Raw genomic sequence first — 144,179 nt, forward strand, 5'->3', positions numbered from 1 at the left:
GGGGAAGGAGGGTAGGAAGTGAGTGTGTCAGGTGTCAGGACCAGGTCAGGTGTGGTCTTACGGGCCTTGGTGCAGAGTTTGGATTTTGTTCTTAGTAAAGAGAAGCCATTGGAGAGTCTTGGAGTGGCGGGGAGCACATCATACAGTTCTTGCTGCAAAAAGATCACCCTGGCTGCTGTGGGCAGAGTGGACCATGAGGCAGCCAGAGGGAAAGCAGAGCACTTGGGAGGCGCCCACTGTTTGAATTAACTCATAGTGTCAGACTGGCAAGAACCCCCGTGCCATCATCTGAGGGTCCAGGGCATGGGACGAGGGAAGAAGGCAGCCACCAAGACAGCTTCAACCAGACTGTCACCCCACTTTCCCAAGCCCAACTTTGTAGCTAAGAAGCAGCTCAGGCACCCAGCCTCAGGCCTCACAGAGTCTGTGGTATGGATCCAGGATGAGTCCCCCAAAGATAGACACCTAGCCCTTAGAACATGCTTGTCTACACTGCTTCACCCTGAGAGTCAGCAGAATAAGGAAATTTGAGAGAGCGGGGAGACATGATAGAAAAAGAAGAGAGGGACTTCCTTGGTGGCGCAGTGGTTAAGAATCCACCTGCCAATGCAGGGGACACGGGTTCGAGTCCTGGTCCAGGAAGATCCCACATGCCGCGGAGCAACTAAGTCCGTGCACCACAACTACTGAGTCTGCGCTCTAGAGCCCATGAGCCACAACTACTGAGCCCATGTGCCACAACTACTGAGCCTGTGCTCTAGAGCCCGAGCTCCGCAACAAGAGAAGCCACCGCAATGAGAAGCCCGCGCACCACAAGGAAGAGTAACCCCTGCTCGCCACATCTAGAGAAAGCCTGCGTGCAGCAATGAAGACCCAACACGGCCAAAAATAAATAAATAAAATAAAAATAAAAGAAAGAAAAAGGAGAGAAACAGGAAAACAGGGAACACTTTTGAGCACCCTTAATCCTGAAGGGTCACTCATTGCCCAATCCCCCTAACTTGTCCCTTGCTGTCCAGCCCGATGCCAGAGCTGAGCAGAAAACCATTGGAGGTTTCTTGCAGAATCTCAGGATGCAATTGCTACCATCCTTGAAATGGATGGGAGCATGAATGTAGGACCAGACAGCCTCCCCTGGCACAGCGGGTGCCCATTGCCCACATGCCAGGCCACTGGGGTGGGCAGGTTCCAGCGAGGAGTGGAGCCTGGGTGCAGCCCCAGGTGCTGGGTGTTGGGGAGAATTTTGGTAGCAAAGACTAGAGCTTTGAGAGAGAGAGAGTGATATTTTAGCAGGTCCCCCAAAGGGTCACGCTGCCTGCTCTTCTGGGAACCCCATTTCACCTTTGGAATGGGCATAGGCAAACGGACAGTGATTCAGGCATGAAACTTGGGGGAAGCAGAGGCAATGAATTGTTCAGCTGATGCTAATAAAAATACTCAGCCACACATAGTCTTCAGCAATACCGCCCACTGCAACACACACATACACAACAACCCTCTGAGGCTAATGAGTGTTTGGATTATACAGCTCTGTATTCTGCTCTGTGTCCGGTTAAGCGTGGTAAGAGCAACCACCAATTCCATGCTTAAAATGAGTTATGTGGATTGTGCAAACTTGGATCACCTGGGCCAAGAAAGCTGTCACCTGGAGCTGTCATTGGAAAGCTGTTCCAGCGCTGGGAACAAAGAGGGACAGTGGGGTAGACAAGCGCGTACAGCCTGTACATCAATAATGGATACGCTGCAGTGACTGCGACGGGTTTTCAAGGGAAACAAGGCTCAGGGCTCTGTGGACAATTGTCTCTGTGGCTAGTGTGTTTGATCTCACAGGGAACCAGAGCAGGAACAGACAGGCATCCCATGATAATGACTCATAGCACCTGAGAACGGCAGCACCTGGGGAGGGCGGGTGAGCAACCATCCAGCAACCCTCAGGAGAACCTAAGTCTAGGCTGGGTGAATCATGAGGCACCGTCAACAGCGTCATCCCCTCCTCCAACCTCAGTGAGATGCAGTCATTTCCTGTGTCATACTTAGGCTCTGAGAGAACAGATACAGATGTTTATAAAGATAAGTCTTCCTTTGTCTACTCTTTGGTTAGCCTGAAGTAATGTTTGTATAGGAAATGAAAGATAAATGACTGAATCTTTCTCTTTTTTTATAGATCACTGTCACTTTCAACATGGTCCTAATTGACAATGCCCCATCCTGATACTTTTACCCCTGTATTTGGTCACCAATATATTTGCATTTCTCCCTCACTCAACTGCGAGCTTCCTGGGGGCAAGAGTGGTATCAATCATCCTCAGAGATACTAGTTCTCTACCTGCCATACAGTTGATAGCCAAGACTGTTTGTTGAATGAGTGAATGACTGTATTCCAGTCCAGGATTTTGTCTGTGTTTTTACCTTTATGCTGCTACCTCAGATACCTTCCAAGTGGGACTTCTCTCGTACTTCTCTGACCTTGAATCAGAGACAGGATGGAGCCTTCTTCTGTTTTTTTTTTTTAGAGATCCATTTTTTTTAAGCATTTTTTAAAATTTTATTTATTTTATTTATTTATTTTTGGCTGCGTTGGGTCTTCATTGCTGCACATGGGCTTTCTCTAGTTGTGGCAAGCAGGGGCTACTCTTCGTTGCGGTGCGCTGGCTTCTCATTGTGGTGGCTTATCTTGTTGCGGAGCACAGGCTCTAGGCGTGCAAGCTTCAGTAGTCATGGCACGCGGCTCAGTAGTTACAGCTTGTGGGCTCTAGAGCACGGGCTCAGTAGTTGTGGCGCACGGGCTTAGTTGCTCCGCGGCATGTGGGATCTTCCCAGACCAGGGCTCGAACCCATGTACCCTGCATTGGCAGGCAGATTCTCAACCACTGTGCCACCAGGGAAGCCCTGGAGCCTTCTTAATAAAACCAAAACCCAGGTTCCAAACTGGATACTAGACCAAGAATCTCCATGTGAAGTGCAGGCAGCTGGGCCCTGAGGTTGCACCCTTGTTCAGACTCCTTGGTCTTTTTCCTCGCTTGCCCAGCTGTGAACAAACTCTTCCTATTAGACCTTCTGAAACAGCTGTGAGCAAACAATCCCTACTTCAAGAAGGAGTAGGCAATGATATCAATACTTAAGTATGAGGGCTCTTTTTTTTAACTTATGTAAAAAAAAAAAAAAAAGCTTGTAGATCTCTACTTGTTAGCAGTTGTTTTTTCCAGTATTTGTGAACCAAATGAAACTCACAATGAAAAATCTGCTATAAATTCTTCAGTGATTTTAAATATCTTTGAGTTTTATTAAAGATGCCATTTCTACATTTATTGGATTGTCATATATGTGTGTGACACATTGTTTATTCTACCTACAGCCAAAGGCTTGGTGATTGCATGGGTTTTCAGAAGTCTGGCAATAATTCCTTGGTCCCTGAGGTTGGGATCAACATGTGAAGAAAGCGGAGGTAGCTTGGATCCAAGTTACAGCTTGATCCCAGACTCAAGAGACTCCCCCATTCACATAGGATCCTGGGAAAATAAGGGAGTTTCCCCTTCTTAATCTCTTAACGCTTCTTTCTTCGATACCAGTTATGAGTCTCCCCACCCTTCTAGAACGATGTTCCTTCAGGATCCCCCAAAGAAACATTTGATACCTCCAGGAGTTCTTAAGGGCTAGATGCCAGTTCAAAGGTCTTTGACTTTGAAAAACAAGAAACAAAAGGTGGGGGACTTTCTCATATAGGGGAAGTCCATGTCCTTACAAGGATCCTGGATACCATCAGGCCTGTCCATGGATGTCCTATGGCTCCACCACTCGTCTCCTTGTAAGCTACATCTGTTTTGACCCTGCTTTGCCTGTGTTCCAGATGTTACCCTTGGCTCATTCAGTGTTACTGGTTTGCTATCTCTTATTATAATTTTGATACCTGGTATCTGGGTCAAGGATTAAGCTCAAAGAACAGAACTGGCTTATGCAAAAAAAGGATTTAAGTTGGAATATTTTAAAGCTTACAGCATTGTTACAAGGCTTGAAGGCACAGGGTCTAGAAGGTTGGACTTTCAGGAACAGCTCCCAAATCCATGCTGAGGAAATGGACCACCAGAGACTCTGCCGCATTGGTAGCCTGCCTCACCCCCCGGCTCTAGAACATTTGCTACCATCCACAGAGCAAGATGGGTGTCTCTTATCTTGTCACCTCTCCCACTTAACTCAGTCCTGAGTTCAAATGTCACCTGAGTACTTAGGATAGGAGGAATGGGAATCAGATTCAGAGCCGTAGATGCAATGGGAAATGTGGTTTTTAGGTTTCTTGTCTCTACCATACAGGAAAGCACCCTAGAAGAGGCTGGAACTGTTGGGGAGGGACACAATTCACAGCACCCCCTGCACCTGGCCACACTTCATCTTGGCTTTTACCCCCATTGGAAGTCTGATATCCCACCCAGATTCTCTGGGACCTTGTTTTATTTATTTATTTATTTGGTTGTGCCGGGTCTTAGTTGCAGCAGGTGGGCTTCTTACTTGCTGTTCGCTGGCTCCTTAGTTGCGGCATACAGGCTCCTTAGCTGTGGCATGTGAACTCTTGGTTGCGGCATGCATGTGGGATCTAGTTCCCTGACCACGGATCGGACTCAGGCCCCCTGCATTGGGAGCACAGAGTCTTATCCACTGAGCCAGCAGGGAAGTCCCTGGGACCTTGTTAATCTAGTGTGAGCTGTGGACCAACATAATCAACACCGCCTGTGAGCTTTTAGAAATGCAGACTCTCAGGTCTCACCCCTACTTAATTAGAATCTACATTCTAACAAGGTCCCTAGGTGGTTTGTATGAATATTAGAGCTTGAGAAGGACTGCTCAGACACTGGTTCTCAAACTTGGCTTCATGCTGGAATTACGGGGGGAGATTTAAAAACTACCAATGCCTGGGGTGGCAGAGGGATGGATTGGGAGTTTGGGATTAGCAGATGCAAACTATTATATACAGGATGGATAAACAACAGGTCCTACTGTCTAGCACAGGGAGCTATATTCAATATCTTGTGATAAATCATAATGGAAAAGTATATGAAAAAGAATGTGTATATTTATATGTATAGAATGTGTATATATATGTATAACTGAATCACTTTGCTGTACAGCAGAAATTAACACAACACTGTAAATCAACTATACTTCAATAAAATAAACTTTAAGAAACTACCAATGCCTGTTTCCCTTCAGATGTTCTGATTTTGTTGGTCTGGGATACAGTCCGAGAAATAGGATTTCAAAAATCTAACAAGCAGCAAAATTAGAGAACTACTCACCTGGACAAAAAGAAACATTTCATCTGTGCTTTGGCCATAGTGCTAAGCATTTGCACTGGTCTCACTGAGACTGGATGCTAGGACCCTCTCTCTTAGCCTGTTAAGGGTCTCAAGCAATCAGTTAGGTTACTATCCCAAGTTCTTGCTATTTAGTTGGAGAGACTATGAAAATGAGAAAGGGGCTGAATATTAAAATTCCCAAATTACCATGAGAAATAAATTCCAAGACAAGGGAGTTGCAAACTCGACTGCACCCTTTTCTTAAAGTCTCCTGCTTAGATGTTCAGCACAATGTACCTAGTACATTACACTTGTCCATTAAACGGCCACAGAATAAAAATGGATATTGATGATGTACTATTTCTTGATGGGTACAAATGCTTTCAGACTGGTCATATTCATAAGAATATGCACTGCACAAGCAATTAAGACTTGGATTAGAACACAGTTTCAGTATGGTGGTACTCTTGGGCTCTGTGTCATGATGTCTGGTGAAGGTGTGGTCCACTGCATTCTAAAGCAGTTAAATGCCTGGCTTAGTTCCAAGATGGACCCATATTATCACAAAAATTTTTTAAACATAACGCATTCCAAAAAAAAGTGATGGTAGGGATGTATGTACAACATTATAAATTTAATGAACACTACTTTTTAACAAGGTCCCTAGGTGGTTTGTATGAATATTAGAGGTTGAGAAGGACTGATCAGACACTGGTTCTCAAATTTGGCTTCATGTTGGAATTACATGGGAGATTTAAAAACTACTAGTGCCTGGGGTGGGGGAGGGATGGATTGGGAGTTTGGGATTAGCAGTTGCAAACTATTATATACAAAATGGATAAACAACAGGTCCTACTGTCTAGCACAGGGAACTATATTCAATATCCTGTGATAAATCATAATGGAAAAGAATAGGAAAAAGAATGTGTGTGTGTGTATATATATATATATATATATATATATATATATATATATATATGTGTGTGTGTATAGAATGTGTGTATATATGTATAGAATGTGTGTATATATGTATAGAATGTGTGTATATATATGTTTAGAATGTGTGTATATATGTATTGAATGTGTGTATATATATGTATCGAATGTGTGTATATATATGTGTGTGTATTGAATGTGTGTGTATATATATGTGTATCGAATGTGTGCATATATGTGTATAGAATGTGTGTATATGTGTGTATAGAATGTGTATATATATGTATAGAATGTATATATATATATGTATATACATATATAACTGCTGTACGTTACATATGAATGTTGCTAAGAGAGTAAACCCTAAATTCTCATCACAAGGTAAAGGATGTGTTTTCTACTTCTTTAACTTTGTCTCTGTGTGAGATGATGGATGGTCACTAAACTCATTAGGATGATCATTTCAAAATGTATGTAAGTCAAATCATGATGCTGTGTGCCTAAACTTTCACAGTGCTGTCTGTTAATGCTCTCTTAATAAAGCTAGAAGAAAAAAAGTGGTGTTCTGAGTTACAGGGTACATACATCAATACAGTGTCTTCTCCAGAAATATTTGTACAACTAGTATTTCATTCGGAGCTGGACAGATGCCACATAAGTGAACAATGTTGTTTATTTCCCAAAGTGTATCTACACCGCCCCTTCCCCACCTCTCTGGCATTAACCTCACCATGGCCTTCTTTAGTCTGTAGTGAGACCATTTTACGTTAGATGATATAAGATTTAAGTGGTCCCACCCTCCTTAATCCCCTCTATCTACATTGTTAGTAACCAGAATTAGAAAAGTTAACATTTCACAATGGACCAATGTTGCCTGAGCTAGTTCACTGTGCAAAGTAAACAAGCAATATCAAAGTCAGTTTGGGTGACTAGTCACCAGGAACTATTTAGTGACAGAGGCCTGGCTTCCAAAAAAGTTCTAACATTGGCATCTCTGAAGAGGAAAGACTGAAAGAAAAAAAAAGAGAGAAAGAAAAGAAAAGGGTAAGATTTTAGAATGGGAAGCAAGAAGTGAAATTTAGAGAATATTTAGTAGATGAAATCATAAAATCTCACCCCCAAAAATAGTTTGAATGAATCAGAGGTTAAGAGTCTACGTAGGTCTAACCAAATCACTATGGCTGAAAATATTCTCTGCCACATTTGGACCCACAGAGCATTACACAAGTTCCCTGGCTGTGTACCACCTATTTTTTCCCATTATACATTGATGTCCCCAAAATCTCCTGTCCTGCACTGAACTCAGTTTTTTTGAACATCAAGGCTGTTGGATGGTGTGGCTGTCTTCCTTTATTGTCTGGTAGCCAGAAACTTACTTTCCTTTTCCATGTTGTCATTCTATTGAGTTTTTAAATAAATAAACTTAAAGCTTTCAGTGTTTGAAGAATGAAGAAACTCTTTGGAAAAGGGGTTTTAATACAAAATTACAACAGATTATGCAAACCAAAGCTGGTTTGATGGGTTTAAGAGAAGGGTTCTGTCTACTTTATACACTACCTCGGCTGTACCTGAGTTAAGAGTTTAGTTGGGGTCTGGCCCCTTGGATGTCAGATGGCAGAGAGGGGCAAGCAGCCCGAAAGTCACTGCAAGTGACCCAGGAGCCTGGCAGAGTGAACCCAACTCTACATCACACCTGGTTGTGATGGTTCATTTTACGTGTCAACTTGGCTACGCCATTGTACCCAGGTGTTTTGTTTGTTTGTTTGTTTGTTTTGTCAAACACCAGTCTAGATATCACAGTGAAGGTATATTTTAGATGAAATTAATATTTAAATCAGTAGACTTTGAATAAAGCAGGTTACCCTCCATAATGCGGGTGGGCCTCATTCAATCAGTTGAAGGCCTTAAGAGAAAAGACTGAGGTCTCCAGAGGAAGAAGGAATTCTGCTTCCAAACTGCCTTTGGACTTGAGACTGCAACATCAAATCTTACCTGGGTCTCCAGCCTGCCGGCCTACCCTGAAAATTTCAAACTTAGTCTCCCAAATCACGTGAACCAATTCGTTAAAATAACTTTCTCTTTCTCTCTCTCTCTACACACACACACATACACACACACACACACACACACACACACACACACACACACCCTATTGGCTCTGTTTCTCTGGAGAACCCTGCCTAATACAGGAGGTGATTCTCCTCCCAGGTCCGATTTTCCCCATTACACATATCCAGGATGTTAGTGTGTTTAATGTTCTGAGAAGGGGAAAAGGTATGAAAATGGGGAAAACTATGACCTGGGCGCCCTGCCGTTCTCTTAGGAGCAATCCCTCTGAAATGAGCTTCCCTGCTGGCCAGAAAGGAGACAAACATGACCAAGAGTCATCTATAAGGTCTCGTGAATGAGGGCGGACAGCCTGCAGATTGGGACCATGTGAGCTGGGCATGGGTCTGAGCATGGTCCCTCTAGCCCTTTTGTTCTCCTAAAAGAGAGGAAAAGGAGCTTCACTAGAATCATAAACTGGCCAAGTCTAGAGAGCTCTGGGACTCTACCTGTAACATCCCAGGAATATTTGCATGGGAGAATCTCCAGAAACCCAAGATTTCTCTTAAGAAGCGCTGAGCATTGAGTTTTTAAAATATTACCATCATGGAACTTTATTTTGAGGTCACTTGCTGTAGGGTTTGAACATGTGAGTTATATTTGCCTGATACTAAATTGATTGGACAATATTCTGGTACAGGTAAAAAAGCTACCTATAGATTCATTGCTGTGAGATGGACTCGAAAAATTGAATCAGTTTCTCATCAATATACTCCCCCTTTTTTTTTCCTCTCCCCCTGGATTAAGCAGAATAAAATCAGTTTCTTGTGACATCTCAGAGACTTTAAAACAAATGTGCTTAATGAATCTCCAGGAGATTCCAGGACTAGAGTGGACTGGCTTTCGGAAACTTATTTGTCTGTGTGACCCTTTTTTTAAGAAGCATTTCTTGAGATTAGTGCTTCATGGGACACATGAAATAACTGTAAAGTAATCTTCTTTAAAAGATGCTTTTCCTATTACTCCCCAGCTTTCTGTTCTTTTTGCTTGCAGAACAAACCTCTCAGTCTGACATGAGAGGTCCTTCACAATCTGTTCCCTGCTCTATAGCTGTATCTCCCACAGTTTCTGTTCAGTGATGCAGCCAAATTCACCACTCCTGGAACCCATCAAGTCCATGCCCATCTTTTGTTCACGAAAGACGGATTTATTTGGTTTGTATGACAAGAAAGGCCTATGTACAAAAAGTCCTATCCTAGTATGTGTGCACAAAGGACCTTTTGCATTTAAAAAAGAAGTAAGTAAGGTTACCAGTTCTGTGAGGCCCTTACAGCTCTGGGAAACTTAATATGAACTAAGAACCAGTCATAAGAGCTGGGGTTTACATTCAAAGGGCTTTTCTGAAAGCTTCTGTCTTCGTGGTTTTGGTTATTTATATGCTTTGGTTTTGCAGAGGACCAATTAGAGTTTCCTCCTTTAACCATCACAGACAAGCAAAAGGAAAAAACAAAGTCTCTGGTGTTACCACAAGCTAAGAAATACACTCAAATGCCTGCAGAATGATACCATACCGTAGTCAAGGCTGGACCAGAGTTGAGTAGGCGCTTGTAGACGCCCTTCCATGGCAGAAGTTTGCTGTGCTTGAAAAGTTTCCCGTCAGAGGGAAGATTCTCTCTCCCACCCTGAAAGAACCTTTAGTTGGGGGTTATCTCTGCTCCTCCCTGCTGAACTGCTTATGGCTGGCTACCTGATACACATTCAAGTTCATGACGTGCTTGGCCTTTTGACTTAGAAAAACAATTCTGAGGAAATGCGGGAGGCCTGAGCTCTGTGTGGAAGCCACCCTTCCTCCTTCTTTTCAGAACTAAGATCAAGGTTTTCTTATGAAAGGGGGACTTCCCTTAACCTTCCCAGTGGTTAAGACTCCGTGCTTCCACTGCAGGGGGCATGGGTGAAGGTTTTGGGGAACTAAGATCCCACATGCCTCACAGCCGAAAAAAAAAAAAGAAAAAAAGGTTTTCTTTTGAAAGGGCAGTTTTCCACCAATTTAGCAAAGAGGGAGATGGTCATCGGAGACGTGGTCAAAGGGATAAGGTGGAGGACAGCCTTCCACCTTACAGCCTCTCTCTGATCTCCACTTTTTAGCTTCTGCCAATTCTCCCAAAATAAACTGGTAAAGGAAGCACAGATCCTCCGCGCCCCACCCACTAGCAGCCTGGCCACAGCCCCATCTGCTTTGGGATTTCAGAGAAACAGATCCATATCTGAGTCACTGTTGGCCTCTCTGAGTGAAACAGGGGCTGGCCTCCAGGGTCAGGTGATTGTCACACTACTGAAAACATAATCACCAAGCCAATAGGAGGAGTTTATTATAAGCACACATTCCCTGCTTCTGGAGTTCAAGAGCTTCAAGGAAGCTGCTTTCAAAGTGAAAGGAGGATTTCAGGATGCTGCAGGCTGCTGGGAAAGGAAGAATAGGGAAACATCTCCTTACCTCAAAGCACACCTGAGAGAGAGGAAGCCTGAGTTTCTACAGATGGACCAGAGGAGCAAACTTAGCGGGGTGACAACCATCCACTTCGCTCAGTCGTGGTTGATCATTTCTCTCAGAATGTGGTTGTGAGGGGAAGGCTGTAAGGTGCGGGGTAGTACTGGCTGTGACTCCTCCTGTTTCTGGGGGGCTCTCTGAACTCAGCACTAAGGGAAGGGTGGAGGCGCCCAAGGTCTCAATTCCAGAACAAGTGCAGGAAAACACCACTCTTTCTAGTCATTCATTTAATCATTGGTCATTTCACATCCTTTCACCAATATTTATCATTTATTTATTTATTTATTATAAATTAATTAATTTATTTATTATTTTTGGCCGCGTTGGGTCTTCGTTGCTGCGCGCGGGCTTTCTCTAGTTGCGTCGAGCAGGGGTTACTCTTTGTTATGGAGCGCGGGCTTCTCATCGCAGCAGCTTCTCTTGTGGAGCACAGGCTCTAGGCTCAGTAGTTGTGTCACGCGGGCTCAGTAGTTGTGGCGCATGGGTTCGTTGCTCCGCGGCATGTGGGATCTTCCTTGACCAGGGCTCGAACCCGTGTCCCCTGCACTGGTAGGCGGATTCTTAACCACTGCACCACCAGGGAAGCCCAGCCAAATAAATTTTTAAAAATTAAAAAAACCTGATGAATAAAGGTAACAGCCACCCATCCTCTAAATCTCAACATCCAAGCTTCAGAATGTGAGAGCCAAGAATTACACAACATGTCAGAGAGGCATCAAAATTATAATTGAAAGACACATTCTAGTTTCTATTTTTACTTTTTGGCTCTTGAGAGAATAAAAAGCCTTAGGACTGGAGGCACCCAGAAAAGACATCTTGAAGTTGATCTTTAGCTGCAAATGTATTGTATATTTACTGATATCTAAGGAAGAAAATTTCATTGCTTCCTGGATGAATCACTCTGGCGTTGAAGAACTTCTTTAGCTTTCACCTACATCTAGTCTCCTGAGTTTATCTAAGACGCTCTGGTTTTGTGATCAGGAGTGTTATTATTCTACGTTTTCACAATTCAACATCACCACCATGCAACAACCCTCAACAAGCCATATAAGCCTCTCAAACAGGGGGATTTATGTGGTCGGTGGGCTCAGGTGAACTGGGGAGACTGAAAACACAACCTTTGTCCACTGGGCCAATGGGTGGAACCTTCTTTGTCGTGAGCAGGTAGCAGAGCCCTTGCCTTGAGCTACCGTGAGTCACTGCATGTCCTCCTGCCCAGGAATCTTTCGTGTTGTTTCTTCTCTGTTTTTACTTTGAAATCTGCTTTTTAATGTCCAGGTAGTTATTTAGTTATTTATTTATTTATTTATTTATTTATTTATTTAAATTGAAGTACAATTGATTTACAATGTTGTGTTAGTTTTGAAATGGAGTAGGACCCTATGGTCCTTCCCCACCATGTCCTCAGCCTTTCGTCTATGGAAGAACTTTAGCCAAAGAATAAGTTTAGTCAGAGAAGTGAGAAAATGCAGAAGCAAAGAAAAGCAGTCAAACAGGACAAAATAATAATAGGTTAGTCAGTAAGCAAAGTCAAGGCCCTTTAGTTCCTTCTTAAGGGCTATAGATAATATTCTGAGCCATATCCTGTGAGCTGTCTTATAGATACTGTAACCCCTATCAGGTGGAAGAAGTTAACTACATGATGACCAGACTGTAGCCATGACACAAGCTGCCGCAATTCCGAGAACAGGCCTCAAGGAAATGGGAATAAACCGACCCTGGAACTGAAGATTAACCGTACTTAAAACAATCAAGAGGATGCTATCAGACCACCACGTGGCCAATTTCAAGATGACTGTCAGAGCCGACTGTGCTGTTTCTGCCCATAGCCCCCTCCCTCCATCTATAAAAGCTCTTGCCCCCTGATTGTTGGGTGGGGGCAGGAGTTGGCCTTTGGACAGGAGTCCGCCCTCCCCAACCCCTTCCCATGTTGCCAGCATCTAAAATAAAGCAAACCTTCCCTTCCACCAACCTTGCCTCTCTATTGGCTTTTGAGCAGTGAGCAGCCAGACCCAACTTTCAGTTACAGTTTCTGCTGTACAGCAAAGTAATTCAGTTATACATATATATATATATTCTTTTTCAGATTCTTTTCCATTATGGTGTATTATAGGATACTGAACATAGTTCCCTTTGTTATACAGTAGTACTCTGTTGTTTATTTTATATATAGTAGTAGTTTGTATCTGCTAATCCCAAGCTCCTAATTACCCCTCCCCCCCTTTCCTCTTTGGTAACCATAAGTTTGTTTTTCATGTCTGTGAGTCTGTATCTGCTTTGTAAGTAAGCTCATTTGTATCATATTTTAGATTCCACATATAAGAGATATCATATGCTATTTGTCTTTCTCTTTCTGATTTACTTAGTATGGTAACCTTTAGGTCCATCCATGTTGCTGCAAATGACAGTATTTAATTCTTTTTTATGACTGAGTAGTATTCCATTTTGTGTGTGTGTGTGTGTGTGTGTGTGTGTATACACATCTTTTTTTTTTTTTTTTTTAAACTTTGGGTTTATTTAATTTATTTATTTATTTATTTATGGCTGTGTTGGGTCTTCATTTCTGTGCAAGGGCTTTCTCTAGTTGCGGCAAGCGGGGGCCACTCTTCATTGCGGTGCGCGGGCCTCTCACTGTCGCGGCCTCTTTTGTTGCGGAGCACAAGCTCCAGACGCGCAGGCTCAGTAGTTGTGGCTCACAGGCCCAGCTGCTCCGCGGCATGCGGGATCCTCCCAGACCAGGGCTTGAACCCATATCCCCTGCACCGGCAGGCAGACTCCCAACCACTGCGCCACCAGGGAAGCCCCACATCTTTTTTTCTAAATAAATTTATTTATTTATTTTTTGGCAGCATTCGGTCTTCGTTGCTGCACACAGGCTTTCTCTAGTTGCAGCAAGCGGGGGCTACTCTTCGTTGCGGTGCGCGGGCTGCTCATTGCAGTGGCTTTTCTTTGCTGTAGAGCACGGGCTCTAGGCACGCGGGCTGAGTAGTTGTGGCTCACCGGCTCTAGAGCACAGGCTCAGTAGTTGTGGCGCACCAGCTTAGTTGCTCCAAGGCATGTGGGATCTTCCCAGACTAGGGCTCGAATCCGTGTCCCCTGCATTGGCAGGCGGAGTCTTAATCACTACACCACCAGGGAAGTCCCTATACTGCATCTTCTTTATCCATTCAGATGTACATGGAATGTCCAGGTAGTTTTAAAACCTCCATTGAACAGGAAAAGGCAGGACAGTCATGGGGCCTCTATTTCTCTAGTGCAGCTCTTGTTTCTCAGGTTTCATCAATGAAGAGAAAATCCAGGGCCCAAGTCATAGCCCCAGAGATTGATCCTCTAAGGCCCACTAGGTCTTCCTGGAACTCTAGCTCCACAGTTAGCCATGCTAAGTCCCCGCCCTAGAGTTCTCCCTCTCCTCAGTACTAGACGTTTGTTGTTTTTGTCTGCCCAGCCTCCATCCCCTCCTTGGCTGATAGAGGAACACTGATTTCCTGTAGGATCATTCCCTTCCCCCAAATTACCATGTGATCCAGCAATCCCATTTCTGGGTCCCTACACAAAAGAACTGAAAGCACCCATCTTCATAGCAGCATTATTTACAATTGTTAAAATGTGGAAGCCACCCAAGTGTCCATAAATGGATGAATGGATAAGCAAAATATGTTATATACATACAATGGAATATCACTTGGCTTAAAAAGGAAGGAAATTCTGACGTATGCTACAACATGGTTGAACCTTGAGGATATTATGCTAGGTGAAATAAACCAGACCCAAAAAGACAATGGTGTATGAGTCCACTTATATGAGGTACTTAGAATAGTCAAAATCTTGGAGACAGAAAGTAGAATGGTGGTTGCCAAGGTTATTGCTTAATGAGTATAGGGTTTCAGTTTTACAAAATGAAAAGAGTTCTGGATGTGAATGGTGGTGATGGCTGCACAACATTATGAATGTGTTTAATAACATTGAACTACATCCTTAAAAATGGTTAGAACAGTAAATTTTATGTTATGTGTATTTTACCATAATAAAAAAAAAATTGGAAAAAAATCTCCTGGGAGATTTTAACCAGTCTGATGCCCAGACTGCATCTCTGACTAATTAATTACATTAGATTCTCTGAGGGTGGGATCCAGGCAGCTATATATATATTTTTAAAGCTCCCCTGGCAATCCAAAAGCGGTTAAAGCTGTATCCTAGTACACTAAAGGTAAAGTATATGCCACTTCTCCCTTCTCAAACTTTTCTGGAACAACACTGAGTGGAATGTTCATTAGGACCACCTGTACATTAATAAAATATAAAAACCTATATTATTTAAGTGGTTATTTCTCTTGTATCATCTTTCTCCACCCCCTCCCACTCTTGTTTCTTTCCCTCATCTTCTCTTCCTTTCTGCCAAGTATAATTTGTGTCAGTTCAGTGTTTACATGATGCTCTGTTCCTCCTCTATCAAGTTGTCTTCCAAAACAGAGATTCACGCCTTCACTGCCTTTCCACCTCCAGTTTGTATCTTGTCTCAAGTTCTAGTTCTAGTTCCTAACTTCCTGCCCCGCTTCTCCTTTACCTTTCATTCCGGAGGAATATAGCTCTCGTCCAAATAATATGCCTGAGGGCCTCCCTTGATTTCCAGCATTCCTGAGATGGCCATGCCCACCAAGTCCTTCTGTAATCCTCATTTTCTCATATTTATTGCATAGTGTTGGGTACTCAGGGCTTAGTAAAACACGTCCATATGTAGGAGGCAAGTTCCCTGGTGATATGAGGGGGAAGACCTGGACACCAGGGCCTTGCTCTTTTGAGGAGTTCCCCTCCATCCTCTGATTGTTGGCAACAAAGTTTACTCAACCAGTTGACGGCAGGGAATAAGTCTTCTTTGGGCTCTCTGTAAATGTGTGTGGGGTTAGTTGTTGCCTGGCTTGGGTGGGTGTTAAAGGCAGGACTATTAAGGGAGGTAGAAATGGGAAAGCTCCTTCTGTGCACCAGGCCCCATTAAAGGCCCTAGGGACGCAGTTTTGAAAGGCACAGTACCTGCTCTAAGGAAATCATAGTCTAAGGGGCAGGCAAGTAATTAGACAGGTGATTAAAATACCTTATGGTAAGTGCTGTGCTAGAAGTGAGCATGGGTATTATGGAAACTAATAGTGTTTTAAGGGTACCAAACCTACCATGGGGAGATGAGGGAGTAGTCAAGGAAGGCTTCCTGTAGGAGGCACCATATATTTTAACTTAAAAAATATAGAGGTAACATAGGTTCACTGTAGAAAATTAGAGTGAATTAAGAAAGGACACTGAAGATAAACATAAACACCTTTTTAAAAATGTTCTAACTTGGGCAAAGTTGAAGGGAGTTATGAGACTAAACTTGTGATCACACATCCTGTCCTGGGATGCCATGCTTGGTGACAGGTGCCTGAAAATGCTGACAGAGTGCTGTGCACTCAGTGCTCTGCAAAGAGGCAAGTTCCCTGGGGAGACGAGAGGGGAAAGATCTGTGGTCTTTTGAGGAGTTCCCCTCCATCCTCTGACAACAAAAGTTACCAACCAGTGAAAATCCTGAGGGGTCCTTTGGCCTGAAGTGTGCCTTGGGCCTTATTTTATTTTATTTTTATTTTTTAACCAAGAAATGGAAAATTTTATTCAAGCCAACCTGAGGATTATAATCTGGGAGACAGTCTTTCAGAAAGCTCCCAAGGACTGTTCCTGGGCACCTACTTCAAAAGATACAAAAGGATACACATTTTAAATTCTCCTTCCTGGTTGCACTCTGTCAATATATTCAATCATTGAATGCTACACTTTAAATAGGTGAATTGTATGTTATGTGAATTACATCTCAATAAAGCTGCTAAAAAAAGGAAACAGTCTTCCTCCTATCCTCCCACCCTTGTGCCTTGGCCAACTTGTTTGTTTTTCCTGAAGCAACCTTGGGACCTGTTTTCTTCTTCCAGAGAGATACAGATATAGATAGGTATAGAAATATATATTTATTTATATTGAAATACATTTTTATATATAGAATGAATATATCTATATATATCTAGATAGATAGATAGATAATCACCCTCTTTTTAATACAAAATCCTAGGGCAGAGTCCTAAAAGAATTAGGGGCCATAGCCTAGGGGAGAGATTGGGTCCGACTACCAGGACAGAGAATAACAGCCGCTGTGGTCACAGAAAGGAGGCGCAGGCAGGCAGCAGAGCTGTAAATTGGGTTATCAGAGAGTGAATGGAGCTGGGGCTGTGTTGAAAGGTGGGAAATACAGCGAAACAGAGACTACAAGGAAGCCTAGGGCTTATCTGTGACACACAAGATCCCTGGTCTTTTGCTGCCATAAAAGGGGACCAATATATCCTAGTTTGCCCAGAACTTTCCCTGTTTTAAAACAGAAGATCCCAAGTCCCGGAAAATCCCTCAATCACAGAACTGTTCAATCATCCTGGTGGGTTGATCCTCCCTCGCTCCCTGCCAGGAGATGGTGAGTTTTATTTTATCTTGTCTGAATAGAGGTTTGATTTGCTCTCGAATGTTCCAGGGCAGAGAGAAACTAGGAGAAAGCAGAGGATGTAGAGGTCTATTCGTTGTAATCATCGCCCTCATTTTCATCTTCACTATCAAAGGAGAGAGTAGCATGACTGCTTGCAGAACTGAACCTGAAGGCTGGATTTTCTTCAGGTTTCTTTGGCTCAGGCGCAGATCAGGAGTCTGATCCTTTTTACCATCCTTCCCACTTGACTCCTCTGGTCGTCTTTGTTTCCTCCCTGTACTGGATTAGGGCTGGAGTTGCCACGCTGACCTTCTGGGACATTCACCCATCTGTTTTCTTTTCACCTTTCCTGCTGGTCCTTCCTCAGATGGCTGAGCCAGAACTACTGTGGTTGCTCTATGTCTGAGCTCTGAGATCAGCTTCCTCCAAGCATTCTCCTTCGGTGGAGGGGCTGGCATTACCTTTGGAGGCTGCTCAGGTTTGGGAGGCTTGGAAGTTGGAGAGCGACAATCTTCCTCCTTATTGAATGTTTCCTTTTCTAAAGACTTCTTTCTCTTTTCTTCGTGCATTTCTGCCAGATGCGGCTGAGGTCCGTCTGTGATGACTTACTTCCTCTCCTCAACCCTTCCCTTTCCTGAGTTTCTTCACTTGGGCAGCTTTTGTGTCTCTCCCGAGGTTGAAGTTCTAGTTTTGGGGGACGTGTCTAGCAATTGTGACAGTTAGGCTTTGCCCCTCTACAGATAGAGGCTGCTCACGTGGTCTGCAAGGTGCTAGCAGAGGAATCATCTTCCTTGGGAGTACCCTGAGGCTTTACATTCACGTTGGGTCTGTGGGTGGGAGAACCTCTCTCATCATGCCTATGTTCATCTCGGGAGCTGCACGACCGGTCATCTCGTCTGTCATGTCTGTCTTCATAGTGGTCCCCTCTTTCTCTGTAGGTATCATCCCTATGGTGCCCATGACCAAATGGTCTTCCTGCTACCACCTGTCCTGTAATCACAGCCTCTGTCATAGTCTCTACTGCCTCAGTCATCATAGCAATCCCAGCCCCCATATCAATCCATATCCCGGTGTGCACCATCCGACTACTCATCCCGACACCCATCATGATATCAGTGTGAATCACAATGATCTCAACATTTGTGTCCAAAGCTATCATCACTTCTTCTGGGCGGGTAGTCATCAAAGCTGTCTGCAGCAGGATGGGCCCTACGGTGTATATCTGTTTTGTCAGAATACCGATTTCTGTCTTGACCAGAAGAACGATCATTCCTGTATTCATCCTGTACTTGATCAGCAATGCCCATTCGAAATCCCCTGTTCCCTAGAAACACTTCACAGACGTTCAGCATTCTGAGCAAGGAATCCAAACTCAGGTCCTCAAACTCAGTATAACCAAAACCTTTCAACCTCCTTGCTGGGTTCATGGGGTAAATGCATCGGACTTGGGGTGAGAATGATGAATCAATGTAGGTTCGCTGACTGTAGCAAATGTACCACTCTGGGGGGGGGGGCGGTGTGCGGATTTTGATAGAGGGAGTGGCTGTGGGTATGTGGGGAGAGGAGATATTTGGGAATTCTGTTCTGCTCAATTTTGCTGTAAACCTAGAACTGCTCTTAAAAGGTACTAAAGTCTGGTTTTTAAAAATGTTAAGTCATTTTAAAAATCAGCTTTTCCAGATATAATTATGATTACATCAGCTTTCTTTTTGCTACTGTTTGCATGTACAAGTTTTGCGTGTACACCTTACAGGTAAGGTGTGTCTCTTACCGTTTATCTAGTCTGATATGCTTTGTGTTATAACAGGAGTACTTATCCCATACATGTTTAATGTAAGTACTGATATACTGGCATTTATATCTACCACTTACTGTTTTTTTTCTCTACCTGTCCCACCTGTTTCTTGTCCTCTTTTTCCTATTTTCCTGCCCACTTTGGATAAATCACATATTTTTATTATTCCATTTCCTCCCTCTGTTAGTTATACAACCTTTATTATTCTTTAAGTGATAACCCTAAGATTGTAACATGCATCCTTGACCTAATACAGTATAACATAAATTAGTACTTTACTTTCCGAGACAATGCAAAGATCTTTGACTGCATTAACTGCATTTGCCTACTCCCACATTTTGTGCTATTGTTAAGTATTTTATTTTATTTATTTATTTTTAATTTATTTATTTTATTTATTTTTGGCTGTGTTGTGTCTTCTTTGCTGTGCACGGGGCTTTCTCTAGTAGCAGCAAGCGGGGGCTACTCTTTGTTGTGGTGCACGGGCCTCTCATTGCGGTGGCTTCTCTTGTTGCAGAGCACGGGCACTAGGCGCACAGGCTTCAGTAGTTGTGGCTCGCGGGCTCAGTAGCTGTGGCTCACGGGCTGTAGAGCACAGGCTCAGTAGTTGTGGCGCACGGGCTTAGTTGCTCTGTGGCATGTGGGATCCTCTGGGACCAGAGCTCGAACCCATGTCGCCTGCATTGGCAGGCAGATTCTTAACCACTCTGCCACCAGGGAATCCCATGTATTTTAATATTATGTACATTTAAATCCTATGTAATACTTAAAGCTCCAAAAGACATTAGCATTATTCTACAAAACAATAATTTTCATTTATATTTATCCCCAAATTTACCCTTTTCAATAATCATTAGTTCTTGTGCCCTTCATTTTCAGATTTCCATCTTGGATCATTTTCTCTCTATCTGTAAAGCTCCCTTCAGTATTTATTTTACTCTAAGTCTGCTGACAACCAGGTCCTTTTATTGTTTTTAATGTTTTTGTATCGCTTTCATTTTTTAAAAGACGTTTTCACTGAGTACAGTATTATAAGTTGTCAGTTCATTTCTTACACCACTTTAACATTGTCATGTCTTTGTCTAAGTAATCTGTCAATCTTACTATTGTTCCTTTGAAGGCAATGTGTATTTTTTCCTATGGTTCTTTTTAAGATGGTGTCTTTAACTTTTGGTTTTCAGCAGTTTCACTATGATGGGCTTATGTGTGGTTTTCTTTTGTGTTTAAACTGCTTGGGGTTCATAAAAAATCCTCGAATCTGTAGCTTGATTTTTTTTTTTACCAATTTTTTGAAATTCTCAGTATTTCTTCAAATATTGCTACTATCATTTCTCTCCTGGAAAACTCCAGTTATACCTGTGCAGACTTTTTCATAATGTTCTGTGAATTTCTTAGGTTTTCTTTTTATTTTCCATTCTTTTCTCTGTTTGTTACTCAAGTTGTATATTTTTCCCACTGAGAAAACTTCGAGTTCACTAATTCTCTCTTCTACTGTTACATCCGTGTACTAAATTCTTAATTTCAATTAATTAATTTTTCTTTTTATTAAATAATATTTTTATTGAGATACAATTCATACACCATAAAATTCACACTTTTAAAGTATACAAATCAATGGTTTTTAGTATAGTTGCAGAGTTCTACAATGACTTCCATTATCTAATTTCAGAATATTTTCATCACCCTAAAAAGAAACTGTATACATTATCAGTCATTCTCCATTCTCTTCTGTCTCTAGCCCCTGGCAGCCACTAAACTACTTTCTGTCTTTATGGATTTTCCTATCTGGAATATTTCACATAAATGGAATAATATAATATGTGACCTTTTATGACTGGCTTCTTTCAGTTAACTTAATATTTCCAAGGTTCAACTGTGTTGCAACATGTATCAGTACTTCATTCCTTTTTTATGGCTGAATAATATTACATTTTGTGATCACATAGCACAGTTTTGTTTATCTATTTATCAGTGATGAACATTTGGGTTCTTTCCGCTTTTTGTCTATTATGAATAAAGCTACTATGAACATCTGTATACAAGTTTTTGCATGAACATATGTTTTCAAGTCTCTTGGGTACGGACCTAGGAGTTGAATTGCTTGGTTATAAGGTAACTCTATCATTAACATTTTGAGGAAGTGCCAGACTGTTTTTCAAAGTGGCTATATCATTTTACACCCCCCAGGAATGTATGCAGGCTTAAATTTTTCCATGCGGGTGTTCCACTGGACAACATCTGTTATTGTCTGTTTTGTTTTGTTTGCCATCCTAGGTATGAAGTGGTTTCTCATCGTGGTTTCGACTTGCCTTTGACCAATGACTAATAATGTGGAGCATTTTTTCAGGTATTTATTGACCATTTTTATGTCAATTAATTTATCTTTATGTTCTAAAATTTTCACTTTGTTTTTTTATAGATTCCAGTTCTTTGATGAAATTCTCCATGTTGTCATCTATTTTTAGGACATTAACTATAATTATTTTATAGCCTGTGTCTGATAACTCCAATCTCAATCTCCAATGAATCTGATCTATTTCTTTTTTTTATTCTAACTTTCTGCCACTTGGTTCTGTTTATTGACATGACTTGTAGATTTTTGCTCAAATGCTAGACAATATGTATGAATAATTGTAGAAGTTCTACATAACACTCTCCTTCTGCAGAGATCATTTAATTATCTTCTGGCAGAGTTGGGGCAGATCACGCTAATCCAATTAGGGAATGTGGTACTTTAAGGCTGGGTTTTATGTTTTTTGAGGCTATTTTGTTTCCACTTTGTCCTTACTCCTATCTGCAGTCTATTTGAAAGCTGAAACAGCGGGGGGATTTTTCAGAGCTCTGACTCCTTGCTGGGCCTTGACTTCCCATTTTTGACTCCTCAGCACAAGAAGACTATTTCACTTTTTAGCCTTTTCTCTGCCTCTTTCTGCTTGGGCTTTTGATCTCTAACCTGCATAGCTTAGGAATCAGCAAAGGCCTTGATGGGAAAAGTGAGGTAGACTATCAGCTCACTTCTCAACAATTCCCTTTTCTCTCCAATCTGAGCCCTCCCAGTCCTGGCATTCTTCCTAGGCCTGACTGCCACATTTTGTTTTGGTAGCCCTGTGAGACTCCTAGAAGTTCGCTAAGCTGCAACTTCTGCTTGGACTCTTGTTGTTTATAATTCAGCAAATGTCTCAAGGGGAGAAATGATGGAGAGTATTATCTTGATCTCACTGCGTTTTCTTTCTTTCCCATTCTTAGCCTCTCAAGTCCTGGATGGCTTGGCTACTTTCTGATACCTTCAAAGGATTTTTTTTTTTTTTAATTTAACTTTACAGTCATCCTCGGTAGAATATTTGGTCTAAAACTAACTCTTATGTCAGAGCTGGCAGCAGATGCTCAAATACTGACAGCTAAGACAGTTTTCAGTCAGGCCCACTTATAAAACTACATGTCGTGTGAGGATCTGAGTCTCACATCACTTTTCTGTATTTGAACCACGTGGAGCACTTGCTCTCAAAGGACAATACATCTTTTTGGGTTTTATTTGGCAGGAATAAATCTTACTATATAAATATGTAGCTTATTTTCTCCCTGTTGCCTGTGACAATTAAAATAGTATTACTAGGTGCTAATTTGTATTTTTTTTACAGTAGTTCCTTGTTGGTTATCTATTTTAAAACTATAACTGACAATTAGTTGCCAATACTAGGTGCTAATTTGATAGACACAAATACAAGCTTGACCTTAAATGCTGAAGAGGTTTAGCTAGATGATCCTATGATTACACTTAATTTTAAAAATCATGCAAATAAAAACACAAAGTTAAATATATATACTTAATACATATATTTAATATACATATTTAATACATATATTAAATATATATAAAAAATATATATGTATAATTCCATACTTGCTAACCTTTAAGAATATACTGATGGCCCCCGTGTGAGAAATAGTTTCATCTATGGTTAGTGATACAAAGCGATCCTTTGTGTTTGTGTTTACTTGTTGCTACCTAGTTATTTAGATTTTTTTAAATTGTAAAATTGTGTAAATATTCTCTGTAGAAAAAAGAGGCATAACATTATGTAAAAATGGAACTAAAATGAACAAAGAGAGTCCCTGGTGCATGTGACCACTGAGAGCTCCTGGTACAAGTGACCGCAGAAGACGCTGTGAGGCTTAGAGAGAAGCAGATTGCCCCAGAGCACACAGCGAGTCACTGGGTGTTCCAAAACTAGTGCTAATTAGTGCCTCTATTTCCTCCTAAATTAGAAGCATTGCATATAACTGGAGGAATAAAATCTCTCCTGCCCCTTCGCCCAGACAGAAAAGGAAAGCAATGAAGCCCTTGAGTAAGAATTGTCCTATGCCAGGGTTTCTGTGCATTTAAGGGAGTATGACACTTGGAGGTACAGAGGCCCAGCTCCTGGCTGCTCTCTTATTCCTGGCAGGCCCCCAGACGTTTGATGATGAAGAAGAGGTAAGGTTGAAGAAAAGGCACTGATACTTCTCAGCATAATGTAAAGTCCGCATATCCTTATGAAATGGGATTCTTTGCAATTTATAAAGCAGTCGGGAAAATCTTTCTACTTAAGAATTTAGTAGAAAATCTCTGAGACTAAATTTATTTTTGGAGGAAAGGTGTGCATAACTGGACATGTCCGCATGCATGTACAAATATATATTTGCCTGTGTGGGTATATATACAGGGACTTGTTTCTGCATTTCTGCATACATGCCTGCAAATCCCACTTTTAGGGAGATTTCCAAAAGGACCAGAAGGAATCATCCACATCTGTCCAGAACTGGACCAGACCGTGTAAATTCAAGAGTAATAATTATGGGCTTCCCTGGTGGCACAGTGGTTGAGAGTCTGCCTGCCAATGCAGGGGACACGGGTTCGAGCCCTGGTCTGGGAAGATCCCACGTGCCGCGGAGCAACTACGCCCGTGAGCCACAACTACTGAGCCTGCGCGTCTGGAGCCTGTGTTCTGCAACAAGAGAGGCCGCGATAGTGAGAGGTCCGTGCACCGCGATGAAGAGTGGCCCCGCGCTCGCCGCAACTAGAGAAAGCCCTCGCACAGAAACGAAGACCCAACACAGCCAAAAATAAATAAATAAATAAATTAATTAATTTTAAAAAAAAGAGTAATAATTATCAGTTACTGTCCTGGTGAAGCCTCAAGGCATTGCTCTGGACTCAGTCTCTTTGATAAGGGAACAAATACTCATGATGGGCGTGGGAGACTGAATGAATGGTCACAGGTCTTCTCTCCCATGTGGTAATTATACGCAACCATACTCTAGACATGGCCTCTTCCCCCACTCCTCTTTCACTTTGGACTTGGCTATGCATCATACCTTGGCTACAGGGATATGAGCAGACATATAAAAGCAGAGGTTTGAACTATGCATGTGTGGTGGGACTTGCCCTCTTACATAAGAGGAACATGCCCCAAGTAACCCATTCTTCCAAGGAGGATGAGAAACTAGCAGAGTAGAACTGGATCCATCAGTTTCGAGCTAACCCCCAGCTGCCATGCAGATGCATAAGGAAGAATAACTGACTATTTAGGGTGCTTAGTTATGCAGATTATGGTGACAGTAGCTGACCAACACCATGAGAAAGACAGAATCCAGTACTAAACCAATTCCTGTGGGTAGGAAGGGAAAAAGAAGCAAAAGTAGGCATACCCAAGACATGATGGGTTTAAGGTTTGGGGTTCTTTCCTCTTTATTAAAAAAAATTTTAACATAAATTTCTTAAATATCCAGAAATCCATAGGATAATCCATACCTCAAACAAGTGGTCTGAATTTCTTTATATCACTCATCCAACACCTAGTACACTTGGGAACCTTCTGATTTATATGACTTTAAGTATGTCCAAAACTATGCGAATTCATAGTATTACTGAAAAAAATTACAAATTTTTACTACTAACTCAAGTCTAAAAATAGTTGGTTTAATTTTTTTTTTTTTTTTTTTTTTTTTTTTTTGGCTGTGCTGCGCGGCTTGTGGGAGCTTAGTCCCCTGACCAGGGACTGAACCCAGGCCCTCTGCAGTGAAAACATGGAGTCCTAACCACTGGACCAATAGGGAATTCCTGGTTTAAATTATTTTTAATTTTAATTTTTTATTTTTTATTGAAGTGTAATTGACTTACAACAGTATGTTGGTTCCAGGTGCACAACGGTGATTTGATATTTCTATACATTACAAAATGATCACCACTCTTTTCTTTTTTTTTTTTAATAAATTTATTTATTTATTTATATTTATTTTTGGCTGTGTTGGGTCTTCGTTTCTGTGCGAGGGCTTTCTCTAGTTGCGGCGAGCGGGGGCCACCCTTCATCGCGGTGCGCGGGCCTCTCACTGTCGCGGCCTCTCCTGTTGCGGAGCACAGGCTCCAGACGCGCAGGCTCAGTAGTTGTGTCTCATGGGCCTAGTTGCTCCGCGGCAGGTGGGATCTTCCCAGACCAGGGCTCGAACCCGTGTACCCTGCATTAGCAGGCAGATTCTTAACCACTGCACCACCAGGGAAGCCCCACTCTTTTCTCTTTAATTACCCCAACCTTTTGGTAAAGTTTGATCAGCACGTGCAATCTTATGTGGTGGCTGTAGAGAATAAAGTCTGAGCTGGAGGCCGGAGGTGGAGAGCAGCCTCCTATTCAGGGGCTGTGTCCAGGCAGTGACTACGGTGAAGTGGCCGTAAACCACAGTCAAGCTGCAAGCAGCTGACTGAGATGGACTCGCAATGGCCAGGAAGAATTTTCTAGAACACCACAAAGGAGAAATTATAGGCCCTCGAATTGGGGGTTAGTGGGAGTAGAGGTGGATGGTCAGGTAACACTTCAATGGGAAAGATCTTTGGTATAAACTAGGCACATGTAAATAAATTGTAGGTATTCAGAAAAATGATGAATTTCACAGCATCCACACTATAACAAACATATTAACTCCAAACTACCATATTCCTCAAACTTTAGTGTGTGTAAGAATGTCATAGGGAGTTTGTTTAAAATGGAGGTGCTTGGGTAGGGGGAGGGATAAATTAGGAATTTGGGAATAACATATATATATACTACTATATATAAAACAGGTAAACAGTAAGGACTGGGAACTTCCCTGGTGGCGCAGCAGTTAGGAATCTGCCTGCCAATGCAGGGGACACGGTTTCGAGCCCTGGTTGGGGAAGATCCCACATGCCGCAGAGCAACTAAGCCCATGTTCCACAACTATTGAGCCCGCGAGCCTAGAGCCCGTGCTCCGCAACAAGAGAAGCCACCGCAATGAGAAGCCCGCGCACTGCAACAGAGTAGCCCCCGCTCCCTGCAACTAGAGAAAGCCCGCGCACAGCAATGAAGACCCGACGCAGCCAAAAATTAATTAATTAATTAAAAAAAAAAAACAAGGACCTACTGTATAGCACAGGGAACTATCTATACTAGATATTTTATAATAACCTATATAGGAAGAGATTCTGAAAAAAAAAAAATATATATATATATAAATATATCTGCATCACTTTGCTGTACACCTGAAACTAACACAGCATTGTGAATCAATTATATTTCACTAGAAATTTTTTAAATAAAAAAAATAAAATGGAGATACTTGAGCCCCCTTTCCTGAACTTCTAATTAAGTCCATCCTGGACCACACTTAGAGAAACATTGATACACTGCTTGCTCACTACAGCTGAACAACCCCTAGTCTCTAGGGGTTGGGATCCTCTTTGGGGATCCCAGTCCCTTTTTTACATAGGCCTTAAGTGCAATCATCTTTTTAAAGGTTGAAACAGTCACCAGAAACCCAGGCTTGTTATGTGCTCTGCACTTCCCAACCAGAACCTCATGAATTCCTTTTTCCATCCTTGTCATTTAACCTGCACCAAGCAACTTCTAGGGCTTAAGAAAGGTGCACCCCCAAACTGTTTATTTACACGTCATATGTCAAATCAAACAAAGCCACATTGAGTTTTGGCTTGTCACTTAACTGGCTAAGAATCATTGGAATGTCAGTTGTCAAATCAAATCTCAGTTTTCACATCCTCTTGCCTTTTTCAGGACAAAATGGAAGAGAAAAGGTCTATATCATTTTTTTGTTTGTTGGTCTTTAAGGTCAGATTTATTAAGGTATGATTTCACTTAGTACAAGGCTTTTGAAATGCATCCATGTCATTCATGGAACTTGTTCCTTTGCATTGCTGAGTAGTATTCCATCATATGGACGTACTGCAGTTTGTTTATCCATTCGCTAGTTGATAGACATTTTCTGTGTTTCTGGTTTGGGCAATTATGAGTAAAGCTGCTACACACATTTGCATACAGGTCTTTGTGTGGACGTGTTTCCATTTCCCTTGGATAAAAACTTGGGAGTGGGACTGTTGAGTCATATGGTAAGTACATGTCTAATTATACAAAAAACTGCCAAACTGTTTCCAAAATAGTTTTACCACTTTGCATTCAGACCAGCAATGTATGAGATTTCCAATTGTTCCACATCCTCACCAGCACTTGATATTGTCTTTTTAAAAAAATAGTTGTTCTTGGGACTTCCCTCATGGTCCAATGGCTAAGACTCCACACTCCCAATGCAGGGGGCCCAGGTTCGATCCCCGGTCAGGGAACTAGATCCCACATGCCACAACTAAGTTCCTGCATGCCACAACTGAAGATCTGGTGTGCTGCAACTAAGACCCGGTGGAGCCAAATAAATAAATAAGTATTTTTTAAAATAGCTGTTCTAATAGATATGGAGTGGTGTCTCATTGTGCGTATGGCTTTGAAGCAATTGTTCATGCTTGATTCAGGCACAGATATAATTGATCACTCCCATAGCAGTTGTGATAGATTCTATTTTTGTTCTCCAAAATCATGAGTCCTGTTGTGTAATTTGCAGTTTCTCTGCAGGGCCTGTTTTCCTGCCTCACTGATGTTGGACTCAGTCATATGCTTTGCCTTAGCCTAAGAAATGTGGATGGAAGTAATAGTACTCCTGTTCTTTTTTCTTTTTTTTTTTTACTTTTTATTTTATATTGGACTATAGCCAATTAACAATGTTGTGATAGTTTCAGGTGCACAGCAAAGGGACTCAGCCATACATATACATGTATCCATTCTCTCCTAAACTCCCCTCCCATCCAGGCTGCCACATAACATTGAACAGAGTTCCCTGTGCTCTACAGTAGGTCCTTGTTGATTATCCATTTTAAAGATAGCAGTGTGTACATGTCGATCCCAAACTCCTAACTATCCCTTCCCCACATACTTCCTCCTGGCAACCAGAAGTTTGTTCTCTAAGTCTGTGAGTCTGTTTCTGTTTTGTAAATAAGTTCATTTGTATCATTTATTTTTAGATTCCACATACAAGGAATATCATACAATATTTCTCTTTCTCTGTCTGATTTACTTCACTCAGTATGACAATCTCTAGGTCCATCCATGTTGCTGCAAATGGCATTATTTCATTCTTTTTAATGGCTGAGTAATATTTCATTGTATATATATACCACATCTTCTTTATCCATTCCTCTGTTGATAGACATTTAGGTTGCTTCCATGTCTTGGCTATTGTAAACAGTGCTGCAGTGAACATTGGGGTGCATGTATCCTTTCGGACCATGTTTTTCTCCAGATATAGGCCCAGGAGTAGGATCGCAGGATCATATGATAGCTCTATTTTTAGTATTTTAAGGAAGTTCCATACTGTTCTCCATAGTGGCTGTACCAATTTACATTCCCACCAACAGTGTAGGAGGGTTCCCTTCTCTCCACACCCTCTCCAGCATTTATTGTTTGTGGATTTTTTGATGATACCCATTTTGACTGGTGTGAGGTGATATCTCATTGTAGTTTTGATTAGCATTTCTCTAATAATTAGCAATGCTGAACATATTTTCATGTGCCTCCTGGCCACCTGTATGTCTTCTTTGGAGAAATGTATATTTAGGTCTTCTGCCCATTTTTTGATTGGGTTGCTTGTTTTGATGATATTAAGCCTCATGAGCTGTTTGTAAATTTTGGAGAATAATCCCTTGTCAGTCACATCATTTGCAAATATTTTCTCCCAATCTGTGGGTTGCCTTTTCACTTTGTTTATGGTTTCCTTTGCTGTGCAAAAGCTTTTGAGTTTAATTAGGTCCCATTTGTTTATTTTTGTTTTTATTTCCATTATTCTGGGAGACATTGAAAAGGATATTGCTGAGATTTATGCCAGAGAGTGTTCTGCCTATGTTTTCCTCTAGGAGTTTTTTAGTGTCTGGTCTCACATTTAGGTCTTTAATCCATTTTGAGCTTATTTTTGTGTATGGTGTTAAAGAATGATCTGATTTCGTTTTTTTCCATTTTTTTCTTTGGTCCAGTTTGCCCAACGCCATTTGTTGAAGAGACTGTCTTTCCACCATTGTGTAGTCTTGCCTCCTTTGTCGTAGATTAATTGACCACAAGTGCGTGGGTTTATCTCTGGGCTTTCTATACTGTTCCATTGATCTATATTTCTATTTTTGTGCCAGTACCATACTGTTTTGATGATTATAGCTTTGTAGTATAGTCTGAAGTCAGGGATCCTGATTCCTCCAGCTCTGTTTTTCTTTCTCAAGATTGTTTTGGCTATTCAGGGTCTTTTGTGTCTCCATACAAATTTTAAGACTTTTTGTTCTAGTTCTGTGAAAAATGACATTGGTAATTTGATAAGGATTGCATTGAACCTGTAGATTGCCTTGGGTACTATAGTCATTTTGATGATATTGATTCTTCCAATCCACGAACATGGCATATCTTTCCATCTGTTTGTATCTTCTTCAATTTTTTTCATCAGCATCGTATAGTTTTTGGAGTACATGTCTTTTGTCTCCTTAAGTAGGTTTATTCCTAGGTATTTTATTCTTTTTGATGCGATGGTAAATGGGATTGTTTCTTGAATTTCCCCTTCTGATCTTTTGTTGTTAGTGTATAGAAATGTAACAGATTTCTGTGTATTAATTTTGTAAACTGCAACTTTACCAGATTCACTGATGAGCTCTAGTAGTTTTCTGGTAGCGTCTTTAGGATCTTCTATGTATAGTATCATGTCATCTGCAAACAGTGACAGTTTAACTTCTTCTTTTCCAATTTGGATTCCTTGTATTTCTTTTTCAGTACTCTGGTTCTGACTCTAGCCTGTAAGTTTCCACTCATCTTTTTTTGTGTTTCTGCCATTGCCATAAGAATAAAGTGTTTTGGTTACATCATTCAATCCTCAGGCACAGGGTGTGAAAGCAAAAATTTTTTTAAGCCACTTCATTGTTGGGATGGCTCCTTCTTCTTATTATTATTATGGCAATAGCCCAAGGACACAGCATATTTCACTGTATGGCAAACTCTGCTGGGTGCCTACCTATATAAATTATTTCGTTTATAAATGCTTTGAACAGATATTTCACAAAAGAAGATATATAAATGTCCAATAAGTACATTAAAAGATGTTCAAAATCATTAGTTATCAGGGAAATGCAAACCAAAGCCACAATGAGATGCCATTGCACATCCACTAGAACAGCAGATATTAAAAGACTGACAATATCAAATGTTGGTGAGGATTTGGAACAACTTGAGCTCTCACACATGGCTGGTGGAGTGTAAAATGGTACGACCACTTTGGAAAACTATTTGGCAAATTGTCATATAGTTAAAAATACATTCATCACATGAGCCAGTAAGTTTACTTCTAGGTATTTACTCAAGGGTTATAAAAACCTATGTTTCCACAAAAGAGTTGTACATGAAAGTTCATAGCAGCTTTATTTATTTATTTTTAATAATATTTATTTCTTTATTTATCTGGCTGTGCCGGGTCTTAGTTGCGGCACATGGGATCTTCTAGTGGCGGCATGCAGGTTCTTAGTTGCGCCATGTGGGATCTAGTTCCCTGACCAGGGATTGAACACGGGCCCCCTGCATTGGGAGCACAGAGCCTTAACCACTGGACCACCAGGGAAGTCCCAGTAGCTTTATTTGTAATAGCCAAAAATTGGAAGTATCCCAATGTACGCCAGTAGGTGAATGGATAAACAAATGTGGCATAGATACAATAGAACACTCCTCAGCAGTAGAAATGAACAAAGTGTGGTTACATGCAACAGCATGCATGAATTTAAAAGTATAATGAGTGAAAGAAGCCAGACACACAAGAGTCTATACTGTATGATTACATTTATTAAAAATTCTAGAAAATCTACTGTGACTGAAAACAGATCAGTGATTACCTGGGGGCTGGGGAGTGAAAGGAGAGACTAACTGCAGAGGGATGTGAGGATGCCTTTGGCGGTGATGAAATATTCTGTTATCTTGACTGTGGCGTATGCATTTGTCGAAACTTATCCAAGCATGCGCTTTCAATAGGAAGAGTTTATCGTACATGTACTATACTTCGGTAAAGCAGATTACAAATTCCCTCCTCATCGTCACTAGCAGAACCCCAGTTTTGTTCAGAGTGGCAGTGTGCTATCCTAGCAGACTATGTGACATGGTCTTGACCTTTGAATTGTAAGTGGAAGTCCTCTACTTGGGGCTTCCAGGAAAGTTCTTGGAAAGAGGGCAAATTCAGGTGGTAAATGTCTTCTGTTGTTCCCCTTTTCCTACCCATAGTAAAGAAATGATGCTGGGTGTGCCATCCTGAAATCATGAGATGACAAGCACGAGGGACAAAAGTCATACATGAAGAATGGAAAAACAAAAGGAGCGTAAGACTAAATAAACCAATTGTGGAACTGCCATGTCACTAAGAAAAATAAATCCCTTCCTTGTTTCAGCCATTATGTGGCCGGTTTTTTTTTTTTATTAATTACAACCAGATACAATCTCAACAGATACAGACATTCTCTGTTCATGGACTGAGCTTATGATACTAAATCTCTAACCTGTTTTCCTGACCTTCTGGACCAAGCTGTTTTAGAATCTTAATTGTTCTGGGCAACCCTGGCTCAGGTACCGAAACACCAGCTTCTTTTCCTGGCTCAGACTCGTTGATCAGCGTCATGCCTGGTCCCAACTTTTCAAACACTTCCCTGAGGTGCTCAGACTCAGTTTTCAGAGCTCCCATGAAGTCACTGTGACTCTGCACGCTGTCCTAAAACTGGCAGATTCTCTTTTCCCTCCCAGTTATTTTCTTCCCACTCAGATGACCATGACTCAGGACTTTTCTTCTTTTTCCAAAATGGAAATATTTGCATTTTTTTTTTTCGGAGTATGAAGCTTGACTCTCCTGACATTTTCCACCACTGCTCTTCTGCCTGTGCTTTTTTCATCATAGCACTTGTCTTGGTTTTAATAATATATTATTAAAGTAGTGTCTGTCTCCCTAACTAGATAGATATTAAGCTTCAGAAGGGCAAGGACCATGCCTGTTTTGTTCACATCTTTATTCCCATTACATGCAGGTGTCTACATGGTACTCCCTGAATGGTAAATGAATACATGAATGAACAAAACTTCCACATCATTTACAGGTGGCAAGCAGCTCCCTAATTCATTAGCTCAGATTATTGCTCATGCCATGATCATTTTTTGAAAAAGTTACAAAACTGTGAGGATTAGGTCCACTAAAATATATATCTCAATACTACCTAATTTCAAATGAGCCATTACAAATAGTCAACAATCATTTTTCACCTCAGGTTAATTTTCTGACACCTTCCTCTTATAACCTCTTACTTAGGAGATCTTATCTCCTGTTTTGAGTAGACAGTGATCAACTAGTTTGAGCTCTCTCATCTATTTTCTCTTCATTTCAAAGTAATTTATTTTCTAGGGGTACTCTCTAATCTCCACTTTCAACACGGAAGGCATAGCAGTCTCTGTTTTCTCCAGATACTCTGGGATCTTGCTTCCTTAATCGCCCCCTTCTATCTACAGCAACTACAGTCTCTTCCATTTGTCCCTTTCCCTTCTGTCCTCAGATATTCATTCATTCAACAAATATTTATTAAACACTTACTAAACACTTCGTATTGTTTTTAGGCTCTTTGAATATATCAGTGAGTCAATGTTCATGGAATTTATATAGGAGAGGAGGGAGACAGACAGTAAACAAGTATGTAGAGTTTTTAAGATTTAAGGAGACAAATAAAGCAGGGGAGGAGTTTAGGAAGGGTGGTCCTGAGAGGCTTCACTCGGAAGGTAACAGAGCCTTGAAGGAAGTGAGGGAACAAGTCTCACAAGTATCTGGGTGTTACGGGCTGAATCGTGTCCCCCCCTCAAATTCATATGTTCAAGTCCTTACCCCCAGTACCTCCGAATGTAACCTTATTTGGAGAGAAGCCTTTCAAAGAGGAGATTAAGTTAAAATGGGGGTGGTAATGAGAGTTATGATTTGGCCCAAGTGGAAGCAGGAAAACCAGTGAAAAGTGTTTTATACAGGAAAGACTGATGTGCTGGGTTAACTATGGCTGATAAAATGAAGATGGAGAATTGTCTTTTGAATTTAGCAATGGTGGCCACAGCTAGAGCAGTTTGGTGGAGTTGTGTGCCCAAAAGCCCGACTGTAGTGTGTTTGACAAGGAGAGAAGAGGAATTAAAGACAAAGAGTTCAGAGTTTCGCTGTACTGAGCAACAAGGAAATGTGGGAGGTGGAAGGCGAAGTGGGGGGTTTTGCTTGTTTTGCTTTTGGACACAAGAAATTAAGAGCATGTTAGTATGCCGGTATCTTAAAAAAAAATCTTCAGAATTTTGATGGGGTCATAGCCTTCCAGCTATAGCTGCCCAACCAGTCTTCTAATCTTTGATGCTCTTCTTTTGAAAACACTGCTGAGGAATCCACAGCAGTTGGTTGTTCCTAAACCACAACTCTTATCACTTCACTCAAAAATCTTCACGGTGTCCTTAACTGCATGAAAAGTTCTAAAGCCTTTGCCGAACATTCAAATCTTCTCCAATTTGGCCTTTTGCGGTTTTAACTCTTTCTTTGCTCTAGAGTAAGGTACAAAGCATGGCAGACCAGGATCAGAAGGCTTGGATTAAAGTCACGGTTCTGTAAATAACTAGCTACGTGACTTTAGACAAATGACGTAAGTGCACAGGGCCAGGGCTCCTTCTCCTTTATAATGAGGAAGGGGCGTGTCGGGTAGACTGGATCACTTAGGTCATCAGCATCTCTAACCAGCCGTAATTCTCAACACCGTCGCGGACACACGCAGGATCGTCTCCTCAACTCACGTTACCCCTTCCACTTTCAGGAACTACATGTTTTGTGCGGTCACTTATTTTTCCTGCTCTTCTTTTGCCTATCCAAAAGAACCAGGTTTTACAGCGGTAACCCCTTCAAGGTCGGCCGCCTCCCCGCCACCAGGGACTAGCCTCCCACTCTTCCTTTCACTTGGGACCTTCCTCTCCACATTCAGAATCCGCCACGTAGTAAGTGCCGCTTCCAACCAATCAAGAAGAAGTTATCTCAGACTTTTGAGGGGCATCCTCTTCCACCAATGATCTTCAAGTGTTCTCTAGCGCCTCGCTTTGAGGGGCAAGGCCAACCAGCACAATGGCCAATCTGCTCTGGGGAACGGTATTCTGGGAACTGCGGAGCTCATCAATCAGGTAAGAAGGTTGCCGGGAGGAGCGTTTCTCATTGGTAACCGCGTCCGGAAGAGGGCCGGGCCTCGGGCTAAGGCAGTACAAGTTGATTGGCAGGCGTGCTGTTGACAACCAGGGAAAGCCCACCTTCTCCAACAGGACTAGCCTGGGAGCCCAGAGTGGCAGAGGCCGTAGCCAATCAAAGAGCAGATGCGCGGAAAGTTTGCTCAATGGGCGATGTCCGAGGGAGGCTGTCACTCAGGTGGCGGTGGCTGAGGCCGGGTTGAGACGTGGCCTGAGGAACGCGGCTGGACGTCCTGACCGTCGGGGCGGCGGCTGGGGTCCCTAGCGCGTCCTCGCCCTGGTCCGGGGCTCCGAGCGGCGGGAGAGGCGGGCGCCGGCGGCTGCACCTCCATGCCCGCGCGCGGGGCGGGCCGCTGATGGAGCGCGCCGCCCGCCCGGGGTCGCTGGCACGGGCGCTGCTGCTGCTGCTGCTGCCGCCGCTGCAGCTGGGGCTCGTGACGGGGACGGTGGCCGCGCGGCGCGCTTCCGACCTGCCCGCATCGACAGTGGAGGCGGCGTTCGGCCTGGGGGCCGCGGCCGCTCCAACCTCGGCCGTGCGGGTGCCGGCGGCGGGCGCCGTGACTGCGGCGGAGGTGACGGTGGAGGACGCCGAGGCGCTCCCGGCGGCCGCGGGCGAGCAGGAGCCGCGGGAGCCGGAACCGGACGACGAGGCCGATCTTCGGCCGTGCCGCAGGTGAGGGGCGCGGGCAGAGCACCCGGACCGCTGACCCCGGGAGTCTACTTGTTTATGCGCGTGCGCCGCGGAGGATCTGGTGGCCGCGGTCCCCCCTCGGCCACGGCCTCTCGCTGGCGGAGGACTGCTGCTGACCTGGGGGAGAGCGCGGGGCCGCCTTCCCATCCCCTGGACCGGAGACTGGCCTCGCTCCGCGCCCCGGCGCCCGATTCTAGCTCCCAGGCGCAAGCAGCATCCTCGAAGGTACCTGGAGGATGCTCGGAGAATGGAGGTCGAGGTGGGAAAGAAACGTCACTTTCCCTCTTGCATTGCTTTCGAGCTTTACTAGTATCCCAAGGAACTTACAGCCCCCATTTGTTTTCTTTCGTGAATTACCTTATGTCTGTGCTGGTGTGACAGCTGTTTGGGGAAAGGACTTCACAAAGAGATTTCAACGTTTCCCTTTAAACATACCCCTGTAGTGCCCACGGAGCAGGGTTGAGGTCAGTATTTCTGTAATTGAGTTCTGCGGAACACCTGCATCAGAACCACCTGGGGATGCTGGTTAACTGTACAGTTTTCTAAGTACGACTCCAGATTTACTGAATTAGACTTTCTCAGGGTAAGAACCTGGAATCTGCAAATTTAACACGCACTCCAGACAATTCTTGAACACACTAAAGTTTAGGAGCTATGGGTGTGTTCTTGAATTTTGGTAGTTCTCTGATATTTATAGGGTTTACTATATAAACATTTAATATAGGGCTGTCTTGGTTGAGTTGCTTCATCTCCTTAAAAACGTTACTTCAAGATACATGTTTTAAAGCACTTTTCAAAGTCTGGACACAAATGTAAGGCATTTTAATGGTAAAATATTTTGCAGATGGCTAATCTTAGCACACCCAGGGAGAAAGTGATTTAACAAATGGAATGATAACAGGAGCATTAGGTAAATTAATCCAGAATCTGGATTAGAAAGTATTGTAAATTTGCAGTGTGGTAATTACTAGATTGTGACAAATTAGGTTTAAATTTTCAGTTAAATATCAGAACCTTGATATTTTGCCTGGAGACTACCATAACTAGGATAAGTACTAAAATTCTAGAAGCACCCCTTGAATGTTTATACGTAGATGTTTTTAAAGTGGCAGGCATCTGGCAAAATTTTCATAGGTTTTGCTAATGAGTTAGCTATCCAGAAAGAGTGTTTTTGTGTATCTTAAAGAAACTTCTGAAGCACTTGCTCAAAGTAAGTTACATGAAGTAGAGAAACATGTTTCATTTTTCTTAAAATACACATCCACTGCAGCAGGTATTTATTGGCACTTAAGAGGCCCCCAGGATGCCCTGGGGTTACAGAGGTTAGGCAGATAGCCCCTGCCCTCCAAGAGGTAGTGCAGTTCGGCAGTGAGGATTAAATAAGGGGACCCATAATGACTTTACAGGGCAGAAGCCATGCAAATTAAGTGCCATCAGTGTCCCAGGGTTTTTGTAGTGTTCAGTGGGTGCGGTACCCAGGTGAGGTAGAAGAGAAGATGAGAAAATGTTGTGGCAGAATGAGTTGTTTCCTGAAAAGTGGGTAGAACTGTGATGGGCAGAGGCTGGACTTGAGGAGACAGCAAGAGGCACAAAAGCTGGGAAGTATGTTTAGGGAACATTATTTTGTTTGTATGCATCTGTGTGTGTGTATGTGTATGTGTGTGACCTGTGCATACGAGAGAGATACAGACATACATACATGTGTGCTGGGCAGGGAGGGATAGAAGATAAGGCTAGAAAAATAGGTTGGGGCACATTGTATATATACAGCCATATGCTAGTAACATCGTCATCACTTGGGAACATGTTAGAAATCCAGAATCAGGCACCGCCCAGAGCCACGGAAAGAGTATCTGCGTTTTAACAAGATCAGCATCAATTCACATACACACTACAGTTTGAGAAGTCTTGGTGTAGAGTATCTCGAATGCCAGACCTGATTGAAGTTTGTGCTTAAGGAATATTTCTCCAGCAATGCTGTGTCCTGAAAACTTGAGGAAAGGATACCAAAAGGAGTGTGTTATAGCGGTGCCGATGAGAGGTGTACTGTCCAGTGGATATAGAACAGAAGGGGTAGATTTGAGAGATCGGAAGCAGAACCTTGGTTCCTGGCAAATGAATTGATTCCTCCTCCCTGGGTACTGCCATCTGAAGATGGAGACAGGGTGGCTAGAAGGTGAGAGCACAGGTGGGAAAGTGGAAAGATTTAGGGGAGCAGGGAGGAAAAGGTAAGGGGTTTGGTGTTGGACATGGTGACTTGGAGGTGCTGGCAGGACATCCAGAGGGAGAGATTAGGTAGGAAACAAGCGACTGCAGTTGGAGAGACATCAGGGTAAATGGTTGCAACTGTGTGAAGAGGAGACTCGTGATAAAAATCTCAGGAAATGCCGTATGTTTTAGAGAAGATGAGCCAGCAAAGGAGACAAAGATACAGCTGGCTAGGCTGGAGGCGTAGGGTGAGGACTGAGAAGATGAGAGATTTGGGATGAGCACAATTATAGAAGGAGTTAGTCATCCTTTTGGGGAATTCCCTGGTGGTCCAGTGGTTAGGACTCTGCGCTTCCACTGCCCAGGGAACTAAGATCCTCCAAGCCACGCTCTGCAGCCAAAAAAAAAAAAAAAAAAGATTCATCCTTTTTGGCTCCACTTCCTTAGTCCCTCACTGTTAAACCTGATGGGACCTCTGCCTCTGATCTTCTTTATACATTCAGAGGGTGGGAGCCTATACAGACAGGTTGAAAAAGAAAGGAATAGAAGAGGAGGCGAAGGTAATTGGCAAGCAAGAGGACCACTTCTTTCTCAGAAGGAAGAAGAGTGAAAATAGAGGAATTTTGCCTGCCAGAGAGTAAGTGATCTTTGGCAAACAGAATTGGCTGGGAAGAGATAGGCCAGGGTTTAAGGGTCTGCCTGGTAACTTAAGATAGTGTGGAAAGTTGGAGAAATCTTGAGTAAGTAAGTTGGTTGAATCAACAAGAGATGAGTATGCGTTTGTAAAACTTTTGTTTTTAAGTGCTCTTCAGAAAAAAGTAAAAAAAAAAAGAGAATATCAGTTCTATAATAATAGACCAATATCCTGTTTATTTAAAGAAGGAAGATTAGGGGGAACAAATTTGGATTAACCAAGCCTTTATTGCAAACAGCTGTGAAAAACCATGGTCCTTGCAAAACTTTTTAAAAGAGGGAGATGGGGAATGAAGGTCTTTGTTTTTGCATGTTGTTGTTTTTTTTTTTAAACTTTGGATTGATTGATTGATTGATTGATTTTTGGCTGTGTTGGGTCTTCGTTTCTGTGCGAGGGCTTTCTCTAATTGCGGCAAGCGGGGGCCACTCTTCATCGCGGTGCGCGGGCCTCTCACTATCGCGGCCTCTCTTGTTGCGGAGCACAGGCTCCAGACGCGCAGGCTCAGTAATTGTGGCTCACGGGCTTAGTTGCTCCGCGGCATGTGGGATCTTCCCAGACCAGGGCTCCAACCCGTGTCCCCTGCATTGGCAGGCAGATTCTCAACCACTGCGCCACCAGGGAAGCCCTGCATGTTTTCTTTTGATGCCAAGAAGCAGAATGAGACTCGCTAGTTCATTTTTTTTTTTCTCTTGATGGAATTTTCATCGGTTTCGGTCTAAATGCTTACTCTGCATCTCAAACATGTGAATGAGTGAATAAACTACTTTTTTCCCCTTTAAAAAGTAGCTAAAATAAACTTGTTTTCCTGGTAGCAGTCTTGCCAGTGCTTGTCCTGTTAAATATTACATTTAGTTGAAATTTAAATGAGATGGTCAGTGCAGAAAGTTGGGAAGAAAGTCAAAATCTCACCTCACTGTTCGGTTTTATGCACGCACGTTGGCATAAGTTATGAGTTACCAGTTTTCCGACTTCAACACAAATAACAAGCTGCAAAGTGTCACTTGGGGTTCTTGTGATGGGATGAGCATCTTCATATGGACTTCTGACAACCCCGGAAGTTGTAAAGCACTAGTTTTAACTATGATACTAATTTGTAAAGTAGGTGTTCCTTTTGCCTCTGATTTCCCTCTAACAAAAGTATTACTAAATTTGACATTCATCTATGGTGCTTCTTTAATTTGTGCATCTGTAAACTGAAATTTTTGGATTTAATGAGTTATAACCTGAAAATACTTTGCAAATGTAAGACGATTTAATTTTATTTATTTTTTATACAGCAGGTTCTTAGTAGTTATCTTTTTTATACATATTAGTGTGTATATGTCAGTTCATCTCACCACCACCCCCCCCCGCCACCTTCCCCACCTTGGTGTCCATACGTTTGTTCTCTACATCTGTGTCTCTATTTCTGCCTTGCAAACCGGTTCATCTGTGCCATATTTCTAGATTCCACATATATGCGTTAATATACGATATTTCTTTTTCTCTTTCTGACTTACTTCACTCTGTATGACAGTCTCTAGGTCCATCCACGTCTCTACAAATGACCCAATTTCGTTCCTTTTTATGGCTGAGTAATATTCCATTGTATATATGTACCACATCTTCTTTATCCATTCGTCTGTTGATGGGCATAGAGCTTGCTTCCATGACCTGGCTATTGTAAATAGTGCTGCAGTGAACATTGGGGTGTATGTGTCTTTTTGAACTATGATTTTCTCAGGGTATATGCCCAGTAGTGGGATTGCTGCGTCATATGGTAATTCTGTTTTTGGTTTTTTAAGGAACCTCCATACTGTTCTCCATAGAATTCCCTTTTCTTTCTTTCTCCTCTCTGTCCTTTTACAAATTGATCTGATCCGAATCAATGATACATAAATCTGTGGTCTTCCTTAGATCTTCAGATTCATAATCAAGCCTTTTTTTTTTTTAAACTAAAATGACCATCGAATAATAGTCTCAGGATACACTGTTGAAAGGGAACTCAGTTATCTGCTCACTTTTCTGACCCCAGACTTTTAAAATTGACTACAAATCACACTGAAAAAAGAATTTGTGCATAAGTATCAAGGCAGGCTGTAAGCCAAAATAAACATGCTTTAGGTGAGTAATGGATTATCCTTCCTGTCTATAATTGTCTTTTTTTTTTTTAATTTTTTTAAATTTTTGGCTGCGTTGGGTCTCCATTGCTGTGCACAGGCTTTTCTCTAGTTGCCGCGAGTGGGGTCTACTCTTCGTTGCGGTGCATGGGCTTCTCATTGCCGTGGCTTCTCTTGTTGCAGAGCATGGGCTCTAGGTGCACGGGCTTCAGTAGTTGTGACTCGCGGGCTCTAGAGCGCAGGCTCAGTAGTTGTGGCACATGGGCTTAGCTACTCCGCAGCATGTGGACTCTTCCCGGACCAGGGATCGAACCTGTGTCCCCTGCATTAGCAGGCAGATTCTTAACCACTGCGCCACCAGGGAAGCCCCTATAATTGTCTTTTTAGCTTAACTGACACCTGGACTCTGGATATGATATGTGACAGGATTGAGGAAACGGTTCTGTATTCACAGTCCTGGGCACAGAAGGCAACCTGTCTTTATCAGCTGCTGTGAGCTGTGGCTTCCACATGGTCCTTCATTTCCTAAATACTGCCTGGAAACTCCATCTGCTTTTTTTTCTTTTTTTGTAATAGAGGAGCTGCCTGTACATTTTTATTACAAAACGTTTTAAAATACAGAAAGGAGAGCTGGTAGGTTTCAGAACTAAATGTGAGAGGGGAGATTAATTTTTAATTTTTTTCACCCTGCTCTGTTACTAACCATTTTATTTAAAAGGTTTCCTAGAATAAAGCAGAAAAAGTGCTGCGAAAAATGTTTTAATCTAACTGGAAAAGGATATCTGCCGCTCTCATGTGGTTTATAACGTTGAAAACTTAGATTGTATTTCTTTAAGGTTTAGGTGATATGTCAAAGTTATATAGTTAGTAATTTTTGGCACTATATTTGTTTGGATTTGGGGCATGGCTAGTCTTGTGACAGGTTTAAATAAAGGAAGTTTGATTCGAAGATTTACTTGGTAGGTGAGGACTAAGAAGTAAAGTCCAATTAGTATGTTTGTTTTTCAACAAGAATATATGCTTCTTTGAGTGAGAGCATGTATTTTAGGAAGAGGATTCTTGGTTACATCAAAAGAGCAGATTTAACCCAATCACATTTTTAACTTTGTGACTTTTTTTCCCCACAACAGGAAATGTACAATTTTAAAATAAGCAGTTGTTACTGTAGAAATCATTTAATTGATACAGTGTTCTACTGTCACCTGCGTCTGTTTCACCTGGGAAATTTATACAGGCATTAAGACCCCTTAAAAGTTACTGTATGAAGGAATTCAGCATTTACCTATCAGACTCAGATAAACTTAATTGTAAATAGCCAGGTATTCTGGGTGACAGAAGTCAGAGCAAACAAAATTTTTTAAAAATTGAGTATTCATTGTGGCCTAAGGTCATTTCTGCTCAGTTAAGGGCAAAATCAAAGCAGTAACAGGATATGTGGCATCTTGATGAGACTTCTGGAAGGAATAAAAGCTGCACATTATACTCATATAGGAGTTGCCACTTATGCAGACATATAGCTAACAGAACGATAGAGTTAAAAACCCCTGAAATTTATGCTTCAGAATTCTGTCCAAAACCTCTTATTTTGGTGCCTTAGGCAAGTCGCATCTTTTCACATCTTTCTTAGCCTCTTTTTTGTTTTTGTTTTATGTGAATAGTAGTATCTGCCCTAGCAAGATTTATTCATTCAACAAACATTTATTACATTTTATTAGGGGCTCTGCACTGTTAGATGCTGAGGGTAGATAAATGGGCCCCTGGGCTGTCCTTGAGTCCCAGGTCTGAGAGGGAGATACATGTGTTAAAGAATTAGCTGTACTAGAATGGATGAAAAGTGACATAAGAGGAGTTTGAGAGTGAAGAGAATGGAGACGTCAAGTGAGTGAGTCCTTGAAAGTGAAGTGTCAAGGACAGTCTCAGCTGCAGGGATGACGTGAGCAAGGGCTCAGAGCAGTGGTTTCTGAGCCAGGGCTCCTAGACCCCTATGCACCTGCCTATGCGGGATCCATGAGATTGTCCTTATTTTCCAAATAACCTAATGGAAATTGGACATTCACTGAGGAGAAGGCTAATTAAAAAGTCAAGTTTCTCGGTTTTGAACCAAACTTAATTAGTAATTTTAGCTACTTCTTTCCAGAAGTCTTGAATATTTTGATTGGTACTTAAATAGTTCCTCTAAAGATGGGGGGAATTCATTAGAAGTGATGTTTTAGGGGCACACGAAATCATTGAAGACATGCGACAAAAACCAAATTAACAAGGGAACTTTGTTCAAAAGGTTAGAAACCTAGGTTATGCCAGATTATGTGCCATACCAAGCAGTGTGGCCTTTATTCAGTGGGCACAGGGAGCTTCGGAAGTTTATCAGATCTCTATTATAGAGACAAAACTGTTGGGGGGAAAAAAAAACAAAAAAAACAAAAAAACTGTCGGAAGAGCAAGGGGGATGAGACCAGGGGCAGAAAGTCTTTTTTTTTTTTAATTAATTAATTTATTTATTTATTATTTTTGGCTGCATTGGGTCTTCATTGCTGCCCGTGGGCTTTCTCTAGTTGCAGCGAGCGGGGGCTACTCTTTGTTATGGCGTGCAGGCTGCTCATTGCGGTGGCTTCTCTTGTTGTGGAGCACGGGCTCTTGGTGCACAGGCTTCAGTAGTTATGCACGCGGGCTCAGTAGCTGTGGCTCACGGGCTCTAGAGTTGTGGCGCAGGGGCTTAGTTGCTCCGCAGCATGTGGGATCTTCCTGGACCAGGGACGAACCCGTGTCCCCTGCATTGGCAGGCAGATTTCCAACCACTGCGCCACCAGGGAAACCCGGCAGAATGTCTTTTGAAGATGTTCTAATGAGACATGTGAATCTGTTGTAGGACAAGGGCAGTGAGACTGAAGAAGAATGAAAAGATGTAAAGGAAGCTATAGAAATAGAACCCAGAGTGCATGACTGTCGTCTAAATGTAAAGGGTGAGGGAGGAGGCGGATCTGATTTCTGATTTAGATGTTCAGTGATGGGATGGATGCAGAAAGCTGGAAGAGAGAAGGGAAGTTTTCTGAAGGCTTTGTGGTGATGCCCTGCTGAAAATGCAGAACTAGTGTTCTTATATATACGTAAGATGTACGCACATTTTATTGTTGGATTTTTGTCTTTGTTTTGAAACTGAAAGTTAGAAGTTTACCGTTCTTCTCTGTATATACCTCTAGCACAAGTAACTACATATTCAGAAAAAATACAGCTTTTGTATTTGGTTATAAGTAGCTGTCAGATTACACATAGAGTAAGCGACGGGCTTTGGCTAAAGCTGGAACTCCTCGGCCTGCTTGTTAGAGATTGAGAGCTGTCAGGATGGCAGGTGAGGAGGGGGCGAGGACTGAGCCGGAATGGGAGGCAGCCAGTGTCCCCGCTGCCGCTGCAGGGATGACCCTGATGAGGGGATGAACCTGGCCATCGGATGAGGTCATTGCAGACCTTTCTTGAGAGGAGCTTTGAAGAATGGTGTTATGGGTGAGAGAATAGTGCTTGCTGTTGAATCATCCAAACAAATGCCTTTGTAAACAGAAGCAATGTGTTAAGTGAGAGAAGTTTCAAAAGGGTTTGCTGACAGAGTTGATCAGTAGGCGGTCTTCATCCAGGTAATGGATTATTTTTTTTACTCCTAGGCAATAGCCCTTTGAGATAAATCACTCTTTGCCAGACTGACCTTATCCTGAGAGTCACCTCAGGTACTTGTTAAGCTATCGTCTCCCAACCCTGTTCTGGGGAGGGGACCTGTGAACCTTTACTGGTTTTTAACAAGCACTCCAGATTATTTTGATAATCAGGCAAATTTGAGTTATGCTGAGCTGAGTGAAATAGTCCTGTTTTACCCATGAAAAAGCAATTCGAATGGAGCTGGGAGCAGAACAAGATCAGAGCCATGGGGCTGGGCACACAGGGCTGACTTCAAAGCTCTGATTCTTTCCACAGGAAATGCTGCTTCTGCAGTTCCTTTGATCTTTAAATAAGTTAAGAGTGTTTCATCTTGCTCATAGAAACCTCCAAATAGGACGAGTGAGTGGATCGTGGGGAGATAAAGGGCTTTAGATTCTCCCTGGTTTTTGGTGGGGGGTGGTGGCAGGCTCATTATTCAGCTCTCACTGATGTTTGTTCTAAATGCCATATCTTATTGCCACCTCTGACTGTCCTGCATACACTCCGAGGACTTTGTTTTTCAGCAGTGTCTGTCTCCTTGATGCTTCTCTCACCCAACAGTATGTCAGAGCATCTCTCTCCAAGAATGTGGTAAGGTGTAACCGTCTAAATCATTACATATCTCCTTGGCCGGTGCTGCTCAGTTCCAGCCACGGCAGAAGGGGAAACTCCCTTCCAGAGATGTGCTTGGGACAGAGCCCATAACTTGTAGCAGAGGAGAATGAAGAATTTTTTTTTTGATACCTGACAGGGTTTGTTATGGCAGTTTCTGTTATTCCCATTAAGAGAGGTGAAAAGAATTAAGGATGCGCCATTCAAATCAAAGAACCAGATTATACTAAATATCAGTAGCAGTTAAGAGGGTGATGTACTTAATTGTTCCTGCCCGCATGTTTGTCTTTCTTTCAATTATTGCTAGAATTCACACATGTTCTCTAAATATAGTAGTTCATCCTCTGAAAATATCTTTTTTATTTTAAAAAGCAGAATCTTTGACTCAGTTAAACGCACCTCACATTATAGGTTTTCAGTGATAGTTAGATATTAAACTCCAAATTACTTATTAAATTGTGTTTTATATATACATAAGACATATGCATACTTTATTGTTGGGTTTTTCTTTGTTTTGAAAATGAAAGTTAAAATTTTACCATTTTTCTCTGTATAAACCTCTAGCGCAAATAACTACATATTCAGAAAAAGTGTAGCTTTTTCCTTGTTGTTGTTAACAGTGGAATGCCTAGCATGGTTAAATGAACAACATTGGTTCTGAATTTTAAAAAAATGGCATCTGAAGTGCTCCAATGGTCTCCTTAATTCTTCATGGGTTACACTTTGTGTATACTAAGTTTTGTCTCAATTAGAGGGTTTTTCATTCTACCATTTATTTATGGTTAATGATTGTTGAACAGAAAAATTGGATCTTTTTGCAGTGGGACTAGGAAAGAGTTGACTTGGCTCCGAACCTTTGATCTCTAACTGAATTAGAGTCTATTGCTTTTATTTGTAAATTGGCACATCTAAGGTATGAGGGTTTTTTTTGGAAATTTTATTGAAGTATAGTTGATATACAATATATTAATTTCTTCTGTATAGCAAAGTGACTCAGATGTGTGTGTGTGTGTACATATATATACATATATATATGTATATATATGTACACACACGTATATATTCTTTTCATATTCTTTTCCATTCTGGTTTGTCAGGTATGAATTTTTTTATACCCTTCATTATAACATAATTTTTTGGCTTATAGCCTCCTCCTCATCTAACTCTCAGTAGATCTCTTTAGAATGCAGGGTAATGCATGGGGAAAGGAGTTGAGTTCCTTTTCTTTTGGTGTGTTATTGAAAATTACTAGTTTGTAGTGTGGCAAAAAGTCTTGATTTTCACAGTTTAGACTAAGAGTTACCATTTGAAAAATTCAAAGTGAGAATTAGTGTATAGTTGGGGAACTAAATTAACACTTTTACTCACTTGATAAGTTTATTCATTTGCTAAACAATTAAGTTCTTTGAAAGGTTTCAAATGAGTGTACTTGAACTGGTTTGTCTTAATCGACTTGTAGCTTTACTTTGAATTTGTATATATTGTATATGAAGTAGGATAGATAAAAGTTACATTTTATGACCTGAACCAGGAACATAACTATATGTGCTTGGAATTTGCATGGTCTTTCATAAGCAGACAGATACACCTAACAAATTCCTAGAACAATTATTCAACAAATCCTTTCATTCCACAAATATTTATTGAGAGCTTGTCATGTATCTGGGGTATATGTTCCAGGATGCAAAGGAACAGTAGCTGCAAAGTCCCTGAGGAAAAATCATGCATGATGTGTTTGAGGAATTGGGGGTATCAGTCTGGGGATATTGATTTTGGATATGTGCACTTTGAGAAGCCTGTAGGACAATCTGAATCTGGCAGGCAATGGGACTTCCCTGGTGGCGCAGTGGTTAAGAATCTGCCTGTCAAGGCAGGGGACATGGGTTCGAGCCCTGGTCCGTGAAGATCCCACATGCCGTGGAGCAGCTAAGCCTGTGCGCCACAACTACTGAGCCCACGTGCCACAACTACTGAAGCCCGTGCACCTAGACCCCATGCCCCACAACAAGAGAAGCCACTGCAATGAGAAGCCTGCGCACCGCAACAAAGAGTAGCCCCTGCTCGCCGCAAATAGAGAAAGCCCGCGTGCAGCAACGAAGACCCAACACAGCCAAAAATAAATAAATAAAATAAATAAATTTATTAGGAAAAAAAAAATCTGGCAGGCAGTTACACATGTATGCCCAGAGTTCAGGGAAGGGGCCTGGAACCAGAGATACAAATTTGGAAGTTGCCAGTATATAGATGATATTTTCATCTATGAGACCACCAAAGAAAAGTACGTGTAGGTAGAGAATATTTTCAGAGATAGGAGAGTTGAAGAGGGACCAGCAAATGAAACTGAGACAAGGAAGCATAGAACTAAGAAAAAATAATCAGGAGAAGATGGTGCCCTGGAAGCCGCGTGAAGAGTGGTTGATAGAGGATAAACAACAGGGTCCTACCGTATAGCACAAGGAACTATATTCAATATCCTGTAATAAACCATATTGGAAAAGTATATGAAAAAGAACATACACACACACACACGTATGTATAACTGAATCACTTTTTTGTACGCCAGAGACTAACACAACACTGTAAATCAACTGTACTTAAAAAAAAAAAAAAAACTTAAGTGAAAAAACATCAATAAAGTAGGAAAAAAAAAGAGAGTAGTTGATGGAGAGCAGGAGAAGTAGCTGATCACATGCCGCTGGATGGTCAAGTGAATGGGATTTGTCTGTGTGAAGGTCAGTGGTGAGTCCCACAGGAGCCTGTTCATGAAGGGGTAGAGGGAAAAACTTGACTAGAAATAGTTCAGCACAGAAAGGGGGAGAGGATTTGGAGACACAGACTACATAACAACTCTTTCAAGGAGTTTTGTTCCAAAGGGGGGCGAGCGATGGATTGGAAGCTGGAGTGGGGAGAGTGGATCATGATATTTAATCTGGTTGGGTTTTTAAGTTGGGGGTATAATGGCAGGTTTGAAGGCTGAGAGGAATGCTGTGGTAGAGGGGGAATAATTGATGGGAGAGCAAGAGGAGAGGTTTTAGAGGAGTGAGTCCCTATGTATGCACAGGCAGATACCTATTGCCTAAGTGGAGTGTTGGTAGTGGATGGAGTCGTGGACAATTCACCTGCAGTAAGAGGAGGGGAGGTAGATTTCATGGGTCCAGGTGCTGATACATGGAGAGATGGGATGGTGGGATCTCTTTTGATTATTTCTGTTTTCCTTAGTAAACACCTATCTAGGAAGCATAGTCCCTCAGATGCACAAGCTTGGAAGAGCTAGGGTAGGAAGTTTGAGGGCAAAGGCAAAATGAAATAGTTAACCTAGGACAGTGGGAGAGTGGATAGACTAGGGAAACGTGTTATGATTGTGGAGCATCATTCGAGCCCTTTTGTGATGTTGATGGTCATGAGTAGAGTGACACCAGTCAGCATGGTTATATTTTTCTTCAACCGCACAGATGCAAGATTGAGTGAAGGCAGAAAATTGAACCAGGGTTGGAGTTCTGCTAGTTCAGTGTGAGATGTAAGAGAGCGGGTAGGGAGCTGAGGGCGTGAGCAAGGAAGTGCTTAACATGAAGGACTATGGGAACTTCCCTGGTGGTCTAGCAGTTAAGGCTCTGGGTTTCCACTGCAGGGGGCATGAGTTCGATCCCTGGTCGGGGAACTAAAATCCCGCATGCTGCACTGTGCAGCCAAAAAGTAAAAAAAAAAAAAAAAAAAAAAAGGACTATGGAACTTAAACTGGATAAGAAAGAAGTGAAGGCATAATGGTAGTGAAGTTCAGGGGACCAGTGGTAGGATCAATGGCTGATAGGGTTCTGGTGGGGTCAGAGGTTTTTTGGAGTCAAGGAAGTAGAGGAGGTGAGCTGGAAAAGAGGGGTTGGTGACTGGGGTTGGAATGCTTGAAATTTCAGTGGGACAGGGAAGTTGTGATTGGTAATGACGAGGGCTTAGGGACTGAGGCGAGGTAGACAGATAATGAAAACCCACGGAACATGTTAATAGTGACAGTGAACCGGAGCCAAAATCCTCAAGGAATGGGGCTAGTGACCCAAGGGTCAGTAGACAATTATTAGGAGGAGTAATGGATGGAATGACCTGATCCTGAGGATTTTTAGAGAGGAGAGAAAAAAAATAGTTCAGAAATGGTAGCGAGGCGCGAGGAGTACGCCTACACCATCACTGGGCCTGGTAAGGGTTATGGAGAAGAAAATTCTCATAGCTTCTGAAGCAGCGTCCTCAGGGAGAGCCAGGTTTCTGTCAGAGCAAGAAGGTAAGTGAACGTTCAGGGGACGCTGTTTCAGGGCGAAGGCTTTAGGAGTTGGGGAAATGGAAGAGGACAGAGCAGGGCGTGTCGAATTCCATGTGGGGATTAGAGTGTGGGAAGGAGGGGTGACCTCGGAGTCTGGGGCTTTTCATAAGTGGAACAAACCCATAAAGGGCATAGTGCAGTTGTCCTGGAGGGCTCAAGACAGAGAGTGGTGGAAAGACTACAAGTGTCGTGAGGAGGTGCCCCCCCAGCTTACAGATAGAGGCCTGGGGAGAGGCTGGTTCCTTTTGAGTGTATGTCTTCGATATCTTTTTAACTCTGTCCTATGAATCTTTAAATTTACAGATCCTTAGTGATTATCAGCACTTTAGATGGCCGAATTGCTGCCTTGGATCCTGAGAACCATGGTAAAAAGCAGTGGGATTTGGACGTGGGATCTGGTTCCTTGGTGTCATCCAGCCTTAGCAAACCGGAGGTAAGAATTTTCTGTTATATGTTGACTGGAAAACTTAGTTAAAATCATCAATTGCTGCTATTAGTAGTAGGTATTTGCTTAGAGAGCTGTGGCTCAGGGTCCAATTGCCTAAGTGTAGCGCATGTCTGTCTCTGACAAGCTGTGTCCCCTTGGGGCATTTACTTAGCTTTTCTATTCCTCAGTTTCCCTCCTGTAAAATGAGGTGGGTAATGTCACCTACTTCTTAGGATTGTTTCGGGCATTGAATGAGTTAATGATATAAATGAGTAATTGAGGATACTATCTGCTGTATCAGTAAATCTCATTATCTGAGCTGTAACATGATCATAACTTCTTCCTATTATCAACCTCCTCCTCCTCATCATCACAGGGTCCCTAGAAATAATAAAACAAATATAAATAACTGTGTTTTAATAGTTAGGAATGCATGCTGCAAAATCCCATAAATTATTCACTACATTTTCCCTCAGTTGTAAATCCTAATTGTAAACATAATTCATCTGAAGTTTTCTTGGAGTGTAATTTTAGACAAGATGGATTATTTGCAAAAAAAGAGACCTTGCTTCCAAAACTACTCTGGCATATGACTCCAAAACTTGGGCAGGTGACTTAGCCCCTCAGAGCTTTAGTGTCACCATCAATAAAGTAAGGACACTGCCCACCTTGATGAGGGGCAGGTTGGGGGCTGTGTTTATTTATTTTTTTAAATTAATTAATTAAGTTATTTATTTTTGGCTGCGTTGGGTCTTCGTTGCTGCGCACAGGCTTTCTCTAGTTGCAGAGAGCGGGGACTGCTCTTCGCTGCAGTGCACAGGCTTCTCATTGCAGTGGCCTCTCTTTGTTGTGGAGCACGGGCTCTAGGCATGCGGGCCCTAGAGCGCAGGCTCAGTAGTTGTGGCGCACGGGCCTAGTTGCTCCGCGGCATGTGGGATCTTCCCGGACCAGGGATCGAACCTGTGTACCCTGCATTGGCAGGCGGATTCTTAACCACTGCGCCACCAGGGAAGCCCAGGGCTGTGTTTAAATGAGGGAAGTCTAGACTCCCCTCATTTAAATACAGCCCCCAACCTGACCTTTTGTCTAGACTCTGATAGATTAAATCTCTCTCCTTTTCTGGAGCTTTACCCTCTTGTTTAAATCATTTAAAATAAGTCCGTCTTTTGAGTTATGACTGCTGACATGGAAGCAGTCACCTGTTTTCCAGAATACCTTCAGCCTTCTACCTTGTCCCTATGGGATACTCCCTAGGGTACTCTTTTTTTTTTCCCTTTCATCATCAGTCTTTCCCTTTCAAAAAGCTTCTTAGCTGGTATCAAGTTTGGAAAAGACAAAACCTAACATGAAGGGCTTGAGAATGACCTGATTAGTGGCGATGGAATTTTCTGATGGGAAAACTGCTCCCAGTGACCCCGCTGCTGTCTAGAAAACCCAGCCTGGATTCCTTTCTGGGGCACCCGGGCAGGTACTTAGGGCGATGGCGCTGCCCAGCCTCCACACTCGCTGTGTGCTAAGCCTTGACTAGACTTTCCGAGTGCCTGTTGCTTACCGGACAGTGTACCGGAAACATCTGTTGAGAATCGTGAACTTGTGAATTATTAATATAAATAACACTTTGGTCGTAAATTGCCTGAAAAAGTTTGAATTGGATGTCATAGTCAAATGAATTACTACTCAGACCTGAATATTCATTTATTTGTGTCCTCCTGAGATTATGCTTGGGTATGCACATTTTGCTTTATTTTCAGACTAGACATGAAAGGTGATGAGCAAAATCAGAAGATTGTAAGCTGTTTACATCTGAGGTAATATTATAGTGTGTTGTAGTGGTGCAAAGCATGTGTGTTTCTATACACTAAAATATGCACACTCACAAAAACATAAATTGCGTGATATGACAAAGAGTCGTAATAACCTGAGTGCCATTGAGCGTGTTTAAATTATAAGCAGCTAGTCGAGCTTGAAGATTTTCTTACAATAGCAATTATATTAGCTGTTTTTTAAACTACAGTTCAATATTCTCACCATCCCCAGTCCTTACCATTTTCTGTGGTTTGTTAGGGCTCTCTTGTTTTAAGTGTCCTCCTTCCCACTCACCCCCAACCCTTGATCCTTTGGGTAGAATGCTTTGAAATATTGAATTGCAAGCATATTTTAAAAGTTTGTGTCACCTTTACACAATAAATGAAAAGCTCACTGACCACTTTCCATTTCAGAAAAAGAATTCTGAGACCTCTTTGCATTATCTCGGTTTTTTTTGTTTTGTTTTGTTTTGTTTATATATAAATTTATTTTATCTATTTATTTTGGCCGCTTTTGTTCTTTGTTGTGGTGCACGGGCTTCTCATTGCGGTGGCTTCTCTTACAGAGCATGGGCTGTAGGCGCGCAGGCTTCAGTAGTTGTGGCTCGCGGGCTCTAGAGTGCAGGCTCAGTAGTTGTGGCTCGCGGGGTTGGTTGCCCAGCGGCATGTGGGATTTTCCTGGACCAGGGCTTGAACCCGTGTCCCTTGCATTGGCAGGCAGATTCTTAACCACTGCGCCACCAGGGAAGCCCCTATGTAGGTTTTAATTTCCTACTTTACACACAAAAAAATTTACTAGATCACTACTGCCCCAAGTTCTTGGGACCATTTCTTGAGACTGTGTGTTTACTGTGTAGATATGCTAATGACAGCATTGTTCCCAGAGCTGTAATATACACAGTGTACTTTACACACACTGTAATCCTCACAGCCATCCTCCTGAGGTTGATATGCTGGTGTCATTTTACAGAAGAGGAATACGAAGCTCAGAGAAGTTATTTGCTTGAAGTCACAGACCGACTAGATGGTAGAGCTGGGATTAAACCAGGCTTGCCTGACTGTACTCCACTCCACCTGCTCTGGAGCCCTTTCTGCATCTTGTATGTTCCTCCCGTTTACAACTCAGGCTGTTCATCCAGTACAGTGAATCTCAAACTTTATGGTTTCAGGACTCTTTACATTCTTAAAAATTAAGAAGAGATCCAAAGAGCTTTCTTCCCCATGGGTTATATCTATCTAAACTTAAGCCATATTAAAAATTAAAACAGAAATTTTAAAAACACTTATTATTAGATTATTTTTAAGAATGAACCCCGTTGCATTGCACGTAGCATAAATAATACATTTTTATGGAGAATAAGTGGGGACTTCCCTGGCGGTCCAGTGGTTAAGAATTCACCTTCCAGTGCAGGAAGTGTGGGTTCGATCTCTGGTCAGGGAGCTAAGATCCCACATGCCTTGGGGCCAGAAAACCAGAACGGAAGCAATATTGTAACAAATTCAATGAAGACTTGAAAAATGGTCCACATCAAAAAATCTTTAGGAAAAAAAAAAAAGAAAAAGTGTATTCCCCCAAAAAATAATTTAATGAGAAAAGTGGCATTGTTTTATATTTTTGCAAATCTCTTTAATTTCCAGTTTAATAGAAGACAACTTGATTTTCCTGTATGCTTCTGCATTCGATATGTTGCATTGTTGTTTTGGTTGAACTGTATGAAGAATAAAATGCATATGTAGGTGGAGAAAGGGAGTATTTTAGTAGCCTTTTCAGTTGATTGTGATCATTCTTTTTTGGTTCTACACGAGAACAAGTGGAAGTTTCTGAAAGGTTAGTTGCACCGTGGAATCTGAAACCATATCAATGAACAGTTGTACTCTGTACCAGTAACATCCATTGGTCTGTCTTGCCTTTTACTCGTGCGTGATTTTCTAACATCATTTGGAAAATATTGATTCATTGAGTTACACAGATCTTCCAAATGTTGACATATTTCCTTATAGAATATTTTGTAAACTCAAATTTTTTGCTGTCACCACTGATCTCATCAGAAAAGTCTTCCAGTACTGGGAAGCTGTCAAGCTCACATGGGTAGATACAGCTATTCCAAAATTCTAATTTTCGCTTGAAAACTTGGATTTTATCATTAACACAGTCAGTTGTTTTCCTTGAAGTGAGAGGTTCACTTTATTTTTGAGAAAACGTCTGCCGAATACCCAAGTCTCATCACTGTAGCTTTTCTCTCAATTTTTCAAGTAAAAATGGAGCTTTGTGAGCAGTGCCGCTAGTTTCAGCTCAAAACTCAGTCACACAAGTGCTTTTCCTCAAAACATGCTTCCGTTCATGGCAGAAGTCCTTAATGCACACCTCCTGGTTAGTCGGGCAGAATAGTAAAAAGATACGTACTCAGGTCACAATTTAATGAAATTAATTTTTACTGTTTCATCAGAACATTCTCGAGTGAAACTTTTTTCTTCTTTTTTTTGCTGTGAGTGTGTGACTGTGAAGATGCCAGGACTATGAGTTTGGTACCTTATTCATGCTTTAGTCACCGTTGCTTTTATACCATCAATGCAAATAGCACCCCAGGGAAAGGCAAATAGCACCTTCTTATGAAAACCATTTGACCCTCTGCACCTCAAACAGAGTCCACAGACCACATTTTGAGAACGACTGATCTAGTATATAATAGAAATATCACCATTATGAGAGTATTCGTAAGGTTATAAACATTAACAAGGAGAGAGGACTGTATTTCGAGCTTGGGTCACCTGTTACTCAGCAAGGTGTGTATCACTCAGTATCTAGAAGTTATGTTCGGAAGCTGGACAAAACACCACCAAAAGAGGAACAAAAACTGCTATTTGAAATGCCCCGGATTGGATGCAATAATACCCTTCTAAATGCATCTGATAGACAATTTTATGACGGTCCCTAACTTTTTGGGAGAAACAGTTAATTTTCTCTGTCTGAAGCTCAGCGTTTGCTAGGACAGGTAGTGTGCAGAGGAGAGCTGGGTACAGCAGGCAGGAACTGGTGGGGAGATGTAACAGGAGCCACCCAGGTGACAAGTGGAGGCTCCGTTTGGAGACTCCTCTATTAGAATGTCAGTTTCTCCACCCTTTCATCAAGAGTAGTACAAAGATGAAACCAATTAAACCCAGAAGGCCAGGGAAGATGTATTCTCTGTGCAGTGATGCTTAAAGTGACTTATCTAATGAGAAGCTGAAGGCTAAAGGATTTGATAGACTGTATAATAATTTTTAAGTTATTAATGATAGAGGAATTGGTTATGGATCACGTGTACTTTTGCTAGAATAATAAAGTAAAAGCATCACAGGAACTTTGTAGGCCGTGTGGTGTGGAGGAGGCACTGGGATTCAGAGGCTTCAGTTCTAGTCATGGTGCTGCTGTTAACTGGCTGTGTGACCCGGCTAATTATTCCAGTAGAGCTTTAATTTCCTTCTCTGTAAACTTATGAATTGAACTAAACTTCTTCTCCTTGTTTTTTAAAATTTTTTGGCTGCGCTGTGCAGCATGTGGGATCTTAGTGCCTTGACCAGGGATCGAACCCACGCCCCTTGCAGCGGAAGTGCGGAGTTTTAATCACTGGACCACCAGGGACTAAATTTCTAAAGATTGTCCTTAACTTCAGGACTCAGGTACCATCAAATACATGAAACACTCATATAAATTATCTAGAGGAATTTTTTAACTTCCCCTTTTACTACATTTAAGGATTCTTTTAAAAATGGCACAAATTCATTACCATTAGGTACATATCTCATTGCCTCTCAGCCTGCTTTCATGATGTCCTTAACCTTTTCTGATCAAAAAGCATATAAAATAGTTTATTGTGTTGCTTTAGTCATGTTTTGATTATGTTAAGGAAAAAATAAGTTCCCAGAGGATAAGAGAGATTGACAGTTCCATTAAAAGCAAGTGTTTCACATTATTTTTAGAATGCATTGTATGCTGCAGGAAGGTTGAGGTGCCATGGGACACAGATCTGACTTGCCACTCTTTCCTCTTGACTAGGTATTTATAAGCTTCCTCAAAAGAATACTGATATAAACCAAGCTAAAACAGTGTGTGTGTGTGTGTGTGTGTGTTAGAATAAATGATGAACCTAAGGTTTACTCTGTTACCTTTAACATGTGCCCCTAGGTTCTAAATCTGATACTTTTGATCGTAGCTAAGAATTTTGTTTTTAATTTTCAGAAGGACCACCTGAGGTAAAATCTGATTTGCTTTCCACTGTTAATTTATATGCAGATTCAACCTTGAAAAAGCACTAAGGAGATTTGGCAGTGGTTCCTCATTGATTGTCTTAAAATTCTGTTTTGTGACATATTAGCATAGGTTTTCTTTGGGGTCTCTGGGTGGCATTTGGATCACAGTTCACCAAATCTAAGTAGACATAATATCCTTGAACTGTCTACTTCTTTGTGTCTTGGAACACATTTATAAACACGAAGACCTTCTTCCTTATCTGTGTTTAGAATGCATATTATAATTGTGTATATATAACTAGTCTGTCCTTAGACAATACCTTACCTTTTCTTTATTTAGAGATACCATATTTGTTTTTTTTGTTTCAGTTTTCTGTTAAAATGTCCTTTTTTTTTTTTTTTTTTTTTTCCTCTTAAAAAGAACAAACAACTCTCTCATAAGTCTATAGTTAGAGTTTGGGGTTTTGTTTTATTTTATTTTAGGCATGTTTCTCCCCAAGGGACACACCGCCTTTCTGTTTCAGGCAGGTGCAGAAACAGACAACTATGAAAGCTGAAGCTTTCCAGCCTGCGCACTGCAGAGTCAGCCTGCAGTCACGAAGAAGGGCCTTCATAGGTTGGGGGGGATCTTTTGGAAAGAGTACATTTTTAACGGCTACTTGATTTGTTCACCAAGGGTCCATTAGTAGACCATTTTGAGTATTGCTTTATTAAAAGAGGATCTGTAATCTGTTTTATAGATAGTCTAATTTATACTGAAAGATGTCTGGTCATTTGGCAGTTTTTCATTTGTACATAAACTAGCACAATTTGAGCCTTAGATGAACACCGTCTAAGATGGTGGTTTATTTGGAAAAGTCACTGTCAATCACGGAGCAAGCCAATATTTAAATAATTGCTTAGGTTAATTGCTTTTCTTTTAATTATAGAAATGAAACAGTTTTTTGTTTTAATTTTGTTTTATTAATCCCTTAGCATGGCTGAAAACAGTGCTGTGAACTAAATCGATTTATTCCAGCACGCGTGTTGCCAAGTGAGAAATTGGTTTGACTCTGTTTTGTAGGAAATTGACTTCTCGTGCACATTATTTATCTCCTTTATGAATGTACAGTAATCTAAGTGAAGGCAAAGATAGGTACTTAAATCTGTATTTTTCACCGTGAATGCAAAAAGTATACTTCAAAAGTTAACCTGGTAGTTTTCCTTGAGGTATTTTGTTTTGTAGGTTGACTATAGGTTAAGGAAAGAAAGAATGAAATAATAATTATCTACTTGGTATCTCACTGCTCTTGGTCAATAATTCAAAATCTTTGATGATCATAAATACCAACTCACTTCAGGATTTCTTTTTTCTTTTGCATTTCCTTTCTTTTTTTTTTTTTAACCTACATTTCCTTTTAAGCATATCACATGGGATGCCTTCTTCGACTAATATCCAGATCTACTGAAAGATCTCATAATCCCTCATGTTTAGATCACGTAACTACTTGTTAACCATGATGCCTCCTCCTTAGTCTTTGAGGTATGATTTCTGGGAACATTTTACTTTCAGCAGATAAGCTTCCTTTACTTTCCCCGTCATGGTAATTTCAATGTTTTCCTTGAAATTTAGGGAAATGTTTAAAAAATTGTTTCCTCAACACAACAATGTTGGAACATCTTTTTTTTTTTTTTTCTCTCATAAAGTCACAAATAGTCAATTTTGTCAACTAGTAGTCTGGTCAGTTGCTCATTTTAGTTTATTAAGAGTTACCATTTTGTGTTCGATATATAGTGTAACATTTTTGAAGAATTAAAATATACAAAAGTATGCCTGTTAACTTCTCTTTAATATTGTTTATCTTTTTGGTCAATAAAGTACTTTATGAACCTTCAGAACCTCTATATTCAAAGGAGAATTTTAGGGCTGATAGAGATTTCTGGCGAGTCAAAGACTGGTCACAGTTTGATGTATTTAATTCTTATATCGAACTCATCTTTATATAGTTTTAAGACTTTGTTTTTAGATGGGTGTTGTGAATTCAGGATTGGGAAAGAGATACAGTTGGCTCTCGGACAACGTTGGGGATAGGGGTGCCAACCCTTCATGCAGTGGAAGATCCTACATAACTTCTCCGTGGGCCTCTGTATCCACGGTTCCATGTTCGCAAATTCAACCATGGATCGTGGAGTACTGGAGTATGTATTTAGTGACAAAAATTCACTTGTAAGTGGATTCATGCAGTGCAAATGCACATTCAAGGGCCAACTGTTATTGACTTGGCATAATTAAGCTTTCTGCTCTCTCCTTGAATTTACTTTTGGAGCGACTATTTGAATTCTAAAAGCTTTTTTGCAATATGTGAAGTGTAGTGTTAACGAACCATAGTCATTTCTGAAGTTTCCTTATGGAGACTAAAAGAAGGCTCATGATGAATTTATAGATAGTCAGATTAAGAGTTTGTATTTTCGTTTTTAACTTTTTTCTTTAACAAGTATATGTATATATGCACTCACACACGAATTACCTTAGAGGTTCAAAATAGCAGCCCTGGATCATTACATCTACTTAACAAGTATTGCTTGACTAGCACTTTATAGTTTGCAAAGTGACATCAAATCCATTCTTATTTATTCCTTAACATAGCCTTATAAAATACTCTTATTAACCCCCATTTTCCAGATGAGAAAATTGGGGCTCAAAATGGTTCAGAGGTTTGTCTGATGTAGTAAAGCAGAGACTCAACCCTAGATCCTTGTGCTTATTTCTTGCCCCCTTTCCAATATTTCATGCCTTTTGAAATACCTCAATACTTACCGATGTGTTTGCATTTTCTGTTCTAATAATTCTTAATGTGCTTTATCAGGAATAATCACTCAAAGACCTCATATAGAGAGCAGACTTAGCATGGCGCTCAGCACATTGTGAGCACTTAACTGCTTCTTTTCTAAACTTAGTTTTTAAATTTATTTATTTACTTACGGCTGTGTTGCGTCTTCGTTTCTGTGCGAGGGCTTTCTCTAGTTGCGGCGAGCGGGGGCCACTCTTCATCGCGGTGCGCGGGCCCCCCACTATCGGGGCCTCTCTTGTTGCGGAGCACAGGCTCCAGCCGCGCAGGCTCAGCAGTTGTGGCTCACGGGCCCAGTTGCTCCGCGGCATGTGGGATCTTCCCAGACCAGGGCTCGAACCCGTGTTCCCTGCATTGGCAGGCAGATTCTCAACCACTGCGCCACCAGGGAAGCCCTTAACTGCTTCTTAACCCTAGTGGGAGACTCAAAGGTACTTGAACTTAACACATCCAAAACTGAACTGGTCTTTAAGGGGGCAGGGGATCCTGCAGGGCAGTGCGCTGGGGTACGGCAATGCCCAGGACAGATGAGATCCTTGCCATCATGGAACTTACATGACACTATGTGGGGCCAGATGGGGAGCCAGATACGAAATGATTATAGTGTCAGTATCATGATTGAGTTGTGGTAACTGTCACAAGGACGGGTAGAACTAAGAGAGACTTAGCAAGGATACCTGACCTCCCAAGCTGGGAAGTCAGAGAAGGCTTCTCAGAAGAAATTATGTTTATTACGGCTGAGATCCTATGAGGAGAAAGAGCTGCAAGAAATGGGTAGAGAGGCTGGGAAGGACTGCTCTGGGAGAGGAAACAGCTGGCATCAAGGCCTTGCAGCAGGAATGATCAGTCTGGAAGAAAGCAGGTGAATCCCTGAAATCCTACTGAAATCAGTCTCTCCTGTACTCTACTGACTACTGACGACATATATAGGCAGTCTCTACTGACCGTAGAGAATGGACTGGGAGAGGAAGAAGAGCAGAAGCGGGGAGACTAGTTAAGAGGCCAGTCTAGTACAGATGGGGATGATAAGGTGACCGAGGAAGTGAGTGAAGTAAAGTGACGGATTGAAGAGAACCCGAGGGCCCGGGTTCAATCCCTGGTCAGGGAACTACGATCCCACAAGCCGCTGGTGCGGCCAAAAAAATATAAATAAATAAAAGTGTCCTCCGAGACTGCTCCCCGGCCCCTTTAAAAAAAAGAAAAAAAGAAAAGGAACAGGTGTAGAGAGGGAGAACATGAATTTGTTTAGATGCAGTGAGTGCCGAGTGACCTTGAGTGCACTCCAAGCAGAGATGTTAAGAAAGCCTGTGCATATGTGGGTCTGGTGCTCTCAGAGGAAAAGTCTGGACTGAAGAGAAAAGTTAGAAGTGTTAGTGTCCTGGGAACTGAGAGGAGCAATCACCGGGAAGGAGAGTAGGGTGAGAAGATGACCTCCAACCAAACTTTCAGAATCCCTAACATTTAAAAAAAAATTTTTAGAGGGATATTTATTTATTTATCTATCTATCTATCTGTCTATTTATTTATTTATGGCTGCGTTGGTTCTTGACTGCCGCGCGGGCTTTCTCTAGTTGTGGTGAGCGGGGGCTCCTCTTCGTTGCGGTGCGCGGGCTTCTCATTGCGGTGGCTTCTCTTGTCGCAGAGCACAGGCTTCAGTAGTTGTGGCGCACGGGCTTAGTTGCTCCGCGGCATGTGGGATCTTCCCGGACCAGGGCTCGAACCCATGTCTCCTGCATTGGCAGGCGGATTCTTGACCACTGCGCCACCAGGGACGTCCCTCCCTAACATTTTAAAATTCAGGTAGAGAGTGATGAGTCAGAGAGAAGAAAGGGTTTCAAGGAGAGATTGGCTTTAGTAGGATTTTAGGGATTTTCCTGCTTTCTTCCACATTTCCCCAATGGTTAGTTGGTGTGAATTCTTTATAAATATTTTCTAAATATAGATACTTAACAATGCAGATGCCTCATTCAGAGAACCCTGTGATTCATCAAAGTCTCATTGAAAGTCTTACAGCAAAAGAAAATGTTAAAAACCCTTTCTGTTTTGACTCTGGAAGGATTGAGGGGGACAGGGGAAGGAGTGAGGAAAGCAGGAGGCCTGTGGATCCCCAGAGTGGTAGAAACATTCATTAGTAGTTTAGGGACCAGAGACATACCTTTTCAAAAAGCTGTGGAGAGTGCTTTTGAGGATCCAGTGCAGTAAGTTAATTTGAGGAATTTTGTAAAAGAGTAGGGTGTTAGTTTTTGTCCAAGGTCACATTAGTGAGTGGCTGGTGGAGTCAGGGACCCAGGGATGGGGCTGGATGAGCCGCGGTCACCTCCCCGTGGACACGTTTCCATTTCATAAGTTGGATGCCTGCTGTTGCCTCGCCCTACCTCGGTTTCCAAAACAGCTAGCATGGCAAGGAAAGTAATTGTTCTGGGCAAAGGGGATTTCCAGGTACCAAAAAAAGTCAACAATGTAACACTTTCAGTGAACTGTTTTTCATGTATTTTACATCTTCCCAATCTTGGTGACTTTTATCTTTTAACTAATTCCTTGAGGTCATCATTGGAAGCATCATTTGTTGTATTATACCAGAGATGCTTGGAGTTCCTGAGGTAGGACGGAGAAAGGGTGTCCCTTTCATGAAGACTCTAGAGTAGTTGGTTTTTTTCCATCCTTTTCCCAGATAGTCTGTGTCCATTTTTCCTTACCTCTGTCTCATGAATCTGCATCTTTCCACATGCTTTTTCACCCTGTTTCTTCCCCCTTCCTCCCTTTTAACTCTTACTGCTGCTTAGCTTGTACTTGGGACTTGGCTTTTATAACTGTCAGGGCCAGTGTGATCCTTTTCCCTCTCTCTTGGTTAGGGTACACACTGGATACAACTTTGTGGATTTGAAAGTGTTTAATGTGAGTCACTACTTGAGAAAACGCTAGTGTATACAAATCCAGCTTCCAAAGCCGAATGAGGAAAGTTCTTCTTTATAGAAAAATTCTAGCTAATAAATGTGGAAAGAATGATAGAATTAGAAGTCATTATTTTATTGAAGTAGTAGATCATCAATTGATACTAAAATGGTGAAAAGTTGGTGGGACACTTTAAAATGGAGGGATCAGCCTGACCCCCTTGAATCCACTGATTAATAGTAACAAATACGACAACTCAGGGGTTGGCAACCTTTTTCTGTAAAGGGCTAGATAGTAAATATCTTGGGCTTTGCGGGCCATACGGTCTCTGTAGTTGTAGTGGGAAAGCAGTCATAGACAATACAGAAATGAATAAGCATACCTGTGTTCCAATAAAACTTTGCTTACAGAAACACGCACTGGGTCAGATTTGGCCCGTGAGCTGTCGTTTGCTGACCTCTGTTACAATAGGAAGTATATAGCACCACCTGTGAAGTAGTCTTGTCCAAAAAAATCAAACCTGCATCAGATCAAAGCTCCAGTTCTAATTACACTTTTCTAGGAAATACCGGGAATAAAGGAACAAGTTAAGTGACATGCAAAATCCAAACTGTGGGACATTCTGTAGGGTGAATAATCTGGTTTCTCAAGTAAATCAATGCATGGAAAAAGGAGCGAAAGGGGCCCTTATAGGGGAAAAAAAGAATCAAATATAATACGTGGAGTTTAAATTCCTTGTTGAAGCAAACCAATTATATAGTATGTCTTGCAATATCAGGGAAATTTGAATATTAGATGATTTTAAGGAATTACTCTTAATTCTGTTAGACGTAACATTGGCATGGTAGTTACTTCTCAGCAATGAATACTGAAGTATGTATAGGTGAAATGACATGATGCCTGTGACTGACTTTAAAATACTCTCATTAACAAATATATGTAGTGGATGGGTGGAGAGTCGCAAAATGTCGATGATTGTTGAAACTGGGTGACAGATACACAGGGGTTTATTATATTCATCTCTTTACATTTTATGTTTCAAAACTTTCGTATTAAGTTAAAATAAAGTTGAATATACCCCCAAAAGTGTATGTGTTGATGGTGGGAGGTTGGGGATGGGTGGGTGGGGAGGTGGTTGCATAGAAAAAGAAGGAAGAACTGAATGAAAAAATATTTTTGCATATTAGAAGAATTTTTGTTTTTATTACTGGTTATATTCATTTTAGTAGTAGTACTTCCTTTATTTTCTCAGTTGAAGTTCCTTCTGCCACTTGAAAATAGAGTTCTTATCTCACATTCTGATTTCAAATAGAGTCCTTGATTACATGTGCCACTGGTGTTCATTATGCCAGTTGGAGTTTGTTCAGAAATGGTAATTGAATTACTTTACTAAACTGCTTTGTGATTGCGTGGTTAAAGACCTTGATTGGATCTTAGGTACCGAGTTTGCCAGCTGATGTGACAAACCTTTTATTTTGCAATTATTAACAGGAAAAGACAAATAGAGGAAAAAACCCCAAATAGCAAGCATTTGTATTTTTAAAATGACTGAAGTGGGAAGCAAGTCACATAATTAATTTGAAATGCAGAGCAGCAAATCAGGACAAATAGCTGCTTCCAGAGACAAATCAGTGGAATGTGAAAATGCATCACCATAACCTACATTTTTTTATACCAAGAGATTTGCAGTTGACTCTACGGGTGACTCATTCCTATGCTGGGAGGGTGAGGTAATGCTCTTCTGAGGGGTGATGTCATCTCTCTACCTGAACTGCAGGCATATATCTCTTCTTGTGGCTCTCAAGGAAAACACACCATCTGCTTTCACAGATGCAGCCTGAAAGACTTCACAACGATTGGTGCAGAGGTTAGCAGCCGTGGGTATGAGTCATAAGCAGCCAGTTAGTGAAGAGCAGCTATTTAAAAGTGAACTTTAAAATCAGAGTCCAGGAATATGACATGATTGGGTATTGAATCATAATGCTTTTTTGTTTTGCACTCTTCTTTTAAAATAAGGCCGTTTTTCTCAACATGGTCAATCACGTGAAATCTTCTTGGTTGTTTAAGCCATATTTTTAATTGCAGATAAGTTTGCTTTCTTTTACATTTGGAAGCAATGATGAATTTTAGCTCCTATCTGTTTGATGGATTTTCTGGTTTGTTTTTGTGTTGGGGGGATTGGGGGCGGTTGCACTTAGAAGCCATTGTGTTCCCTAAGGACCTGCTACTTCTTTAGGGGAAAAGAAGTTGTTTAATGGAAAAGGAAACAAGTAAAAATAAATGGTATTTGTTTACTAGAGACCCACTAACCGCTCTTCCTCTTTCTTGTAGCGACGCACACCTGCTCTCCCTATTTGTACTCAACCAGTACTACTGTTGACATTACCAGACAATACCTATTTTTTAATTTTATCACAATTTGAATTTATTGTTCTAGTAAATGGAATAGAGACTACCTAACATAATATGGACGGTAGAGAACAGTAAACACTTGATTTTCTAACTGATATGTAACTTAAAATGGGAGATCACATTGGCTAAATACTGCAATACTGTCACTGTAGGGTATATAAACTATGACCTAAATCTGTTCTTAATGACAACCTCAAGTTGGACATTCTACAAAAGATAAAAATAAAAAGTTTTAATTTTTGAAAATATAGTCTTTTGTTTGTTATTATCAAGAAATATAAGATAGCAAAGAATAAAATAGTAATGTTAAAATTCTAAGATAATATGAGGTGGTATACATATGTATGTATGGTATACATACATACTGATGTCATTTGAGAGCTTACTAAAAATCAAATGTTTTTTTAATAAAAGTAGTAGTTGGAGATCTTTAAATATCCAGAATTATGATGAGCCTTCAGTTTAATGGTCTAGCCTTCCGAGTTTAATTGCAGAGCCCCTTCAAGGCTCTTGAGTATCTTTCTTTTCTTTTTAACCTCTTATTTGGAAATAATTTCACACTACAAAAAGTTGCACACTTTTTGATATGAAAAAAACCCAACCCTTATATACCCAGATTTATCAGCTCAAAACGTGTTTGCTTTATCATTTGAGTTGTGTCTCTCTCTCTCTTATCTCCCAAACCCCCATACGTACTCTTTTTTTCTTGAAACATCCAAAGATAATTATCCATTGTAGCCCTTTACTCCTAAATGCTTCAGTGTGCATTTCCTAATAGAAATAGGAAATTTCTCTATTCTCTTACATAATCACAGTACAGTTATCAACTTCATAAATTTATATTGACACTTTACCGTCCATATTCCAGTTTCATCAGTTGACCTAAATAATGTCTTTTATAGCATTCTCCACTCCCAGTACAGCATCTAGTCTAGGGTCAGGTAATACATTTACTTGTTACATTAGCCTCTTTTAATCTGGATTTTTTTCCCCACAGACTTTATCTTGTATGACACTGACATTTTTTTTTTAACATCTTTATTGGAGTATAATTGCTTTAGAAACTAACAATGCTGTGCTAGTTTCTGCTGTATAACAAAGTGAATCAGCTATATGTATATATATATCCCCATATCCCCTCCCTCTTGAGCCTCCCTCCCACCCTCCCTATCCCACCCCTCTAGGTGGTCACAAAGCACTGAGCTGATCTCCCTGTGCTATGCGGCTGCTTCCCACTAGCTATCTATTTTACATTTGGTAGTGTATATATGGACGTTGACATTTTTGAAGAATATAGTCTCTCTGATCTTTTACTGATATTTAAAAATAATAGAACTTTCCTCATTTTGTGCTTGTCTGATGTTTCCTGGTGATTAGATCCAGGCTGTGTATGCTGGGCTCAGAATGCTGCATGGCTGATATTGCATCCTCTCTCAGGGTATCATGTCTGTCACTCATTTGATCATCCAGTCAAGGCATTGTCTGAATTCTCCACTATATAATGACTGTTTCCGTTTTGTTTTTTTTTTAGCTTTTTGTAACTAATAACCAGTCTGTGGGAAGATACTTTAAGACCGTGCAAATATCCTGCTCCTCATCAAAATTTTCACCTAGATTTAACACCATGGCTGATTTTTGCCTGATGCAGTCTTTACTGTGATGTCTGCAAGATGCTAATTTTTCCAACTCCAGTCCTCCCTTCATATTTACCAGTAGACACTTGGCATTTCATTGCAGTAAAAGCCCTCTCTTCTCCCTCATATGTTGTTTATTTTATCTATTCGTTATCAGTGCGGATGCATAAATTCCTTATTTTATTTTTCAATGTTTTATAATTCAGTACTTAATCATTCTGGTGCTTAAATTCCAGATGTGGTCAGTGACACGTTTCCGTCTTTTTTTGTCCATATCTTTACTTTCTAGACTAATAAGATGTTAAAGGCTCATCTTGAACCTACCCTGCCCCAGCCCTGGAGTCAGCCGTTTCTCTCAGGAGCCTTTGTTCTTTCGGTGGGGAATGGAATTAGATAACAAAATCTGGGCACCAGGTTTGAGTGCATTACTGTTACAGCCACTGAATAAACATAAATGTATACATGTTAGTATACCTGATAAATATTTGTTAGAGGTACAATAAACAATTTTTGAGACTGTAATGGTGTCTTAGTTTACAGTTACAGCAAAAAGTGCAGTATTAAGACTTTTGTCAGTGAACTTACGCTGCTAAAATTTTCTTGGATTTCACGGCAAAAACATAAGTGATGCTAGCTTGAAGGCCAGATGGGGTTTCAGTGGGCAGGGTTGCTACAGGAGGGTGTTCCAGGGAGAAGAAATGACATTGACAATGACATAACTGAACAATAGCAGTAAAAACATTAAATATCCTGCTTAAGTAATGACACCTGATTTCCACCCATGTGGGGAAAAGTGAAAGACAACAAGGAAAAGGTTGTTTGAGGTCACGTTTAGAGGACTTTGAATGTATGTCAGAGTTAGGATTTGGGGTCTTTAGTAAGAAGATAAGGGAGAGTTGTTGAGGATTTTTGAATAGTGTCATAACAAGCCTAACTCTGATTCAGGGATTAATCTAGAAGATATGCAGAGGTTAGATTGAGGAAATTCCCAGTTAAGAACTGTAAGGAGGCTGTAATAATAGTTCAGGCAGGAGATACGAGGATTTGAACTACAAAATGAAGGAAAGAAGTGGATTAGAGTCGTGTTTTTCAGCCTGTTTTCTAGAACCCCAGGGGTGTGGGGCAAAGCTGGGGTGGGTGAGGGGGGGAAGAATATATTAGCTGAGCATCGACGGAGAACTCTTTGTGACTGAAAAGGATCTCTTTAAAATATCCCTGTAAGTATCCCTTTAAAGAAAGGAATTCTGCTGCTTAAGGAACAAAGAAGTCCATAGAGAAATTTTGTTTAAAAAACAAATGAGGGCTTCCCTGGTGGCGCAGTGGTTGAGAGTCTGCCTGCTAATGCAGGGGACACGGGTTCGAGCCCTGGTCTGGGAAGATCCCACATGCCGCGGAGCAGCTGGGCCCGTGAGCCACAACTGCTGAGCCTGCGCGTCTGGAGTCTGTGCTCCGCAACAAGAGAGACCGCGATAGTGAGAGGCCCGCGCACCGCGATGAAGAGTGGCCCCCGCTTGCCACAACTAGAGAAAGCCCTCTCACAGAAACGAAGACCCAACACAGCCTAAATAAATAAATAAATAAATAAAGTGTAAAATTAAAAAAAAAACAAAAAAAACACTGATGGGCTCTGTATTTAAAAAAAAAAAAAAAAATCGACATTTGTCTGGAGGGTTTTAAACTCATGCTTCTTTCATAGTCTCTTTTTCCAGATTTTTGAGCCTTGACGATCAGGAAAATAATCGTGTCATTAGCTGAAATAAGTCAAGTTGTGTCTGTTTTGTTTTTTTTTTGGCGCGCTGTGTGGCTTGCGGGATCTTAGTTCCTCGACCAGGGATTGAAGCCGGGCCACCACAGTGACAGCGCCGAGTCCTAACCACTGCATCACTAGGGAATTCCCGAGTTGTGTCTATTTTGAAATGCCAGAAGGCCCGTGTCACAAAGTCATGTACTAATTTAACTCTTTCTCAAGAAACAAGATTTCCTTGGCCAAAATCTTTAGCGTCATCCTGAGCGCTTTTCTTCCGCTCATTCCATACAGGGAATCCACCATGAAGTCCTGTTGGCTTTACCTTCCAGTTATATCCCAGATCTAACCGCAGGCAGCAGCTCCACTGTAGCCCACCACCAGCACCACCATTATCATCTCCGGCCTTCTGCTTGCTCTCCCCACCTCCGTCCTTGCCTCTACAACCTGTTCCCTTTCCTCATCACAATGCACTTCCCCCTTAAGGCCTTTGCAAAGGCTGTTCCGCAGGTATCAGCAGGGGTAACGCTTGTGTTTAGATTTTGCTCAAATATTACTTTCTCAATGGGGCCTACCCTGAACTTAACCGTTACTGACAAGTCCTGTCCCCTCCCATGCACACATTTATCCATTCCCCCTTTATCTTGTTCTATTTTTTTCACTATGGCATTTAACACCTAACATACTCTGTAATTATTATTTTTTTTTTTTAAATTTACAAAGACTCTACTGAGTCAGTTTTTTTTTTGTTTTTGTTTTGTTTTGTTTTGTTTTATGGCTGTGTTGGGTCTTGTTTCTGTGCGAGGGCTTTCTCTAGTTGCGGCAAGTGGGGGCCACTCTTCATCGCGGTGCGCGGGCCTCTCACTATCGCGGCCTCTCTTGTTGCGGAGCACAGGCTCCAGACGCGCAGGCTCAGTAGTTGTGGCTCACGGGCCCAGTTGCTCCGCGGCATGTGGGATCTTCCCAGACCAGGGCTCGAACCCGTGTCCCCTGCATTGGCAGGCAGATTCTCAACCACTGCGCCACCAGGGAAGCCCCACTCTGTAATTATTTATTACCTTGTTTATTTCCCGATACCAGAGTTTGAGCTCCACAAATGGCAGGGTTTTGTTTTGTTTTGTTTTGTTTTAATTTGTTTTGCTCCCTGGTGTATCCTAAGCCACAGAATAGTCCCTAGCATGTAGTAGGCCCTCAGTTAACATTGATAGAAGAAGGAAGGGCAACCAAGAGCATGAAATCAGTAAGCTTGGTTACCAGGCTTCTGGCTCATAGCAGATCTGAGAAAGTGAATAAAAGAAAGAACGGGCTGCTGCGTAAATCAACCTGTGTTCCTTGGATCTGAACCTACGATGGTAATTGGCCTGGATAAAATTGACTTGGAAAGTGCTGCATTAAACTGTCCCTTTACTAGAAAATCGTATTATTACGTTAACATAGTAATCACTATAAGAACTCCCACAGTAACCTCTTCTTGAACTCACTTGGTCACAGAACTCTCCTTAGTAATTCCCTTATTGTTACGGAACACGCTTGGCTCGTGGCAAACAGAGTTTGAGGAAAACCAGACTGGAGGGTGCCTGTGGGTCCCAGGAGAGATGGGTGGTTCTTTTAAGTTGCTTTTGGTGGACGAACTGTGCAGTTTCGTGTGCTGCTCAGGAGGCCTGAGTACCTCAGGTCAGAGACTACGGCTCTTAGTTCCTACCTTGCAGTTCAGATCCTTTTATTAATTTATTTTTTAAGATTTATTTTATTGAAGTATAGTCGATTTACAGTGTTGTGTTCATTTCTACTGTACAGCAAATTGATTCAGTTATACATATATATATTCTTTTTCATATTCTCTTCCACTGTGGTTTATCACAGGATATTGAATATAGTTCCCTGGGCTATACAGTGGGACCTTGTTGTTTATCCATCCTATGTATACTAGTTTGCATTTGCTAATCCCAAACTCCCAAACCATTCCTCCCCACCCACTCTCCCCCTTGGCAACCACAAGTCTATTCTCTATGTCTGTGAGTCTGTTTCTGTTTCGCAGATAAGTTCATTTGGGTCGTGTTTTCGATTCCACATACAAGTGATAGTATATGATATTAGTCTTTCTCTTTCTGTCTTACTTTTCTTAGTATGCTAATCTCTAGTATGGTAGTATTTCATTCTTTTTTATGGCTGAGTAGTATTCTGTTGTTTATATGACCCACATCTTCTTTATCCATTCATAAAATCCTTTTAAAAGTTAGCTTTTTATTTTAGGTATTTGGGAATAAGATGATCATTCCTTCCCTGGATGGAGACCTCTTCCAGTGGGACCGGGACCGTGAGAGCATGGAAACAGTTCCGTTTACAGTTGAATCACTTCTTGAATCTTCTTATAAATTTGGAGATGATGTTGTCTTGGTTGGAGGAAAGTCTCTCACTACATATGGACTCAGTGCATATAGTGGAAAGGTGAGTAAAAATGTTCAGTTTGTTTGGGGAGAAATCAGAATCAATGGGAATAGAAGAGATAATTTCTTAAACTATACTATTACTGGTTGAGCTCTGTAATAATTTCCCCCTGAGGATATCATTTCTTTTGGTAAAAGAACTGTGAAGTGGAAAGGGGGAATACTATTAAGAGAAACTAAATTTATCCAAGATAACAGAATGAACAGCAGAGCCAGGAATAGCAGGGGGAAGAGAATGAATAACTGTGGTCTACTGTATGTCAGGTGCATTTTTCATGCCTTATTTTGAAATCATCACAATATTTCTAATGGTTACATTTTACAATTTTCATTTGGATAGATGAGGAACCCTCCAAAGAATAATAATAATCCTGATGATAAGAATAATTGCTACTACTTATTTATCTAGTTTGAGCCTATCATAAGAGGATCCAAGAGGCAAGTTTGTACTCATTTTACAGATGAGAAAACCAAGACTTTCAAAGGTTCAGAAACTTCCAAGGTCAGATTTGACTTAGATCTGTGTGAAGAAAAAGACATACTGTTAATGACCTAAACTTTCTCCATTATTAGCTCTTAGGTGATGATCTGCTTCTAAGATTGGGTCTTATAACTCCATTATGGGGGATAACTAATTAAAACCATGCTTTTTGCAAAGGTGAAAATCTCTTTAACCCCTTAATACGTTGATACTTGAATATTTGTATATAGACTTAAGACGAAAATAAGGAAGAATAGAAAAAAGATCTTTGACCCTCAAGTTTTTCAAACTTTAAGGATCCCTTGTCTGAGTGTTAGGCCCATAGGCCCTTTGCAAGCTTCTCTGCCCTCTCCAGCCACCTGCATGTGTATTGTATTGAGGCGGCCTTGTGATCCTTGGTTTCCTTCAGTATTCTCATCTGTTAAACAATGGGATTGAACCCCGTCACCTGGTTCTCTGATTTGATGTGCTGCTCCAAAATTCTGGTATTCTAGCAGGTATGCTTCTTTCTGTGAGGATTTTGGTCACATCATCCAAAGGATCTTCCTTTTCCTTTGAGTGAAGTTTTGAAGGAAGTACTTGAAAATACTGCAGCTGTTAGAAAAGGTTCAGATTTTTTAAAACTAAATATTTCCGTCTTATGGAAATTCTGAGGTGTTTTTAATTCACCTAGAATTTTATTAATGATATTATTACTAAAAGATCACAACTAGTTATCCATTTCTTCCATGGAAATGCTCAAAGTAAGACTCATTCCCCGAAATAAATATTCATTTGTACTTTTATGGTTCAAAATATTTCATTTTAGGAGTTGGTGGTAATCTAGCTGTTGCTTTTTTTTTCTTTTTCAGGTTATTTATTTATTTATTTTAAAAAATTTCATTACGGTACAGTTGATTTACAATGTTTTGTTAGTTTCAGGTGTACAGCAAAGTGAATCAGTTATACATACACATATATCCATCCACTCTTTTTTAGATTCTTTTCCCACATAGGCCATTACAGAGTATTGAGTGGTGTTCCCTGTGCTATACAGTATAGCTGTTGCTTCCTTTTTTTTTTTTTTTTTTTTTACAGAAACTGTGCATTTTTTATTTTATTTATGTATTTTTGGCTGCGTTGGGTCTTTGTTGCTGCGCACAGGCTTCCTCTGGTTGCGGTGAGCGGGGGCTGCTCTTTGTTGCAGTGCACGGGCTTCTCATTGTGGTGGCTTCTCTTGTTGTGGAGCACGGGCTCTAGGCACGTGGGCTTCAGTAGTTGCAGCACGCAGGCTCAGTAGTTGTGGATCGCGGGCTCTAGAGCACAGGCTCAGTAGTTGTGGCACATGGGCTTAGTTGCTCTGCGGCAAGTGGGATCTTCCCGGACCAGGGCTCGAACTCGTGTCCCCTGCATTGGCAGGTGGATTCTTAACCACTGAGCCACCAGGGAAGCCCCCTAGCTGTTGCTTCTTTTTTTTTTTTAGCTGTTGCTTCTTAATGCTTGGCTACTTTTTACACATTTCCTCACTTTCCTTTCACTTTTTATAAAACTGTTGAGTCTTTTACTGTCTCTGATCTCCTGTAACTTGTTCTCTTTACTAATTTTACATCTGTTTTTTCAGGTGAGGTACATCTGTTCAGCTTTGGGTTGTCGCCAGTGGGATAATGATGAAATGGAACAAGAAGAAGATATCCTGCTTCTGCAGCGCACCCAGAAAACCGTTAGAGCCGTCGGCCCTCGTAGTGGCAGTGAGAAGTGTGTATTCAGATAATGTTGCTGTTGATGTTTAGAAGTACAACAAGACCAGAATTCATCAGCTTTTTCTTTGTGGAGATTTTCTGAACTATTTTGTTTCCCCAAAAGCATACTACTCTTTTAAGAGAAATGAAGCCCCTAAATTTAAAACAGCTTCATGATTATTAACAGATCCTGAACTGAACTTCTCACCATGTGCTTCAGGATATGGTAACAAAGAGGAGTCCCATACAGTGACTATATATTAGCTTAGTCTTAGGTTAATGATATTTTTCATAGCAATCTCACTGATCAAAGTTCTCTGAATGCAGAAAACTCTTAAGACAAAGCTGATGTGCTTTGTTTCACTTGGGTCTGTTTGACCCTGCAGTTCTCTCTAGTAGGTAGTTTCATGGTTTGTCTGACTACCGCCTCCATTATAAAATAATATTTTAGTGTATTTTCTTAAAGTGTTAAAGTATAATTTATGTGGTCAAATACTGTTTTGTTTCCTTTTTCAAATAATGTAAATTTTTACATTTAAAGTAATGTGATTGAATTAGATATGCTGGTGGTAAATCACATGCTTGACTTTTCAAAACCTAATATTTAAATTTTAAATTGCTGCGCAGTAAAAAGAATTTGAGATCCCATCTTTATCCTTTGAAAGTGAACCAGACTTTCAGATGTTGTCTAATCTGATGCAGTATAATTCAGTTTCCTTTCCTGAAAACTTTTCTCAAATTCAGTGAAGAATGTATTTTTTCTACATTCCCTGGACTGTAGAGCTTTGCATCTGCTGGCAACCCGACCTTCTTTATCCTGATAGGATTTTGTTTCCTTAAGTGTTTGAGTGCTTGCTGGGTGCTCAGCTACCATAGGAGCAGATGTTCAACTTAACAGAATTTGAGTTATCAGAATGGGAAGAGTCTGGCATCTAAGACCCATATTCCTTAAGTATCTATCTTTTAACAGATGTCGGAATTTTAGGGCCATTTTATATCTTAGTGTCAAGACCATTATAGTGTCAACAGATAAGAGATTTGAGGCTGTATTTTCATAAAAATCTAAAATCAGTAGCTTTCGTCTTGGCTTTTGCATTGGTTACTGGGATATGGTAATTTCTCTGCACTTGAACGAAATGTGTCAGGCTTTAATTAAGAAGTAAGGCAGACTGCAAGCTACCTTATTTTAGGATGACTTTGATGTGTTTTGAGAAAATTACCCTGATTTGGAAATGTGAACATTTGTTAATTTCAGGAGAAAAATCTGTCCTGTAGCTGTTGTCAGGTCACAACTCTCAGAACCACTGTTTCTAAAGGGTCAGGACCAAGTTACGCCCTCTTGTGGCATAAATCAGCAGCGTGCTCCTTTCCAGAAGATAGTGTTGAGTTGTTCCTTTTCTCATCACCAAATTTTAGTGTTTGCTTCTTCACTCTAGAAGAGTTCTTAATTATTTGGTCCCTTTATTTAAATGTAAATTTCTAAAACACACCTTTGTAAATTTAAGGTGGAATTTCAGTGTTGGCCACTTTGAACTTCGGTATATTCCAGACATGGAAACTAGAGCCGGATTTATTGAAAGCACCTTAAAGCCCAGTGGAAACAAAGAACAGTCTAAAATTATTTCAGACGTGGAAGAACAGGAAGCTGCCGTGATGGACACAGTGATAAAGGTCTCCGTTGCTGATTGGAAAGTTATGGCCTTTAGTAAGAAAGGAGGACATCTGGAGTGGGAATACCAGGTACCTAGAACCACTGAGAATTTATAATATGTTTCTTTCCTTCTCAGTTTGACCAAACATGTTGGGTAGAAGGAAGTGACTGCCATTTTGGATTTTCAACTTGTTCTCTGTGCTCTAAGAAATTTGTGATTTTACATCTGTTAGATTGACTATTAAGAAAAAGTCAAAAGGTTGGTGAAGATGTTGGTGAACAGTGTACAACCGTCTATCTTCGTGCAGTGTTGGTGAGAATGTAAATTGGCATAGATGTTATGGAAAACATCATGGAGTTTCCTTAGAATATTAAACAGAAATGAAGAGAATAGATCTTAAATGTTCTTAAAACACATACATACAAAATAACTGTGAGATGGTGGATATATCAATTAGCTTGATTGTGCTACTTATTTCACAATGTATACATATATCAAAATATTGCACTGTATACCATAAATACATACATTTTTTATTTGTCAATTATACCTCAGTAAAGCTGGAAAAGTGAAAATTTGTAAAGAAATTTGTGGTTTTAAAGGGTATTTCAGGAGTTGGGATACATAGAAATACTGCTTGAAATTGTTTAAAATTTCGTTTCCATTTTTGTTTAGTTTTGTACTCCCATTGCATCTGCCTGGTTGGTTAAAGATGGCAAAGTCATTCCCATCAGTCTTTTTGATGATACAAGTTACGCCACTAATGATGGAGTTTTAGAAGATGAAGAAGACATCGTAGAAGCTGCCCGAGGAGCCACAGAAAACAGTGTTTACTTGGGTGAGTGGATATCTCTTATCTAGCAATAGTACAAGTTGACATCTAGATTTTATTCCTACATTGTCTCTCCCTACTTCAGGTGTGCCTGTAGTAGTTTTAATTCCTAAGTACATTCTCTGGCCTTAAGATTTGTACTTTGATTTCTTTTCCTGCAATTTTCTTTCATTTATCCAATTCTGAAACTTTTAATTACTATAGCGTGTTCTTTTTCTCTGAGACCTATATTTAAAAGGCTTAAAAATGTTGCCATTACATAGCATGATTTCACATTACTTATGTATCCTCAAAGTCTAAAACTTTCTACATTTGTATTTGCATCTATATCAGTTTGCTCCCCGTTAAAGGTGTGTTTATTTTTTCCTATGCATCTATACAACTTATCTGAAAAATTAAAACAAAATTCTGGTGTGCTGCTTTGGCAGTTGAAAGCCTTCAATGTACTACATTTTGAAAACCCTCGAATCTAATTATTTGAACTAGTTTTGTGGTCAAATACACATAAAATTATTTAAGCTCTATCAATGTGCTACCCGCCCCTCAATCTCAGTGAAATGCAAGAATTTGAAAGAATGACATGTCACACGTGTTATGATAGTATTTAATTGAATTGTTAGCAGTATCTCTTGAAGGATAGGTGTTTAGGTTTTCTTAAGGAAAAGGTTACCTCATCTAAAATGTTACTTTCATAAGAGTACAATGATTTCTTTTGTTTGAATTTTCCTACTGGAAGAGTTTTTCAGTAATTACCAAAAATTATATAGTGAGCAACATTGTAACTTGTGTGTAACTTTCCTCCCCTGTTGTTGTTGAATAACCTTTGGGTCAAATTTGAGTGCTTCAGGCATGATTCTTTGAAAAGAGCTATGTAGCACATGAATAAATAACTGGAATTCATCTAATTTTATTAAATCAAAATGAACCTTTTAAAAAAAAAAAATCATCAGTGCTTGATTCTAAACCTAACTGACAGTGTTCTGGTTGATTCAGGAATGTACAGAGGCCAGCTGTATCTGCAGTCATCAGTCAGAATTTCAGAAAAGTTTCCTACGAGTCCCAAGGCCTTGGAATCTGTCAACAGTGAAAATGCAATTATTCCTTTGCCAACAATCAAATGGAAACCCTTAATTCGTAAGTGAATTATGAACTTTTATAAATGTTATTAAGATGTTCAGAGGCCTAATCATGACTGTCTTTGACCTAGTTTTGAATATCACAGAGATCACAACTATTATATACTCTATATTTTCTGATAAACTGGGAAGGTATTTCAGACGTTAATGAATGTTAATTATCCTTTAGAACATGATTTCATTGAAACAGCAGCTACTTCTATAGAAATCAATGTCAATAAAATATTTCTCTAGACAGCTTAGAAAAACTCTTAACCATTCTCTGACCATGCCTTGATATCATTTCACTCTTAACATATTTATATTAAGAATATTTATGGGACTTCCCTGGTGGTGCAGTGGTTAAGAATCTGCCTGCCAATGCAGGGGACACAGGTTTGAGCCCTGGTCCGGGAAGATTCCCACAGGCCACGGAGCATCTAAGCCCGCGAGCCACAACTACTGAGCCCACGTGCTGCAACTATTGAAGCCCGCGGGCCTAGAGTCCATGCTCAGTAACCAGAGAAGCCACCGCAATGAGAAGCTCGCTCACCGCAACTAGAGAAAGCCTGCGTGCAGCAATGAAGACCAAAAGCAGCCTAAAATAAATAAATTTATTTTTTTTAAAAAAAGAATATTTATGAAACATCTGGTTATCACATCATATTCTTTGAGACACTCAAATTGAATTGAATTCAAATACTAAACCATCTGTTTCCTTCAGCTATCTTTCTGTACCTTGTATATGTTTTTTATCACATCACATCATATTTTAATTACTCGTTTAAATGACTCATCTCTCTACAAGACTGTGCTTTTCAAGAGAAAGAACGTTGGGCCATTTGTTTGACTTACATATTTGAACTGAGCTGTGCTATTTGAATGTCTGTTTTGGGGATGAATGAGGCACACACATTTTCATTAAAGTCATAACAGTTAAGATTTTACCATTTTCTTTTAGATTCTCCTTCCAGAACTCCTGTCTTGGTGGGGTCTGATGAATTTGACAAATGTCTCAGTAATGATAAGTTTTCTCATGAAGAGTACAGTAATGGTGCACTTTCAATCTTGCAGTATCCATATGGTAAGTGTGATTCCACTTGGATTGAAAATGCTGGGGGTTTTTTTCTGTTTATTTTGTTAATTTGAAATTAATTAATAGAATTCAAATGCAAAGCAGTCAGTTGGAGGGTAGAAAATAAATATCTTGGGAGGCAGATATTGTGAATGGTGGCCAAGGGTACAAGGCTTCAAAGACAGATTGCCAGTGTTTTGCCACATGCTAGGCTGGGCACACCTAACTTACCTGTGTCTCTGTTTCTTCATCTGTAAAACAAAGATATAGTAATCCTAATATCTATTTATTGGGTTGTTGTAAGGTCTAAATGAGATAATGCACAGTCTTAATTAGCACCATGCCTGGCAAGCAATAGTGTTCAATAAGCATTAGTTCTTGTTATTAGCTCTCATTTAATTATGAGCTTATATAATATAGTCTGTATAATATCAGTCTGTGTAATGAAGAAAATAGGTGTTTCCCATAGAGTTATGTGAAAATGCTATAAAATGGGGTTATTTTAATTTTGTTTTCAGAAGAGGAAAATTAGTACAAAAGTCAAGAATAGGTGAAATTTGGTGTGAAACACATTCCTGTGTATTTAAAGTTAGGATATATTCAGATATGAAAGTCTTTTGAACAGTTGGATATAAAAAAAAAATTGCTCAGATCTGCATTAGGCAAAAACATAGACTCCTCGTCAGTTACCCTAGATGATAAAACTGGGAAATTATTGTAGAATTTAAATTGATTTAACAAAAATCAGAGAGCTCTGAACTACAAACAGCTGTCTATCTGATACTGATCAAAATACAAGGTAAAAGAGAATTGTGTAATGTGCCCATGTGGTATAAAATAGAAGGTAAAAAGGACAGGCTGCTTTCTAGGACAAATTCATTTTGACAGCCTGAAAGGAACCAGAGAGCATGGTGGAGATGTTTTCCTCGTCATGGTAAAATTTGATATTTTATTGATGCTAAATGAAAGTAAAGTTTCAAATCCTCCAAGGAGGTTTGAGTACTGTCTAATTTTTTTTTCTTTTTTGCATTTAAAGGATTGAATTATTAATGAGATAATGAATGGAGTAGCCCTTAAGGGTTGTTTTTAGTCTGATTATTCAATAGAAAGAAAATGTATGATGCTTATGGAATAAAGGAAAGTATATTTGTGTAGAAAGAAGAAAAAGTGGGGTAAATGAGGCTGTCGAAATGTGCTAGAGAAGAGATGAAACTTTAGAAAAAGGAATTAGTGTTAAAAGTCATAGGAAATTAGATAATTTTTAGCAATTAAAGGTGGAACTATATTGGTTTATCTTTTTTTTTTTTTAACATCTTTATTGAAGTATAATTGCCTTACAATGGTGTGTTAGCTTCTGCTTTATAACAAAGTGAATCAGTTATACATATACAATATGTTCCCATTTCTCTTCCCTCTTGCATCTCCCTCCCTCCCACCCTCCCCATCCCACCCCTCTAGGTGGTCACAAAGCACCGAGCTGATCTCCCTGTGCTATGCGGCTGCTTCCCACTAGTTATCTATTTTACATTTGGTAGTGTATATATGTCCATGACACTCTCTTACCCTGTCACATCTCACCCCACCCCCTCCCCATATCCTCAAGTCCATTCTCTAGTAGGTCTGTGTCTTTATTCCCGTCTTGCCACTAGGTTCTTCATGGCCTTTTTTTTTTTCCTTAGATCCCGTATATATGTGTTAGCATACTGTATTTGTTTTTCTCTTTCTGACTTACTTCACTCTGTATGACAGACTCTAACTCCATCCACCTCATTACAAATACCTCCATTTCATTTCTTTTTATGGCCGAGTAATATTCCATTGTATATATGTGCCACATCTTCTTTATCCATTCATCTGTCGATGGACATTTAGGTTGCTTCCATGTCCTGGCTATTGTAAATAGAGCTGCAATGAACATTTTGGTACATGACACTTTTTGACCTATGGTTTTCTCAGGGTATATGCCCAGTAGTGGGATTGCTGGGTCGTATGGTAGTTCTATTTGTAGTTTTTTAAGGAACCTCCATACTGTTCTCCATAGTGGCTGTATCAATTTACATTCCCACCAACAGTGCAAGAGTGTTCCCTTTCCTCCACACCCTCTCCAGCATTTATTGTTTCTAGATTTTTTGATGATGGCCATTCTGACCGGTGTGAGATGATAGCTCATTGTAGTTTTGATTTGCATTTCTCTAATGATTAATGATGTTGAGCATTCTTTCATGTGTCTGTAAGCCATCTGTATATCTTCTTTGGAGAAATGTCTATTTAGGTCTTCTGCCCATTTTTGGATTGGGTTGTTCGTTTTTTTGTTATTGAGCTGCTTGTAAATCTTGGAGATTAATCCTTTGTCAGTTGCTTCATTTGCAAATATTTTCTCCCATTTTGATGGTTGTCTTTTGGTCTTGTTTATGGTTTCCTTTGCTGTGCAAAAGCTTTTAAGTTTCATTAGGTCCCATTTGTTTATTTGTGTTCTTATTTCCATTTCTCTGGGAGCTGGGTCAAAAAGAATCTTGCTGTGAGGTATGTCATAGAGTGTTCTGCCTATGTTTTCCTCTAAGAGTTTGATAGTGTCTGCCCTTACACTTAGGTCTTTAATCCATTTTGAGTTTATTTTTGTGCATGGTGTCAGGGAGTGTTCTAATTTCATACTTTTACATGTACCTGTCCAATTTTCCCAGCACCACTTATTGAAGAGGCTGTCTTTTCTCCACTGTATATGCTTGCCTCCTTTATCAAAGATAAGGTGACCATATGTGTGTGGGTTTATCTCTGGGCTTTCTATCCTGTTCCACTGATCTATATTTCTGTTTTTGTGCCAGTACCAAACTGTCTTGATTACTGAAGCTTTGTAATATAGTCTGAAGTCAGGGAGCCTGATTCCCCCAGCTCCATTTTTCGTTCTCAAGATTGCTTTGGCTATTCGGGGTCTTTTGTGTTTCCATACAAATTGTGAAATTTTTTGTTCTAGTTCTGTGAAAAATGCCAGTGGTAGTTTGATAGGGATTGCATTGAATCTGTAGATTGCTTTGGGTAGTAGAGTCATTTTCACAATGTTGATTCTTCCAATCCAGGAACATGGTATATCTCTCCATCTATTTGTATCCTCTTTAATTTCTTTCATCAGTGTCTTATAATTTTCTGCATACAGGTCTTTTGTCTCCTTAGGTAGGTTTATTCCTAGATATTTTATTCTTTTTGTTGCAATGGTAAATGGGAGCGTTTTCTTAATTTCACTTTCAGATTTTTTGTCATTAGTGTATAGAAATGCAAGAGATTTCTGTGCTGGTTTATCTTTTAAAAAAAAAAACACTTTTAATGTTTGTTTTTGAAGATAATGGTTATTACCTGCCATACTACAAGAGGGAAAGAAACAAACGGAGCACACAGATCACAGTCAGATTTCTCGACAACCCGAGTTACAACAAGAATATCCGCAAAAAGGATCCCGTTCTCCTCTTACACTGGTGGAAAGAAATAGTTGGAACCATTCTGTTTTGTATCGTAGCAACAACTTTCATTGTGCGCAGACTCTTCCATCCTCATCCTCACAGAGTAAGACATTTTTTAGGATCTCATCTTTTTCAAAGTGTTGGGACTATAGAAAACTTAGGGTGTGTGTGCACGTGTGCGTGTGCGCACGTGATGGGCAAGGGGTCCATTTCCTTAAGTTTTACCCTAAAATCATTGTTGCCCATACTCTTGCTTCCACGTCCTTGTCCCCTTCACTCCTCAACCCGTTGCAGTCTGGCTCCACCCTGATCATTCCCTTTCCCTTTGACAAAGGAAATGCTGTTGTTTTATGTTCTTATAATACATTTATTTTTCTCAATATTATTTATTCTTCAGTGTTATTTTATAGCCTAATATTGTTAGCTAACTTCAATTCAGCTTTGTACTGAGAGTGATTTTTTTTCTCCCCCACCTTTTCAGCAAAGGAAAGAATCTGAAACTCAGTGTCAAACTGAAAATAAATATGATTCTGTCAGTGGAGAAGCTAATGACAGTAGCTGGAATGACATAAAAAATTCTGGATATGTATCACGGTATGAGTCTTTTCATAAAATGCATGTGTGCTCTAGCTTCTGGTGCTAACTGTTCAAATCCAGGAAGAAATGGCCTTAGATACAGAGAATGAATGGATGGTTCAGAAGGGAGAGGGGGAGTGGTGGGTGAAATAGATGAAGAATGGAATAGTTGTTCATTCAGCATCTGCTTCTAAACCTCCAGTTATATGATAAATCACAGGGATTGTAATATACAACATAAGGAATATGGTTAATAATATTGCAGTAACTTTCTATGGGGACAGATGATTACTAGACTTATCGTGGTGATCATTTCATAATGTATACAAATGTCAAATCATTATGTAGTACACCTGAAACTTACATAATATTGTATGCTGACTGTATTTCACTTAAGAAAGAAGAAACAACCTCTAAACTAAGATATTGTTTAATTTTTAAAAAAAAAAAATGTATGACTAGGTAAATAAAACAGACATATCCCTCAAGTTACTTAAACTGATTCAAGGTGGTATAGAAGAGGGGTAGAAGTAGAGTGTTATAAAAGTTTAGAATTATAGCCACCATGTATGTCAATTATTTCTCAATAAAACTGGAAGGAAAAGAAAAAAAAGAATTACAGCCACCAAATTGAGTTGTTATTCAGATGACATAGTTATTGAGGGTATACCATGTACTGGGCTTGGCATTAATACCAAATAATAATTTGTATGTTATTGGAATATGACATAAATCTCCTATGTTACTTAATCCTCAGTTATTTATTTCATCCTTATTCTATCTAAAATAAGAAGCAGAAAACTGGGGAGAAAATAGATCATTTTTAAAAACAGAAGAGGGAGTTGGGTTACTTAAAAAGCAGCCAATTCAAATAATTTAAAAGTAAAATAAAAGTAGAAAATCTGTAAGCAAATCTGTCAGATGTATAGATTTTGATGCTTTGTGGGACAAGAAATAGTGCTGCAGTTCAATTTTCTTACATGGATTATTGCTACTTTTCCCCTTTGTTTTGATATCATGCTTAGACTTTCGTGATACAGGGACAAGGAGAAGCTCTATATGAAACTTACTGCTTAATATCTAGGGAAATGGCTTTATGACAGAAAAGATTGAAAATTACAGCTAAAATATGGGTTATTTTGATTATCTGTGGACTTAATCTAAGCTGCATTCATACCGTCTTCTCAAAAATTGAGAATTGGCTATAATCCGTATGTTTTAGCAAAACGTACTAGGTGACTAGCAAGTGATAAGGGCTTTAATACCCTTGCTAATAAAGATGCTGACTTGTATGTCAGTGGCCAACACCACCAGCAGGCAGTGAGTGAGGGAGAGGAGAGGGGCCCATCAACTCCATGGGCAGTTCACTACCCAAGCCATTCATTGTTCATTCAGCATCTTTCTGAACAACTGTGTGCAGTATCTCAGGCTTTGGGAGAAATAAAAAGACTGGTCCTATCCCCTGGAGGAGCTTAAAGTCTACAGGGGAAGGTGATACTAGAGAAAACATAAACATATAAGGAAAAAAGCCATGAGCTGAGTAACTAACTCTGGCTGTGTTGATTCAAGAGGGCGTCATAATAAATCATGAGTAAGTAAGAGACAGGTGGAGATGGGAAGGTGAGTGGGGTATGGTGAATAAGCATATATTTGTAAGGCTGTTGTGAAGAGAATTGGAATAATGTACTCTAAAATTGAATTAGACTCAATTTTCCTTCCATTTTATTCACTATGAAGAGAACAGCTGATTGTTTTTAAAAATACAGGAGCTCTGTATAATACCTGATGTATATTGAGTGCCTACTATATTCTAGGCATTATGAAGAACATGAGCTCTGGATTCAGTCATGAATTTAAGTCCTAAGTTGGGACCTGAGGCAAGATGATACTTATATTTATAAAATCTGTAATCATATATAAGATGTTTCTCCTTTCAAAAGATATATCCATTTTCATATGAGTGTTTTCTTTAATGTAGGAAGATAATTCAATTGGCTCTCCAGGAGTAGGACAAGAACTTCATGGGCTTTTGCAGTTGGGGAGATGGATTTGTACTCAAGTACCTTGACTAGCTATTCTTAGGGATACAGATCATTACTCTTCATTCTCTGTGAAGGTAATTGGCCCATGGAGGGTTGGGATCTATTGTCTCTCCTCCTTAACACCATGCTCTAACCAGCTGAGCCAACCGCTAAATTAATATGAGTGTGCAAGTCATAAAGTAATAAAGTTAGCCTTGTAAGGGGCACCAAAGATCATCTAATTCAACTCCCCCTCACATGGCTGGAAGAATATCTTCCACAGTACGCATGCATGCATTCATTCATTTATTAATTCATGCATTATTCGATAGATATTTGTTAGACCTTCTATTTGCCAGGTGATCCCAGGCTTTGGAAATACAAAGAGAAAAAAGAATTCTTTCCTGCAGTCAGGGTCCCTACAATTCAGTAGCAGTGGAGAGAGAAAGCTGCTTATAAATAACTGCAGAATATTGAGACTAAGTTTAAACAGTTCCAAGTAGTATGTGCAAAGTGCTATAAGAACATTAAGATAGGGGTCTAGGAAGGCCTTATAGAGGTGGTGAGATGAGCAGAATGAAAGAAAAATAGAGTTTTATTAAGTCCAAAGAAGTAGGGCATCCCACTGGAGCAAACAGCAGAAGCAAAAGCCCTGAAGTTGTGAGAGAGCCTGGTGCAAGTTGGCTGGAATATACAGAGCAGATCGGAGAGGTCAACAGGGGAAGTAGGCTACAAAGTGGAGGTCCTTCTGTAAGTGCCAGATGGTGAGTTAGCTTCTGTCCAAATACCTTTGGTGATGAATGCACTGACTACTGAGGCACCCCAGCGAATTTCAGATAGCTTTGGTTCCTAGAGAGATTCTGGCTAAAAACGTACATAAATGTAATAGGACTGATTAAATCTTTTCCATAAAATATACAGGCACTGGCATAAGATTAAAATACATTTTCTACTTGAATACAGAATGCCACAAGAGGTAAAAGGTTAGAGAATTAAGGATAAACTGTTTTGATGGATGATGGAAAGTATTGGATAGGACAGAACAGTACTAAAATTGCTGAAAAATAAGTGATTAACAAGTGATTCCCCATTAAGCAGAAGTTTTAAATTTTTTATAAAATTCCCAGAGGCAAAATTAAAATGTGTTTGCTCATTTATACAGACAGAAAAGCAAAGAATGCTATTAGAATTTAAACTACACTCTATTAAAATAAGTTCTAGGAAACTTAGTTTATACATTTTTACATATCATAAAATAAGATTGAACTATTAGTACAAAATGTAAAACTATTACAAACTTTTTAAAATTTACTTTTTTTTTTTTTTTTTTTTAAGATATCTAACAGATTTTGAACCGATTCAGTGCATGGGTCGTGGAGGGTTTGGAGTTGTCTTTGAAGCTAGAAACAAAGTTGATGACTGCAATTATGCTATCAAGAGAATCCGTCTCCCCAACAGGTAATGGATGGTACTTTTAGTAAACTTGGAGTTAGGGCTATATTATCTAATCTCATGGGCAATATGTCCTTACTATACTGCATAGAGACTATAGAAAACATAGTTTCTGACCTTCTGAATCTTATGTTCTCAGTGCTACCAGGTAACTAGCTATCTTTTAAAAATGTCATCTACTTTGACCGCTTTGTATCTACTTAAAAAATATGCCCTTGTTTTTGATTCTTAACAACTCAGGGCATTCCCATAGTGAATTTTAATAACTATAGACTTTAATACATAGCACCATTTTAAAATAATCTATATTCATTGTGGAAAATAAGGAATAGTATTAAAACAAAAACCAATCCGTGTCTACTCTACCCAGTAATAAACACTTTTAACATTTTAGGGTATTTTCTTTTGATTTTTTTTTTTTTCTGGTCATAAATTTACCTAGTTGGTAGCACAGTTATCAATACAATAGTTTTATCTATTGCTTCCTTCATTGTATTCTCAGTATTTTCCTTGCTATTAAGAGTATGTTATTGAAATGCTAAAATATATTGAAAGTGTTTTATGACTGGAAAATAGTCCAGTTAATACTTGTGCCATATCTTATTTAACCATTTCTTATTTTTAAATATTTAGGTTTCCAACTTGTTGCAATTAAAAATAACTTTGGAGACTTGCCTGGTGGTCCATTAGTTAGGACTCCATGCTTCCACTGCAGGGGGCATGGGTTTGATCCCTGGTCGGGGAACTAAGATCCCGCATGCCTCTCAGCGCGGCCAAAAAAAAAAAAAAAAAACTTGGCACCGTTCATCTTTTATATAAAATTTTGATCACATCTGTTTCCTTAGGATAGATTCCTAGAAGTGGAATTTTGGGCTCAGAACAGTGTGATGCTTAAGATGATGGGCTTTCAGTAACACCGTCCTTTTCATCTATTGTGGAAGCCTCCTGTGGATTCTTGATTAAATGTGCACTGATTTCTGGGCTGTCTTCCTAATTAGTAGTTAAACATGCTGTCCAACAGATAGGGACATAGGAATGGGACAGTCTGAGTACTATGGGACTAATTCTTTTCTTTGGTATGTAATTTTTGAGCAGTTTAAATATTCATATGTACAAGGTACCACATAGGATATAAAATTAAGAAAGGCTTCTGCCCTCAAGAATCTATAACTATTTGAGGCCTTTGTATATATACTCAAGTAACTGCAAAGCCAGGAAGATTGTGACTTGTGGTTTAGTTTAGTAAATAGCTTCTCATGAAGAAAGTGCAGAGGTAGCCGAAAGGCAGTCAAGGAAAGCAAGCCTTGTGGTGGTAGTGTTGTCTGTGCCGTGTTCAAGGGTAGCCTGTCCCTTGGTGGACACACATGTAGGGGAGGGATGGCCAAGTACGTGAAATGGCCTGAGCATAGGCTCTAGGCAAACATTCGCAGGGGATGTAGAGGTTAATGAGGATTCTGGCACGAGTGGAGCAAGGGTAAGAATGGAGGGGAGGGACTTCCCTGGCGGTCCAGTGGTTAAGACTGCCCTTCCAACGCAGCGGGCATGGGTTCAGTCCCTGGTTGGGGAACTAAGATCCCACAAGCCACACTGTGCAGCCCAAAAAAAAAAAAAAAAAAGAGAATGAAGGGGAGTATGGAAGAAAGATGGCAAAGGTGGGTTCCAGCACCTTAAATGCCAAGCAGAGGAGTTTAGATTTTATTCCATAGACAGTTGTGCCTTTAAGCAGAAGAATGACGTGATCAAAGTGGAGGTGGTACGTAGTAAGAGACAAGCGTGTTCATTAGGAGATTTTTTTTTTTTTTTTTTTTGCAAAAGTTCAGTCCTAAGATACAGAGCATTAGTGCAGCAGAAGTGGAGACAGATGAGGAAGGAATGAGTATCAGGAATTAAAAAGGAGGAGCTGATAGGATTTGGTCACTGAATATGGAACATTCAGAAACCTACCAGGATTCTCAGGGTGGGACCATTAACAGTAATGAAACACAGAGAGAAAAGTGGGAGTAGCTGACTGTCTCTTGGGGATGGAAGAGGATATAACTTATATTTATTATGTTGTTTCAGGTGATGGTGGGATCCCTAGAATGTGAGCTTAGATCCATCAGAAAAGCTGTCAAAGCAGAAGATCAAATCCAGATGCTTTTCTGGTTAAACATCATTGCCTATGATATTTAGTAGTTGAGGCTTTAAACAGACAAAGGTGCTCGTACAAGCCTTTTGGATTGTTGTATGTGCCTTGTCGGGCTGGTCCTTCTCCATCCTCCTGAGCTGCCAGGCTGAGCTCTCTTTTCTGAATACTTCACTTCTACCTCTTCATCCCCCTATTAATTAACAAGCATTAAGCAATTATCTTCAAGGGTCTGTAGTCATTCATTTTTAGTCAGCTAAGAACTCTTTATTTGAATGGATAGATGTACTTGTAAGCATTTATTTCTAGAAGAAAAAAGAAATACTATAAATACATATTTTTTTCTAATACAAGACTTATTTACTCTTTGGCTTATTAGAATTATGCCACTAGGTTGACTCGTCTGTTTCCAATTTTAGAACAAGGGAGAGTTTTATTTTATTGTTTTGTACTGTCTTTGGATATGATTGCTTCTTCAGATCAGAGCAGCCTTCAGTGTCTTCATTGTTTCTCTGTTTCAGGGAATTGGCTCGGGAAAAGGTAATGCGAGAAGTTAAAGCCTTAGCCAAGCTTGAACACCCAGGAATTGTTAGATATTTCAATGCTTGGTTGGAAGCACCACCAGAGAAGTGGCAAGAAAAAATGGATGAAATTTGGCTGAAAGATGAAAGGTAACTTGGTTAGACATAGACTTAAAAACTAGTATTTATTTCAGGCTAGTTTTTGGCTTACATGAACAAAATATCCTTTCTATAACTTTAGAGATGATTTTTTTAAAAGAAAAATAACAGCAGATTACTGTTTCTGTCATCATGTTTTGGAACGTTCTCTAGTCACTTGTTAAGTGAAAAGTTGATTTAGTTTTTAGAACATGAACTTTTTTTTCTTTTTTGTCCAGAACATGAATTTCTAAAATCATTGGTAGATAGAGCTCTATGACTTATAATTCACTGAAGGATTTACAGTAGCCTTTCTCAATAAGAGATATTGTCTGCTTTTGTCTCCATTTTTTATTTTAAATTTTCATTCAGTTTCTTAGTAGTTGGCAATTTACAACTCCTTTCTAAAGTAGTTTTAAACTATTTGCAGTTAAAACTACAAGAACTTGGGACTTCCCTGGTGGTCCAGTGGTTAAGACTTTGCCTTCCAATGCAAGAGGTGTGAGTTCAATCCCTGGTCCGGGAGCTAAGATTCCACATGCCTTGCAGTCAAAAAAAAAAAAAAAAAAAAAACCCAAAAAAACATAAAACAGAAGCAATATTGTAACAAATTCAATAAAGACTTTAAAAAAATGGTCCACATCAAAAAAAAAAAAGAAAAATACATGAACTTATGGGAATTCCCTGGTGGTCCAGTGGTTAGGACTCCTCGCTTTCACTGCCAAGGGCGCAGGTTCGACCCCTGGTCGGGAAACTAAGGTCTCGCAAGCCGCACGGCGAGGCCAAAAACCAAAAAGAAAAAAACAAACCATGACCTTAGGCAACCTGAAGATAATTCCTATGTTAAATATGCTATTCTGTAGGAAGGAAGGCCCTTTTAAAAACTACTAAATGAGAACATAAAGGAAGCAGGCTACAAATAGACTATTTAGTAAAGAGCTGGGGTAAAATTCCTGCCGGAAAGTACCAAACACAGCCCTAGATCCACGTGAGGTACCTAGTTACAGTGACGGTTATATACACAGCCAGTAGCCAAACCACAGAAGGACCAGGTGAAGTGACCCTGTGTCTCAAGCCCTAATTTGGATGGGGGCTTCCAAATCACCGCCACCAAGGGGTTCTGGCCTTGGTCTTCCTTTGTGCTTTGTGTTTTGCACATAGGCCTCAGCTGTTCTGGGCATGACAGTCCCAGATAACCGTTTCCAGTTTAAAACCAAGATTTCCAGTTAAGGAATGGATGGACGGTGCTGTTCTTTGTCTCCTGTGGCATGTTTTTCATTGACTTTCCATGTTGTCATTTGGTAACTGGCTTTATTATAGTTGAAGCTTTGGAGAGAGAGCATGTAGTGACAACACTGTAAGTCAACTATACTTCAATAAAAATCAATCAATCAATCAACAAGCAAACAAAGGATGTAGTTCACGTAACTTAATCAACACATATTCACTCTCATCCCTTTGTACTTCTCCCACTCTTAGCACAGACTGGCCGCTCAGCTCTCCTAGTCCCGTGGATGCGCCATCCGTTAAAATATGCAGAATGGATCCTTTCTCTACAAAGGAACGCATTGAAATCATAGCCCCTTCTCCACGAAGCAGTAGGTCTTTTTCGGTCGGGATTTCCTGTGGCCAGACAGGTTCACCCAAGAGCCAGTTCTCTCCGCTGGAATTTTCCGGGATGGACCACAGAGACACGAGTGAGTCGGTGGACGCGGTGTGCAACCTCCAGGACAGCTGCCTTACAGACTGCGAGGGGGAAGACGGTACTAGGGATGGCAATGACGAGGGACACTCCTTTGAACTTTGTCCTTCTGAAGCTTCCCCTTATGTAAGGTCAAGGGAGCGAACCTCCTCTTCTATAGTATTTGAAGATTCCGGCTGTGATAACGCATCCAGCAAAGAAGAGCCCAAAACGAACCGACCGCCTATTGGCAACCATTGTGCTGATAAACTAACCGCAGTCCAGCATTCCAGTAGCAAGTCTTCCTCGGAACCTACTTTGTCTATTTCTCCTTCAAGACCAACCACTTTAAGTTTAGCTCTCGCTAAAAACTCTGTGGAAAAACTCCAACCCAGTTCACCGAAGGTGTATCTTTACATCCAGATGCAGCTGTGCCGAAAGGAAAACCTCAAGGACTGGCTGAACAGCCGCTGCACCATTGAGGAAAGAGAGAGGAACGTGTGTCTGCACATCTTCCTGCAGATCGCGGAGGCGGTGGAGTTTCTGCATGGCAAAGGGCTCATGCACAGGGACCTCAAGGTCTGTTTTTGTGGAACATCACCCAAGGGTTTCAATGGGGGTTTTTTTTCTATTAAAGTCATTTATTTATTTACTTACTTATTATTTTTATTGAAGTACAGTTGATTTACAGTGTTGTGTTAGTTTCAGGTGAACAGCAAAGTGATTCAGTTTTTTATATATATACATATTCCCAGTTGAAAAGCTGTGTATTCTGTTCATTCTGACCTATCATTGAGCCTAATGTTAAACCTTCTAGGCCCTCTAACCCTTTTGTATTTTGGTCACGTGTTTGTCATGTATCAGTCTCAACATAGCTGCCAGAAGTTCTCAGGGCTCCATGTTTTAAGTCTTTTGGAGGTGTTGGGGAGAAAAGTATCACTTTCCCCCGCTATTGATCAGAAGTCCTGGGTTTTCTTTTTTTTTTTTCATTTAAATGAGCTTTTTTTTAAAATTAATTTTTATTGGAGTATAGTTGATTTACCTGGTTTTCTTCTAATCGATAAGCCAGGAACACATATGCGTCCCTAAACCAGTCACCTGGCCAGAGGCTGGGATTATGCTGATTGGTGGATGCAAGTTCTGGATGCAACCTCCAGATAACATCCTGTATGAACCACGGACTTGGTGCCCAGAAGAAGAGAGTTCCCAAAGTCACATCAGGCTACTTCTGGTAGAAGCGTAGGGGTATGGAAAGATGCTGGAGAACCCAAAAAAAAAAAAAATAAAGTCTGTTAGTGTTGGGTAAATAACAGCTGACAGCAGAGCACGGAGAGGGGAGGAAAGATGAAATTTAAGGCAGTCTAATCCTGTCTCTCTTACAAGGTTATTTGAGGGAGAGTAGGAGGGTATCACTATAGATGTTGGTTATATGCAATAACTTCATTGATTCAAAGTCCAAACTGTATGATGGCACTTTGGAGTTTTGAAATAAAATGTTTTTTGTCTGGCAGTATTTGAAGCCCAGTGAAAGTCAATTTTGTGAGCTAAATGGCTTCCTTTTCCCTTATTTCAAGGGCTATGAATGGTGGTCATGTGAGCTGAGAGTAGGCTCTAGGGAAAGACAATATATTTCACGTAGGGGATTTTGAGTTTGAGGAGCCCGTGGTTAGATGTATCTTATGAACAGTTGCATATGAGAGTTTAGAACTCGGGATGGGGGTTGTGGGGTATATGGGAGCCTGTGAGTATTAGAAGAGGCAACACAAGATTGTAGTTAAGAGCTCTTATTCTCCTTGACAGCCTACATTCCTCTCTCAGACACAAGCCCGAAGATCAGTCTGTTTCGTTCATTCACCAAATAGTAGTGATTAGCTACCGTAGGGCAAGAATTGGACACGTGGCAGTGGAGCAGAAGTCCTTTTCTCATGGAGCCAGACTGCCTGGGTTTGAATCCCTGCTCCACCCCTTACTAGCAGGGTAACCTTGGGCAACTTACTTAACTTCTCTGGGCCTCAGTTTTCACATCTGTGAAATGGGGGACCATTTCATGAGAGACCAATAGGACTAAAAGCATTGTATTACATGAGTTAATAGTAATGAACTACTTAGATCAGCTTCTGGCTCATTGCAAGTGCTATATATGCATTTGCTATTATTATTATTATTATTATTATTATTATTATCATGGCTTAGGTCATAAATGCAGAGGAGCTTGCCAAGGGAGAGTATATAGAATAATGAGATTGAGGTTTAAGTACCGTAGACCCTAGGGAATGTGAATCTCTAAGGATTTATTTAAATAGATGTTCAGGGACTTCCCTGGTGGCACAGTGGTTAAGAATTCACCTGCCAATGCAGGGGACACGGGTTCGAGCCCTGGTCCGGGAAGAGCCCACATGCCGCGGAGCAGCTAAGCCCGTGCGCCACAACTGCTGAGCCTGCGCTCTAGATCCTGCGAGCCACAGCTACTGAAGCCCTTGTGCCTAGAGCCTAGAGCCTAGAGCCGCAACAAGAGAATCCACCGCAATGAGAAGCCCGGCACCACAACAAAGAGTAGCCCCCGCTCGCCGCGACTAGAGAAAGCTCGTGCACAGCAACGAAGACCCAACGCAGCCAAAAAATTAATAAATAAAATTTAAATAAATAGATAGATGTTCAATAAATACTCACTCCCTTTGCTACCCTTGCCTCTTCTTTACTCACAGTACTTGTCTAGCATCGAAGGATAGTTTTTATTTTCATATTAGCCCATTGTAAAGAGAAATATGCTTGAGAATATCTAGTGTCTTGTATTTATTTTCTGTAGTCATTTAAATAATTCTCTTCACTTTCTCTCTTTCTCCATACACACCCACCATGCTTTTGTCTGTTTCATTTTTTTCCAGCCTTCCAACATATTCTTTACAATGGATGATGTGGTCAAGGTTGGAGACTTTGGATTGGTGACTGCAATGGACCAGGATGAAGAAGACCAGCTGGTTCTGACCCCAATGCCAGGGTATGCCAGACACACAGGACAAGTGGGGACCAAGCTGTATATGAGCCCAGAACAGGTGAGCCTTTCGTTTTCCTTCTGAGGAATAAATAGATTTTTAATTAGGATGGCAGCAAGCTAGATGTGCGCCATGAATCTCCATCCGTGCCGTGTTTAAAATACCCAATAAAATAAAAGCTGAAAATGATGAAAACTGGCAGAAGTGTTCCACAGGCAACACAGCTAGGGTACAATTCCGCAACCTGGATTGGGGTGTGGAGGAAGAAAAATACTAAAAACGCATGAAATGTGCTCACCCTCTGAACGAGAACCTGACAGCAACCAGAAACTTAGAATGAGATTTTGAATGTCCTCCTCCCAAACTTAATTGCCATTCACCCTGTGTGAACTATGCAGGAACTGTTTTCAGAGCCAGCTGGAGGTAGTGTTCTAAGCTGTTCTCTACAGTAATCCACAGGCAGCTTCCAGAACGTACCGTGGCAGGAAATAAAGGTGGACAGGCTGCGCTGTGTTGCCTTGTGGGACGCTTAGTCTTCCAAGGAAAAGCTCCATAAACTGAACAGAGACTGGAAGAGTGGGGGGACACAGGGCACGCTGGGAGAACCAGCACAGCACCCGTGGCCAGCACTGCGCTGATGGTGTCCACAAGCTTACATATGCTTAGATCGGCGGTCCTCAGACTTCCTGATCAATGCCTGTTTATACTTGTAAACATGATCGAGAGCTCAAGAATTTTTCTTAAGGAATTTTATCCGTCAGTATTTGCCGTATTAGAGATGGAAACAGAAATTTGTAAAATTTTTAAATTCAGTTAAAAATGACAGTATTAAATCTATCACATCTTCAAGATATTTTCTGAAAAAAATAAATATTTTCCGAAAGAAAACTAGTGAGGAGCGTGGCATTTACGTACATTTTTTTTTTTTTTCATTTACGTACATTTTTGTAAAGCTCTTTACTGTCTGACTTAAAAGATATTTCATATCTGCTTTTGCATTTAATCCCTGGCACTATGTTATTTTGGTTGAAGTATATGAAGAAAATCTGACTTCACATAGATAGGCAGTTGGAAAAGGAGGAATATTTTAATACCATTTTCAGGTAGTTGTGGGCATATTCTTCTTTGACAGCACATCAAAATACAATAAGCAAAAGTTTCTGAAGAGTCATTTGCCCTGAATCTAAAACCATAGCAGTGAACATTTTGTATTCTGTTACTTTAACATCCCTTGGTCCATTTTGCACATTGAATGGACCTTTGACCCACGCATGATTTTATAAAATTATGCATTGGTCATTTGGAAACTATTGGTTCCCTAAGTTATGCATCTTTTCCAAAAGTTGTCACAATTCACTCTACAGTATTAAAAAAATCACTCTGGTTAATATCACCGCCAATCTCACCAGAAAAGGCTTTAAGTATTAGGAAGCTGTCAGGTTCCCAGTGATGGACACAAATTTTCCAAAATTCTGACATTCACTTCAAAGCTCAACTTTTATTTTTGGCGACAAATACTGTCAGTCTTCCTTGAAGTTCCATTCTCACTTTGTTCATCTTTAAGAAAATATCTGTCAAGTATCCAAGTATGAATGACCACAGTTTATCTACCAGTTGTTCTTTCAAGTCAAAATGGTGCTCTATGAAAAGAGAGCATCTGGTTCATATAGTAACTCAAACAATTGCACAAATGCTTTCTCTTGAGACAACCATTATACTTTGGTGTGGAGCAGAAATGCTTTATGGATACTGCCCATTTTGTCACACAGAATATTAAAAAAATGCGTACCTAAGGGGGAAGATATAATAAAATTAATAATTTTTACTGCTTCAGCGAGGACATTTTAAGTGAAACCGTCTTCCTTCCTCCCTTCCTTTTCCCCTTCCTTCCTGCCTCCCTCCCTCCCTTTCTTCCTTCCTTTCATTGAAGAACATAATTACTACTAGTATTGTTCGGTGCTGCTGCCTTGGTTCACGCTAAGGTTCAGCAGCGCAAATGTCAGCACAGTGAAAAGACAAATCATGTCTTAGAATTATTATGAAAACAGTCTTGACTTTGTAGACCTCCTGAAAGGGTGTTGGGGTCCCCTGGGATCCATAGACCACACTTTGAGAACTGATGGATTAGTTTATCTTTGGAAGGTTATATCAGAGTCCAGTCATAGGAACTGGCCTTTATTTTACTGTTGTACAGTATCCTTTTAGACTTCTTGAGTTGTTTGCATTATTCAAGTGTTTTCTTTTTTATGTGTAAATTTTATTTTTTTATTTAATTAAAGAAATTTTTTAATAGAACCCTATACTTAGACATCTTGAATTTCAAGGTAAGGGAAAAATAGTGTAAGTATTTAGGTAGGAAAAAAAAGCACGTTACAGCTTAAAGAGCTTGTTTTCTATAACACTCAACCCTGGAGGACAGTAAATCAACATTTACAGTTTGGATGAAAAATAGCTGTGACGCACAAATCATGTTTCTGGCCGTAAAGTTATTCGTATAAAAGAAATTAGGCATTTTTAGATAGGTAAGAGTTAAAAAAGAAATGTCTTAAGTGGAAAAAGCCAGGGGCAGAAATGTGTGTATAGTGTGTAAAGGAGGGAAAGATAGCTATATATTTGCTTACGTTTATATAAAGAGCTCTGGAAGGATGTACAGGAAACAGTTTTGGGGGTGGTAGGTAGAGGGGAAGTGACTGGTGGGGACTGGGCAGATAAGGGATGGGCAGGAGGGCAGCTTGACTCTACACTTCTTTCTGAATCATGTGAATGTGTTACCTATTAAAAGTGAGTTTAAGAAGGGAAACATTTGTTTTGGATGTTTTAGTGACTTAGACATTTTGCTGTTAGGAATATCGCTGTGATAACCATCCCTGTGTACAAATCTCTGTCTGCATTTCCATCTACCCTGGGGTGGATGAAATTTAAATAGAACCATTAAGTGGTAGTCAACATTTATTGCCAGGTTGCTTTCTTGAAGGTGTGTTAATTAATATTCTCCAGATAGTGTATGAGGTGTCCTTTTCACTGTACCCCTGTAAACTCTGTTTTGAACATATTTTCTTTGAATACTTCCCAGACCCCAGTAACAGCTAAGGGAAGGGAGGAAGATGGTGTAGCCTGATTCAGTCACTGGAACTTCCCACCTGATAGTCTATAAGCAGAAAGGCAGGCTGGGTCTCAGAAGGAACTAGGGAGACAGGTATCAAGTGTAGTTTAGAGAGGAGGTTGACAAATACCTTGTGATCCCCCAACAAGAAATGCTGGTGTGAGTATTCCCAAAGTGAGGGCTTCCTTGGCCTTTGCCAAATGTCGTTATGTGCCTAGAGTCATTTTCCCAAATAAAAGGGTTCTTCTGAGTCCCCAGGAGGTCACTTTTAATTTGAATGAGGCTTTGTTTAATAGAGTAGTTGGGTTGTAATTCATTTGTTCATTTTAACAAGTAAGTATTTATTGAGGGCCTTCTCTGTACTTAGCCCAGTGCTGGATGGTGAGAATTCAAAAGAAGCAGTTCCCTTCCCTCCAGGACTTTATAATCTAGTTGTGAAGAATAAGAAATAACACACATGAAAAATACAACCGAGAATGCAGTGAGGTCCATAATTAAGTGCCGTAATGAGGGCTAACCACAGTTGATTAGTGGTTTGGAGTAATGAAGATTTTCTCATAAAAATAGGTGAGGACTAAGATGGTTAGAAATGAGAGATTTGCTTTAGATAGTGCTTGCTTTGAAAAACTTCACCCCAGGGGTAGGGGAGCAGCTTTTCCTGGCTCCTGGCTCCAGGTTTCCGCTGGGCCGATTTTACTGATGCATATCTCAGAGCTATACCTGGGCTTCCTTCTGTAATGCTGAGTACTTTAATTACTCTGGCTGTGGTGAATTGAAGAAAAGAGGCTTGAGAAATGATTAACTCTTTGCTAACATTTTTACATACACTTAAGCCAAGAAGAGACTGAGTCAGTGTCTGGATTCACTGATGCCGTATTATCCGTTGTACTATCTCCGTGAATGTTTTCCTAATATTTCTTCTTTATTTGGGATTTCAGATTCATGGCAACAACTACTCTCATAAAGTGGACATCTTTTCTTTAGGCCTCATTCTGTTTGAATTGCTGTACCCATTCGGCACTCATATGGAGAGGGTCAGGGTAAGTGATCCCCCCTCTAAAAAGGTAGAAAAAGAAAATACTCTTAAACTCACAAAAGAAAGAGTTTTAGAAGAGTAACTTACTCCTAATATCAGCAGACTGGTTGACGTAGAAGAGGTCACGTGAGTGACGCAGAAAGGATTTGTAGACTATTTGCTTCCACAGAAAGCTCAGTCTTCAAAAATTGTTGAGTCGAGTTGTCTGTTCCTTGTTGTTGCTTAAATTCATCATAACTTAACGATATCTCGCACTCAAATTTGTAATAAATGCAAAGCACAGGGTAAGGGAGTGGCGGTGATGGTGTTGGTTGATCAGAGAAGAATTTTCCAGAGGACAAGTGGCCATACACTCATACACTTAAAAGGTGGCAAACTCAGCATGATTAGGGTTTTTTTCCCTCTCAAAATAAACCAAGATGATGGCCTTTAAGGAAAACAGTACTGAAAGTCTTAAAAGTAGACCTCTGTCACATTCTTCCCCATACTTCATAAGCGGTTACCCTCCACTTTTCCAGCTGTTGTCCCTGTACTTACGTCCGTATTTCCAAAGTTTATGTCCTTATCACCATTTCTTAATTTATCAGTGTTAGACCTTATCTATTGACTCCTGGCCATGGTAGAACAGGATGTAGTTCTCACATAGAACCAAAAGGACCTACCAAGTGTTCTATACAGTAAATAGGAAAAAAAGAAAAAAATTTAAAAATCAAAGTGCCTAAATTTCAGAATACCAGAGGTAAAGGCACTAAAAGCTTCCAGAAAGGAAAATAAAACAGGCCCAACGTATGTTAAAGGATCAGGAATCATATGGCATCAAAATTTAAGTAGTTGTGGGGAATTCCCTGGTGGTCCAGTGGTTAGGACTCCGCGCTTCCACTGTTGGGGACACGGGTTCGATTTCGATCCCTGGTCAGGGAACTGAGATCCCACATGCCTCACGGTGTGGCCAAAAATAAATAAATTAAAATAAATTTTAAAAACAAAATATTTAAAGAAAAATTTGTGTAGTTATAAGGACATCAAAAGACACTATCAAGAAAGTGAAAATAGGGCTGCCCTGGTGGTTCAGTGGTTAAGAATCCGCCTGCCAAAAAAAAAAAAAAGAATCCGCCTGCCAATGCAGGGGACACGGGTTCGAGCCCTGGTCTGGGAAGATCCCACATGCCACGGAGCAACTAAGCCCATGTGCCACAACTACTGAGCCTGCACTCTAGAGCCTGCGAGCCACAACTACTGAAGCCTGCGCACCTAGAGCCCGTGCTGCACAACAAGAGAAGCCACCGCAATGAGAAGCCCGCACACCAGAACAAAGAGTAGCCCCCGCTCGCCACAACTAGAGAAAGACCGCTCTCAGCAACGAAGACCCAACGCAGCCAAAAATAAATAAATACATTTATTTAAAAAAAGAAAGTGAAAATACAAGCCACAGAAAATATTTGTGAATCATATATCTGATAAGGTTCTAGTATCCAGAATATATAAAGAACTATTGCAGTTCAACAACAAAAAGACAACCCCATTAAAAAAATGGGCAAAGGACTTCAACAGACATTTCTCTGCAGAAGATTACAAATGACCAATAAGCACAACACCATTATTCATCAGGGAAATGCCAATCAAAATCACAGTGAGATACCACTTCACAACATCTAGGATAGCTATGATAAAAACAAAACAAAAATGGAAAAGAAGTGTTGGCGAGGAAATGGAGAAATTAGAACCCTCATGCATTGCTGGTAAGAATGTAAAATGATGCAGCCACTGTGGAAAACAGTTTGACAGTTCCTCAAAAAGTTAAACATGGAATTACCATATGACCCAGCAGTTCTACTCCTAGGTATGTACCCAAGAGAAATGAAAACATAGGTCTACACAAAAACTTGTACACAGATGTTCATAGTAGCATTTTCATAATAGAAAGTAGAAACAACCCAAATGTCAATCAGCTGATGAATGGCAAAGCAAATGTGGTTTACCCATACAGTGAAATATTATTCAGCCATGAAAAAGAAATGAAATACTGATACATACTACAGCACAGGTGAACCTTGGAAACATCACACTAAGTGAAAGAAGCGGACATAAAAGACCACATACTGTATGATTCCATTTATGCAAAATGTCCAGAATAGGCAAATCCATAGAGACAAGGTAGATTAGTAGTTGCCAGGAGCTGGGGGTAGAAGGGGATGGAGAGTGATTGCTTAATAAGTACAAGGTTTTTCTTTGGGTGATGAAAATGTTCCAGAATTAGAGAGTGGTGATGGTTGTACAACATTGTGAATAGAATAAAAATCACAGAATCATACACTTTAAAATGGTTAAAATGGTGAATTTTATTTCAATAAACACATTTTCTAAAATATGTAGTTATGTAAAAATTTTTTGGTTAAATTAAGCCATGCAAGTATTGTTCTATGCTACACCAAATAATGTACCCTGACTTTCTTTTCTTTCTGATACAATCCTTTTTTTCAGAATTTCCTTTTCTCAATTGCTTTAGTTTTCTATGAACCTTTGCTGTAATTTTTAACAGATGTGCAAAAGTCTGTCACATATCAAACAGTATTTGCTCTGTGCTTCAGTATAGCTTATCCAGATAGATAGATAGATAGATTGATTGATTGATTTAATTTGTTTTCCCCTGGAGTCTTTCTTCTCAAAGCTTTGTTCTCCAGCCTGGACCAGTTACCCCCTAGACCTTCTGTAAGCTGTCATCCAAGGATGCACTTCCCTACTCTCCTGGCTTGGATCCCTTGTTTCCTAGCTTCCATGTTTTGCTTTGTTTTATTTTCTTGCACTACTCTCTTATTTTGCTGGAGCACATTCTGCAGTAAATTCCTCAGAAACAATGTATGAGAAAGAAATTTTTAGAGTCCTCGGGTATCTGAAAATGTACCTTTTTTTCCATTTTCATACATAACTGATATATTGGCCAGGTTCCAATTCTAGATGGAAAATAACTTTCCTTCAGAACCTTGAGAGCATTGCTCCATTTCCTTACAGCTTCCAGCGCTGCTGTTGAAAAGCAGATACCATTCTGATGCCTGATTTTTTAATATAGGGTATCTTGGACCTGTTACATTTTCGTTTCTGGAATCTTTAGGGCTTTAGTTTTATCAGTGCTGTTACAAAATTTAGTCCTTTCACTGATCTTCTCCTCCTGCCACCATTGTACTTAGCACTTGGTAGATTCAGTTAGAAGAGGTGAAACCTTCAGTTCTAGTAAATTTCTTATATTATTTTTGATAAATTCTCCAATTTTTCTATTTTTTTTTCTTTTCCTGGAACTCCTGACTTAATCCTAAAAATGCCTAATTTTTTTTCCCTCCTATTTTCCATCTTTGTCTTTTTGTACTTTTTTTAAAAAATTTTATTTATTTTATTTTTTGCTGTGTTGGGTCTTCGTTGCTGCACGCACGCTTTTCTCTAGTTGCGGCGAGCGGGGGCTACTCTTCATTGTGGTGCGTGGGCTTCTCATTGCAGTGGCTTCTCTTATTGCAGACCACAGGCTCTAGGCACGTGGGCTTCAGTAGTTGTGGCACATGGACTCAGTAGTTGTGGCTCGTGGGCTCTAGAGTGCAGGCTCAGTAGTTGTGGTGCACGGGCTTAGTTGCTCCATGGCATGTGGGATCTTCCCGGACCAGGGCTTGAACCCGTGTCCCCTGCATTGGCAGGCAGATTCTTAACCACTGCGCCACCAAGGAAGCCCTGTACTATTTTTTGCAAGAGTTCCTTAACTTGTTATTCTGACTTTCCTAAGTCCTTTATTTTGACAATCCAATTTTTATTGTCCAAGATTGTTCCGTTTTTATAGTATTTCGCTCTGTTTACATGAACTCAGTATCTTCACGTTGCTGAGAATCTCAATTACGTGTATGTATATATTTTAAGTTTTCTATCCCCCTGTATTGTCTCTTTCCTCTGGGTTTTTTTTTTTTAAACTTTCTATTTTGAAATTATTATAGATCCACAGGAAATTGCAAAGACAGAGAGATACCCTCCACCCACTTTCTGCTGACAGTTACATTTGACATAATTACAGTACAACATAAACTTGACATTGGTACAGTGTATGTATATAGTTCCATGTTATTTTATTTCAGTATAGGTTTGTGTAACCACCACTGCAATCTAGATACAGAACTGTTACATCAATACAGAAAACTCCGTCTTGCTACCCCCTTATAGTCACACTTCCTTCCCTCCCTGCCAGCATCTCTGAGTCTTTTAATGATTTGTGTGTGTGTGTGTGTTTCTCATGCTGATAATCCTTAGCTGTCCATTCATATTTAAGAATAGGGCTCTTGGAGACTTCCCTGGTGGTCCAGCGGTTAGGACTTGGCACTTTCCCTCCCGGGTCCCGGGTTCGATCCCTGGTCGGGGAACTAAGATTCCTGCAAGCCGCGCAGCACAGCCAAAAAGAACAGGGGAAAAAAAAAGGAAGAAGAATAGGGCTCTAAAATGGTGACTAGAAGTGGACCTCACTGTAAGGGTTACGATCCAGTTCTTACTTCAGGGTGGGGGGCGCAGAACTCCCACATGTCAGCATCTATAGGCCTTTCCTCATTTTCTCCAGAGAAGAAGCTCCCATTCTCCTGCCGGAGAAAGCGTCGGGATGGGGTGTGGAGAGTTCTTACTGTTTCACATGCAGATCTTCACTGCATCCTTCCGTGTTCCATGCCCACCCCCGACTCATCCTCGTTCTATCAACCCTAAGTCTGGAATGCCTTGGTTCCGTTTCTCCAGAGAGCAAACCTTATGTGTTATATGGGGATATATCACTCCGTCCGTATACAGACCTTTCGACAGCTGTCCTGCTGCCATCCTTGAGCCTCACCCCCATGCCCAGCAGGTTTCCGCGCAGCTAATCAGTTCCCTCTCTGTTGGCCTTATCCCTCACAGGCACCCTGGTTTACCTTCCTCTGTTCTGCTAAAGAAGTTGCTATGCTTCCGCTGCTTTCTCTCTTTCAAAAATGTAATCTATTCTTCCATTGCAGTCATCCTTATAGACTTACAGTACGTTTTACCTTCCTTGGCAGTTGTTTTAGTGAAAATGCTTACTAGAAATATAGTAGAAAATCTGCCATGTTTAGCCAGAACCCCTCTGAAATTCCATTAGTACATGTAAAAGAGACTATTCAATGATTTGACCAAGATCTTTTTTTAAAATTAATTTTAAAAATTAATTTACATACATACATATATGAGGTATAATTTACATACATACAACATACCCACTTTGTACATTTTCATGAGTTTTGACACATTTATACATCCACATAATCACCACTACATTCAAAGTATAGAACATCTGTATCACCCCAGAAAGTTGCCTTTTGCTCCTTCCCAGTCAGTCCCCTGTCTTTCCAGGCTCCACCTGGACCCCAGGCAACTGCTGATCTGTTTTCTGTCTTTTCTAAAGTTTCGTATAAATTGAATCATGCATGTCTATCCTCTTTTGTGTCTGCCTTCTTTGACTCACTATAAAGTCAGTAGTTCCTTCCCTTTTATTAATATTCCATGGTATATATACCACAGTTCATGTGTCCAGTTACCTGTTGAGAAACATTTACGACTAAAGTTGCTGTGAACATTTGTGAACAAGTCTCTTTGTAGACATACATATGTATCCTTAGTCTCTGGTAATTACGAGGTAGGATTGATAAGCTCTGTGGTAAGTGGTTTAACTTTATAAGAAAGTGTCATTTCATATACTCACCAGCAGTGTAGGAGAGATCTAGGTCTTCCACATCCTCAACACTTATGTTTCAGTCTTTACATTTTTAGACATTCTGATAGGGGTATAATGGAATCATACTGTGGTTTAAGTTTGCATTTCTCTGATAACTAATGACCTTGACCGTCTTTTCAAGTCCTTTGCCAAGTATATGTATTGTGACTAATTTATTCCAGTCTGTGGCTTGCCATTTCATTTTCTTAATGGTGTCTTTCACAGGGTAGTAGATTTTAATTTTAAAGTTCAGCTTACCATTCTTTTATGCTTATGCTTTTTGTTGAAAAGACTCTCTGTTTCCCCATTGAGTTATGGCCAGGGTCTCTTTTAAATTCTAAGTTATAAAATAAAAACTTTAAGAATGTTATGGGATTATAAATTAATTCCATGAGTCCAGACTCAAGCATTTATTTGCACTTAGTTTGGTACGACCTACCTATTAGCAGGTGAAACCCTCCCTTCTAGGGCCTGCAGCATAGATTCTTCTAGTGAAGCATCTGTTTTCCTTTAGTGGGAAGTGACAAATGCCAACCCAGTTCATATTTTTGTTCAGGTACACTCCAGCTTATTTCTCAAGAAATATGAAGACATATTTATTTCATTTCTCAAAACTGGTTTTTGTCATCATTACAAAAGGAATATCAGGCACTGTGCTAAGTAGTTTGCCTGAATTACCTCATTTAAGTCTCAGAGCAATCACACACGGTGGGCCCTGTTATCCTGTTTGTATGGAAATTTCCCAAATAACTAGTTTAGTTTTATATTCAGAATTTAGCATAATTGACTTGGTTTTCTTCACTCAAAAAAAAAAAGAAAAAGAAGAAAGACTATGTCTTTTTATATCAAATACAAGAGGTTAGTGACTAGTAGAAAAACTTACCCACTTAAGAACACAAATGTGGGCTTCCCGGGTGGCGCAGTGGTTAAGAATCCACCTGCCAGTGCAGGGGACACGGGTTCGAGCCCTGGTCCGGGAAGATCCCACATGCCGCGGAGCAGCTAAGCCCGTGCACCACAACTACTGAGCCTGCGCTCTAGAGCCCGTGAGCCACAACTACTGAGCCCGCGTGCCACAACTACTGAAGCCCACGCGCCTAGAGCCCGTGCTCCTCAACAAGAGAAGCCACCACACTGAGAAGCCCGTGCACCGCAACGAAGAGTAGCTCCTCTTGCCGCAACTAGAGAAAGCCCACGCGCAACACCTAAGACCCAACGCAGCCCAAAATAAATAAATAAAATAAATAAATTTTAAAAAAAATCTCTCTATGTTTAAATAGATCCACATATCAAAATAGATTTAAAGATAAGTAACACTTTTCTTTCTTTTCAGATCTTAACTGATGTAAGAGATCTCAAATTTCCACCACTATTTACTCAGAAATATCCTCGTGAGGTTGGTATTAATTCTCATCTTTTATTTTCTTTAGAATCTTACTTAGAACGTGAAGCGTCCTTAGCAGTCAGCTCATGAGTTGCCCCGTTTTACAGATGAGGAAGCCTGAGGTCTAGAGAGGAAAGGGACCTGATCCCAAGAACACACAACTTGTTAAAACCAAAGGCCGTGACTCGGTCCCAGGTCCTGGGCCCAGTGCTCTGTGCTCCAAGCTGCATGACGTCCCATCTGGGAATTGTAGCAACCTTGCGTTTCGATGAGGCTGAACTCCTAGCTCACCCTCACAGCCGTAGAGTTGCCATTATGATCATGCCATTAATTTCTTTATCTTAGTGAATTTGGGAGAGATCTTAAAAACTGGCTTCTTTTTAAAAAAAAGTCACTAATTTCCACTGATTTTGTGTGTTGGAGTTATGCCCCTCAGAGTGACACAGTAAATGGTTCAGAAGAGTGGGAAGGGAAAATTAAGCTGGTCTTGATGGTGAAAACTGTGTGTAATGAATTTTTGAAGTTTCTTTTTGCAGCTTTTGTTTACTTCATAATATGTCCACAAACATATCACTTTAAAATTTAAGTGTTGATAAATCTTGAATTTTCTTAGTAAATTAAGTTTAGGTAAATTAGACTGTGTGGCTAATCATCAAGTTGGAAAAAGTCTAATTGATCTTTCAATATTATAAGTATAACAAAGGGTTGCATTAAAAATGAACTTTATAGCAATATAGAGATATGCCGACCTAAAGTGAAATATATTTTACAAAAACTATTCTGTTATGTATTTTGCAAAGTCGGTGAATCAATCCCTGGGGGGCTCATCAGAATCCATGTTACATTAAAGGGGTTCAAAAAATCAGTAAAAAGGGCTAGGTACTGATCACTGGCATGGTTATTTTTTAATTGAAACCTTTGAGATAATTGTACATTCATATACAGTTGTAAGATGAATTTATTTTAAAAGTCAGAGTATGCCTGCGTTTCAAAGATGTGATTGAAGACAGTTTATTGTATGTTAGAAAACAACCAATTACCCCAAAATGGTCCATGTGTATTTGGAGCAGGGATTGGGCAAACTATGACCCACAGACCAAATCCAGCCTGCTGCCTATTTTGGTAATAAAGTTTTATGGGATCACAGCCAGGCCCACCTGTTTATATATGGTCTGGGGCTGCTTTTGTATTTCAATAGCAGAGTTGAGAAGTTGTGTCAGAAACTGGCTCGCAAACTTAATATAGTTATAGAGACATTTGGCTGACTCCTGAATTAGGCAGCTGGTTAGTGGCCCTTTTATTACCACACAATTTTTATCTTTCAGTATGTAATGGTGCAAGACATGCTCTCCCCATCCCCTACGGAACGGCCTGAAGCTGCGAACATTATTGAAAATGCTATATTCGAAGACTTGGAGTTTCCAGGAAAAACAGTTCTCAGACAGAGGTCTCGCTCCATGAGCTCATCAGGAACAAAGCAGTCAAGACACTCCAGCAGCTCCCATAGCCCTTTGCCAAGCAATTAGCCTTAAGCTCTGCTCGCCTCCCTAACAGGTGACACGGAATAGCCCACTTCGAAGGAATGTTGCTTTCCAAAATCGTGAACTTGAAAATTTCGTTCTTTGCTCGATTTCATTTTGGACTACTTTTTCTAAATCAAATTTAAACTGGATTTTGGAGCTCAAACCTTTGAGCCACCTCTTGATTTTTGCTCTGCTCAAGGAGAGGGCTGTCACTAACTCACACGTGGTCCTCTTCCTTCGTTGGTCTCTTGAAATCGGCCGGCCAAGCATCCTAACCCTCACGTTTTGTCTAAGGAGGTGGAAGCAACCCCTAAAATGTATAGAGAGAATTAGAAAATGGAAATATTTTTATAGTACAGAAAAACAGAAGTCCCTACATGTAGTAACCATACTGTTCTAGAAATACACTTTCTAGAGATATAGTGGTGATTTTGAAACTGATTTCCAAAAAAGCTGACTCCATTTTTGTCCCTGGTGGGTAAATGAGGAATCTGCGTTATTTTGGAAGAAAAATAGCACAAATTGTATAGTGGTTTATGTCCATAGCTAGTTTTCTAGTGACATTCGTAGCATTAAATAGCTTTATTCCTTAGATGGTTCTAGGGGGAGTTTAAGAGCTTTTTGTACTTTTACCTCCAGTAAAGGGAAAATGAAGCTTTTTGTGTAAATTGGTCAAAAGTTCTGGTTTGGGGAGGAAAAAAGCCGTAGTAAGAAATGAATCATATATTACAACTAACTTCTTCAATTATGGACTTTTAAAATCTAACGAAATCTTAAGTGTCTTAAATATAATACTGTAGGTTGGTATTTTCCCAAAACTGATTGTAGATAACAGTTTAATCATCTAACTTGCTAACATGTTTTTATTTTTCACTGTAAATATGTTTATTTTTTATTTATAAAAATTCTGAACTCAATCCATTTGGGTTGGTGGTGTATAGAACGCACTTAAGTGCGTTAACTATTGTGACTTCTTTCAAGTCTAAATGATTTAATAAAACTTTAAAAAATGATTTATGGTTAATTCTTATTTTGTGGGGAACTAACCCTGAAATGGTAGTTTCTCAAATTTATAAAATGGGATCATAGGTCTAAGAACAGTCATAACCCTACTCTCAAGAAAACTTACTCCTAACCTGTTCTAAACAGGCATCTTCCCGTCATACCCCAAGGACTTGACAGGACCAAGTCCTTTTCACAATTCACTGGACTCATAATCCAGGGACATTAGCTCAGTTCCTACTCGGTGCCAGGGACATAAAGAACACCCTGCCCTAAAGGGAGACCTGGAAGCGGCAAGGCTCTGGCGGTGCCAGTTGTGTTGGGATCACAGTGTGTCTGACGCGTACCATGGGGAGGCATGTGGCATGAGGGCACAAACCAGCCAGACACAACCTTTAAGGGTCAAATGCATGATTATTTCCATCTTACAGATACGTAATGTCTGACGCACAAAGTTTGAGCAATTTATAAGCTGGACACACATGTCACAGATCTTTGTGTGCTCTGTCCTCACTCTGACTTCGCAGTGAGGCTCTAACTTTGTCTTCCTTCCCCCTTCTGCTTGGCTCCTGGCCAGCCCATCTCTCTTCTTCATCTCTTGGTCCGCCTGCTTCAGTTACTTTTTTCCTCTTCACCCCAGCGAAGATTTCTTCTGTTGATTTCTTCCCAGTCTGCCTACTCAGTCCCAGCTGTGGACCCTTTGACCCTCACGACCACCCTTAGAGCTAGCTATGAAAATGCTATAATAACGCCATGGCAGGTGTTATTATTGCCATTCTTCTTATGGTGAAACTCCGGTCCCGAAAGGTGTGATTTGCCCAAGATCACAAAGCTAATCAGAGCAGAACTGGGACCAGATCCCAGGAATTCCAATTCCTAGTCAGGGTTTTGTCTATTCCCTTGCACCAAGTTGTCTAAAGGTTTGCAAATATCTTACATGATATAATCAGGCCTTTCATTTTACTTCTGCCTGTGCCTTTGCTGGCTACTAGGACGAAAGCAGCCATGGGAGAAGTTCAGGGTCTGGGCCAGCAGGACCTAGCAACTCCTCAGTGGTAGCCAGAATGGAGTCTCCTGCGTTCTCACCCAGAGCCCTTTCTCCCGACTCCAAACCCTACCTCCCTTCAAGTTGTTGCTTTTCTGGCATCTTTCCAAGTCCCCTCCCTCCACACTTGCCTCTCCCTTTAACACTTTGTACTTTATAACACTTAACCATTGTCAGACCGCAGATGAGCCAGTAACTGGTGTAAATCAATCTCCTAAATAGCTGAGGTCCCAGAGGGTAGGGACATACCTTCTTGTAATCCCAGTAACATCTATCATAATGTCTGGTACTTGATTACGTATTTGTCAAATTGAATTTGGAAAACATAACGTGTAACTCACATAGCTGCAGCCCTCAGGAAATAGCCAAATAAGGAGGAAAAGAAATGTACCAGTCACTGCAATAAATATTTGGCAAAGTGAAGGAGAAGAGATGGCTGAACAATCCTGATGTTAAAAACAGATAAATTATTATGAACTTTCATCAGATCTTTAACCGTGGCCATTTTTAAGTCTTTTGTCATTTACAGACAGTTCTGGGTGTACTCTGATGCTTTTGCAAAAATGTTCCTATAAAAGGGTTTCATCTTCAAGGAATTCATGGAAAAGACTCTGACAAGTACAGGTTTCTGGTAACTGACTGTACTGCTGAACTGAATGAATAAGCATTTTCAGAACTCTAATGGAAAACTGATGAGTTCATAAAAGTGCTAACAAAAGATCAAGAAGAAAAAAAAATTACATGGGACTGAGTGAACTGTTAAGGATGATTATAATTTTTGTGACTTTCTGTTTGAATAAAAAAAATAAAATTAAAAAAAAAACATAAAAATCTCAAATCCTGGAAGTTTTCTAAAGGAACGGGACCTTAGGGTTTAGTTTAAATGAGAGGAGAAGTGGGCTGGGACACTCAGCATCCATGTGGCTCTGTCTGATGCTGTCTGCTTTAGCCTACCTCCCTCTCCATCTTTTACTGGAGTGCGTTACATCCCCGGCCGCCAGCCTGGCCTGCAGGGGAGAGATCCCGATGGGGGAGCCACGCAAGCCCGCACGGCTTCTAGTTTCCAGGTTCCCTCATTCAGGAAGGCAACAGCACGGGAGTGCTGGTCCAGAGGTCAGGAAGACTGTGAGAGATTCTGAAAACGAGCTACCAAGCCTGCCCTTTGCCTCCTAGTAGAACAGAAAAGCAGACATTTAGGATGTTCGGGACAGTTTTCTTTTTCCAGATTGTTTCTCAGTGATACTTTGGATGCATTTACACCCAAAGTGATTCTATTTCTCCGAGTAAATGGGGACAGAACAAGCTTCCAATCCAACCACCGGCCATAGAGCGACTCAGTCTTACTCCTGGAGTAAGTCAAGGGCGAAGCAGGAACTCTGGACATTTTCTGGCTTATGTCTGGTGACGTTTACTCTTTCTAGAACTAGATTTGCAAGGGACTGCTTAAGGAGACTTCCCCCTTCAGGTTCTAGCCCTGCAACTACTGCAGCTGCCACCAGGGGGCTCATTTTCACCTTTTCCCCTAGAAGTAAATACAGAAGTTCCCCACCTATGATTTTCCGAATTTACAGTGGTGCAAAAGTGATACACATTTGGTAGAAACTGTACTTCGAATTTTAAATTTTGATCTTTTCCCGGGCGAGTGGTAGATAAACTGTCATGATGCTGGACAGCAGAAGTCAGCCAGCCAATCAGGAGGGGAAACAATGATACACTTACAACAGTGCTGTACCCAGACAGCCATCCTGTTTTTCACTTCAGTACTGTATTCAATAAATTACATGTGGGGCTTTCCTGGTGGCGCAGTGGTTAAGAGTCCGCCTGCCAATGCAGGGGACACGGGTTCGAGCTCCGGTCCGGGAAGATCCCACGTGCCGCGGAGCAATTAAGCCTGTGCGCCACAACTACTGAGCCTGCATTCTAGAGCCCTCGAGCCACAACTACTGAGTCTGCCTGCTGCCACTACTGAAGCCTGCGAGCCTAGAGCCCATGCTCCACAACAAGAGAAGCTACCGTAATCAGAAGCCCGGGCACCGCAACGAAGAGTAGCACCCGCTTCCCTCAACTAGAGAAAGCCTGAGCGTAGCAACGAAGATCCAAAATGCAGCCAAATAAATAAATAAATAAATTACACGAGCTATTCAACAATTTATTATAAAATAGGCGTTGTGTTAGATGATTTTGCCCAACTGTAGGCTAATATTCTGAGCATGTTTAAGGTAGGTGAAGCTATGATATTCGGTAGGTTAGCTGTATTAAGTGCATTTCCGACTTATGGGTTTATTGGGATGTAACGCCATCCTAAGTCAAGGAAGATCTGTAGCTGAGGGCTGGGATAGAAAACACTCTTCCATACCCATGAATTGCTTTATCAGTAGTGATCTACCCATTAAGATGCACCATAAGAAATAAATATGGATCCATACTGTGTATCAAATAGATGGCAATAAAAATACACTGTAAATTTTAAAAAAGAAAACACTCTTCCACCTGTAAAGGTATTCCCCTCCTCCAGACATCATGAGAACAACATAATAAGCAGGTCCACGGTGACTGACATAAACATACCAGATACGAAAAAATTCAACCATACCAAGTCCCATAATGCTTTTGCCATGAGATTCTTTTAAATTCCGCAAGTGGAAAGTGACTTAAAACAATAAACCTGGGGCATTATGCGCCTGGCTACTTCCAACAGCCTTAGCATCCCTCATCCCTGGCTCAGCACCGCTTCTTGGAGCAGCAGAGTAGCTTCCTTCTCTGATTCCCCTGCACGGGCTGGTGCGCTAAGAAAAGATGGACTTGTAAACCCTTTGGAGGTCATGAGGAATATTTTCATCAACCATATCATAATCTCTAGTGGAATAAAATAAGACTGTTTTAGTTCTTCTTTGCAATTTCCTGCAGTTAAATTAATTGGATCCATGTGTTTCTGTAATAGCAAATATTAAGTCATTGACAGCATGAACCAAAAGTAGTTCTATTGATGTATGTCTTGCTATTTACTGTCAGACAATATGGCTCAACATTCATCTGGTGAAAACATAAAATTATCTTTGACAGGAAAAAAAAGACAAAGATGGGGAAGGCAGTGGGAACAGCCCCAGCGAAGGCTTGCTGGGGAAGGGTAGGAATGAGAAAGAGAGCTGTCAGTAGTGGGAGTGGAGAGAATTAGAGCAACCTGAGAATTATTTTTGAGGCAGGAAGGCCAGGACGCTGGAATTAAGTGAATAATAGGTAAAGGAGAAGATAGCTCTTGAATTTCTGGTGTGGAAACTTCCATAGATTCTAGAAGAAGGAGGGTGTGGTTTGGGGACAGATGTTGCCCTTCGAAAATGATGAATTTCCTAGGTCTCTGTGGTTAAAAAATTGGGGCTTTAGTCGGGAGAGAATGGGAAGCCACTGAAAATTTCTGAGCCGAGGAAGGATGTGATGAGATTTTAGGATCTCTGCAGCAAGTGAGGGAGAGGGTAGACTGGAGGGAAAAGTGGCTGGAGATAGAGAGGGCTTCACCCAGCAGAGGGGGCAGAGGGCCTGAGCCTGGTCTGTGGGAGCCAGAAGACACCCCCTGTCCAGCGACTAAAGGTGTGCTGGCCCCCAGGAACCCAGGGGAGGCTCCTCTGTCACCACCCTTTAGTGTTGAGTTTGGAAGGATTTCTTCAGGGGCTGCTGCAGTGCGCGTCTCCCTGTCTACTACCTCCTGAAAAGACGGGAGCTTTTAGAGCTCGCCTAGAGAGCACGTCAGGAAAGATGACAGTGACGTTGGGATCAGCCCGTCTCTTGCTAGCAGCCAGAATGTGGGCAAGCAAGAGGAGCCCAGACAATGCAGAGTTCGCTGGCCCAGAGTTCAGACGCCTCCAGGAAGAGCCTGAGGGAATTTGCACTTCCCAGAAAGGTCACAAGAGTGTCCAGAGGCAGGGAAAGGCTTTGATACTGAGAAGTAATGAAGGGGAAAGGGTGTTCTCTCTCCAAAAGGAGCTTTTGAAGAAATACAGTAATGGCTGAATAGATAAATGGCTGGATATTATGCAAATGAGTCAGCAGCCTCATGGAATGATTAAAATGTCTATTCAGCAGATAAATGACAAATTTGCAAGTTGCAGAGGAGTGGGAATAGTATGATTGCAAACAAATGTAATGGCTTCTATATCTGTTTATTAAATAAACCCACAACTCTGGGGGTTTTTCTTTTTCTTTTTTTTTTTTAAAGATTTATTGATTGATTGCTATGTTGGGTCTTCGTTTCTGTGCTAGGGCTTTCTCTAGTTGCGGCAAGCGGGGGCCACTCTTCATTGCGGTGCGCAGGCCTCTCACTATCGTGGCCTCTCTTGTTGCGGAGCACAGGCTCCAGACGCGCAGGCTCAGTAGTTGTGGCTCACGGGCCCAGTTGCTCCGCGGCATGTGGGATCTTCCCAGACCAGGGCTCGAACCCGTGTCCCCTGCATTAGCAGGCAGATTCTCAACCATTGCGCCACCAGGGAAGCCCTATATCTGTTTATTTTTATTTTTCGCTGCACCCCACGCCTTGAGGGATCTTAGTTCGCCGATCAGGGATCGAACCCACACCCTCGGCAGTAAAAGCACAAAGTCCTAACCACTGGGCAGCCAGGGAATTCTCTGATCTGTTTAAATATTTTCATGGGCATAAAGTTTAGGAATATCCACACCGGTTATCTTAGGAGAGAGGAGTGGGAGAGGAGGGTCGAGGGAGATTTTTTTTTTTTCCCCATAAATTTATGTATTTATTTTTGGCTGCGTTGGGTCTCCATTGCTGCACGCGGGCTTTCTCTAGTTGCAGTGAGCGGGGGCTACTCTTTGTTGCGGTGCGCGGGCTTCTCATTGCGGTGGCTTCTCTTGTTGCAGAGCACGGGCTCTAGGCGCATGGGCTTCAGTAGTTGTGGCTCACAGGCTCAGTAGTTGTGTCTCGCGGGCTCTAGAGTGCAGGCTCAGTAGTTGTGGCACACGGGCTTAGTTGCTCTGCAGCATGTGGGATCTTCCCGGACCAGAGCTCGACCCCGTGTCCCCTGCGTTGGCAGGCAGATTCTTAATCACTGTGCCACCAGGGAAGCCCGAGGGAGATTATTAAGTCCAACCTGCATCTCACTATGGTTTGACCTCTTCCAACTACTGATGTACTACTCTCAGGATTAATAATATTAAATTAATAAAACAAGAAAAAGGAAACCAATAAACCATATTTACAACATTTTAATTGATCTCATCTTTGTATCCTGCTCTACAGTTTAGAAGGATGTAATGTGGTCTGCAACTTGGATACTTTCATTGCTGTTTTATCTGTGAGCAAACAACACAATTATTAAAATAACACAATAGCATAACAGGAAGCTCGTAATAATCCACTTATCATCCCACCACCCTCTTAACATAACAATTTCACTTCTCTGAATGCCCTTCAATCCAGAGGGCATTTTGAGGAGTGATGTGTGAGAAGACACTGCGCTTTGGAGTCACAATCAGCTGTATTACTGTTTACTTGTTTATAATTTTCCTTGAGCCCTCTAATCTGTTTCCTCAACTGCAAGTAACACGTTGTGAAGATTAAGGGATAAAATATATAACATTTAGCGTAGAATCCCGTAAGTAGTAAGCATTCAATAAACAGAGGCTTAAAATGAAATCATAACCTCAGTTTCCTCAACTCTAATATGGGCATAATTTGTCGCAGAGTCGTTGTGAGGATTAAGTGACATAATTTGGGTTAAAGAGTCATACAAATATGTGCATATATGCAAATCTACGATTACACGATGGGGGGGGGGGGGAGGTATAGAAAGAACCCCTGGCTGTTACTGTCCTCAAGGAGTAGAAAGGAAGGAAACAGTAGGTGAAGGAAGAAGGAAAGATCACATAGCAAAATGTGTAGCTTATAAAACTTTATAATGTTTCGGCAAAAATACAGACATTGAATATGCATGTGACAAGGACCAGAGGCTGACAGTTGATTATATGAGGGTAACGTGTTAGGTTAAGAAGAAAGTATGATTATTATTAAAGTTAACAAGAGACGTCTTTTGTTAGCTGAGGGGTGTAGGGCCGAGCAGGTGGGGGTGATGCTGAGAATTCCCTTTCTTTCAGGACTTTGATGCTAAGCTGCGGGTCAACAGGGTAGCCTGTGAGTCTTACCCCACCCCCACCCCCACCCCCCACCCCCCACCCCCGGCTGACTCCGCGGGGAGCCGGGGCGCAGGGTGGCCAGAGGGTTTGGAGATCAAAGATATGTGGATGAGACATCATTCTCTGGCCCGGGGCCGGATGTCTGGCTCGGGCGCAGCCGGGAGCGGCGCCAGGAATTATTGATGCAAAGACCGGTCTGGGAGAAAGAAGAGCTCCGACTGGCCACGTGGGGGCGACAAGACACCGAGGGAAGGAGGGGGGCTCCGCGGGCCTTGGGGTTTGCCTGGGTGTCGTCGAGAGGGTCCAGTGACCCGTCCCTCAGTGGGGCAGCTGCAGGAGGACGGACTTGGCAGCGGGCACCTCGGCTGCGCGGGTGTGATGCGGCCCGGATGCGGCGCGCGGGGAGCCGGGCTACCGCCCGTTGTGAATTACCAGGCACCGCCCGCCCACCTTCCCTGGGGTTGAATGGACCCGCCTTGGCAAGTTTCAAAGGCAAACATTTCTGGAACGCCTGCTGTTTACCAAGTCCTCTCCTAGGCACTGTATATTCGTGAAATCTCATCTAATCTTCACAACCACCTTGGGAGATATTATCGCCTCCATTTTATAGAGGAGGAAACTGAAACTTACTAAGTCAGAGCATTTAGCCCTAATAGGTATAATCAGGCAAAGGAGGAGAATTGTAAATCTTTTCATTTATTTATTTTACTTATTTTATTTTTGTCTGCGCGTGGGCTTTCTCTAGTTGCGGCGAGCGGGGGCTACCATTTGTTGCGGTGCGTGGGCTTCTCATTGCGGTGGCTTTTCTTGTTTCGGAGCACGGACTCTAGACGCGGGGGCTTCAGTAGTTGTGGCTCGCAGCCTCGAGAGCCCAGGCTCAGCAGTTGTGGCGCACAGGCTTAGTTGCTCTGCAGCATGTGGGATCTTCCCCGACCAGGGCTCGAACCCGTGTTCCCTGCCTTGGCAGGCGGATTCTTAACCGCTGCGCCACCAGGGAAGCCCTGTAAATATTTTAAAATAAATATATGAATGAAAAGAACTCAACCCCGCTGCTCATCAGGGAAATGCAAATGAGAGCAACAACGGGTATCCCATTTTTCCACTACTAGATGGCAAGAATTTGAAAGATTTACCTGTGTGGGTGCAAGTGTTATAAAAAAGAATTCTCCTCCACACAGTTAGGAATGCAAAGAGGAATGCATTTCAGTGAATTTTTGGTATCTGTCAAAATTTGCAAGCAAATTCCTCCTGATACAGAAATTCCCCTTGTGGAATCTATTTTACAGAAATAACCACACAAGTATATTAATCTTAGTGGGAAAGGCAAATAAAGTTTTCTTGTTTGTTTTGTTTTGTTTTTTTAAAGTGATTTACCTGCAATTATGCAGCTATTGACTGAGCCTGGGGGTCCAGTCCCACTGTATCTGATTCTGATAATCTCTGCCTTTGGGCAACATCCGAGCGGGGGTGAGGGGAGGGTTCCAGTGTGAGCATTGTTCACTGGCAGCGGAATCTCTAGGGATGCTTGCTAAAATGCACATTTCTTTGGAGGCCTTTTCCAAGATTTAAAGAAACAAAAGCTCTAGGAGTGGTTGTCCTAGAACGTACATTAAAAAAAAAAAAAAACAGCTCCCTGGGTGATTTTGAAAGCTCTGCTTCTCCATCTTTGCAGCAGGTTAGAATACTGGGACCTTTAAAAATACCAATATCCAGGCCACACTCTAGCCGTATAAAACCACACCCTCTGTCTGTGAGGCCCAGGCATCAGGATTTTTTTTAAAGCTCCCAGGTAATTCCCAGATGCAGTCAAGGCAGAGAACCACAGGCCTTGCCACTCATAGTATAGCTGCTGGCCCAAGAGTATTGGCAGAACTGCAGAATCTCAGGTTCAACACCTCAGACCGGCTGGATCAGAATCCACATTTTAACAGGAGTCCCCAGTGATTCATATGCAAATTAATGTTTGAGGTAGATGTGGGTGAGTTTGTTTTTTTTCTAATTAATTTTTATTGGAGTATGGTTGCTTTGGGGTGAGGTTTTAGATTTATTTCAACATTCCTCCTGTAGCCTGACCTCATTCTGATAGCTTGGAGAGCAGATTGGAACTCTGGGCTGCCACCTACTAGATCAAAACCAACTGGGCCATGGTTAATTCTGCCAACATCTCCTGATCAGCTCCTAAGGGGAAAGGCAGTTCTGGAGGGAGCTATACCTCTTTGTCCAGATCCCTAAAGTCTGGCCAAGCATAGGCTGAGGGAGGACTGGCCTGGAAGCAGTGTAAGTGCAGACGATCCAAACTCCAGGTGGATTAAAAGCATAAAGTAAATCAACCATGTGAGGCATCTAGTGAAACTTCAGATTCAAGTCTCCGTCATTCACTGGTCTCCATCACCTCTCACCAGATCCCAAAACTGGTCTCCCCACCTCCAATCTTGAACCAATTCACGGTGACACGACAGAGAATGTTTTACAGCCCAAATCTGGCTATGCTATTTATTCCCTGCTTACCATCCTTGACAGGTTTTGGGCATCCTCACATTAAAAGTCAAACTCATGATCCTGGCATACTAAGCCCTCCACCAACTGACCCAGCTAAGCCTCAACTCTGGAGAACCGCCATGTGCCAACTCTGTTCAGGAATAATGACTGAACCACTGGGCTTCCCTCAAGCCGCTATGTCCCCAGCTTCTGTATTAGTCACCCCCCCACTCCCTTCACCCACACTGCCCTCAGCCCCTGGAAAGTCCTCCTCCCAGATTAAGTCTCAGGCTTTCAGTCTGTGACTCTTCTCCTGATCAGTCCTCATCCCAGCAAAGAGCTGAACATGATGTCATTAGGAGGAGTGTCACCTGATTTGAGATTTGAAGGCCTGTCCAGTGAGAGCAGTGGGACCGTCTTACAGGCACAGCTTTTAAGAGCCAACCCTCCTTGGACGTATCAGGATAGAGGTTCAGGTGTGTGTCACACAAACCCAGATCAACATAAAACAAGGGTTCTCAACTTTGGCTGGGGAGCTTTTTGAAATATCGGAAGCTCAGGGTACACCCCAGACCAATTACATCAGAAATGGAGGAGGGCTTCCCTGGTGGCGCAGTGGTTGAGAATCTGCCTGCCAATGCAGGGGACACGGGTTCGAGCCCTGGTCTGGGAAGATCCCACATGCCGCGGAGCAACTGGGCCCGTGAGCCACAACTACTGAGCCTGCACGTCTGGAGCCTGTGCTCCCAACAAGAGAGGCTGCGATAGTCAGAGGCCCGTGCAACGCGATGAAGAGTGGCCCCCACTTGCCGCAACTGGAGAAAGCCCTCGCACAGAAATGAAGACCCAACACAGCCATAAATAAATAAATTAATAAAAAAAAAAAAAGAAAAGAAATGGAGGAAGAGGGGGCAATCATCAGTATTTTTATAAAGCCCCCCACCTTTGATTCTAATGTGCAACCAAGGTGGAGAACCACTGGTGATTTGTTTCTCTCCCATGAGACATTCCAGAGCTGATGTGACTGCTGTGTACCACTCAGGAATCCAGCCTCCTTCTCATCCCACCCACGTGGTCCAGCTGGCTCACAGTTTGTCCAAACTACAGGGTGGAGGAGGGGAAGATGCACGCATCACTTCCGGGTATGGCCCATTGGCTGGGTGTAGTCAGAGGGCCACGTTTTATCCAAGGGAAGCTGGGAAATGTAGTCTTTATTCTAGGTGGCCGTGGCCCAGCTAGGAAACTTGGGGGCTCTGTTAATACAGAGGAGAAAATGGCTATTGGAGGAAATCAGCCCAAGGAAGGATCTCCTAAAGAACAGAACGGTTGTGTAATGGAAGAGGCAGTGTGCTCCCTGCCACCTGAAGAAGGAATCACACCAGTGGAAAAGTGCTGCTTTAGAGTGACCAGATACTCAGTCTGTCCTTTAATTATTCATTCTCAGCCACCACAGTCACACTGGCCTTCTTCCTGCTCCATGAGTGCACCCAGCTGTCTTCCCCATCAGACGGCCTTGAGTTTGCCATGTGTCACTCCTGTCCTTTGAGTCTCAGAGGGGTCCACTCTGAGCACCAGACCCAGAGGTCTGCTCCCACTAACCCCGCCCCTGTCAGTCCACATACTTTCTTTTTCTTTTTTTTTTTTTTAATTAATTAATTTATTTATTTTTGGCTGTGTTGGGTCTTCGTTGCTGCGCACGAGCTTTCTTTAGTTGCAGTGAGCGGGGGCTACTCTTCGTTGTGGTGCGCGGGCTTCTCATTGTCATGGCTTCTCTTGTTGCGGAGCACGGGCTCTAGGCGTGCAGGCTTCAGTAGTTGTGGCACACGGGCTCAGTAGTTGTGGCTCGCGGGCTCTAGAGCGCAGGCTCAGTAGTTGTGGCGCACGGGCTTAGTTGCTCCATGGCATGTGGGATCTTCCTGGACCAGGGCTCGAACCCGTGTCCCCTGCATTGGCAGGCGGATTCTTAACCACTGCGCCATCAGGGAAGCCCCACATACTTTCTATTTCATCGTGTTTATAACCTTAAGAGTTAGACTGCTGGGTTTAATCCCAGCTCAGCCCCTCACTGGCTGTGTGACTTTTCTGTGCCTCTGTTTTCTCATCTATAAAATGGGGATAAGAATAGTGCCTATCATTATAAGGTTGTTAAGCGCCTAAGTGATTTCCGTAAAACAGTTAATACTAGCTATTGTATCACTGTATCAGGTGTCTCTTCGTATGGGCAGGGAAGCTCCCTGAGATCTTTTTGCCTTCTTGCCTGGCTCTTCACTGTGGGGAAAACAGCCCCCAGAACAGTGCTTGACACTTGTAAGGCCCTCAATTTCTTCAGGGAATTGTACACGGTGGTGAGTGCACTGCCCACTGCATTCTCCTGCCTGTGTTTCAGAACAGCCTGAGGAGTGCAATCCAGATCCCCAGATACTGACTCTGCACATCAGTTCTGCGTCTTAACAAGCCCCTAGGTGATCCAGATGCAGCCCAGCCATGCATGGGGGAGGGGGAACCACTGGGCTAGACAACCTGCAAGTCCCTTCCAAATCTACCTGATGTGACCCCACTGTGTACGTTTTTATTTTAAATTTAATTCTTAAGGCAGTACATGTGTGCGGTTAAAATTTCCAACAGTGCAAAAGGATAAGAAGTCCTTATGGATGGGAGGAGATGATACGCACTCACTTTCCTGTTTCCTAGTCCGTCGCTACTTGTGTTCCATTGATGGCCAGTTGGTGGACATTTGGATTTCTTCCGGGGCTTTGCTATTATAAATAATAATGCTGTGATTATGCCTGTACATAATCACTAAGCATCCGTGTGACTCTGTCCATTGGGACAAATTCCTAGGAGCAGAATTACTGGGTTGAAGTCTAAGTTTACTGACTAGAAAGGCTGTACTAATACCAAGTCCTAACAGCGATGGGTGACAGTTGGCTTCTCTGGGTTTCCACAGTATAGTATCAATTTTTTAATCTCTCCTGATCTGATAGATGTAAAAAGAATTCCCCCCGTTGTTTATTTTTTGTTTTTTGTCACGTGGCTTGTGGGATCTTAGTTCCCCAACCAGGAATCAAACCCGGGCCCTCGGCAGTGAAAGTGCGGAGTCCTTACCAATGGACCACCAGGGAATTCCCTCTGCTGTTTGATGATGAAGTTCAGTATCTTTCCATTGTTTAAAAGCCATGCATATTTCTTTTTCTGTGAACTTTCCATGTCTTTGCCCATTTCCCTCCCCCCCCCCCATTTCTTCTGCCTCATTCCCTCTTGCCCACCCTCTCTTCTCCCCCATTCACGCCAAGGCTCCTTGCCAGGTCACCATAACCTTGTGACTGCGCCCAGAGTTTCGTCCTCAGGCCTCATGCTTCCAGGCCCAGCGGCAGCATCTGGCCCAGCGGGTCCACTGATAGCTCCCTCCTCCCTGACACCTCTCTTCTTGTGGTTTCCAGAACACCCACTCCCCTGGTTTTCCTCCCGCCTCTCAGTTCCTCCCCATCTCCGTGACTTCTCAACCTGGACCTGCCCTAGACCTCAGTCCCTGGACTACTTCCATGCCTTGCCAATGGGGTCAGGTGCCCTGGTTTGCAGTACCATCCGTAGGCTCTTAACTGCCACTTTTCTGTCTCCAGCCGCCCCTGATCTCTGTGCCGACCTCTCCCCCAGTGTAGCCAACCGCCTCCTCAAGTCCACAATCGGATGTCCCCCTGGAGTTTCAAACTTAACATTTCCAAAGCCAGACTGATCTTCCCTCCAAACGCATTCTGACTGCTGTCCTCTCCAACTCAATGAGCAGCCGCTCAACTTTCCAGTTGGCACAAACCAAAAACTGGAGTCACCACTGTTGCCTCTCTTGCTCTCACACGCCCTCCGCACCCCCGATCTGTTGGAAATCCTGTTGGCTGGACCTTCACACGCCCCCAAGACCCACCTCTTCCCACCATCCCCACCTGGCAACTGCCACTCTGGTCCAAGTCGCCACCAACTCTTGCCTGGATTATCCTAATCGACTTCCCGGCTTCTGCCTTTGCCCTCCCAGGGTTTTCTCAACCCAGCGGCCGAAGTCGTCCTTTTATTTTTTATTTTTAATTATTATTATTGTTATTTTTTTGGCCGCTCTGTGCCAGCATGCGGGATGCGGGATCTTAGTTCCCCGACCAGGGATCGGACCGTGCCCCCCTGCATCGGGAGCGCGGAGTCTTAACCACCGGACCACCAGGGAAGTCCCTAAAGTCATCCTTTTAAAACAGAAATCGGGTTATGTCATCCCTTTGCTCGTTACTTCCCTGTGGCCCCCGGCTCGTTTGGAATAAGGCTCAGAGCCTTTGCAACGGCTCAGCGGTCTGTGGACGGTCCTACGTGTCTTCTCTGACCTCATTCTGCTGCCCTGACTGGCCTCCCAGGCCCGTCCCCGTCAGGGCCTTGGCCTGGTCAGTAGGTCCCACTCATCCCGGTGAGAAGGTCTCTCTCCTCTTCCCTGCTTTGCTCAAAAGTTGCCTTCTCAGTGAGCTCTGCTCTGACGAACCTATTTAACCTGTGCCCAGGTCGCAGCCCTCTTAACCCTCTGTGCTTGCTTTACTTTTCTCCAGGTTACTTGTTACTTTCCAACATATTATATACTTTCCTTATTTAGTTTATTGTCATTTTTCCTTTCTGGTGTGGACTCTCTTTGTCTTATTATTATTTTTATTGTTGCTGTATTCCCAGCATTTAGACGTGTGCCTGGCATATACCATTAAAAAATATTTGTTAAATGAGTAAATCGTTGATTTCAAAAATAATTTTTCTCCAAATATCGTATATTAACGCATATATGTGGAACCTAGAAAAATGGTACAGATGAACCGGTTTGCAGGGCAGAAATAGATACACAGATGTAGAGAACAAAACGTATGGACACCAAGGGGGAAAGCCACGGTGGGGGGGGGTGGTGGTGGTGGGACGAATTGGGAGATTGGGATTGACATGTGTACACTGATGTGTATAAAATGGATAACTAATAAGAACCTGCTGTATAAAAAATAAATTAAATAAAATTCAAAATAGTAATAATAATAATTTTTCCCCTGCATTGTTGGCCTTTTTCTTCTTGGTGTGTAAGGGACTCGGATGCTTTTGTCATTTGTGTTACAAATATTTTCCCAGTTTGTTCTTTGCCTTTTGATTTTGTCTATGGTATTTTTCCCATGTAGAAATTTTAATTATTATGTAGGCAATGTGCTAATTTTTTAAATTTATAGTTTCCAGGTTTTATGTCACAGTTTCCCTTTCATATATATATATATATATATATATATATATATATATATATAGTGTGTGTGTGTGTGTGATGAAATATACACATAACATAAAATTTACCATTTCAACCACTTTTAAGCGTATAGTTCAGTAGCATTAAGTATATTCACATTTTGTACAACCATCACCTCCATCCATCTCTCGAACTTTTTCATCATCACCTTCCCCCCTCCTCCCAGCCCTGGGCAACCACCATACTGCTTTCTGTCTCTATGGGTCTAACTACACTAAGTACTTCTTATAAGTGAAATATACATATTTTTTGATGTTTGGAAATTAATGCACACTTTCTGGCTTGTTGCTTAGCCAAGACACTCTTGAGATATTTAAATAGGTGTTAGAATTCCCTGGCCGTCCAGTGGTTAGGACTTGGCGCTTTCACTGCCAAGGGCCCGGGTTCAATCCCTGGTGGCGGAACAAAGATCCCACAAGCCTGGTAGCACAGCCAAAAAAAATAGGTATTGCTCTGATCCACCCTCATCCCCTCCATGCCAACCCCTGCACGCCCACTTCGTAATTTATCTCCGGCAGAGATTTACTACTGTCTGCCCCTGAGACTTCCAGGAACTCTTCATCCTCCTCTGTTGCTTCTCAGAGCACCAGCGACCCAACCTCCAGGTGAACTGGATAAAAATGCAGATGCTTGGAGTTTGCTCCAGACCTAGTGACTCTCCATCCACACCTGGTGGGGCTGAGGAATCAGCATTTTATCAAGGTGCTCAGATGTGATTGCCTGCTAGGCACGTCTTCAGAGTTCACGATCAGCAGTGGGTGGCCACTTGATCCAGAAGAGGGCACACTGCACTATAAGCCTGGGCTCTGCATCCCCACCTCGCCTTAGTTACTTATCCTTCTGTGAAATGGGGGTAAGAATTCCTAGAGGTGAAATGAGCATCGCAGGAGATAGCATCTGCGGCTGTGTTTTGTAAACTCTGAAGAATATACACATGTAAGGGCTGTTAGCATTATCTCGGAGCCTCCCAGTTCTGTTTCTGAAGCCTCATCACCAGGGCCCCTCCCCAGGCCAAGGAATGACAAAACATCCCATCAGGTTGACATCATGGTGGGGATGGGGGACACAGTGCCGGGCAGTGGCAAGTCTTCAAGCAAGTGCAGCAAAACACTTTATTAAATTTTACCAAAAAATTTTAAAAGTCCATTCATGTACATTCTTTTTTTTTTTTTTTAAGTACACCTGTTAATTTATTTTTTTTTAATTGAGGTATAGTTGACTTACAATGTTGTGTTAGTTTCAGGTGTATAGCAAAGTGATTCGGTTATACATACATATATATATATATATGTTCTTTTTCAGATTATTTTCCCTTATAAATTATAGCAAGATATTGAGTATAGTTCCCTGTGCTATCATGTACATTCTCATTTGTATCTTGTAAGATGGGTGTAATTATCCTCATTTGACTGATGAGAAAACTGAAGGTTTTCATGGAAGTGAGATTTCACGGAAGAAAGAAGCCAAGCTTCATGTCCTGTGACATTTGGCCAAATCACCTGATCCCTCAGTTTCCTCGGCTATAAAGTGGGGTGACGGCTGGATTATCTCAATGGCTATGATGGGTATTTGGTAAGATAGGGCATGTGCCTGGCTTGACACTGGGTCCACCTCCACAGCCCCTGCTCCGGGTTCTGTGCTCTACCCTTATGCTCAGGGACCTCAGGGAGCTCTGAAAACGCAGATCGATGAAGACAGATGGGGTGGCTGCTGGCATCCAGGCGTGTTCTGCCCCAGGAATAACTAGGCGAGGAGCTAAGAGTCTTCTGCTGAGAATATTGAAATATCTGTTGACCCATAGCAGGCTTCTCCTGGGTCCGCTGGTCAGACAGTCCAGTCTAGCTTCAGGACTGGGAAGGCATGGGGCGGGGGCCGAGGCGGGCACCTAACCCAGTCTGGACCTCCCACCATCCTGCTCTTCCCAAAGACGACTCTGATTGGTCGAGAGTAGAATTCAGTGGGCAAAGTTGTGGGCCATCCTTGGGAATGTCTGCCCAGGTAACTTCACCTGACATGGCCAGGGGCAGAGAGCTTCCCTGGCTGAAGGTGGACGCACAAGGTCGCCTGGAGCCTGACGCTGCTGGAGGCCAGAGGCTGGTGAGCAGCTGCTGAAATGCCCGGAGGTCAGGCACCTCACTCCTGTGTCTCCCCTTGGAAAGCCCCGGTCTCCACCATTCATCCCTTCAATGTTTATCGAGTACCTGCTATGTGCCAGGTGCCAGGAGCCACCAAGGTAAATAAAATACTCTCAGGGATAAATAAGACAGTAACAATTCTAAAGAGAATAAAAATGAAAAATATCTTACAATTATTGAGCCTTCGCTGTTTGCCAGGCTCTAGGTGTTCATTCATGGAATTCCCACAGCACTTCTCTAAGGGATGGAGGAATGAAGGGACTTGGGAACCCAAATTGCTGGGGACAGGAGATTATCAAGACAGGCTTTTTGGAAGAGACAGAAATGCAGCTGGGGGAAAACAGAAGGGCTTTCTAGCAGACAGACAGCAAGTGCAAAGGCACAGAAGTGGGAAGTGTGTGTGTGTGTGTGTGTGTGTGTGTGTGTGTGTGTGTGTGTTGGAAAGGTTGATGCCACATACGAAGGGCCTTTGCAGTGGCAACCCCATAGGGGCGGTTATGCAGGGAGATGAGAAGTAATCTGTCGTGTGTTCTGATTCCTCTGGGAGGAATACGGGGAGGACCTGCAGGGGGCGCTCCTGGGTGCTAGCTGGATGCTTCTGCAGTGGTCTCTGGACAGAGGGCCAGCTCAGAGATTTATGAGGCAGGATCTTGGGACTCTAGTGGCTGTTGCCGAGACAGAGACCAGTTTATCAGCCTTCGGGCCTCTCTGTGGGAAGATGGGGCAAGCACCTCAAATGCAGCCTGTTGGGGGTCTCATCCTCCTCTCTTGAGCAGTTCCCTCCTGGGCTCCCCTCCACTGTCCTCTCCTGCTCCAAGGGACCCAGGGCCCAGCTAGCCTTCTTGCCCTGTCCACTCCCGAGGTGCTGTCCAGGCCTGTCTGGGTGATCCATTTTCTATCTTAGGCACAGCCACTCACACCCCTTGTAAGGCTGAGATAAAGGCTATGACCTCCTGAACGCCTCGGATTAAGAACTCCTGAAAGACCACTCGCATTGGCCCATCTTCTTGGTCCAGGCAGTTATTCACACCAATGGGTGGTTTATCAAGGAAATTTGGACATAAAGGGGCAAGACAACTATGGTATTAAGGGGCTTTCCATCATTTATTCAGAAAAAAGAATGACATATGACATTCCCAAAATGAAACCTGGGGGTTAGACTCAGATAAATCTGGGATTCACATTCTGGCTTTGCCATGTGTGGCCTTGGGCCGGGCACTTAACCTATTTCCCTGAACCTTTGTTTCTTTATTTGTGTGTGAGGATGAAATAATGCCTGTGATGTGTGCAGCACAGAGCCTGGCGTATGATAAGTGATTGATAAAGGGTAGCTATTGTTATTAATGTTTTTACCTCAACTAAGTCATTTTGTGGAAGTAACTATGTTTTAAAATGGTCAGCTGATCTACCTGACTCAACACTGGAAAGAAAATATTATTTATTAACAAGTATTGAGAAGTAGTGAAATTTCATTCGCAGATACTTTTTTTCTGGACATCTTGGAAGGCATCATGGATAAAAGAGATTCACTAAGGGAACTCTCTGGTGACACAGTGGTTAAGAATCCGCCTGCCAATGCAGGGAACACGGGTTCGAGCCCTGGTCCGGGAAGATCCCACATGCTGTGGAGCAACTAAGCCCGTGCACCACAACTACTGAGCCTGTGCTCTGGAGCCCGCAAGCCACAACTCCTGAGCCCACGTGCCACAACTACTGAAGCCCAGGCACCTAGAGCCTGTGCTCCACAACAAGAGAAGCCACCAGAATGAGAAGTCCGCACACTGCAACGAAGAGTAATCCCCACTCGCCGCAACTAGAGAAAGCCCGTGCACAACAATGAAGACCCATCACAGCCAAAAAAATTAAAAATATAAAGAAATAAATTTATTTTTTAAAAAAAGAAACAGCATAGTTTAAAAAAAAAAAAAGGAGATTCACTAAGGATTGTAACAGATAAAGGAGATGGGAACACACAGGCAAGAAAACATTTTACAACTGATGAAGAGATAAGATCTGTGAGTCTGTTTGTTTTCTTATATTCATACATTTGTATGTTTTTTAGATTCTACATATAAGTGATAACATACAGTATTTGTTTTTCTCTGTCTGACTTATTTCACTAAGCATAATACCCTCCAGGTCCATCCATGTTGATGCAAATGGCAAATTTCATTCTTTTTTATGACTGAGTAATATTCCATTATATCCATATACACACACACCACACAGACACAGGGAACAAACTAGTGGCTACCCGTGGGGAGAGGAAAGGGGTAGTGGCAAGAGGCAGGAGTAAGGGATTAAGAGGTACAAACTATTATGTATAAAATAAATGAGCTACAAGGATGTAATGTACAGCACAAGGAGTATTGCCAACATTGTAATAACTTTAAATGGAGTCTAATCTATAAAAATATTGAATCACTATGCTGTACACCTGAAATCAACTATAATATTGTAGATCAACTATACTTCAATAAAGAGATAAAGATCATTTGCAAAATTGTTCAACCTCACCATAGATCAAAAAGGCTATACTATCAAACTAACAGACTTTTTTTCTCTTTCTTTCTTTCAGTCTTTCTCTCTCTTTCCTTCCTCCCTTCCTTCTTTTCTTTCCCTTTCTTTCTTCCTCTTTCTTTTTATTCTCTCTTTTATTCTTTCTTTCATTCTTTTTTTCATTCTTTCTTTTTCTTTCTTAATGAGAATAGCGAGGATGACAAGAATATTATAAATTAGACACGCTTATAAATGGCTAGAGGTAGTCAAAAGGAGTGCATCCTTCTTTTTTCCTTCTTTCCTTTCTTTTCTTCCTTTTCCTCCACCTTCCCTCCCTTCCTTTTCTGATCTAATGTTCTATAATGGAAAATTTCAAACATAACAGTAGAGAGAGTAGGATAATGAACTTCCACACACCCATCACCCAGGTCAACTTTTATTTTGTCACTAAAATTGTTTCACTGATTATTCTTCATCCTACTAATGCTGTTTCTTTTGCTAGAATATTTTAAAGTAAATTTTAGATATCATCGCTCCTGTAAATATTTCAAAACGAAGTATCTCTAACATAATCAAAATGCCATGATCACACCTAACAAAATTAGTAATGATCCCTTAATATTAAAAATACCCCTTTTTAGACATAGAGAACAAACTTGTGGTTGTCAAGAGGATGGGGGAGTGGGGAAGGATGGATTGGGAGTCTGGGATTAGCAGTGCAAACTATTATATATAGGATGGATGAACAGCCAGGTCCTACTGTATAGCACAGGGAACTATATTCAGTATCCTGTGATAAACCATAATGGAAAAGAATATGAAAAAGGATGTATATATATGTGTAATGGAATTACTTTGCTGTACAGCAGAAATTAGCACAACACTGTAATCAACTAAACCTCAATAAAATTTTTAAAATACACCTGTTTAGAAAGTGGTTCGGTAATATGTATCAAGAACATATTCATACACTTTGACCCAGTAGCTTTATCTCTCTTTTTCTACCTAATTGGAGAAAAAAGTTTATTCTGCAGCCTTATTTGTAAGAGAAAATACATCATTGGAAACTTGGTTGTTAAACAATAGTAATTATGGTATGTTCATTCAATAATATTTATAAGGTTTTAAGGTTGAGTAGCAATGTTTATAGTTAATGCAACAATTACGTATTCAGTGTGAGATTTGTAAATATGCATATAAATAAGTAAAATATACATATAAAAGATCTCACTGAGCACGAACTATATCATGGGCGCTGTGTTCACTCAAAGATATGATCATTATTAATACTTCTCACAGATGAGGAAATTGCTGTTCAGAGAGATGAAATAACTTTCTAGAATACCCCTCACCTGGTAAGTTGTAAATGTAGGTGTGGGTGGAACTCCAGTTTTGTCTGACTCCACAGCCCAAGAATTTAACTGTTACCCTGCCACCCTGGGCATCAAAATGTCAACAGAAGTTGTCACTGACTGAACAGCGAGATTATACGCAGTTTCTTTTTCTTCTTCACACCTTTCTTCACGTTACAACATTTTCTAATGCAGGTATTATGAATTTTATATTAGAGAAAAATACATTCAGATTACACATTTAAATGTTTATATTTAAAACTCAAGAGAGAACATATTTGAAGCATGTGCTAGATAAAGGGTTACTGTGGCCAATGTGCAGAAAGCTCCTATAAATTGATGAGAAAAAAGATAACTCAAGGGAGAAAGATCCAAGAGCTAATGACATAAAAAAGATCCTTTACCTCACTGGTAGCCACGTTAAAACCATGATGAGATATCATTTTCCATCTTATCAAATTGGCAAAAGTTTTAAAGATCCATAATATCCATATGCTGGTGAGGAGATGGGAGATGAGGCACTCTTACTCAGTGCTGATAGGAAGGGGGCTGTTCTGGGGGTATCTATTAACACTACATACCCATATGGTTTGACCCAGAAATCCCACTTGTATGATCCTGCCTTACAGAAATCAAAGCATCATTTGTAAAGATATATGTTCACGAATAGTTATTGCAGCATTATTTGTTGGGAGAAAATTGGAAAAGCATGACTATCCACCAATAAGAAAATAGTTTAATAAATAAAATCCATCAATTCAATGGAATATCAGGCAGTCATTAAAAATAATTAGATCGGGGCTTCCCTGGTGGCGCAGTGGTTGAGAATCTGCCTGCTAATGCAGGGGACACGGGTTCGAGCCCTGGTCTGGGAAGATCCCACATGCCACGGAGTGGCTGGGCCCGTGAGCCACAACTGCTGAGCCTGCGCGTCTGGAGCCTGTGCCCCGCAACGGGAGGGGCCGCGATAGTGAAAGGCCCGCGCACCGCGATGAAGAGCGGTCCCCGCACCGCGATGCAGAGTGGCCCCCGCTTGCCGCAACTGGAGAAAGCCCTCGCACGAACCGAAGACCCAACACAGCCAAAAATAAATAAATAAATAAATAAATAAATAAATAAATAAATAAATAAATAAAGTAGCTATAAAAAAACCGCAGCTTTAAAAAAAAAAAAAAATTAGATCTATAAGTAATGATGTGTGAAAAGGAAGATGCAGAGTATTGCATATAACGTCACTACTCAAGCGTGAACTATCTCCTAGCAGCACAGGCTTCACCTGGGAGCTCGTTGGAAATGCAGATCTCCTCCACATCCTTGACTTAACCAGAATCTGCATTGTAACACGATTCCCTACGGAAGCACTGGTGTTTAGCGTGATCCTATAAAGGGAAAGCCTTCTCATGTATCGTGGCAAAAATGGTAATCGTCTACCAAAATCCAATCTTTCCTTCTGCACTAACTTCTCACTTTTAGCTGGGCGCATGGCCACCCAGGATAAAGATGACATTTCCCAGCCTTCCTTGTAGTTGGGTGGGACCATGTGGCTGAGCTCTGGCCAAGAGGAAGACTGGAAGTGAAGGGTATCATTTCTGCATTGTTCCCCTAAAAGGGAAATGACCTGAATCCCCCTGGTTGTTTCTCCCTTTCTGCTAACTAAAAAATATCAATAATGGAGTCAGTCACTGTATGAGTCCGTTCAGCTGCCATAACAAAATACCACAGTCTGGGTGACTGAAACAACAGAAATTTATTTTCTCACAGTTCTGGAGGCTGGGAGGTTCAAGATTAAGGTCTGGCAGGGTTTGGTTTCTGGTGAGACCTCTTTTCATGGCTTGCAGGCTACCTTTTTGCTATGTCCTCATATAGCCTTTCCTTGGAGTGTGTGTGTGTGTGTGTGTGTGTGTGTGTGTGCGTGTGTGTGTGTAGAGCTCTCTTTCTCTTCCTCTTTTTAGAAGGCCATCAATCCTATTCGATTAGGGCCCCACCCTTATGACCTCATTTAACTTTAATTACCTCCTAAAGGCCCCATGTCCAAATACAATCATATTGGGGGTTAGGGTTTCAACATATGAATTTGGGTGTGGGACACAATTTAGTCCATAGCAGCCACCTTGGACACAGAGCTGGAAGCCACTGCAAAGAATGCCCATCCCCCTTCTCACCTGCCTACCTCTGAACTGTTAGATGGGAGAGAAACTTGCATGTTGTTCAAGTCTCTGTATTTTGGTTCCCTTTGTTACAGCAGCTTAGCCTGTTTCTTAACTGACTCATACATTGTGTGTTCACCAAGGTCCACTGAGCAAGAAGAAAAATATGAAATGATGCCCTCTAAATGGTTACCATTGATTGTGACAAGGGTGAGAGTGGTGAATAAATTAAGAGTATTGAGGTGAAAAGTTATCCAATAGCATTTCAAGTTTTACAAGCACACCTAACATTCAGATGACTATGCAAAACATGATTTTTCCCATTTTGTAAGTAAATGACTAAAACAGTAAGACTCCTTACAGCAGGGCTCTTAAAATGAAACATCACACATATTCTGGCCCTCCATACATACTAGTTTTCCTTCTTCCCTCCCTCCCCTTCTCCTCCTATGGTGGGGATGCTGCCCCCTGGGGCAGGCCAGGGAGTAAGGTCGGACAAGCACAGTCCCGGTGCTGCTGCAACATCTTTCCAGAGTTTTATTTTTAGTTCTCCAATCTGTACTCCAAGGGTGGAGCAGGGATTTCCTTGTGAGAGGGAGGAATTTCCACAGTGCCCTTGGAAGATGTTGTCAGCCTACCTACTGGTAAAATGGCATCAAGGGTCCCCATTGGTTCAAGATGGAGACCTTGACTGTACAGTGATAAGGACAGGCACAGCCAAGCAGTAGAAAGTAGCCTTTGCTCACCTCTGCAGCAGGCTGGCGCTCGGGCTCCAAAAGGCAGGGGAAGTCGGTACTCTGGTGAATCTGGTTGGCATCGCCGTGGGCCAGGTACAGGGTGTGGGAAGCTGGGTACACGGAAGGACAGATGTTGACAAACCTGCATTCATCCTCCGCTGGAGCCACATGGTCCTGTGGTGGGAAGAAGCCGGGTTGCCCCAGGTCTTTGGCGGTCATGTCGGGTCATTTGAAGGCAGGGTATACATCTCCTAGCTTGGGATTGGGGCTGGGGGTAGGCCTGTAAAACTCTTTGTTCTGGAGTTGGGTATCCAGCTTTGCTTGCTGTGGAAACAAATCATACATGAAGGGAGGGCTGAGAGAGGTGACAATGGAGCGTCTTCCTTAGAAGTATCCAAGACAGAGCACACTTTTTTAAATTGGGTTGGCCAAAAAGTTCATTCATGCTTTTCTGTAGGATGTTACAGAAAAACCTAAACGAACTTTTTGGCCAACCCAATATTTTTCAGAAACTTAATAGTTTTTGAATGGTAATATGTACAACAGAGAGATATACTGAAATAGTACAAAAGGGTTTATAGTGAAAAGTAAGTCTATTTCCTACTCTCCTCCTCTCTCTGTTCCCATCTCCAGAGGCAACCACTGTCGTCAGTGTGTTTTGTATCTTTCTAGAAATATTTTATGTACATATAAACATATATATATATATGTTTATGTATATCCGCACCCCTTCAGTTTGTACACCAGTGATACGTGTTATATAATTCGACTCTGCACTTTGCTTCTCCTAAATAATGTATCTCAGGAACTGTTCCACTTTTGTTTGTATAGATCTTATTAATTTTAGTGAGGCTACCTCAAGATAGGAAAAGATCTCTTAAACAAGTCTTAAGGGACTTCCCTGGTGGCACAGTGGTTAGGAATCTGCCTGCCAATGCAGGGGACACAGGTTCGATCCCTGGTCCAGGAAGATCCCACATGCTGCAGAGCAACTAAGCCAGTGCACCACAACTACTGAGCCTGCGCTCTAGAGGCTGTGAGCCACAACTACTGAAGCCCACGTGCCTAGACCCCATGCTCCGCAACAACAGAAGCCACCACAATGAGAAGCATGCACACCACAATGAAGAGGAGCCCCCGCTCGCTGCAACTAGAGAAAGCCCGTGCACACCAACGAAGACCCAACGCAGCCAAAAATTTAAAAAATTTTTTTAAAAAAGAGTTAAAAAGAGCAAATGATACAGGAAAGGACTGATACATCTGGCTATATTAAAATAAGAATTTCTATTCAGTGAAAGAAAGTGAAAAGACAAGCCACAGACTGGAATTTTGCCACTTATATAACTGACAAATGAAAACTGTCCAGAATATTTAAAGAACTCTTACGAATTAATAAGAAAAAGACAAGCAACCCAATCGAAAAATGGGCCAAAGACAAACAGAATAATTACTATCCATGAACAAATGAAAAGATGCTGAACCTCATTAATTATCAGTGAAATGAAAATTATGACCACAAGAAAATATTATTTCAAACCCACCATGTCAGCAAAAATGAAAAGGTCTGACAGTACCAAGGACTGGCAAGATTGGAGAGCTACAGGACTGTGCTGGTGCGAACCGTGATGCACCCACTTTGGAAAATAGTAATGTCACCTACGAAGAGCAATTCTACTCCCAGGATGGGTGGACTCCTGCATGGGAGGTTGTGCCTCATCTCCACCGCAGCATTTGGGGGTGGCGGAACTAACAAAAAAAAGTCAAGAACCCCAACGTCCACCGACAGGAGAGGGGAAAAATATGTCGCGGCATCTTCATGCAATACAATAATATACAGCAGAAAACGAATAACAACGTGCCATAATGTTCAGCAAAACAACAAAAGTCACAGAAGAGGACAAATAAGATGATCCAATACGTAATAAAGTTCAAAAAAGGCAACCCTAAATAATTTATTTAAAGAGATACATACATACAGGGTAAAACCATTTTAAACACACACACACACACACACACACACACACACACACACACACACGGGAGTGTTTAACCCAAAACTCAGAAGTGGAAGTGGGGGAGGGGTATGAACAGGGAGGGGCAGACGGGGCTCTAATGTGTTGTGTTTTAAGCTGGCTGATAATAGAGACACTGGCGTTTATCGATGTCACTTAAACTGTAAATGTTTATTATTTACTCTCTTTTGTATGCATGACTTATACTTGATATATATTTTTTAAATGTGCACACACATACACATAAAAGACCTATTTAGATCTCCTGGCTTTGGATATTGTTCTCAATAAGGGCCTCCAATGTCCAGACTCATAATAAAAATGGAAAAAAGGATGATTTCAGTGGGCAATTCAACAGAAGACAGGACTGAGTGACTTCTTACCTCTTCCAGTGTGACGCTGGCATATTTGTGTTTCCCGTAGAGTTTGTAGTCGACCATGTAGGAGCTCTGATGTATGTCTAAATCCACAGGCGCCTAAAGGGTAAGGGAGAGCGCAAAACAAGGGAGCCCATCCTGTCATTCTTCCACTTAAAGGCTTTCAATGGCTTCTCATTGTAGGACAAAGGCTAATTTGGGGGCCTACAGACAACAAGGACCTGATTTGGTTTCTACTCACCTTTACCAGTTCATCCGCCTTGGCCCACCTCCATGCCCATTACTCCAGCCTCACTACTTTCGACTCTTCCCAGGTGCCTGGCACATGCTTTTACCTCCTGCTGGAAACACGACCCATCTTCTTCACCCACTGGCAAACTCCTATGCATCCTCTAAAACCCATATTAAATCCCTCCTCCCAAACATTTCTCCCACCCTTTTATTCTCCACCTCCCAACAATTAAACTCTTCCTCCTCTGCTTCTACAGCACATTTTACATGCCTCACTACAGTGGTTATCATTAACTTAGTGAAGGACACTAGATTAGGACATAGTCTTAGGCATCTCTGCAGCTTCAAAGCCCAGCACACTTCCTGACACACCGAGATTGCCTAATAAATGCACGCTGAGTAAATAAATGAAGCCCCAGAAAACTGTAAACCCTTAGCTTTCTTCTGCTTGTTTGAAAAAACCAAAAAACAAAAAAACCCACCGTATTCCAGGATGATGGCCAGAGGGAGTCCCAAGGAGCCTGGCCCTCCCTGGGGCTGTTTGCCAAAGCTGCCCAACCTTGAGATGGTCACAGCAGGCAGAAACCCACAACACTCACCTGTCCAGGGTACACTGCACCTGCCATAGCAGTTGACCTAGACACAGACAAGTTGGTTAGCCCCGCTTCTGCCACCGGCAGGGAAAACAGCCACTGTCCCTAAAGCTGCGTCAACCAAGCACATTACTGAATCACCAGGGGTTAGTGGTGGCAGCAGGGATAAATGGGCTGGTAGACAGGGGTCCTGGGACAAAGGGGCTGGAGCAGGACTCAGACGGAATTACAGCTATTGAGAACATCAGATTTACCACTCGAGCAGAGGTGGATCTGATAGCAGGGCAAATGGTGTGCTGGTAAATGCTTCACAATCACCTTTTGGGGGGCAAATAAACCCCAGTTTATAGCCTTTTGCCAGCTTCTGCTAAACTGCTCACACCCTGGCCCACTTCGAGCTATCAGTATAATGCTGTTGACGCCGAGTTGTGAAGATGTGCAGGGAATGGGCTCCCAGAGCCGGGGTGAGCTGACTGCAGCACATAGGTCCCCAGGAGCCAGGGCTCTGAACAGCCCTGAGGAAGCAAGGTTCAGCCCTGGGACTTAGAGTCGCCCTAAAGCAGAAGCACATACCATGTTCCTAGTGGAGATGGAGGGGATCCAGGGTGAAGAAAACTGTGAGGCTCTGCATTCTCAGTTAACAATAGCAGCGTGTGGGTCCAACTCTGCCCCTGGCCCCCCCTAACCCTGAAGTCTTAGTGGGGACGCCTTTCTGCCTGGGCTTGGGGAATCTCTCTGAGCCCACCCCATCTTGTGGCTCTCTAGGTTCTGGATCGGTGCTCCATTTCATTCCCATGCAACCCTGCCCTAAACCCCACTCCCTTTAGGGGCTGTGGACCAAGAGGGTGGTTGGCAGACCTCAGATGGCCCCTGTATCCCTTCCTTTTCGTGCATAGACAGCTCCTGTCCCGGGTTGGGGACCAGCTTCAGTGCCATCAGCACCTACCCTTCCTCCTGCCAAGAGGACCATGATGCTTCAGCCCTTCCATCTCCGAGTGCCCCCGCCACCTGGAGAGTCCTGTTGCTGTGTCCCATAGCCACAGCTGTCCGTGAGGTGAACCCTGACCTACATAATGCAGGCTATTTTGGTCGCAGTCCTTGGGCACCGTGACGGGGTGACTGGCCAACCTTCTGCGTGTCCGTGCCCCACCCTCTCTCACAGGAAGCTGCTGGTGTCCCAGCACACCTGAGCCAACATGAAGCCTGGCAGCCTCGGAAGGTACCGGGAGGCAGGGCTTTCCAATGCTCTACCGAATCGGTCTATTTACAGGAGAAGGGGGTAAACAGAACCCCACGGGGGTTATGACATCAGACTGTGTGTGACTGAATCCACCTCATACCATAGCCCCTCCAAACGTCTGTTGCCTGAAAGGCTGGCTTATCCCTCCTCTGTCTGTCAAAATTCCACCCTCCTTCACACTCATTTGGATGGCTGTAATCCAAAACAGAAACTAACAGGTGTAGACAAGGCTGTGGAGAAACTAGAATGGTTGTGCATGGCTGGTGGGAATGTAAAATGGTGCAGCCGCTGTAGAAAAGAGTGATGGCTCCTCCAAAAATTAAGCAGAGATTTGCCATAGGATCCTGCAATGCCACTTCTGGGTATATACCCAAAAGAATTGAGAGCAGGGATTCAAACAGATATTTGCACACCCATGTTTCTAGCAGCATTATTCACAATAGCCAAAGGATGGCAACAACCCAATTGTCCATCAGTGGATGAGTGGATAAGGAAATTGTGATATATACATACAGTGGAATATTATTCAGCCTTCAAAAGGAAGGAAATTCTGGCACATGTTACAACATGGATGAACCTTGAAAACATTAAGTTAAGTGAAATAAGCTAGACCATAAAGGACAAGTATTGTATGATTCCACTTATATAAAATACCTGGGTCATCAAATTCATAGACACAGAAAGTAGAATGGTGGTTGCCAGGGGGCTGGGAGGAACGGGTATTGAGTTTCAGTTTGGGAAGAGGAAAAAGTTCTGGAAATGGATAGTGGTGATGATTGCACAACACTGTGAAAGTACTTAATGGCACTAAATAGTACACTGAAAATGGTTAAAATGATCAATTTTATATATATCTACCATTTGCATAAATGTTAATACATTTACCACACACACACACACAAATTCCACTCTCTCTAAGGGCCACCTCTTCCACAAAGCTTTCCTTAGTTTCTCACTAGATGCCACCATAGACTCCTTTCATTTACCCAACCAATATCTATTGAGCACTTGTTTTGTGTTGAGCACTGTTCTGAACCTTGCAGTTTCAACAGTAAACAAAACAGATGGAAATTCCTGCTTGCACAGGGCTTACATTCTGGTGCCAACAAAACACAGAATAAACAAAGTAATAAGCATTTCGGCCTCTATTAGATCCAGCAAAGAAGCAAGATGAGTGTGGGAGAATGACTGAGGCACTTCAGATAGGGGGGTCTAAGAAGGAGGGAGACACTAGAGCAGAGCTCTAAGTGTAGAAAGAACCAGCCATGCAAAGATCTGGATGAAAGGGCTTCCCAGCACAGGGGTCAGGAGGGCAAAGCCTGTAAGATAGGAACAACATGGAACAAGAAGAGCCAAGGAAAGTAGTGGGTGAGGGCACGAAGCCAAGAGAGGGAGCCGGTTGTGCATCTCTGACTTTTGCTTCTTTCATGCCAATTTCCCTTTAGAAAACTGTTTCTCTCCCCTTTAGGAATCATGTAGTTTGTGTGGTCTGATCCTACCCCAGCTCTAAATGGGCATGTTGTCCCCAGAATATTCCATCCTCTAGGCCACCATAATTGATTCAGAGAGAAGCTCATGACCCAAGGTGGGCTCGTGAGCGTCATCCCCAGCTCTTGGGAAAGAGGCTCTCTCTTTCTGAGATAGCGGGCATGGGAGCCTGGAGCTGCCTGAGGTCATCTTTGCCACCATGTGGAGGGAGACTCGCTGAGAATAAAATCAGCAGAGCAAGGATAATCCAAGAGATGGAGACAGAGAGTGACTGCCTCATGAGGGCACCGAGCCCCTGGATACAACCATGCCTGAAGCTGGACTACATCTAGGTTTTGCAGTTTATGTGAGCCGATATATTCCTTACAGCTGAAGTAGTCCCAACAAATTCAAGGTTGGAGAGTTAAAGTAGTTATTTCTTCTAACAAACTGTGGGATCCTTGAGGCAAAGAACTGGGTCCTACCTTTTATCCCTCAGTGCCCTGTCACTTAAGTGTAGGGATTTGAAACATGTTTGTGAATTTAATAAAACTGGCAAAGAACAGGGTAAAGAATAGGATGGCTGTAGAGATGGATAGCTAGATTATAACGTGATTTTTGTGCATCAGGGATATATTTTTCAGGACAATATTACCAAGTAGGTTTTGGAGTCCTGACTTCAAGTCCTGATACTTTCTATCCTCATGTCCTTGGGTAAATCATGTAAGTTCAACAGAAGCCAGTTGGATCATCTGTAATTCAGGGAGGTAATATCTGCCTGACATGAATGTAGGAAGTCAAACGGACATAGTTGGTGTTCTTCATACTAATATTCACCCATATTTTCTGAGTTTCTGCTCTATGCCAGACACTGTGCAAGGTCCTGCGATTATAGTAGTGAAATAAAACAGAACAGTCTCTGCCTTTACAAAGTTACAGCATAATGATAGACAAGTATATTTACAATCAAGTGAGTCTTTAATTACAATTGTGAAGGAGAAATACGGGATGCAGGGACCTAATCCAGTCTTGGGGGCTGGTTAGGGAGGACTTGCCTTAAGTAGTGACATCCTAAGGGTTCCTAAAGAAGAAGGAGAATTCTCAGGCCTGTGTCACCGCCGTAAGGTTGAAGGGAGACTGGTCTTGTGGGGGAAGGAGGCTGTCCTGCTACAGCACAGTGAGGTCATACATGTGCAGGTCCAGGCTGGAGAGGATGGTGGGGCTTCGGCTGCTGGGGTACAGGAGGGCAGTTGCTTTAATCCTGAGACTCATGGGAAGTACCGGGGAGATCGAGCGGACGGATGATGCAATGGGATGGGCATGTCAAAAAGATCTCTGGTGGACCCTGGCCCGCGGGGAGGGGAAGAGGGGACACGTGGAGATGAGTTCGCAGACCACTGGATGATGATGGTGGCTGGGACAGGTTGGAGGAGATGGTGGTAGATCCTGAGAAGAGTGGGTAGATTCAAGAGGCACTTTGTACACCTAAAACGAACACAACATTGTAAATCAACTATACTCCAATTTAAAAAAAAAGAGGCATTTTGGAAATAAACTCTTTAGGATTTAACCGTTATTAGGAAGTGACAGGCAATACAGAGATATTGTATACAAAGATACAGAGGTATCTCTGATACCTTTGAGAGGTATCAAAGATGAGTCCCAGAGTGTTGGAATGAGTCTTTGGGGGTTGATGGTCCTTTGATGAGATGGGAAAGGCTGGAGGAGGAGTCGATCTGGTGAGTAGGACCATCGTATTGCAGTTGTGCAGCCTGTGTGGCATCCAAGAGGCTACAACGATGTATAGCTCAGGGGAGAAAGCTCTGGATGTGTGACACACACTCTGAAATTGCTGGTGATATAGGTGGTATCTGAAGCTTATAGAGACAATTTATCGTATTCAGGGACCACACAGCCCTGGGATGTGACACTGCCCTAAGAAGCATCCCGCTGCCTCCCTAAACAAGTGTCAAGGGCAGCAGGAGGGGAAATTAGGCCAGAAGAGTGGGAAGGGGACAGGGTCCATGCACTCAGTCTTCTTTTGGGTCCCCTATGTTTTCCATGTTCGCTGTGGTCAGGTTTCTGCAGAATCTCTTGGCTTCAGAGTTAATGCGGCAGCATTAATGGAACAACCTGTAGAGCCCAGCCGGGCGCTCAGCTGGGCCACCCACGGTCACTGTTCCGCAGCAGCCAACGTGGGTAAATTCATTCCCAAAGCCTCGGGGTCCCCGTTTCTTCACTGAGAATTGAAATGCTATGTTGTGCTTCAGACTTCCTCCAACTAGACTTCAAATAGTTATGAACTTTTGTAAAGCTTGCACTGAACCGTCACAAAATGTCACATTGTACCAATTTTTAAGTTTTTACAGTGCGATGCACGTTATTTTTCTGCAGTACAAAGCATAGGTAAGTTACCTGTGGTTCTTGCCATCTCAGCAGCACATGAGAGGGCATCTTTTCAACCCTTAAGAAACCAGAAAACAAATCCTTTTTTTTTTTTTTTTTTAAGCCTAAATCACATACAAGTGCTGGGTTCAAATTGTGTGGGCTAAGATAAACTAAATTCCATAAGAGAAACCAATATGAGTGTATTTCTAAAAGCATGGTTAGGGTGAAGTAAACGTTATTTAAAAAGCACACACAAATAGATTATCTGGACAGGATTCAATAAATAGTGTATACAAAGCACAGGGCACACCAAAGGCTCTCAAAAAATCCTCCCCTCCTTCCTCCGTGAGGATATTCACCTCTACATCTTTATTTTCCTTTCTTTCTTTCTTTTTTTTTTTTTTGAAGTATAGTTGATTTACAATGTTTCAGGTGTACAGCAAAGTGATTCAGTTATACACACACACACACACACACACATATTCTTTTTCAGATTCTTTTCCATTTTAGGTTATTACAAGATATTGCATATAGTTCCCTGTGCTATACAGTAGGTCCTTGTTGTTTATTTTATATATATTTAGTAGTGTGTATCTGTTAATCCCAAGTTCCCAATTTATCCCGCCCCCCCTTTCCCTTGGGTAACCATGAATTGTTTTCTGTGTCTGTGAGTCTATTTCTGTTTTGTAAAGTTCATTTGTATCTTTTCTTTTTTTCGATTCCACGTATAAGTGATATCATATGATCTTCGTCTTTCTCTGCCGGATTTACTTCACTTAGTATGATAATCTCTAGGTCCATCCATGTTGCTGCAAATCATCTTTATTTCCTTACTGATAAAATACATATTCACAGATTGGATGGGAAACTAAAGGAGAAAGACATGCCCAATGCTCTGGTATGTTGTAGGAGCTTAATTATTGCAACCTTCATTCATCTGAGAGACGCTCCTCTTGGCTTTCCCTGAAGGGAAAGCTGGGCCCCAAGTTTCTGTCTATGCAAATTCCGCATGTTAATATTGTTAAATCACAGGAGGAAATTCTTCTCCCAAACCAGAAGCCCTCGAGTTCCTCCAGGCTGATATTAAAGGGATTACAATCCATTTCCTTCCTAATTCGGCTAATGCGCTCTGGGAAGCCCTCAGGCCGGGGATTAAAGCATTTACGCCTTTAATTAGGAGCAAACCTTCCCTCAGAGCCTGAAGCACAAACAGCAAGTCGACACTACAAAGGCCTCCTTCTGGAGCGGTGGGGATATTGATCCCCCTCCGGGAGCCGGGAGCCTTGGAGGGCTTAGCAAACGCTGCTTTTCCCAAACGGGGTATCTGAGCCGGGAAGGCCCTCAGCAGAAATAGAAACCCCTTCGCGCAAAGAACAAACAAACAAAAGCAGATCCGCGGAGTTCATCGGAATCGGAAGCATCCTCAGGAGGGGGTGGGGACGCTGGAAGCTCCCACCGCCTGGCTCTTCTAGATTTTCCCTGTGGGCTCACAACCGGGTCATTAGCTTTCAAGTGGACGGCTCTGAAAATTAAGTCGTGTTTGTGCATCAGAGAGGTCTGTCCCCGCATGGATGCCTTCACCAGCCCTCAAAACAGGGTCTCCAAGGGCAGTGCCGTGACCGTCTGCTTCAGAGTCCCCTGGGATGCGCATTAAAACCCAGATTTCTGCTGCCACCTTCTTTTTTTTTTTTTTTTTTTAAATTTATTTATTTATTTTATTTTATTTTTGGCTGTGTTGGGTCTTCGTTTCTGTGCGAGGGCTTTCTCTAGTTGCGGCGAGCGGGGGCCACTCTTCATCGCGGTGCGCGGGCCTCTCACTATCGCGGCCTCTCTCGTTGCGGAGCACAGGCTCCAGACGCGCAGGCTCAGTAGTTGTGGCTCACGGGCTTAGTTGCTCCGCGGCATGTGGGATCTTCCCAGACCAGGGCTCGAACCCGTGTCCCCTGCATTGGCAGGCAGATTCTCAACCATTGCGCCACCAGGGAAGCCCGCTGCTGCCACCTTCTGTGTCAGAATCTCTGGGAGACGGAGCCAACCTGGGAATCTATCTACCTTTTAGCAAGCTTCAAGGGTAATTCTTAGGATTCTCATGCTCCTCTGGAAGGAAATCCCGGCTGGGCTACCCCCCAGCTCTTTGTAGAGGAGAGAGCTGAGGCCCAGAGGCTTCCAGGGACTTGTACCAGGGCAGACGGCCAATCAGCCGGCCTGGGATTGGTACACAGTGGTAGATGTGCACAGTACATGAGTAAAGATGCCAAAAGAACCAGGGAAATTGTTAAACTGGGATAAGAATGCAGGACCTTTGGCTTCATACATGACTGCCTTAGGTGAGCGAGGCATGTATTAGACGCTGTGTGTTTGTGTGTGTGTGTGTGTGTGTGTTGTGTGTATAGTAGTAGGAAGGGCGTGTCGTTGGAGTGATGATAAAAGATGACAAGCGCAAGGTTCCTGCCGTCTAGCACTTTATAACCTGGTGAGGGGAGGAAAGAGGAAGAATGAAGCAGCACACGTAGGGGTTCAGAGGCAGGACCATCTGGTACCGAGCGGGGCCTGAAGACATGGCAGAGATGTGACCATGGAACCAAGTCTTAAATGAAGAGCCTCCTTTTGCCCAAATCTGGCCCTTCTCTGAAGGTTCAGCCACTCTCTGGCCTCTGGTGGGAACCACTTCCTGCCCGCCCGTGCTTGCCCACATCCCTTTTCTCTGAACGTTTATGACATTCCAGCAGACATCTGTCACTTAATTGATACCATTTCCATTAGCTATGCATTTTTTACTTCCTCAAAAGGTTTGAACTGTCTTTTGCCTCTCGACGTTCTCTGAGCCTTCCAGACTAGACCTGTGGATGCTGGATCCTCCACAACGCTCTTTGGTTGTTTGGGGGATTTTGCAAGGTCAAGTTGGAAGCACAGGCTGGGGCAGGACGCTGAAGGCCTACAGTGCTCAAGAGTGTGGACTTTCAGACGGGAGGCCAAGTGCAAAGAGTTTAAGGGCCAGATGATTTTGCATTTGAACCCAGCTCTACCACTTACGAACCTTGTGTCCTTGGGTAAGTTCCTTATATTCTCCAGTGGTCAGATGGGGGTTGAAAATGCCTGGCTGGCAGGAGAAAGGAGTAAAATGCTGCTCAGCACGATGCCTGACACATAGTACAAACAGGGATGTACTCAACGAATGAGAGTGAGTGTGGAACACGCCACTCAACAGCAACACGATGGAAGGGACTTCTTAAGGAGACCAGCGCGGATGAGCGCGCAGCACAGACAGGGAATGGGACGCAGCACTAGAAATGACGACAGCTGGAGGTTCTACAGTCAGCCAGGCACTTGAGAATTGGCTGGACAGTTGGGGATGCTGGTAATAACAGAGCACGTCCTCTGTGCTCCTTACCGTCCTGACAGCGTCACCGTAACCCTACAACCCAGATCCTTTTTATTCCCCGCCCCCATTCCGTAAATGAGGAAAATGAGGCACAGAAAGGTTAAGTGACTTGCTTAGGGTCTCACGTGGCTAATAAGTGGCAGAGACAGGATTCCAGCCCCAGCTGCCTGGGGCCAGAGTCCACATTCTCCATTACAGGGCCATATGGCCTCTCCACACCTGGAGAGAAAGAGAATGGGGTTCTAAAGAGGGCAGACCTATATGCTGCAGTTCAGGAGATGATCTTCTTTTCAATGTCCTGAAATTGCCCGAGAAAGTGAAAAGCGGCCCCTGGTCTGAAGGCTGGCGCCCACGGCTGGGCTGCGGTGTCCTCCTGTTAAACGTGAATAGTTTCACACAACACACACATTGGACAAGACCCCTGTGACCACAATGGATCAAGACACAAACAAGAGCACTCTGTAATTATGTTTGAACACAGACAAAGCAAGAACATTGGCCAAGACACAAAAATGACCAAACACCTCCATCCTGGCTAATGAGTGACTCCTGTTTTTCAGTCTCAACTTAATCCTCCTGCCTGATAGACAAGAATTATCAAGATACCCAATCACAGGGTTACACCTGCTTCCTGACAGCGTCCAATCTGGAGCGAAGCCCCGCTTCCTTGGACTCTCCCTCAAATCACCTAACACAAGCCCAAATTCTATGATCAATACTTCCTGACACCCCATTCTGACAGCTCCCCCTTGTGTGTCTTCTCCCTCTTTGTAACTGGACACAAACCCAATTTGTCCAATCCCAAGCGGGTTCCTGATGGTCTTTGGATGGAAGTCACTGACAAGTCATTGGAAATCCCAGTGTTTCAGTATCCAAGCTTTTTCCCAGACTGCCTCTCCCAGTCAGAAGCGGGATCTTGGTCAGGCTGTACCATGGTTGGGATTCTCAGAAAGAATCACTATAATCGTCTTTGTGTTTCCCTAATCTCCTCGGTAGAAAAGGGAAAGAATTCTCCATTAAAGTGAGGGTGAAATGTTCATATCAACATCAAAGAATTGTTAGGAAGAGTCAATACTAGAACATGCAGCAATGTCTAGCATGGTGACTAGCAGAAAGAACTCAGACAGCAATTCTTAATTTGTTTAATTTATTGTTATTTCAGCAGCGCTCAAATCATTTAAAAAAATTCATCCAGATTATTGGCTTCTATTCTATTAAAATAAGACTCAAATTATGGGATATAGGTGAAAAATGAGGTATTCAGTGCCCTCATATCATACATTTTCCCCAGTAATGAAGCTTACTATTCTAAGAATTAAATATTATAAAAATCAACCTGTGTAACATTTTTAAAAAATTGTCTTATGTTTAACACAGGATTAGGCATTTCTCAGAATACAAATACACAAATGACTAATCAACACATCACTGCAAATCAAAGGAACGCAAATAAACATGAAATTTTCTACCTATCAGAGTGCCAAAAACAGTTTTAAGTATAATCTCCAGTAGTGGCATGAGGAAACAGGCACTTCTTCATACACTATCGTCATGGGTATAAACTGCCATAACTTTTTCGAAGGCTATTAGCGGTACCTACCAAAATTTAAATGGCCATACCCTTTGACCTAGCAATTACACTTCTAGATGTTGATCTCACATCAATGATCACTCAGATGTGCCAAGGTAGGCATGGCTTGGTTCATTATGGAATTGCTTGAAATGGCAAAAACCTGCAACAAATGAAATCTACATTGGCAGGGACTGATTAAATAAATATGGATAAATCCGCATTGAAATACTAGTATGTCTTTAAAGGAAATATGACAGACCTTCAGATAAATTGAAATGGAAGGACGTTCATGTCCATGAGAAGGAGATATCATTTCTGTGAAGATACTACAGAATAATTTTGATACCCTTAGAGTTGGCTCGATAAAATCCTTTTGCCCAAAGGCCTGGAAATGCGATGGAAAATTATACCTCTAAGGGTCTTTTTCCCATAATAAATCTAAGACGTATCTTACGAGTGCTCAGTAACTGTTGATTATTGTGATGGTTGATGATGACGATGAAGATAGAAATGGTGAAGATTCTATGCCCCCAAAGAATTAGAAGACTAGTATCCCTAAAAGATCTTACTTTGCCTAACAGTTACTTCTGTTAGGCAACAAATTAGCAGTGCTTATTTTGTCTCCTTGTACCTCTGTCAACTTTCCTAAATTCCTTCAAATGCTTTTTGGGCCATGGGTCTGGGGTCAGTGGTGGGTCGGGCCATTAGATGTTGAAAGGGCAAGGTGATCAGTAAGTCACACTCCCATCCCCTCCCTGCCTGACCTGGCACTGGCGGTGTAATCTGTGAGAGGATCTGCCTTTGTGCCATCACATTGGAATGAGGTGCCGAGAGGAGAATCTTCCCAAGGAATCGTGTTGACAGATCGGTCAGTCACCTTGAGGTCAGCCCCCTCATACTTCATAACGCAAACCTGGCAGCAAGAGGGTGGGGAAAAGACTGACTTTTTTGATCACCGACGCTTTCAAGATAAGTTGGTGGATCTTAAAGTGTGGTCCTTGGACCTTCACAAGTAATTGCTAAGAATACAGAGTCTCAAGACCCCATTCCCCACCTCCAAATCAGAATTTGATGGGGGAAGCTGGAGTCAGGCATAGGAGCCAGCATGTTAAACAAGCACTCAAGAAGATTCCTTTGTGCCCTGAAGCTTGGGGACAACTGAGGAAGACCTTGGTGATATTTTGCCCATAGGCAAGTCTTTCAGGATCCCATGATGACTGATTATATCTTTGCGTGAAGCATTTTTGCAAAGTCAAGTAAACTTATGTCTCCATTACTCTGGTGTAGAGAATAATTAGAAATAAATGAAGCTTTCTTCTGGCAATATCAGACAGAAGACAACTCCAAAAACAACATGAGGAAGAGAAATAAGAAAATTTCAAGGCATAGTGTGTAGATACATGCCATTTACTGATACTTAGTTAGCAAACATTTATTAAACAGCTCAGATATATAGATATATATATAAGAATTTATCCAAAAAAATTTTAAAACTTGAAAAAAATTGCCCTTAGTTCCGAGATTTCCTCTCTATTTATATTTATTTGTAACATATCATAGACACAGGCTCCAAGCCCTCAGTGATGACTTTTCATACTTCCAGGCTTCACGTACCAGAAAGTCCCAGTCAAGGAAGGCCTTCCCCCAGCTCCAGAATTGCGTGTCTGAAGCATCCCTCGACTGCCCGTGTAGACGGCCCCTGCTCATGGAGGTCAGTAGCACCTGGCTCTACCTCTCAAAGCCCCAATATGCCTGAGACACCTGCCCAGCTCCTGACTTCCATCAGACTTGAGCACAGGTTTTCCTCTCTATCCCTCTCCATCCAAGTCAGGCACCATTCTAGGTCCCTGCAAGGTCCATCCCACAGCCCAGCCTCAGCGTTGCACCAGCTCCTCTACTTCAGTGACGTTCTCCTCTCCTCCACGTCAGCTTCAAGGTTCCCTCTGTCTTCTCGCACCCCTTCGAAACCCTAAACACCAATACTGCACCCCAACCATGAACTCAATGCCTTCAGGCTTTCTCCTCCTTTGAAA

The 144,179-nt window shown here is 41.8% G+C and overlaps 2 protein-coding genes and 1 pseudogene across 3 annotated transcripts; 1 reads left to right on the forward strand and 2 right to left on the reverse strand.

The window, feature by feature from the left end:
- Nucleotides 1-17,392: 17,392 nt before the first annotated feature.
- LOC132377318 (eukaryotic translation initiation factor 4B-like) lies at nucleotides 17,393-18,745 on the reverse strand (annotated as a pseudogene).
- A 16,119-nt stretch (nucleotides 18,746-34,864) lies between these two features.
- EIF2AK3 (eukaryotic translation initiation factor 2 alpha kinase 3) lies at nucleotides 34,865-105,067 on the forward strand. Of its 2 annotated transcripts, XM_059942842.1 has the most exons (17): nucleotides 34,865-35,399; nucleotides 49,324-49,453; nucleotides 69,246-69,440; nucleotides 71,521-71,654; nucleotides 73,144-73,378; nucleotides 73,966-74,128; nucleotides 75,116-75,256; nucleotides 76,199-76,321; nucleotides 79,647-79,867; nucleotides 80,246-80,358; nucleotides 83,697-83,819; nucleotides 86,460-86,609; nucleotides 88,077-88,857; nucleotides 91,164-91,331; nucleotides 95,313-95,414; nucleotides 102,481-102,543; nucleotides 103,857-105,067. In XM_059942842.1, exons 1-17 carry the CDS (start codon nucleotides 35,083-35,085, stop codon nucleotides 104,055-104,057), a joined length of 3,360 nt encoding a protein of 1,119 aa, XP_059798825.1. In that variant the 5' UTR covers nucleotides 34,865-35,082; the 3' UTR covers nucleotides 104,058-105,067. The 2 variants fall into 2 exon arrangements, with proteins under 2 accessions (XP_059798825.1, XP_059798827.1); XM_059942844.1 differs by lacking the exons at nucleotides 34,865-35,399; nucleotides 49,324-49,453 and adding an exon at nucleotides 51,197-51,255.
- Nucleotides 105,068-128,784: 23,717 nt separating this feature from the next.
- Nucleotides 128,785-132,129, reverse strand: SPMIP9 (sperm microtubule inner protein 9). The gene is given in 3 exon segments (XM_059943346.1): nucleotides 128,785-129,207; nucleotides 131,279-131,371; nucleotides 132,103-132,129. Coding segments are annotated over 3 exon segments (543 nt in total).
- Between the last annotated feature and the right edge of the window lie 12,050 nt (nucleotides 132,130-144,179).

The sequence above is a fragment of the Balaenoptera ricei genome, chromosome 13 (assembly GCF_028023285.1).
Source record: "Balaenoptera ricei isolate mBalRic1 chromosome 13, mBalRic1.hap2, whole genome shotgun sequence".
Taxonomy (NCBI): Eukaryota; Metazoa; Chordata; class Mammalia; order Artiodactyla; family Balaenopteridae; genus Balaenoptera; species Balaenoptera ricei.

What these genes read in the sequence shown, in the direction of transcription:
- EIF2AK3 (XM_059942842.1), top strand. Translation starts at nt 35,083, where the DNA reads ATGGAGCGCGCCGCCCGCCCGGGGTCGCTGGCACGGGCGCTGCTGCTG. An exon ending in AATCTTGCAGTATCCATATG is followed by an intron (nt 76,322 to 79,646) that starts GTAAGTGTGATT and finishes TTGTTTTTGAAG; the next exon opens with ATAATGGTTATTACCTGCCA. An exon ending in CTCAGAAATATCCTCGTGAG is followed by an intron (nt 102,544 to 103,856) that starts GTTGGTATTAAT and finishes TTTATCTTTCAG; the next exon opens with TATGTAATGGTGCAAGACAT.